This window comes from Thamnophis sirtalis, unplaced genomic scaffold (genome assembly GCF_051295495.1).
Source record: "Thamnophis sirtalis isolate CommonGarterSnake01/CBP01778 unplaced genomic scaffold, rThaSir2_p1.2 scaffold_9, whole genome shotgun sequence".
Taxonomy (NCBI): domain Eukaryota; kingdom Metazoa; phylum Chordata; class Lepidosauria; order Squamata; family Natricidae; genus Thamnophis; species Thamnophis sirtalis.
In genome coordinates, this window is record NW_028261389.1 from 82,683,918 (window position 1) to 82,810,254 (window position 126,337).

A 126,337-nucleotide genomic window follows, 5' to 3' on the forward strand; every position below is an offset into this window, starting at 1 on the left:
GTTGACTGTTAACTGCTGCGCCGACACTTCCTTCCACTTCGGCTCCCTGGCTTCAGTGGTCCCCTCCCTGATTTGCCCCGACCGGCCCCGACCTCCCTCTTTCTGGCCTTGGGATTCTCCTGCAAAGGTGCCTCCTGTTGCATTGCCTCCTCTGGAGAGGCTTTAGCTCTTCCGAAGCCCAGGAGGCCAGGCTTGGTCCTCTGCTTTCTGAAGCTGAAACTAAAATCGCAAAGACAGGCCCCGTGGCACCTGAGCTCGGAGGTCCAGATAGCCCCCCCCCACCCCCTGTAGAGAACAAGAGAACAATGCAGGGAAGACCCTCAGGGACTCTGCCTGCTCTGTGCCCCGTGGCCGCTTTGGGCTCACTTTGCTGCGTGCGGTGTGGAGTGCGAGGCGTTAGACTCTCTTCCACGGGAAGCGCCAGAGGCCGAGGTCTTGAATTGATTTCAAAGGAATAAATCCCCTTTCTGCTATAGTGATAAAAAGTGCTTCAGGGCTCAGAATTCCACTCTCAGCCATGCTGACACGGAGGGAGAAAGGATGCTACAGCCACCACGGGGTTAAACATCCCTGTTTTCCAATGGTAAAAGCAAGAAGAATGGGAGTCCACAAAATGGAAAGTACAGTAGCTTTTCTTTGCTTTTCTTCTTCCAAACAGCATTTTTTGGGAACTGAAAATGCTTCTAGGTCAGAAAGAGGTGCTAATTTATTTTAGGAGCATTGGCAGGAAGGAAACAGTTATTGCAATTAATTAATTATGGAAGAAAAAAGTCTCACAAAGGCAGCGTTTGTAGCTGACCTAAATATAGAACCTGGAAGGCTTCTTAGGCAAGGGAAGAGAGCTCCTTTGGTTTAAGCAACTGACACCCCCCAACCCCCCCAGCCAAACTGTTTTAGGAGGCCGCAGAGTCTGGGGATCACAAAACCCTTCCTTCGTCCTGCGAACCCCCAACTTCAAGACTTAGCCGCCATCCTGCGGTGCCTCTTTAGAGATGATACACAAAAAGGGGGCGATCCAATATTGGGCCCCCGGGAAGATTGGAAGCCATGGCACTAACTGCTGCACCTTTCCTCCTGTGGCTCCAGTCCCACCGTCTTCATGGAAGAGCTGAGCTACTTCGTGTCTGGATCCCCTTGGGAATCCGGCTTCCATTGGCAGGAGCTCCTGGGGCTCTAGTCGTCCCCCCCCCCACCCGGCCCCGGCCCCTCGGCTCCTCTTGCCTGCCGTAGTGGCTACATCACCGGCAGGCTAACTTCCCCTTTTGGCAGACTTTCTACCTGAGCCTAAGGCAACCATTGTATTTATTTTATTTATTTGCCTTTATTTATGGAGATGAATTTGGAAAACCTCAAGAAGATGGCAGCACCTGCGTGGTTTCTAATACGTGTGGCGTGTTCAACTGCACAGCCGCAGCTGCCCTCTTGTGAAGCCCCCTGCGGACCCTCCTCCCCCTCCCCCTCCTCCCCATCCCAAAACGTTTGTCAGAGCTTGAAGTGGGCCGTCTCTCTCCCGACGTCTTCAGTCGGTTCTTCCAGCCTCAACCTCTGAGAAAACCCCCTCCTCCCCTCTCTTGCCTCCAGAGAGAGTGCCAAAGGGCCTCCAACAAGCAAGCCTCTCTTTGATGGTCTCCTGCATTGTGGATCAACTGTTAAAATTCCCCAGGATAAGAAATGCTCTAATTTAAAAAATAAACCTAATTTTAGAAAACCCCCGTGCAGTTGTTCCTGCCTAAAACTAATGGTTTTACTCCTGGCCTCTCAGACGTTGCAAGAAGAGGGTGAGCACCTGACTTCTGCTTCCAAAGCTCACGTGGAGCAAGGATGGCAGCTTTCTCGGGGACCAAAATGTCCTAGGAACTCCTCTCCCCTTAATTAATGTCTGGATCTTTTCAGTCCGGTTAAACAGAGAGAATCCACTCATTCTTTCCGAATTGAAACCAAGACTGTAAATTTAAAATGTAATGTCTCCTTCAGGTTGAGCTCAATTCCTCTTCGTGTCTTTTCCCATGTAAGGTTGAGATTGTCTTGGCAAGATCCCACTCTGGCCATCCTCAGGCTGGTGTCTTCTTTTGTGTTGTAACGGCCTGGGTGGTGGGTGAGGCTCATTTCTTGACCAGGGCTGGTTTCCAGACGTCTGGTAGGCGGGAGGTATCGTCACGTTTATTCATGTTGTGGGGGTGTTCCTCTATTTCGATGGCTTCCATAATTATTCTGTTGTTGAAGTGTTCTGTTTTGGAGATTAATTTGGTTCCTTCAAAATCAATTTCATGTCCTGTTGCTTTGAGGTGCTGGAAAAGGGAGGATGTTTTTTTCTTTTTTTTCTGACTGTGTTCTTGTGTTCTGCCATGTGTGCATTTATTCTCCTGTTCGTTTGTCCTATGTATGCGGCAGGGCAGATTTTGCATGGTATTTCGTAGACTCCTTGGTTTTCTAGCTGGATCTTGTCTTTGGGGTTTCTTAAGATGTTGGCTGTTTTTTGGTCAGTGTTGGAGGCTGTCTTGATATTCTGCTTGTGGAGAATTTTGCTGATTTTATCTGTGGTGCCTTTGATGTAAAGGTGAAGGGCGATGCCGTTGTCCTGTTCTGTGTCTCGGTTCTTGGCGGGAGTCTCCCTTTGGATTAGCTTGGTAATTGTTTTTCTTTGGAATCCGTTGGAGATTAATACGTTTGTGAGAGTGTGTAATTCAGTGTTCAGGTGGTCTTTGTCGGCTAGGCGTTTGGTTCTGGAGATGGGGGTCTTGGCTACAGAGTTGATCTGTGCAGGGTGGGGATGGGATTGTGCGTTTAAGTAACGGTTGGTGTGTGTGTTTTTCTGGTAGATGGTGTGTCCTAGGGAGCCATTGGGGTTTTTTGTAGATTAGGATGTCCAGAAAGGGAAGTTGGTTGTTTGCTTCTATTTCCGTAGTGAATTGTATTTTGGGATGTAGGCTGTTGAGATGTGTGAGGAATATATGAAACAAACAAACAAACAAACACACACACACACACACACACACATCTATATAATTAACATTGCTGGAAAAGAAAAATGCGATCTTCTTTGCATATGATGGATTTTATTGAATTCTGAGTTTATGGCTGAACTCGGATTATTGCCACCGTTTCTGGGCGATGCGTTTTAGGAAGGGCCCTGGTGAAGAAGGCCATGTCCAGAGGAAAGGAAGGAAGCCAGGAAGGCAGACATACGTGAAAGAATTGGAAATATTGGATGGATTTAACTTAGGCAAGAGGAGACACACAGAGAAACGTGACTTAAGTATTCAAGTACCTGGATGTCTCTCTTGTAGAAAATGGAGTGGGGTTATTCCCAATCGTTCCTCAATACTCTGTATTCTTTTCCATTGATCAAACTCATTTCCTCTAAAGTTCTTCTGGGACACAGGACAAGGCGGAAGGGATTAGATTTTGGATGGACACTTTTTAAAAAAATGTCTTGCTTAGAGCCTGAATTTCCTCAGGAGGTCCCGAGCTCTGCTCCCTGGTGGGCTTCTGCCGGGATGCAGCTGTGGCGGGCAGAAGGGCAGACTAGATGGCCTCCAAAGTCCCTTTAGAGCTGGGAGAGGATTGTCGGCGTGCAAATAAAGAAGTGAAGCAGCAACGATGCCTGCTTCAGGTTCAGCTCTATTTCAAAACCAGAAATAAATTTGAAATCCTTTCTAATTGCTTGACTATGTTAGTTAGCATTTTGAAATGATTGCATTTCAGCATAATTGATCTAATGATTAAATTTTTATTATAGCTAATAAAAATTCCCTTCTCCTTCTTTCTCACCCCCCCCCCCCTCCTCGGTGGGGGTGGGGGTGGGGTTTCCTTTAATCCTGGAAGACTAGATTCCCTTTTAGGTAATAAATTCATTCCTCCTTTATTTTTACAGCCAGTAATGAAGGCAGAGATATTTCTGCCCCCGAGTCTCAAGGCTCATGAAGCCAGAGATGCTTTGGAAAGCTGCACTGTTCAGATAAGAGTTATCAAAAGGGAGGTTTTTTTTTTTTACAGTGGGCACCTGGAAGGCTCTTTGCAATTTCTATCAATCTTCTCAGTTTACTTTAGTGCAAACGGCTGTGTTATTTCAGGCTTCAAAAGTATTGCGGAATGGAATCCAGTGACAAATTATTGGTGACCATGAAAATGGGTTTCTTAGCTTTTAGCTGACTGGTTCATAACTATATAGACACCATATTTTTCAGAGTATAAGACGCACCGAAAAAAGTTTTTGCACTCTGAAAACATCCCCAAAACAGCCCGTTTTTCACAAAAACAGATCCATTTTTTTTTCCAAAAAAAGGGCATGAATAACCCTTAGGAGGCTTGTAGAGTGTTCATGGGGGGGAGGGGGGGCAAAGACGAGCAAAAAACATCCCATTTTTTGCAAAAACTGGTCCGTTTCTTGTAAAAAAAAGAGGACATTAGGAAGCTTATAGTGGCAAAATTGAGCAAAAAACGGCCCATTTTTCACTCATTTCTGCCCTCCCCAGCCCCCAGAAGCTCTCTAAAAACTTTCCTAGAGGCTATGCACGTCCATTTTGGTGAAGGGGCGGGGTTTCAGGAGGCAAAAAATGCTGCATTCAGTGTATAAGACGCACCCAGATTTTCAGCCTCTTTTTTGAGGGGAAAAAGATGCGTCTTATACTTCAGAAAATACAGTACTTGGTGTTTTCTCTCTCTCTCCCTCCCTCCCTCCCTCCCTCTTTCTCTCCCTCTCCCTCTCTGGGCAGGAGTGAGAATGTGGTTGGGATCATCCCTCTCCTTCCAGTTGCTTGGGAGCATCTGTTCGGCTTTGATGGAAAGTGATGCTGGGCTGCAAGGCACAATTTCCCCATTCGGATTTGTGGGGGTGTCCATTCAGGCGCGTGTTTCGTCACGTGCACTCGGTTCATTGCATTAGGGGCTCCTCTAGTGAAGGGGCTTTAGCTGTAACAGGGTGGAGGAACTGTTGTCTGAAGGAGGAGGTGAAATGGCTCATATCTAACTTCCTCCATGCGATGCTAACTGAATCATTCCTCCAGGTATCCCATGTAAGTATATACCAATTTGGCTTTTATCTAATGGGAAACACTCATGTGTGAACCGTTTCTTGATGAGGTGATATGGAAAACCTGTATTATTTTGTATTTTATTCAGCAGAAAGGACAGATATTGAAATCTAAATGTTGCTTAGCATCACCCGAGAACAGGCCCGTCTTCTTCCTCCTCTCCTGCTGCCCTACAGCTAAAGTCTCGGCATTCAGGGCTGGTCCCAGCCTGGAGCAAAATGGAGCAGTCAGTTGAGACCTGCATTTCAGGCTGTTTGTGGAGCTGTGCAAAACATTCAAAAGAGCCGGTTGGGTGAACTGTTGAGATTTTATAAGTAAGTCTCTGCAGGGTTGGGGGCTGGGCTCCTCCAGGTTCAGAGCCTGCAGGTGCACATGCAGCCCCTAGCAATCACAGCAAGATGGGGTGGGGGGGTGTCTCCCCCCCATCCAGCTCCAGAGACGGCCTGGGAGGAGCCCGCGCCCTGCTGGCAGAAAGGAGGTTTGGTCAGGCAAGGAGCACAATGAAAGACACCCAGTCTTGTCAACAACAGCCCTGCAAGCTGGACGAGTAGAAGCCAAACAGAGGAAAGCAGCCCATAATCTCATTGCATTGCACTTGAGTCAGAAGCCCCGAGGTTGGAAGGATTAGCCAGTGGCATTGCTGTTGCCCTGCGGACACCCAGTTAGGAGCAGCGTTCGTGTCCCTGAAGCTGAAGCAAAGGACGGGAGCTTACCCTACCCCACGGCAGCACTCAGGTCTCGAACGCGGGCTTGCTGCTGGTCAACCAAGTGCCCTAAACATGGAGCAGGCCAAGGTGCTCCTTGTGAGGTTATAATAGGCTCTTAGGTTCCCATGGAACCAGCACCCAATATTGGGTGGGCCTCTTCCTTATCTGTGTGTATTGCAACTAAATTATGTTACCTCACCCAATGAGTAGCCTTTTCCAAGAGATGGAGAGATGATGGGTCCAGCTGCACTTCAATAAATCTCAACCCAACCCAATGGATTTGTAATCCTCCGCTCTCTCGGATTCCAAAACATACACTACCTATGTTGATATTGATTTGACACTTGGTAGCCTGATTCTAATAAAAACTGATATTTCGAAATTTAGCTCTTCTTTTAATACTGAATGGAAATCAGTTTGACTGAAGAAGTATTTCCCTGTAGGTCTGGCTTTGCCTTTCAAGTAGAAAGTCGGTTTAGTTCAAAGAGAAAAATCTTTAAGTGAAGCTACACATACAGTGTCTTGTTCTTAATCCTTTGAATATAAATTGCAGACAAAGCATTGGATATTTACATCCATTAACATCTGTGACCTTAAAGTATTTTTCCCACAAAAATACACCAAGTTTAGATCTTACTGGAGGAGTAATGCAGAATTTTCTACTTTTCATAGCATATCCAAGGAAATGCATTCGTCTAACAGAATATTTGGCTTTCGGTTGTGCTTATGGGGTTAAGGAGACCCTCGTCACGGGTGCTGTGATTGTGCTCCCCCATGATTGTGTCCTAGAAGCATTTTGTCCTAACTGAGCAATGTAGAAACATTCCCGGTGTGGTACATGGGCACCAGGCCCTCCGCTCTGGATGGGTTCTGGATCATTTCCCTCTACAGGAAATGTAAAGCCATAAGAACATATGACTATCCTGGGTGCATTGCAAAATGCTCTGGGTGGAGATCACCGCCCTTAATGAGAATCCACCCACTAAAATAGCCAATATTTTTGTGACAATTGCCTTGGTCTAATTGATAGGCTCTTCGGACACAGCTTGCCGTCAAACAGAGAGCAAACAGGGGGAGGGTCCATGGGGGGGACTGGAAGGATCACCAGTCGAGATGAGCTTTGCTCTCTCTGATCCACTGATTCCACTGGTGATGATCTGACTTAAATAGCTCTTCACATGCTAGTTTAATATTCAAGTACTTTGGATTTACCTCCTGGTGACACATCCGTTTGCATAATGTTTTTAAAGCTAATTTCTTCTTTAAGCCAAAGGAAAAAGTGGAATTGTTGTAGAATGACTTGCTAACACTCTGCTATCATCTTCAGGGGTCTTTCGGCTGAGCTTTCTCGCTTACTCGTCCTCTTCTGGCAGTCAGCATGGATTTGTTGAAAGTAGGCTGTGCCAGACAAACCTTAACGCTTTGGGGGGTCAAAGGGATTAGGAATGCGATGGATGTGATGTACCTGCATTTAAATTGGGCTCTTGATAAAGTTGACAATGGAGGGGGGGGAAAAAAGAGGAAAACGTCCATTTAGCAAAGGGATCCCTAGTTGGTGAGTCCTCAGCCGCCCTTAATGGCCGGGCTGGGCAAGGATTGAGAAGGAGTCGCCAGGGTGCTGGAGCTCAAGACAGGGATAGCAGCCAGGTGGAGGTGAGAGGAAGCTCTGGGGCAGTTCTGGGCTACAGCAGCCAGCCAGCCAGCCCGCAGCTGGACTACCATGTCCGGTTTTAGTTACCACGTTACAAGGAGAGCTTCTGTTTGCCCCATGGAAAGAGCCTCGGTTTTTATGAACTGGTTGCTACTAATTTACTGTAATATTCATTGCAGATTATTGTGTGGTTGAGATGTATGTGGATATGAGTTAGTTCAAGTGAAGCAGATTATATTAATTAATTTAGCTGCTAGCAAAAAATATACATTCATTTTTAAAGTAGCATACTACGTCCACCTTGGTAAATGATGATGTGGGGGACACTTAAGTCATGTTTTGCTCTGTGGAACGGCGTCCGTTCCCAATTCAGCAGGTGGGGCTGTGCAAGGAGCTCCCCAGTGGGCCTCTGCACCGGGAGGGGAGGAGGCTCCCTGGAGGGCAGCCGGGAGCTGGCATTTAGCGGTCTCCCTTTGTGGCCCTTTGTAGCCCTGATGACACCACAGCCAAGGGCCCTTCGTCTTCCCACCTGGGTGGATCCTCTGGGCAACGCAGAGTCAAACTTGCATGTAAAAAAGGCCTCCCTGCATAATAAATAGGAATAGTTTCTTTATTTATATGTCATATTCCTTATCCTCTCCATCTCTCTCACATGGGCTCTGAGGGATACGCAATATAATCAATAAAAATAACATTAAAATCAGAAGTTACTAATTAAGTTATCATTAATTAATTATAATTAATAATGTAATTAATGATTACATCAAATTTCATAGGTGATGATAGATAGATAGATAGATAGATAGATAGATAGATAGATAGATAGATAGATAGATAGATAGATAGATAGATAGATGATAGCAATAGCAGACATGTGTACCGCTTCGTAGTGCTTTATAGCCCTTTCTAAGCACTTTTACAGAGCCACCATATTGCCTCCAACAATCTGGGTCCTCATTTTACCAACCTCAGAAGGATGGGAGGCTGAGTCAGTCTGGTGAGATTCAAACTGCTAAACTGCTGGCAGTCAGCAGAAGTACCATATTTTTCAGAGTATAAGACGCACCTTTTTCTCTCAAAAAAGAGACTGAAAATCTGGGTGTGTCTTATACATCGAATACAGCATTTTTTGCCTCCTGAAGCCCCGCCCCTTCACCAAAATGGCCGTGCATACCCTTATGGAGGCTTTCGGAGAGCTCCTGGGGGCTGGGAGGGCAGAAATGTGCAAAAAAATGGGCCGTTTCTTCCCCCCCCCCCAGCCCCCAGCAGCACTCTATAAGCCTCCATAAGGCTATGCATGTAAAAAACAGACCAGTTTTTGTGAAAAACGGGCTATATTTTGCTCGTTTTTGCCACACACCCCCCCCCCAGGAGCACTCTGCACACACACACACCCTCCAGGCTATTCATGCCTTTCATTTGAAAAAAAAACCGGGCCCATTTTCATGAAAAATGAGCCGTTTTGGGGAGGTTTGCAGAGGGCAAAAACTTTTTTCCCCCCTTTCGGAAAGCTCTTTAGTTAAAGTGATTGATGAGAATTAGATTGATCAACTGCTTTGCCAGCAGAAATAAGTCTTAGGTGCTGCAGATTGTCAGCCATTTCCTCCTCCAGCACATGGATAAATACACCTGGAAACATCTTCCTACCTACCTACCTACCTACCTACCTACCTACCTACCTACCTACCTACCTACCTACTATCTCCCTCTCCCTACCTACCTACTGTATTTCTCTCTCTCTCCCTCTCTCTCCCTCTATCTACCTACCTACTTTTTTTTTTAATTTGCCTCTTCAAAACCTTGGCGCGTCTTATACTCCGGTGCGTCTTATACTCCGAAAAATACGGTAGCTTGCAGTATGACATTCTAACCACTGCACCACCATAGATATAGATAGATAGATAGATGATAGATAGATAGATAGATAGATAGATAGATAGATAGATAGATAGATAGATAGATAGATAGATAGATCTATCTTAAATGTTGATCTAGAAAGAGGGTAATCTCTATTCAGCAGAAATAATAATTTTTAAATAAACATTATCATTTGGAGGATAAGCTTCCTCTTCTAGTCCAGGCTGTAACCGTTCTGCATGCTGAGCTCCCAAAATTACACGTAGAGACCTAGCATTCTATGGAAACCTGAACAGACGTGAGAAGGGATGGGAAAAGCCTAATGGTGCTTGTAACGTGTCCTCTGTCTTCCTCATGACGGGCAGCCATGAAACCATATTGGCTGGGACCCTTTACGCCTTCTGAAAGGGGTTGTGCTTTCTCAGCAGGTAAAAACAGCTCCTGCTTTTGGGAAAAGCCCAGGCACCGTCCATGTAATAATACATCTCCACTTTGACATCAGGAGACCCACAGGCAGGTTAGCAATCATGAAATACAGACAAAATACATCACCCCAATTCTCTAGAATGTAAAAGGATCATTGGGTGAGGTTAACTACAACAATGCTGAAATTATGGAAGTATGAAAGAGAAACTATAAAATTATATCCACCAAATCTTGAGAGAATATGAAAGTCTCCATCTGTTTTTCTTTCCAGCCAGCTGGATTGCTCCCTTCTGGACCGACTTCTAAAATGCTGCGCCCAGAACCGGGAGGAGTATTTTCCGATAGAGCATAAAATGCAAGTGGAGGCTGAGTGATTGAGGCCCCTGAAAGTATGTAAGGTTTCTCTTCCTTAATTGTTTCTTTGGGAGCATTTCGCGGCACAAAGACCGCAGGTGCCCACACGTGCAGTGCTACTAGGCCTTATTCCCTCCAGCTTTTCCTGTCACAAAACTATTTTTCTCTTCCCTGCCAGCCTTTAGTCTGCATCGGGCATTTTATTCAGGCATCCATCACTAGGCGAGCGGCAGATGGCTTCAGTCATAACTTTTTGTAAGTCACAAGTGTACAATGACAACGTCTTGCTATTATCTGAGATACGTCAAAGGAACGGAAGAAAACACATCGCCCCAAACATGTAGCAACTGAAATTGTTAAGGGACTGCAGGGAGCTTTGAGTACAAGATGCCTTCTAGTTTGTTGAGCTAAGGACCCTGGAGAGTAGGAAAGGAAGGACAAATTCTTCACTTTACGAAGTTCACTTTAATTGTAAGAAGAGCGTGACACCCCCCCACCCCCAGCCCCCCAACTGAATGAGTTCCTCCTGTCCCTTTCCCACCCCTCTGGCAGTTCCTCTGGAAAGGCATCAAAGGCTCCGGCCACTAGGCCCCTTGGCCCTCAAATAAGCGTTCACGGTCCCTCAGACCCAAGAGGAGGCTTTTATGTTCTGAAGTGCTGCGTGGGACGGAGAGAAGGGGGGAGGGAAAAGCCAGAGGGAGGAGGAGGAGGAGGAGGAGGAGGAGGAGGAGGAGGAGGCCATGGCAGAGGGGGGGGGGACACAGAACTAGATACCATAATGAGAGTAAAATCGCTCATGTGGTTGGGATAACGTCAGGTCCTCTTCCAGAAAAGCCGCGTGCACAGAGCGATGGGTTCTTGCCACGGGTGCTCAGCCGAAACATTGGGGTTGTTGGCAGGAGCAAAAAATGGGAAGAAGTAAGAAAATGGCAAAGGGAGAATTGTACAAGGCTCTCAGATGGGATATCGACATTCAGGCACCGAAGGCTCATGTATATGCTTTGATCAAATCCCTTGGTCAACTCTGATTCCACGTTGAATCTTCTAATGAATATCAACCTCCAGCCATGAAAAGTTTGCCCATAATTGCACACAAGCCACGTACGATATAATGCCATTATTCTTCTGCCGTTAAGTTCCCCTGATTCTTCTGCCATGTAAAGTTTCCTATCTTTTTTTATGTATTCGGTACATGCAACTAAATTATAGGCAACATTGGACTTTTCTTCAGCAACTGATGCCATTTGCCTAGTTCAGCCTTGAGACGGCTGTTCAGAGGCTTTTTCTGGAGTTCGGATGGCCACATAAACCAACGTCCTTGGGGTGATTGAACTGTCTTTCTTGAGGCTAAAGCTCCTTTTGCTCCGCAAGAGCCTGACAGCCTCCTGGGCAGAGAAAACCCTCCAAAGGGGCACAGAAGCCCTTCGTCACCAACAGGGGTTCAGGTGAGCTGGCCTCCTGTTGTGGCTTAGAAATGCTGTGCTTCGTATTGCCCAGTAGAAAGCGGTGGAAATGTTTCCAGTGGAAAAATGCCCTACAAGCAGCCACATTCAGCCTCCGAGCAGCCTTTTCATCATTTTAATTAATATATACCGGTATATGTAACAATTGAATTGTGTACACCTTGACATGAAGTGCATTTTTAATGTTGTGCGTGTCATAACCCACCAGTCAATCTGCCATTTATTATTGCTTATGAACAATTAGGGGGTAAACTTGTATGGAAACTTAAATCCTTCCTGATTCTTAAATATTAGACAGGGATCCTGCCTTCAGGAATTCCGGGTTCTGTTGGACACAAAACTCTTGAGGAACAGAGGGTAGAAAGAAGGCCTATTCTCTTATCCAAACCAAAAATACCATTTCGGATCAGGTGGGCCCAATCCTCCTCTTCCCTTTGCATATGGGGACGCCTTGCGTTTAACTTGTGGGGGTTTTCCCTCTGTGCCATCTGAGGGGGGGTCTCCTTTTTTTGCCAGTCTTCCAAAACGGCGCAAGGGACAAGCTCCGCTTTGAGCCTGGAGAGGCGCTTGCTGCTTGCACCCAACCCATCCTTCTCTTCGCTGGAGGATGAGACAAGATGTATCGATCTCCTGCTGAAAGTACTCAGGCACATGGATGTTTCTTGTGGCAGGCTGCCCACTTACGCTCTTCCTAAGCAAGTCTATTTATAAAACTGCATTTAATTGTGCATTAAAAAAGAAAAAAAACCCACTTCAGTCTTTAACTAAGTGACCTTCTGAGCTGTGGCACTGTGACGGAGGGCACTAGTGCAGAAAGCATCATCTTTCTCTTTTTTTCTTAGAATATCAGGTGGATTAAGGATTATTATTCAAAGATTAATAGCAAAGCCAGAGGCTAAACACAGATAAAAAATGGCATGCCAGCTAGTTTTGTTTTAAAAGATCTCAGCAGATCTACATGCCTGTAGATTTAGGGAAACACTTCATTTTTTGATGTTTTTCTGCTGCTACAGGCTGGAAAATTAATTCTTCAATGGAAAAGAAAGTGAGAAGAAGAAGGAAAAAAACCATTGGCCTTTCTCGAACAGAAATTCTGAGATTTCCCACTTTAGACTGAAGGATGGATAATTAGGAGGGAGGTTCCTGTAATACAAAAGAAGGCAAATAATTCCTGCATCAGAAAAGTAGCATATCAAAATAAAGATTTTCAAATATCTAGAATCTTAGGATCCAATCTACGCAATCTGCAAGTATAACCTTGGTTTTGTTTTTTAGGGAAGGAACCCATTATTACCCTTGGTGGGATTTAATACATGCCGTCAGCACCTGGCTGTCAGATGGTGCACTTCTCACATTTTTTCTACAAATTCCTGACACAAAATTTGTACACAAAATCTATGTATTAGGAAGATTTGTTTAAATAAGAATATTAGAATTGAAAGAAAACATATAATTACAAGTGTGTGAGCATTTTTAATGCATTCTGATGTGGAAAACCGATTGAAAATATGTCCAACAAGCTGTCAATATCCCCGTACATGGGTTTCTCCCCTTCACAAGCAAACTCAGGTATATGTATTTGTTCATAATCCCCTTGGGTGGCCTGCTGCCCTACCTACATGATTATTACATCACCTTTTTTTCTAATCGACAGTTACCATATTTAGTAACAAGGTACAAAGTTTACTTTATTATGGGGAAAAGAGCTAGTCGAATCTCCCATTTGTTCTTTAGGCAATCTTTTGTCTTTTGGAATATTGAATGTAGGAAAAATTCCCGTTTCTTTATTCCTGTCCGCCTGTCTGTCTATCGCGCGCGGATACACTATTCCCATAGACACTTGCAGTGCTGTGTCCTCCTGCCCAGGTCCATCACAACCTGATTATTCACAATGGGCTAAGAGTTCATGGTGGGCCAAGTCTGGAAATGATGGAGATCAGAGGAGTTCTTCTCTTCCTAGCAGCTTCAAAACTCACTTGGAGTCGTCAGCTTTTCCCTACTCTGATACAAAACTTCCTAAAGCTCTGGGGGGGAAATAGGTGTTCCAGGACGAACCCTTTACAAGGGTATCAAAGGCCCTCGGAAGAAGCACAGGAAGGGATCCAGAGAAACAAGGGCTTTTGATTCTGGCCAGGGTCTATTCCTGGATTCCAAATGCATCTTCGGGGTTGCATCCATGGACTTCTGAGCCAGAGCTCCACTCTGGAAAGTGGAAGAGGAGAGGAGCAGCTCCCTTCTGTTAGCATTAAAGCGGCTGCCAGAGCTGCAGGCGGGGGTGAAATCAGGTGAAATGTTTCCCGACTCGGACAAGGGGCTGCCCTAAAGTGGCTCAAGTGGTGATATGGGATTCAACAGCTGCGGATCTACTCAACTCAGGTTCTCTTTTCCAAAAATAAGAGAAGCGCCTTCTGAATTGGGTGAGGCATCTCATCATTTAGCACACAAACTCATTTAGTATCTTTTTAGCCGTGCTTAGTTTCCTTGGCAAAAAGGCAGGTGTGATTAGCTCCCGCTTCCTTCCAGCTTCTTCCGGGTTGGCTGGCTTCCCTGGTGCCTGCAAAGACCCGTCTCCCTTCGTTCTCCCCGAGAATAAAGCTGAACTTTATCCCACAGCAGTAAAACTGATTTTCTAAGATGAACTGGAGAAATGCAGAAGACTTGGAGCTGTTGCTCTTACAATGATAGTTGCCTCACTGAAACTCGGATCAGTTGATCCAAGTAGAAACGGTGGGGATATTGAGACAAATGGGGGGGGGGTGCAATCAGGTGCAGCTCTTGAAATAGCTCAGCGATGATGAATATTCTGCCTCCCTCCCTCCTTCTGTCTGAATCAAATGAAGTTCTGGAAGAGAACAGATGCTGCTCCAGCGACCGTCAGGGAAGGCTCGCTCTGGAAGGGATGCACAGTTATCTGCCTTAACACCACCCTTTGAAGTGCAGCCCCCACCCACCCCGGGGATCCTGGATGAAATTTGGATCATAAACATGCATAAAGTAATTCTGAACATCTGAAGTAAAATAGCATAATAAGGTTCTGCCCGCTTTGATCCGTCCAAGTTCTAATTCAGCATTCTGCATCTTAACCTGTAACAGGCGCTGAGTGTCTGTTGAAGACTGCTAAGATTCTTCCCTGCTGTTTACTGCTACCATCTTGTTCTCAGAAGCGTTTATACAATTAAATCTACTTATTCCATAAAGCTTGGTGTATAGTTTCCACCTATAAGCTCTACGACATAGATAGTGTCACCTACACCCAAGGGAAAATGAATGAAGAGGGAGCAAGCAGTTCCTGCTGAGTGGAATTATTACGTTGCCTTTATCAGGATTCAGGTTTTTTAGAATTAGCAATAGCAATAGCAATAGCAGTAGACTTATATACCGCTTCATAGGCCTTTCAGGCCTCTCTAAGCGGTTTACAGAGAGTCAGCATATTGCCCCCAACAATCTGGGTCCTCATTTTACCCACCTCGGAAGGATGGAAGGCTGAGTCAACCCTGAGCCGGTGAGATTTGAACCGCTGACCTGCTGATCTAGCAGTAGCCTGCAGTGCTGCATTTAACCACTGCGCCACCTTGGCTCTTCCCGATTAATCTTCCCGATGCCATCGCTGCCAGTGTACTTTGGCACCCATTTAAAATACCTGCCCTCTTTTTCTAAAAGTCCTTCGAATTAACTAGTTGTGATTATTTAAAGATGCTCCATTGTTCAAATTGTGCTTCCATTCTGGGTTATTGAAATAGCCAATATGGGTCTTCTGCCAGATCCTAAAAGGCAGTGGTTTAATGTTTCCAATTTGAAATTAGGCACCATATTAACTGCCATGGGTAAAAATTCAAAAGAATTTCATGGAATCCCCTTTCTTATGTAAAAAACAGCTCCTCCCCCCCCCAATGCTGACCCATTGCATTAAATCTCCTTCTGTATCAGCTATCCCAAGAGAGAGAACTAAAAATAGATCATAGCGTTTTAGAGCTCCATAACTTCTCAAAATCTGCTGCGATTGCAGGAGTGAAAGAAAGGAGCATTAGTCAAAATTGTTCCCCATACGGCATGCTTCAGATGAACTAGTAGTTGCGCTCTATGGCTAGAAAGGATTCTAATTCTAAGAGATCTGGAGGGAGGAGAGTAGCAATCACAACAGCCACAGGAGAATTTTTTCCCTTTGGTCAAAGGCCTGAAACTATCCTTAGTAGAGGGAATGCTGATGATTTAGTACCACTACATGTAAACCTTCGTTCTGACACTGTTTCAGATTATTTCCCCTTCTTGGCCATAAATTCTGTTGTGAGAAAGGATTAAAAATGATAGACTTTTCTGGCTCTCCTCTGCAAAAATCAAAACATTAACAAATAAATACCAGTGTAGTGAAATTAAATGGAAAATGCTATTTGTGTTTGCATATCTAAACTCAGCAGAAGAGACAAATGCGTTTACCCTCTTGCATACAAACACAGAGAAAGGAATTAAGAATAAAAGCAGTGTGGAGCTAATACACTTTAATATTTGAGAATGATCCTGACACTTTATCTGAGAAACTACAGTCCTTGCTAGCTTTTCAGCATCATAAATAATGCTTGTTCTTGTCTATTACTTAGATGAAACGAAAGGAGGTTCCGTAATTCAGGGCTTCCCACAAATACCAGATTCTTTAGAACAGGGGCGTCAAACTCAATTTCATTGAGGGCCGCATCAGGGTTGTGCTTGACCGTGGGGGACTCGAGTGGTGTGGCCAGGGTGGGCGTGGCCAGCCCGATGTCACTCGTGTTGGGTGGTCCGAGTGCTCCGCGAGAGAAAACTGGCTCCCAAGCTGCTTTCTCTGCTGCAATGGCCTCCTGCAACAGTGAGAATGGAGCTGGCAGGCGGCCCTCCTGAACTCTCTTCTGCTGGCAGAGGCACTGTGGGCCAGTGCTTCACTGTTTTCAGGGCAGTCCTGCGGGCCAGATCTAAGCACCCCACAAGCCAGATTTGGCCTGTGGGCCTTGAGTCTGACGCCCCTGCTTTAGACAATTTTAAGGGACAGTTGAATGGTGTTCGGGGGGACTCCTTGATGCCTTGAAGTCGTCTGACTGCTGATCTAAGCCAGGTGCAAGAGATCCATGTCAAGGAAAGCAGGATCAAGAATCTCCATTAAGCCTTATTTCTCCCAGATACCAAGAGCCCCAGCCCAGCCCAGCCCAGCCCAGAAGAATGCAGAGCACCAGCGGTGAGAAGCCAGAAGGGAGTCAGGGGGGCTGCAGGCCAGGAAAGGGTCCTAGGGAAAAGGGGCCAGTGAGCTTCTGCCCAAATCAGCAAGTAGAGGAATACTTGTGTGGCATCCTGAGATACGGCGCACGGACTGATACTGATACCAGCTGCTAGTAGTGACGACAGGCGCTCGGCTGCTTTGCTCTCGTCTTCCAAGGAGCAAGTTCCTCACTTGCGGCCTGGTGTTGATTCCGTGATATCTGGGCTGGATTCAGCCACGGCATCAGGTGGAGGTGAAAGGCTGCCACAGCCAGACTGATTTATGCCTTTTGGACCAAATAGGATCTTAAGTGGACTGATTTATGACGACTCTGTTTGCTCTCTGTTGCATTAGACAGTGAAATAATGGTTTAGACAGCTGGAATAAAACATGGTATCCTTTTACACTACATTTTTTTCTTCTTCAATATTGTCAAGCTTTTTATATAAAATCAAAATTCTGGTATGAATTTCTTGGCCCAGATAAAGGGCTGATTCTTTTGCGGTTTATCTGAAAGTGATCAAACTATTTGCTTCTCAGACACAATTCTTATGTGCTAATCTATAATCAGAGTTTATTACATAAAAATTGGCTGCATTCACATAGCATCCTAAGATGAAACCCAGATCGAAACCACAGAGATTTATGCAAAACACAAGCCGGGGCCAATCAGACTATCTACCTTAAGACTGTGAGTGAAAATAGAATACAATTTTCTAATAATACCTACATTGTGTAGAGTAAGAAGGCATCATGGTAGCACACGCTTTATAGGTGTGAAAAATGATTTAAGTGGAGAAGATCAAGTTATTGGCTCCTTAAGAGCCAAGGTGGCGCAGTGGTTAAATGCAGCACTGCAGGCTACTGCTAGATCAGCAGTTCAGCAGTTCAAATCTCACCGGCTCAGGGTTGACTCAGCCTTCCATCCTTCCGAGGTGGGTAAAATGAGGACCCAGATTGTTGGGGGCAATATGCTGACTCTGTAAACCGCTTAGAGAGGGCTGAAAGCCCTATGAAGCGGCATATAAGTCTACTGCTATTGCTATTGCTTTATAAGCATTTTTGCTTAATAAACAGAACCGAAGAAAGTGCATGGAAAGCTGCAATCTTGATAAAAGGGTCAGATAAGGAAAAGGCCCTAATTAAGCAGCCTTCTCACCCTCCTAATTGTCCTTAAATGTTACATTGCAATTCACAGCAACCTGAGAGTATATCGTAGCGAGAAAACATAAAATGCTTCACCACTGATTCCTTCAAAATGAAGAAACACAGACTGAATCTATGTCATTGTAAGTTCAATACACGTTTTGTCCAGCTAATAGTCTGAGCCAACAAACATCTTTGGGTTCAGATATCCTCCATATTACGTATTTATTCAATTTATATAGCCATCCTGCCCAATCGAGTGACCCTGCGTGGCAAACAATCATAAGGCAATGAAAAATAGAATATAGTACAAAATTAAATAGACACGCGGCAGCTGAGTCCAAAAAATCTCACCGGAAAGTGGACTCTTCAGAAGGGCAGAAGGCCGGCCTCCCAGGCCCTGCGGGGGGGGGGGGAGCAGAGTCAGGGCCACAGCCTGTCCTTTGAAGGGTCTCCCAAGCTGTGGCAGGGAAGAGCCGCCCCCTAGTCTCCGCCAGCCAGCCTTCCTTGACTCATGGCGCCCCCGGTAGGATGCTCAATTCGCTTGGCCAAAGCGGACAGGCAGAAACCCCTAGGGAAAGAGGGCCCCCCAATGACCCGGTCCTGAGTCACGGAGGGCTTTAAAAGTGGCAACTTTGAATTGCACACGCGCACGCACAACACACGCCATGTAGCTCCCAAAGCATAAAAAAATACCTTGTCCGGGATGGTCATAATTTTATGGAAGCCACCACAGTGAGAGCCTCCCAGAATGAAATTAAAACAGCGTTTTCTCAGAGGTTTTCCTCTGTTTATGATATTCATTTTATTTATACAGTTTTAAATTTTAATCGCTATTTAGAAATGTAAGAAAAATGGAAAGGAAGAAAAACTAAGAGACACACAAGCATCATAAGAAAAAAGTAAACATTTCAAAATAACATTAGGTATGTGCTGTATATTGTATCAATTTAGAACTTATGAACAATGTTAAATTCATTCAATATATAACGATTAATAACAATAAAAGTATAATATGAACAATAAATCAAACTGAGAATGTCTGCCTAATCTAAATCTAAGAATGCTACCCTTATTTAGCAAATGAAACAAAACCTTAGATAAGAAAGTCTTAGCTAAAAGAGCCCCAAATTTTTCTGTGTGCCTTTGACTCACGGAGAAAGAATTGAGCCTAAGAAAACTTTGGCTTTGTGCAAAAACATTAAATAAATACTCAGCCGGTCACTGCAGTGATGACATTCTACCTCTACGATGGCCAGTTCACAAACTGTCCTTTACAGATAAGTTAATATCTATTTCATGGTCATCTTAGCAGCTTTCTAATGTTAGGATAACTACGAGCTCAACCTCTGTTGTTGTTGTTGTTTCTTCTTCTCCTTCTCCTTCTCCCTCCCTCCCTCTCTTAGATATGCTTAGAACAAGCAAAGTGGAAAAAATCTTAGGGACAAAGGAGTTCTACATACCATGGAATTCTGATTTTCTCCCTACTTTGCTTTGAAGGATGCTGCAAAGATAGTTTAAAGGGATCAAAAGAGGACTTAAGCAGTTCGGCCTTCTCCCTGTTGTGAGTCAGGTATTGTGGTGTGTGTGTGTGTGTGTGTGTGTGTTAAGGTTTCCTGCTTCGGTTTTGGTTCTGGGTTTTGGTCTTTCTCCTTCCCCAAGTTATTTTAAGGCCCACCAGATGACCTGATCGAGATGGCATCCAGCCTTGGAAATATATTAAGATGGTATAAATGCATCTTCATGCCACTTTTAGCAAAATGTGAGGAGACATTATGTGAAGTAAGAAGACATTAAATTTTCATGTTAATGTATTATATTGCATAAATCAATGCAGAGGTCTCCATGGAGGGGGGGGGGTCAAGATGGCAGCCACAAATGCAAGATCAAACCCCAGAATAAAAAATTGGCCATGTTCTCATAGAACACACTTCACAAGATAAATTGTCACCTTATTTCCAAACTAGAGAAATCTGGGGCAGTTGAACCCAAACTGCACTGGAGCAATTGTCCTCTAACTAACTCTGAATTTGGCAAACTTTGGGAGAGCGATGGCACAAAGAGGGACCGTGGAGGAGCAGAAAAGGCAAAGTGCCCCCTATGGTTGAGCTACAAGGCAGCCACCACAGGTTACAACTCCAACCCCTTGGCTGGCTGCCCTTCGGAAAAGCTGCCGCCGCTGCTGCCGCCACAGAGCCCTCTGGTTGCACACGCAGGGCCCAGGCAGAGGAAGGGGAAAGGATTTCACCCTGCCCTGAATGGCAGCTCCTGACCGAGTTAGCCCGGCCACCTGCTCTCGATCACCGAGTAAGGAAACACACAACTGGGTTGAGCAGGCTGTGTAAATGGAGCCACCGACTGCCGGCCTTCCTTTGTGATGAAACGCCTGAGGTGCATGGAGCCCAAAGGAGAATAGCGCCATTCCTCCTCTTTCACACACACAGAAACACCTATGTTTAAATTCATTGTTTATTTATATTTATTACACATTTTTCATAGCATAAAAGAACAATCAAATGAAGGAACATCCGTGTAAATTCATGTACACATTCGATTGATCTCTAACCGAAAGTCAGTTCTAGGTTCCTTCCAGTGCTGAGCAAAATGCTGAGTGGGAAGTCAAAGGGCAGCATCGTTTTTAATCTTCATGTGACTTATTATTTAGATTTCTGATTTTCAAAATACACTCGTGAAGGCCCCATTAACGAGGGTGCAGCTATGCTGCGTCCTGTAACAAATGTAACAAGTCCAAAATGGTGACCGTTCAGAATTCCGGCCGCTGGGTTGGAAACTTTAGTTATGAAAGGTTCCATGCAGGTGAATCAGAATATTATTGTGTGGTTTTGCACCACGTGAGAATTCCTGCTCATCCCAAAGGAAACGTTTCCTCTAGGTTGTCTGCCACAGACAACACATGAAAAGAAATGCATTGGTTTATGTAAACTGGGTGCAGAATTTCCTTTTTGCTGGGTTTATTTTATTTCATCCAAAACAGTCAGGTGTGCAAAAGCAACACTCCTGAAATGCATTTAAAATGCAACGACTCACATTGAACCAAAGGGATTAAAAAGCAAGAATAGACAACTATGCAAATGGAGAGGAAGACTAAAGGTGCTGGGAGTTCCCCCCCCCCCAAGGAGAACTCTCTGTAATTGGGCTCCAACTTGGGCACTGGGGGGGTCTAAAGGTGGCCCAGCTGCCTGAACCCTGCACTTTAAAAGCACCTTCAAGTCACGAGGGATTCCAAAACCTCTCCTGGATACCAGGCTCCATGAAGCGTTTGTCTCAATGGGGGCTCCCAGTTGGAGGAATCTGACATTTTACTGAAAATGGTTCCTGTGCCCCCTTTTTCCCTGGATTGATGCTCCAGAACGTAACTCCTAGCTGCTTCTGGTATTACCTTCTGCTGTTGGTTTCGTTTGGTTTATTTGTTTATTTTTATTTATTTCATCAAGCATGTATTAGATAACATACATAAGTATAAACATGATTTTGGATACATGAAAAAAACAACACATTAGGACAGGGATTCATGCGCCATGCCGAGTTTTGCTGGCTGGATTTGGGAGATGACTCTGCTCCTGAATGGCATTTTCCACGATTCTAAATGGGGAGGGGAAAATGCAGGCTGCTGTCTGTTATAAAATACGGCTGCTCCTCCTCCGCTTTCAGCCAAACCGAGGGACAGTGAGTCAGTAGAACAGGCAGGTGGGGATGTTGGGGGGGGGGGCGTTTACTGTAAACTGCCGGCTGAATCAGCCTTGCAAAGGGGCTGCAAAAAAGGCCCACTTAATTTTAGACTATCTCAACACAATTCCCAAACCAGAGGAAGCAATCAATGTAATCACCACTGCGCATTAGTCACGCCTCAAATACTCTGCCCGGTTCAGGGTGCCACATTTTAAAGAAGGTCCAGAAAACCTGGACTTCCAGGAGCAGAAATCACTTCCTGCCGAGAGAGAGAGAAAAAGGAGACTGAAGAATTGAGGAGGCTTCAGAGAGAGGGAGGGGGGGGGAGAGAGAGGGAGGGGCTGATGTGCTCCCATTCTTCAATAACCTGAAAGGCAGCTACAATTATGACAACATGGTTGAGCACCACCACCCAAACATCACCACTAAGGTAGTTGAGTGCAATGCCACAACACAGATACCAAAGGTGGCAGTTCATCCCTTTACGCAGAGGCCAAGGGGGCCACGCACATCCGCACCATCCATGCCCACAGCAAGCGGTCAGCAGGTCATCTGGAGGGGGGGGGAAGCTGAGTGGTGGTGGTGGTGGTGGGGGGTAGTTCTCTGCCATACCCGACCGCCGGAGGCAGAAAAGGCAGCTCCCCACTGAGCGTCAGGGCGAAAGGACGCTTGAGGGGCAGCAGGGCAACCGAGGGCCCAGAGCGGTGGCGCCCTTCCCGGGGGGCTTTCGGCGCACAGAAAACCAGCCGCCACCAGCCGACGGTCCGGTGTCCGTTCCGGCACTGAGCGGGGGCTCCCCTTATGAGCCCCCTCCTGACACGCATTTCGTGGAGATTTTCCTTAGGTGGGTCTTCCGTGTAGCCTGAAACTCCGCTCTGGGCTTTTGCTCTCCTGCCGCCTTTCTTCCCTTTGGGTGGAAAAAAGCAGCGCTGGGCCAGCGGGAGCCCCGCCGCCTTCCCCATCCCGCCCCAAGGCCACGCGCGGAAGAAGCCAGCCCCGCCAGCGAAGCGGGCGGCCTCCCCGGAGACGCCCGAGGCCTCCGCGCCGGCAAGGGGGGGGGGCGCGCGGCTGGCTCCTCCCCGGCGGGCGCAGAAGCCCCCGCGCGGGCGAAGCTAAAAGCCACCCAGCGGACCCCCGCCCACCGTTGCCGGCGCATGCGCTGTGCGGCCGGAGCCGGGGAACTCTGGGATGTTTTCCCTGGGCTGCCTCTTTCTCCGCCAGCGCCGCAGCCGCAGCCACGGAAGGCGCCGGGCCGGCCGGCCATGGGGAGCCCCCTCGCGGAGGACTGAGCGCCCGGGCGGGAAGGGCCTCGGGGGCGCGCCCACCTGCCCCTCCGCTCTCCGGCCGCTGCCGCCCCTGCTCGCCCGCGACCGCTCTCGCCCACCATGGGCAACGAAGCCAGCCTGGAGGGCGGCGAAAGCCCGGTCGGGCTGCCCGAAGGCGTGGCCGGGGCCGCTGCCGGGGACCTGCCGGGAGACCTGAGCCGCTTGAGCCCGGAGGAGCGTCGGCAGATCGCCGCCGTCATGTCAAGGGCGCAGCAGGCGCTGCCCGCAGGAAAGACCGCCGGCCCGGAGCCGCCTCCCTCCACCAGGCACGCCCGGGGGGGGGGGGAAGGCAGGGAGGGGGAGGGAGGGCCGGGGTGGGAGTGCAGTAAGCGAGGGCGAGGGAGCAGAGGGTCGCCCCGGGACGGGCCTGCCGCACGGGCCGCCTTTCCTTGGGGAGGGAGGGGGGGTCCGTCCCCGGCGTCCTTCCTCCGTGGGAAAGCCTTGCAGGGCTCCTCCGGGGTGGATGGGCTGAGCGTCGGTCTTTCTCCCCCCCCCCCCGCGGTGTTTACCCCAGCCAAAATGGGAGCAGCTTCTGCTTCACGCGGGGGGGGGAGGGGGTCGATTCTGGACCCGAAGCTCTGCAGCCCCCCCCCCCCCCCAGTTTGGTAGTGGTCTCCGTTTTTCCTGCGTTTAAGCATCATCCCTCCCTCCCTCCCTCCCTCCGGCGCTGGATTGCAGCAGCAGTAGCCCTCGCCGGCCTTGGCTGTTTCTTGAGGCCGATGAGGAGGACGAAGAGAGGTTGGCGGGGCCACTGGGGTCGCTCTTACCGTGGCTTCTCTCCCCCGCCACCCTTCGCCCAGAGGCCGCCGGCATCTCCGGACGCGGCGAGGCGGCGGCGGCGGCGGCAGTTCTCGCGGCCGGCAGGGCCCAGGCAGCTGTCCATGGTGCTGAAAGGGCCGCTTCTTCCGGGCGCTTCTCCCGCCGCTGCCCGCGGAGGCTTCTGAGTAGCCACCGGAGGCGGCCATGCTGCAATATGCTGTGTGGTGCGGGTGTGTGTGTGTGTTTATGTGTAGAGTGTAAAACGTGTAAAACGTTTTTGCCAAACTCACATTCTGCAAGGCTGACAACGAAAGCCTTAAGTCACCATTAGATTTGTTGTAGGAATGGATATCGTTCTGTCTCAAAATCTCCTTATTAGAATACAACCAGAAAACACAGGAGATTTGTATGCTGTATTCAAAAACAGGAAAAGGCGGAAAAATGTAGGCTAAAGTGGCCAATGTTTGGTGTAAGAACAGCCTGCCACCCCTGGCTCCCCTCGGCCTGAATGGAAGGGAACCCTAAGTGCTTTCACTGCTGACACCTGTGTGGGTCCTGCTACGTCACACCAAAATGAAAGCCGTGAAAAAAATGTCTGTTACACCAGGTTTGTGCAAGACACGCTTGAGTGTTACATACGGTACAGACACATGTTGTATGAGCCTGTGTGTATGACTTAGATTTAGCACTTAGACTATATAAATAGTCTAAATCTATATAAGTAACATGATTTATACAAGAAAATGATGCAAGGATTGAAAAATGTTATCTGTTCAATTGATTTGCCATAACAGAGTTTGGATCTAAATTAATGGTTTTTTCCTACTGACACTGCACAGAATAATTTTAAGATTTTCCTGCATATGAAGATAAACATAATACATAAACAGATTGGTACATGTTCCCTGCAAACGTATAGCTCTTTAAATGAAATATTTTTATACTTAGCACTAATTATCTGCCCCACTTGTTCAGTGACATTTTCGCCCTATTTCAATCTTAATGGAATTAACTCAGTCTAAAATAATGAGTTTTATGGATTGCAAACAGTAGAGAGATATCCCACATAAATACAGCTTGGAGAATGTTTTACTTGATGTACTTAATGTTTTATATGCTCTCTAATGTCGCAGCAACTATATGCGTGGTACATCTATGGCCTACGATTTAGGCTGAATGAGATGGCTAAATCAACAGATGTTCTGCATCCTGTTAAATTAAAGCTTAGTATTCAATTTGTTCTACGTACTCCCTGCCACATGCCTTGTATGTCTTGTGTTCTTTTTATCTTGACTTAGTTGACTGGAGACTTTCCCATTTTTTGTTGCATCTCAAGTTTCGCCTTATTTACTACTTTGTCTTACTTACTGCTACCAAGAGCATAAACTAATTACGAAACCATTTTTCATTCTTGTACCTATTTTTATTGAGGTTAATGTATACCTTGGCCTATCTTTTGCAATAACTGATATCTATGCCTAAATACCGGTTGGCAGGTTGGCCTGTTTTTCTTCACTAAGAGGTATATGTTAATTAGATTTAAAAGTATGGTGACATTACTTACAATATTAATTTGTACCTAAAAACATTGTCAATTATCTCCATTTACAAAGTGGTTGAAATGCAAAATCTTTGTGCCCACCGACATTTATACAATATCAAAATGGTGCCTCATTTGGGGAAATTCATCCAGTGGGTTGAATGAGATACATTCAACTTTATCTGTTAATTCGCAGGATCTTGAGCAAATCTAAATCTTTACAGTAAAGAAGGAGGGATGTACCAACATACTCAACCTACCTGCACTCCCCTGTGCGGCTACTGTTGCTGCTTTTTTTGTTCAGATAGTTTTCCACAAAAATGGCTAACCAGATGCTTAAAGGAAGCTCACAAAGAGGCTCTGATTCTGTAGGCAGCATGTAGCTCTTGTGCTAGCTGGCCATATGTCTGTCTAACATGTAAAGATTTGATAGCCACCATCACATCATATGGAAGTAACTTCTGTATTTCACTGTGCTCTATATGAGGAAATATTTTGCTTTGCTTGGTCTGAATCAGCCTGCATAGTATGATCCCAGAGTTGTTTTGATTCGTATATGTAATTGTCCATTTTATGAGTTAGTTTAATCAAAATTCTGAAATTGAACTGGAATTATATAGGACAAAATAAGGGTAGGCCTAATAGATACAACAGATTTGCAATAAATGAGAGAAATCTCCCCCAAAACAGATTCAGTTCCTGATAACTCCACGAGCACGAACATAGATAGCTAGGAAACAGTATGAAAATTGTTTACCTGTGTAAAGGTTAAAATATTGTTTAATGTTGTAATAGCACAGCAAATCTCAGGCTTCATTTCTTCTAGTTCAGATTAATTAACATTTTGCATTAGGCCCAAATCCACAGTTTTAACTGTGGTTAGTTGAAACAAGCCAGCTTTGTAAATAAAGCCAGATCTGAAGGATACCTATTTCCATGAACTTAGTTGATCTGCCTAGTTCAAATGATGCTACAGCTCTGAAAAACATACCTTGGGTTTCTCCCTGTTGCAAGGAAAAGGGAAGAAGGAGAGAAATGCTCTTAGAGGAGTTCTGGGTGGCAAAGAGAAATAAAAAAATAAACCAGAACCATGACAAAATAGATCAAGGACCTTACGAATGTTATTACTAGCATTAGAAGTCAGGACCTCTGCCAAGCTGTTTATAATTTTGTATCCTCAGTAAATATGTATGTGGCCTTGTTGTTTTAATGTACTTTTTTAGTCTGTCCCTTAGTTTTTCTGAAGTCTGCTAGGGATGCAAGTGGTTGGTCTTGATAGCCCTAATAATCCCTTCCAATCTAAGATTCCTGATGGAAAGGTAAACTCATCTCTTTAGGATCCAATTCACAGATCATGCTAGGCCAAGACTTGCTTAATTATGGCTTACCAAATAAGCCACAATTAGCTGAATCCCCACAAATCCTCACCTGTGTTTAAATGACAGAGCCTTTTAGTCTGAAGAGAAGGTTGGCTGCTTTCTTTAAAATGCCAACCTTTTGACATGCAGAAGTGTTAAACAGGTGAAAAAATATTGATAGGCAGCAAATGCCCTGTAGAGAGGGACTCTGTGTCTCCTCAGACCTAAACCATTTGGGGTATGTACACAGTTATTTTTCAGAATTCAGAAAGCTTTTAAATTACAATTCAACAACACTGTTACGTATATTAGCCAGATTAAAATAGACACAGGTCAGTTGATGAAATGTTAAGAAATGCTGGTCTTTCTTGGGAGAAAAACAAAAGGAGGGTGAGTTGTTTTCAGGCATTTATTTTCATGTAAGCAGGTTTAGTATATGCATGTACATAAAGTAGATGTGTGTGTGTGTGTGTGTGTGTGTGTGTGTGTATGTTGTATTTGTGCTTTTTGTTGGTTTATTATTGGGTTTCTGCCTGGATGGTCTCTTGTGACGAGCCGAAGGACAGAGAATGGAAGTAGTGATCTTCCTCCCATATTTGGGCATACCAGGGGTTGTAAAAGAAATCTAATATACATACGTACGTACGTACGTACGTACGTACCTATCTATCTATCTATCTATCTATCTATCTATCTATCTATCTATCTATCTATCTATCTATCTATCTATAGGGACGCAGTGGCTAAGATGCTGAGCTTGTCGATCTCAAAGGTCGGCAGTTTGGCAGTTTGAATCCCTAGCGCCACGTATGGAGTGAGCTCCCATTACCTATCCCAGCTTCTGCCAACCTAGCAGTTCAAAAGCACATAAAAATGCAAGTAGAAGAATAGGGACCACCTTTGGTGGGAAGGTAACAGTGTTCCGTGTGCTTTCAGTGTGGAGTCATGCTGGTCACATGACCATGGAGACGCCTTCAGACAGCGCTGGCTCTTTGGCTTTGAAATGGAGATGAGCGCCACCCCCCCCTACTAGAGTCGAGAGCACACATGTGCAAGGGGAACCTTTACCTTATATAACTATGTACATGTATATATACATATACCTAAGATATGTCAGTCTTCCAGCTGTAGAAATTTCTAATGTTAGTGTATAAGGTTCATTGGCTCTATGCATTCTATGAAATCAAAGTGCAATTTCCTTATGGGGGAATAACCCCAACTCTCTGCACTTCAAGGTTTGGCATCATGGCCATTTTCACATGGTCCATTCTTCAGGCCTTGGGATGACTTCTAGTTGGGGAAATGGGGTGGCTTGTTTTTAGAGGCCTCCTGTTCTTTTTTCCAGCTTTAATATCTGTTCCCATCCGTTCACATGGCTTCTGGTGGTAAGGAAAGTTTGAAGCTGGTTTCCAAACCTTACCCCTTTCCACTTCTGGTCATAGTGGTTTAATCACATCTGAAGTACATCTGGTTCCTTTAGGTGAGCCCTTCCAGAGACTTATCTTCAATCAGTTGACATAAATTTTATTTTATCTATGTAGACACTTTTATGTGCTTTTCTGAAGTGTAACCTTTGGTTATATATATATATATTTTAGCAAGTGAGGGCTTGCGTGGACAAGATACGTTGTGAGGGATCAAAACTTTTCTGCTCCTTAACACATCTCTTTGTGACAGATCCAATTGCATCTATTAATTCAATTCAATTCAATTTGATTATTACAGCCGTAAGGCCACATCAGGGGTGGGTTCTGGCGCCACTATGGCCGGTTCGCTTGTGTGTGTGCCGTGCCCACATGAGCGCATGCACAGTACAATGAAAACAAGTACAACCCAAGAACAAGATGGTGACGCCGCCTGGGTCCCTGCCTTTTCCCGCCACCCAGGCCGCCAAACCACTAACAATATGGGTTAAAAAACCGCTATCAATAATCTAAAACGATGGCAGTTTTTTAACCCATATTCTTTTCTACGGTGTTTGTCATATTATTTTTTAGAAGGATTGTTTTTATGGTACATTGTTGTAAGTGATGATTTTGAAATAGTTATAGTGCACCTTTGTAGGATATTACTGGCTCATCCAAAGGTCTCTGGAGGAGAATGTGGCAGTCTTGCTTGTTCATTCTTCCTGCACTGGTTTTTCCTTCTTTAATCTGGTTTGGTTTACCTATGCAACAAGTAGCTTGTTTTTAATTGGTATGTGTCCTCTTCAGTTAGGACGTAGTAGACTGTGTTTCTCACCATTGATGGAGATTTTTTAAGCTAATAATTAAAATATTTTGTTATTTATAGTTTATTTGAAGAGGGGGGGGAATAGAGGGGGGGAGAGAGAAGAAGAAGGAAGAGGAGGGGGAGGGGGGAGGAGAAGCATTAGTTTCACACAGAGAATCCTGCCCCCCCCCCCCCAAATTGTTGGGAACTAATTTACGGGGAAGAAAACTGTGGATCCTACAAAATGACTTTATGGCTTTAATTTCAATTTATTGGCAAGTAAAGCGGAGAAAACCGGAAGTAACTGTGATAATTGTGATACTGACTGTCACTGTACCAGCATAAGTTTTCATAATTTTGCTTCCATGTCACCCTGTACAGGAATTTTATGATGTCTACCTCTATAAATTTGATATGCAAGATTCACTAAACATTATTTCTAAAAAGGGGGGGGGAAACACTTTACAGCAACAGTTAAAATGTAAAAATTTAAATCATGATTCATTTAAATGTTAAGACAGCTTGGGAATCAACACTAGGCTGCTCTTTGTACATCTTGCAATAAGATATATATTTTAAAATTTGTAAATATATGTGTTCGCTCTATATTTCAAAACTGTAGAAATGAGTTTCAAAGAAATGAAATTAATATCTTAAAAAGAAAGGCTGGTGGAACGGCAATATGCTTGTAACCTTCTTTTTATGGTTATTTTTACATGGTAGATTTCCTAAGAAGCTTAGGCAGGAAAGCTATTCTTTCCCTGTATAGGCATGATATTTTTACGTAATCATGGTGAGAGGGGATATGAGCCTCACTTTCCTGACTGGCATGAAGAAAGGCCTGGTCTACATTATGTAATGTCTTTTCTGCTCTGATCTCAAGTGTTGAAAGCAAAGTTACAATGGACGTAGTGGATTATCTGTCTCGTTCTAACAACCTGTTGACCTGGCATGCTAGTTTCTTCTTTGCAGATCATCCCTGAGATGTATCCGCTTTAACCGATCCAGCCAATAAGCTCTGCATTCAGCACTTCATAGTAGAGCCAGATATAGGGATCAAAGATCATAATTTAGAAAGAAAGGGAAATCTTTCCAAATTTGATATCCTCCCGGTGTGTTGATACTGCAGCTCTGTGAAATTTCAGCCATCGAGGGCAAAGGCTATTTCTTGCCAAGATGTTCCAGCATGAAGACATTTGCAGGGTAACCAATGTGGGAAAACTATCTTAGTTATAACTCGGTTCATATTTTTCCTGGCTATGACTGGCAGCAGTTATGTATGGAGAACATATTAACCAGTTAAAATAACTTATAAATAAACCCAATATAGTACTGTAGGTTCCTAATATTTACACAAAAAAGCAATTCGTTTCTGATGAAGCTCTTGATTAAACATTATTGCAAGGTCACTTCATTTTTATTATTCTCAGAGCAGAGAAATTTTAATGGGTTAAATGTCATGAGTAACGCATTTTAAAATTAATCTGCAGCAGGGAATAATGTCTGTAGACACCAGGACTTTTAATGGTTGGTTCTGAAGACTGAAACACGTAACTCAAAGCAGAGTAGAAGAGTTGGGGAACAAACTATTCTTCAGAGGGAGAGAGAGAGAGAAATGTATCTCAGCCGTTCACCAACACGCTGCTGAAGAGAGAGGAATTTCACTCTGACATTTTTCCAAAATAGTGGCAGCACAGAGATTAGGATTAAAAGTTGAGTCTTTTATTGATTTTTGCTTTATGCACGTTATTAGCATTTTACCTGACATATATTCAGGGATGAAAATCTTGGCTTTTGATGCGTTCCTTGCGCAATGTTGTTTCTGAAATATTACAGGCATGCACAAATTATGATCATTCATCAAGTCAGGTGGAGCCTGAAAAAAATGTGCCATCCTTCCTGGTCCTAAAACTAGGCAGCCACTTCAGTCCTTGGTTGTTGGGATTCATTTGACGTTTGAATTATATATTCATATCTCAACCACATGTGATGCCTGGTAAAAGGTTGGACCAAAATTGTCCCAAGTGAGTATTCAGTTTAGCCTTTTGCTGCTCCACTAGGTAACCTCTTCAAGGACTTTCAGAGAGTGGGAGAGTTCCTTGTCTGGTGAAGTCGTGGTTGTCTCATTCGCTGAGTGTTTTGAAGTGAAGGTTGGAAAGCTGTTGGCCTGAGGTCGTGTGAGGTTTTCCTGGTCTTGAAGACCTTCAAGATTCCTTCCAATCCTAGGATGAGAATTTTCCCAGGTTAAATAATATTCATCTCTTGCTGGTCCCACTAATAAACACACTCAACCCTGACAAGACCGAGTGGCTATGGATGCTGCCCCCCAAGGATAGTCCAGGTACTCCATCTTTAAGCCTGGGGGGGTGGTGAAATCTTACACCCCTCAGAGAGGGCCCGCAACTTGGGTGTCCTCCTGGACCCGCAGCTGACACTAGAACACTATTTGTCAGCTGTGACCAGGGGAGCTTTTGCCCAGGTTCGCCTGGTGCACCAGTTGCGACCCTACCTGGACCGGGAGGCACTTCAAATGGTCACTCACGCCCTTGTCACCTCAAGACTTGACTACTGTAACGTGCTCTACATGGGGCTGCCCCTGAAAAGTGTTCGGAGACTACAATTGGTCCAGAATGCAGCCATGCAAGCGATACTGGGTGTGCCGAGATGCACCCATGTTACACCCATCCTCCGCGAGCTGCACTGGCTCCCTATCGGTCTCCAAACGAGCTTCAAGGTGCTGGTTATCACCTTTAAAGCCCTACGTGGCTTAGGACCTGGATAGCTTCGAGACCGTCTTCTGCCACATACCTCCCAGCGTCCGATAAGATCACACAGGATGGGCCTTCTCCGGGTGCCGTCGACTAGACAGTGTCGTCTGGCGACTCCTCGGGGGGAGGGCCTTCTCTGTAGCTGCCCCAGCCCTATGGAACGATCCACCCCCAGAGATCTGGACCCTCCCCACTCTCTTGGCCTTCCAAAAGTCTACTAAGACCTGGCTATTCCGGCAGGCCTGGGACTGTTGACCTCTTGAATGAGGTCCAGCCCCACTAAGGTTGAGTGCATGTTGCGTCTTTTTAACTTGCCTTGTCTCTCTATTTTAAATTTTTTAGTATTCTTTTAAAATTGTTTTTATGTAAGCCGCCCGGAGTCCTTCGAGATTGGGTGGCATATAAATTCATTAAACTTTGAACTTTGAACTATAGTGAAAGTCAGAAATATAGACAATATAACAATATAACAACCACCGCTAATAAAATTCATCAGCCCCAGCGGGAAATGTCATATATAATTTTGCATCACCCACCTGTCACCTCTCACCTATACTCTGAATTTGGAAAATGGCCTCTGGGTGTGAAAGATAAGAAATGAGAAGGACATCTTTACTTAAATTAAAACATTGAATTCGTTTTCTTGTTTTGGTTTCTAATGTTCAGAGGTCATTGCATTGGGTTAACTTTGCTTATATCGTGATATCTTTACAGACCTGCTCCACCGGATGGCAGTGATCACCCAAAGCAACTGGGCAAGCCTCCAGATCTTCAGGGCAAGCCACCAGATCACGGGCTCCCTACGCTAAGTAAAAGCAAGACAGTCGATACCCTGAAAACAGAGCAACAGGTCCCCGGAAGAAGCCCATCGTCCATGAGTTTGAGAGAATCTAAATCGAAGGCTGATTTAAAAGATGACCAGAAGCCAACTATGATGCCCAGCTTTCTCTCGGATGCCAACCCATTTGGCGCAGTCACATCCGTTGTCAATAAATTCAGTCCTTTTGATTTGATATCTGACTCGGATACAAACCAGAACGAAGGCTCCAAGAAAGGGAAGCCCACCCAAAGGGACCAGGAGAGACCCGAGCAACAGGGGGGGCTCTCCAGGCAGCCTCCGCAGCATTCAGCTCCCAAGCCAAGCAGTCCACATCATGGGCCCGTCAAGCCGGCCCCCCAAAAGGCAGGACCTCCCACGCAGGCTCTGCAGCAGCAGCAGCAGCAGCAGCTGCAACCTGGGGTGCCTAAGCAAAGGCAGAGGCCGGGCTCTGGCCAAGCGACAGAAGGAGCAAAGCAGCCTCCAGAACCAGCCACCTCTCCCTCCTCCGTCCCAAAACAAGAACCTACGAGACCCGCAAAACCTTCCCCACAACAGTCGGGAGCTGAAAAGGCGGCTAGTGTGGGCCTTGCTAAAACGGCCCCCCAATCCCCCGCTCTCAAAAAGCCAGCACTGCAGCAGGGGGCGCCTCCTTCCAAGCAGAAGGCCCAGCAGCAGCCGGAGGGCCCTGCAAAGGCCGAGCCAGCAGCCTCCAGCCAGCAGCCGTTGCAACGTTCGGCTGGCCCCGCGAAAGCAGCCCTTCCCCCGCCTGGAGCCCCTGGAAAACAGCCCCCTCGGCAGCCCCCCGCAAAGCCTCCCGCCCAGCAGGCCACGAAGCCTGGCCCTCCCCTGCCTGGAGCTCCCCAACCTTCGCAGCCTGGGACTCCCTCACAACCTGGATTACAAGCCAGAAAGAAAACGTTCTGCCCGCTTTGCACAAACACTGAGCTCCTCCTGGACGTCCCCGAGGAGGCCAACTACAACACCTGCACCCAGTGTCAAACTCTAGTCTGCAGTTTATGCGGCTTTGATCCTAACCCCCACATAACAGGGGTAAGTACATTGAAGGTACAAATGTACGGGCCCCTTTTAAAAAAACAACAACACATTATTGAAAGGAAGCTAAATTTCTGACAAGTTGAGAATTTATCAGCATAGGATTAGTATTTGTCAGATGTCGGTTTGCTCCCCTGTGATCAGCAGGTTTCTGGAATGTCATGGAAGGTTTATTTATTCATTCATTCATTCATTCATTCATTCATTCATTCATTCATTCATTTATTAGACTTATATACCGCTTCATAGGGCTTTCAGCCCTCTCTAAGCGGTTTACAGAGTCAGCATATATCACCCCCACAGTCCGGGTCCTCATTTCACCCACCTCGGAAGGATGGGAGGCTGAGTCAACCTTGAGCCGGTGAGATTTGAACCGCCGAACTGCAGATAGCAGTCAGCTGAAGTGGCCTGCAGTGCTGCACCCTAACCACTGCGCCACCTCGCTTCTTGAGGGTTTCTCCATAACAAGACTGATTATGGCAAAATTGCTGCCCTCCTCTGACCGTTCAAAGGTCGGTCACCCTCCCCAGCGGCTTGGGATGAGTCAGCTGGGCATGCTGGCCGTGGTGTCCCATCTGACTTGGAAGGTGCTGTGGCTGCTGCATTTTTCCTTTGGCAGCTGCTTTCTTTATTCATACAACTTATAGATTCTAAATATTCCCAGTTTCCCCAATAATGATTAAAATGACATGTCTGCGTTTAATTTTACTTGCCAGAAGGGTAGAAAGACTTGAGAAGGTGCAATAAGCAGCCTTGGCCTAAGCTGGATTTGGTGAGAATTCCTTCTTCTTTGGGTGGCCTGGAGTTTGCCTCCCCCAAAGGGAACACAGATAAGCCAGATAAGTTATGCAGGTGTAAGTATCTCTACCAAAGCACATTCATTAAGCAAGGCAGCATGTTTACTTTCGTGTTTACATTACGCACCTTAGATTCCTTGTACAATAGTTCAGAATACAGAAGAAAAACTAGAATTAAAAACAGCAATTAAAAATGTAATACAAGCAGCAGCTGGTGATATCTCACACAAGCTGAAATATTTGAAATATATGACGTATTTGAATGGTCCAGGACGGGCCCAATCTGCAGATTACCTTCCCTTGTTTCTGCTGCCTCAAAGCCTCTGGGGTTAGATCTGATAAAAGGAAGTTGACATAAAATCTGTGGGTGGGAATTTCAGAGGGAGAGGCCCAAGCTCAGCAGGGCGGGAGCTCCTGAGCGATGGAAGAGTCTGCCTCCTAAGGCGGTGGGTGCTCCATCACTGGACAGGCTTCCCAGACTGGACAGGCCTTTATCCAGAATGGCCTGAGGATGCCTGCCCTGGACAAGAGCCAGCGGAAGGAGCCAGCCCTGGGAGTCCCTTCTGTCCGGTCCGTCTGTATCAACCAGCAAATGCCGGGAGCCCCTTGTAGAAAGCCCGGAAGGACCACCTGTGGGGCGCATTGAAATGAGCCAAAGCAAAGGCTTTGGGCCGCTCAGCCCAAGGGGTTGCCCTTGGGCAGTTCTCCCTAAGCACTGGGCCTTTAACTGAGGAGGCCCACCCTATGAAGGGAGTTGCGTGAGACTGGCAGCCATAGAAGCATGTGTGACTCTCTAGTCTGAATGGGTTTTTTATTTCTATTTCAGTTAGATCACAAAGCATCTGTTTTTTCCATTCGTCTTAGCTGCTCACTGTGGATTCTGTCTTCAAGTCTGCCTGTGCCCACGGAGTGCCCTAAGCCTCTAAGGAGGAACGGGCGGGGCTCCACAAGGTTGGCACAAGGCGCTTGATGGCCTGCCTATGCAGGGGGGCATTTGGAGTTTAAGGACGTGTGTATATATTTATTTAGAAAATTTATATTGCTGCCACACGGCGACTCAAGGTGGCTTACAAGGATATAAAACCCCACATAAAAGAAATAAAAAGAATTAAAAGAAATATAATAAAATAATAACCCCACCCACCCGGCCCAGCGACAACACACATTCACACTAGCCAATGAATGGGCTCCAACCCGTTCTGGGTTGCCCAGGCCCACTGGCAGAACCAGGTCTTCAGGGCCTCCCAAAAGAGCGTGAGAGGGAGGGGGGCACTCTAATCTCCGGGCGGGTGATGTTCCAGAGGGAGGGAGCCACCACACAGAAGGCCCTTCTTCTGGGTCCTGCCAGATGTATCTCCCTAGGGGTCGTGACCCGCAGCATTCCCTGCCTCCCCACTCTAGTGGGTCGGGTAGATGTGACCAGCAAGAGACGGTCCCTCAGACAACCTGGTGCCAAGCCATGAAGGGCTTTAAAGGTGACAACCAGCACATCGTTTTGCACCCGGAAGGAAATATATATATATATTTCATGCCCTTGTAAGGTACTTACAAAGTTCAAATACATTCTTATGGTGCTCCCTATTTTGCCGTGTTTGCTTAGAAATCATGACCGCCTGTCCTAAAATCAGCCCCTTGCAGCGCACGGTTTTTCCAGATTTAGTTAGGGGCAGCCAATCTCTTGCTAAGAGCCTCCCGTCTCAGAAACAGGCCCCATTATTTATTTTGTTTGTAATAATTTATTTTTTACAAATTTTAAATTTCTTCTACGAACAAAGTGTTGTCCGGGTTCCCCCCCCCCCCCGTTACATTCTCTCTTACACAAAATTTGTTTTGCATCACATTACCATTCTAATTTCAGCCCCGTTATTTTCTTCCCACATTTCCATCTTAATTTCAATTTTTTTTAACCTATAGACCATATCAATTTTTCACCCTTTCAGAAAAATATACCACATTTACCATTTCATTTTCCATCTGTTATTCTAATTTCTGTATGTAGCATATATCATCATATCAACTTTAATAGAACAAACATTTTACTTAATTGGTTAACCACAATTAACATTATTTTATTTAACTATATATCATTAGCAATATTAACGTATTTCATTTTCTACTAATACATCTTTCCCTTCCTCCTTTCCTAGCCATTTTCTCTTAACTCATCTCTTGCTCTCTTTGATGTTCCATTTTTCATCAGTTTTCTATTTGTACTTCTATCCGCTACTCTAGAGTTCCTTTCCCCCCCCCTCTTTTATATGTATTGTATCTTTTCTTTTGGATTTTTCCTATCATTCTCCTATGAGTTATTTCAGTAACCCTCCCTAGGATTTCTCTTTTTTGCTTCCCACAGAAAAAGGTCCCCTTATTAAAGAGTCTTCAAACCATTTTTTTTTTCTGGTTTATCAGTTCATTTATTTTGAACAAATCTCTTAAAGCATGTAATTGTATCATCACTATCAAAATTCACATCAGTTCTCTTCACCCAAGCAAATTGCACATCAAATCTGCATCCCTAAAGATAGCAAATTCAGATCCTCATCGGCACCAGTATCAATGTTGCCTGGCAACCACGACTTGCTGGTGAAACAGAGTCACATGATGTGAGATGTTTTCTAGGGAATAGACTGGCAGGAAGTGTGGCTGATTCCATTTTAGGTCAGACAGGCTAATCCTCTCTCAGAAGGCCATAATATTATACTCCATCTGACACAGCAGAAGATAAATGCCCTTTGGCACTGTAGTTGGTATATACGCTGATTAGGTTATTTTCTCTCTGATTTTCCACGTGCGAGAGCGTAACACACTTGGGTGACAAGAGGAGATGATGCGATGCTCTTTCGGTTAGAATTTGCACAGGGACTTTACCTGTTGGGGTAGCTGGCCTAATGGGAGTTCCGTGTATATGTGTACACACACATGCGTACCAGTAGTGGGTTCCGGATTCCGTTCCAACCGTACCGGTTGGAAAGGGCCTGGCAGCGTCCAAATGGACGCGTGCACACACGCACAGCGCATGCATGCAACTTACTGTCCAGCGATGCTTCCATGAGCCTCCGCGATGCTCCAGATGCTCAGCGGAGCATCGCACAGGCACTGCACGTACTGTGCGCGGAAGCGCCAAAGATTTTAAAGACAGGTAAGTAGCGCTGGCGGGCGGGTGGGTCCTCCGGAGCATCATACTGAAATGGTACCCGGTGCTCTGGGCAGGCTCCAGTACGCCCTACGTACCAGGGCGCACTTCCTGCAACCCACCCGCTGATGCATACATAAAATGTCTCAGCTGATGCCTGATATCTATAAGGGCCGTACAGGGTACTTCTTTGTCCATATAAACAATGTTAAGGTAATGCATTTTGCTTCAATAATCTTTAGAATTTGAACTCTTCAGTTCTCCCACAGAAGTATTTGAGAGAAATTATATGCCAAAAGTGAAGAGTTCACTGGGATATTTTTATGATGCTGATGTCCCAAATCTTGAATCAATATTGCTTTAATTACAAGTTTCTCATGCATATTAAACTACTAACTTTCTTATAAGTTCATTTAAAAACCAGAAACAGATGCTGCAAGCCTTCAAAAAATGAAGTATGCATGTAGCTTAAGTTTCAATGAGTTCCTGATTGTACCGTGTTTCCCTGAAAATAAGACAGGGTCTAATTTTCTTTTGACCCCTGAATTAAACACTTGGCCTTATTTTTGGGGGAGGTCTTATTATTTTTGAGGTGCAGAAGGCGGTGAGCGTAGTCATCTCATGACTGCTGCTGTGTTGCAATATTTTCGGGGAGGGCTTATTTTAGTCCACTTGCTAAACAGCCCGATTGGGCTTATTATCCAGGGAGGGCTTATTTTCGGGGAAACTGGGTGATACGTCAAAGCTACTTGATGTGTACATTTCTGCCCCCTTAGCCAGTAGAGCATGCTGCCGCATGAAATGTATAAATTAAGTAATGTTGCAAAAGGGTAACACTTTAAATAGTATAAGACAGGTCTCCCTGGCTAGGCTGAATTGCTGCAACCGACTGTGGTGTCACGGCCCAATTTCTTCCACTGGGGTTTCTCGCTGTGCCGTAACTACAAAGCTCTGCATAATGAACCGAAAACCTAGGGAGTCTCCAGTTGCAGGCAGATTCTTCGGAGTGGTGAGAATCTGACTGCCTAAGCAAACATTACAAGGTTCACAGGGCTACTGCTGATGTACTTATCTTCACCCTCACATCTGAAAAGCAAACGGGGTCGTGGCATTGGATTTCTCCCCCGTGCCCGTCCTTCTCCACCTCCCCTTTGAAGGGCTCTGGACATGCCGAACCAGATGAATACAATCTAGTTACATCGTTTGTCCTACATTAAGATGTTACTAGGAAACAGCCGGTCTGTGGGAGCCTCGGGATCTTGCGTACGCAGTGTATTAATTGTGAAGATAAAGAAAGAGATAACAGGGACGTTGAGTTGAGCCCTAAGAAACTGCTTTGAACGCCACCTTTCCGCTCTTTGTTTAATGATAAATATATTTATAAAATTTCTGTCATGCTTCTATCTAAAAGTAGAAGTTGTAAAGGAAATATTCACTGCCCGATAAGAGTGAAAGATTAATGGATGTCGGCATGTCTATGCGTGCATGAATACATAGGTATATTCTTAATGAGAAACAGAAAAATTATAAATAATCGTATTTGGTATTTTTGGTTTGAAATCTAATTAATAAAATATTGTTAATATATTACTATATTATTACAAAGTTTTGATATATTTATCTTTAAATATAGGGTTTTCTCCAAAGTTCTTTGCTAGTGATTCAATGAAGCTAGGGATCTAGTGAGAATCTACTGGGTACAGTTTTCCAGTGTTTTGTGAAAAACCTGGTACCTAACAATGGGACCTGAACCAGTTTCTCATTTGTTACGCACATTTCTGTACTCCAGTGGTCTTTACTAATGAAAATTAACATTGTCAGGTGGTCAGAAGCATTGATAAGAATGAAAGTAAAGCTTATCATATAGCTGGAAGTGACTTCCTGGGTCGTCCAGTCCAACCCACTGATCTGTGCTAAAGCATTTCAGACAAATTGCTATTCAGTCCTTCATGAGGCGACCTGGTTGACGGCACTTCCTGTCAGAGATTTCCCATGCACCGCTCCATAATCTCAACCATCACAATAAGCCTCTTCAATCGCAGGAAACCGACTCTTCCCTTTGCAGGGCAGATGCTTAAATATCCAAAGATTCTTGTCTTGTTTCCCTTCACCCGTTTCTTCCGCCTTTGCTTATCCCTTCCTCTGGTGGCCAGCCCTGTTCTCCCCTCGGGGACTTCTCTTAAATCTCATAACAACCTTAAAGGTCTTGGCTCAGACAACGGATGGTGCCTCAACAGCAGAATTGAAAGATTGAAAAATGTTTTCTGCAAACTGTTTTGACTTTAAAAAATAATTCCAAATGAATCTATTTCCACCACACAAAAATTAGCATGGACCATGTGTCTGCAACCCATCAGCACAAATATAACAGGGTAACAATTTAAATGTAGTCTTGATGCTTTTAAAGACATGATTTAGAAAACAGATCAGAAATGGTATCATAAAGCAGCTAATGGACACAGGACTGGTTGTGAGATAATTCTTTTATTGAAATGAATCTGGAAATTTAAGAAGGGAAAGCAAGAAAGTAATAAGAAAAGAAAAATCCAATCAGTTCCTTCAAATAATGTAAAGAGAATCTTTTGGTACCGAGGAAATAATTACCTCTTGATGTTTTGTTTTCTTTTTCCCTTATGCATACAGGTTAAAGAATGGCTGTGCTTAACCTGCCAGATGCAGAGAGCTTTAGGTGGGGACTTGGCTCCTGCTCAGGGCTCTGGACCTTCGGTACCCAAGCAAGAATCTCCGGCCAAAGCAGCTTCTCAACCGCAGCCAGCTACGAAGAAGAAAGAAGCGGCTCTAAAACCTGATGCGACCAAGGCCTTGGAGCAGAAAAGGCCCCCAGCGCAAACAAACCAGGCTGCTCTGCCCGGTTCCTCTCCTGCAAAAGCAGAGGCTCTTCCTGCTGAACCCAAGCAGGCAGAATCCACCCCGAGGTCCGGCCAGGCCAAGCCGTCGGGGAGCGAGGATAAACAAGAGCAATCTAGTCCTCGGAAGCTCACAAGCGACGACGCAACTAAACCGTCACCGTCGGATTCCAGACAAAACGGCTCCAAGCCTTTACTCACTCAACGTAAAGTCCTTCAGAGGTCAGAAGATGACAAGCTGTCACAGGACCAACGTGCACCTGGTGGCAAAATCGCTGCTCCAGATTGCAAAACTTTATCTCAAGTGTCTTCTCAAAAGTCTGCGACAAAACTCAGTTCTCCGCTTGGAAGTGATTTAAATGCTAAGGGCCAAAAGGAAACCGAAACGGCAGAAGCGAAAGAGCCTTCTGTGAAAACCCAGCCCCAGGGGAATCCCAAACCAGATGCCAAATCCACTCCAAAAGGCCAACAGGCCCCAGTGGGCGCCAAGCCCAGCCAAGCCCGGCCTCAGGTTCAGGCCCAACCGCCCCCAAAAGCCCCGGAACAAGCCAAGCGCTTCGGCCTTCATGCAGGAGGCGATGCTCCCAAGCCACTTCCAGCAGCCCCTCCAGAAACGGTGACCGGGAAGCTCTTTGGATTTGGGGCTTCCATTTTCAGCCAGGCTTCCAGTTTGATCACCACATCAGGCCAGCCAGGAGCTCCGGCACCGGGACCTGCCCCTTCAGCCCCCTCCAAGCAGCCCCTTCCCCCTGCCCTGCAAAAGGAGCCCCCTCCACCGTCTCCTAAGGGGGCGCCTGCGAAGAAGGAAGCGAAGCCTCTTCCTGGGGCAGAAAAAGCCTCCCAAAAGGAAGCCAGCCAGGCGGAGGCCGAGAAGAAGCCGCTGCCTCCCCAGGCCTCCCAGGCGCCTGGTGGGGCTGGGAGAGAAAAGAGGGCAGGGCCACCACCGGAAGCACCCCAAGGGCCCCCGCCGGCCTCCCTCTGTCCCCTCTGCAAAACTGGCCTCAATGTGGGGTCTACAGACCCTCCCAATTACAACAGGTGCACAGAGTGTAGGACCGTGGTATGCAGCCTCTGTGGATTTAATCCCACGCCCCACATCACAGAGGTAGGTAGGCACAGCTCTCCTCCCCTCCACCGTGGTTGTGATGCGTTGCTTCTCTCCACCCCCCTCCAATCCATCCATATCAATTATTTGACCCCCTTCCTAGTCTGAGGGAAATGACTCGGGTGCCTTGGTTAAAGGTTTATTATGTACCAGTGCTTTCCCCCCCTAGCATTCATCCCCTGTATTGCTTATATTTCAACAAGGGAGCAAGTTTTAAGTAATTTATTGCTGACGCTTTATGTAGTTTATAGTGTTGGAAAGGAAAGAGGAGCAAAGACCCCGCCCAGAGCCCCTAGGGAGTGGGCGGCATACAAATCCTATTAAAGTTTAAAGTTTAAATGAAAGCTACTTTTCCTCCGCGAAGAGAATTGCTAAGCCAAGACTGAGGTGAATTTAAGGTGCGGAGAGCCTAGCGCAACCTTCCCTCTGATTTTAGGTTTCCGCCAGTGATATTGGAAGAGGGGGCTCAAACACCTTAGAAAAGAAACTTCTTGGGTATTTAATATCAAAGGGATATTAAACGCAGCCGGGTCTGTTCTGGGTTTTTGTTAGTAATCTGCAGAACTGAAATGCTAAGAACCCACTTGCTATTTATAGAAACTCACAGATGCTGCTGAATCATGTGGCTGAGGGAAGATCAGGCGTTGGTAGTTCTTTTGCGCTTTTTCTTCTGCCTCTGTCGAAAGCTTGTGATGGACCTCTTGACAGATTTATTTCGTTATCGTAAAAGATAATTGGATGTGTAAGCTGTGATTTGACCTTATTCCCTCATAAAAATGGCCTTCCGGCTGGCGCTTAGTAAGGATGCGCATGAGATCTGGGGGGAAGCCTTCAAAGCTTTGAGCATTGGTGAGCCTTTGTGATGCTGGAACGAGCCGACTGCGGCCACCCATGTACTCTGGCTGGATTGGAGCTGGATTGGCCTCTCCGCCTCAGGCCCTTTTTTTCTCACAAAATTCTTCTGGGGAGATAAAAAGAGAGAGGGGGGGGGGAGATTCCCAAACGTTTAAGCTCCTGGAGGAAATAGCAATAGCAATAGCAGTAGACTTATATACCGCTTCATAGGCCTTTCAGCCCTCTCTAAGCGGTTTACAGAGAGTCAGCATATTGCCCCCAACAATCTGGGTCCTCATTTTACCCACCTCGGAAGGATGGAAGGCTGAGTCAACCCTGAGCTGGTGAGATTTGAACCGCTGAACTGCTGATCTGCAGTAGCCTGCAGTGCTGCATTTAACCACTGCGCCACCTTGGAAAGGTACACTAAGGAATGAAGGGGAAGGGGAACACAGGTGGATGCTCCTGGCCAGCCTTGGGTAGTTGACAGCAGTTGTGGCCGAACTCAAGTTGACAAACCTTTGATTCACCGAAGGGAAGTCCGCTCCTTTCTGCACTTAAAAGGAAAGGCCATCTCCCCGTACAGCTGTGCATGTGGTTACGAGACCCTCTGCTCGGCTTCCAGGCCTTCTGCGTGGAGGGAATATTTATCTCAGTAGTTCTTCTTGCCTCCAAGGTAATGGGTGTATTTGGGTCTTCACAGGAAAAAGCATAGCTCAGGAACTATTTATTCATCCATCGTATTTACACGGTTGCTCAACTCACAAAATGCAACTCTAGCCAGTGCACAGTAGGAAAAAAACAATAATATAAAAAACAAATCAGTTTAAAAATTAAATTATAATTTTAAAAAGGGGGTGAGAGAATGACAGATATTAATAACAGTGAAGCCACCTCAACAACTCACCATTCCCTTATGGCCCTCAAGCCTGATAGCAATAGCAATAGCAATAGCAGTGGACTTATATACCGCTTCATAGGCCTTTCAGGCCTCTCTAAGCGGTTTACAGAGAGTCAGCATATTGCCCCCAACAATCTGGGTCCTCATTTTACCCACCTCGGAAGGATGGAAGGCTGAGTCAACCCTGAGCCGGTGAGATTTGAACCGCTGACCTGCTGATCTAGCAGTAGCCTGCAGTGCTGCATCTAACCACTGCGCCACCTTGGCTCTGATGACATAGCCGTCTGCTCCAGTGGTGGGTTTCAAAGAAATTTGGAACCTCTTCTGTAGGTGTGGCCTACTTTCCGTGTCCACTGGTGGAATCTCTTCTAACCGGTTCGGTAGATTTGATGAACCGGTTCTACCGAACTGGTGCGAACTGGTAGGAACCCACCTCTGGTCTGCTCACTTCTGGTTTCAATTATACATTCACACACACATTTGCCATGGAAATTAACAATTTAGTCAAGATTGAGGAGATAGCAACAGATGAGGCATGAAAACCAAATCAGATTCTCTGAAAGAAGCATGCCTGAGTGGTTAGCTTTTAATAGGAGCCTGCCGAAGACTACTTAAAATCCAGTCCAGAGTTCCAAGATATAGGTCAGCGTGTCAGAGTATTTAAGTCTAGGTCAGAGGACAAAAATTCACAATTCACACCAACATTACACCAGAGTTAGATATTAGACAGTTGATTTCAACAAGAGATTGTTGAATGTCTTGCCAGAAGGCAGGACAAGAACCAATGGATGGAAACTAATCAAGGAGAGAAGCAGCCTAGAACTAAGGAGATATTTCCTAATGGTGCGAACAATCTGTCAGTGGTGCGCCTTGCCACCAGAGGTTGTGGGTTCCCCATCACTGGAGGTTTTCAAGAAGAGACTGGACAGCCACTTATCTGAAATGATATAGACTCTCCAGCTTGTGCAGGGAGTTGGATTAGAGGACCTCCGAGGTCCCTCCCAACTCTGTTAGTCGTATGTTCTACGTTTGTGTGTGTGTGTGTGTGTGTGTGTGTGTGTGTGTGTGAATTCATTCTGACGAGATCATGGGCCAAAGCTGTCTTTTAAATGAGGCTGTGGGCAGCTACTTTTAATCAAGGATTTTACTTCCTAACTTGGCAAAGAGCCTCGTAGAACCTCTTGGCTCTGCTCTTTGCCATAGTCCCTGGGTGCTGGGGCTGCAATAAGGGCAGAGAAGGATGGTTGGTTCTCCGTCCTTATTGCCACAAGGAAGGCTTTGACAGCGGCTTTAATGCATTCCCAGTCGAATCCCAAGCAACACTCTAGAGTCCGGACGTCTCCCATTCCGTTTTCCCCAACTCCTCCATAAACCTTGGGAAATGATGGCATCCACGAGAGGGTCACGTAGGCATGATCCAACCCAGAGCCTCAGCTGTCCTTCCAAGTGCCACCAGGACCTCTGGTGGACAGTGCAGCAGCAGGACCAACCCGCAGCTCCCTCTCTCTGGTTTACTCTGGCTCCATCCGTGGCTGAGCTCCGTAGCAAAGTGAGGGCCTCTCGGAATAGAGGAAGGGTGCAGTCTGCCAGGGTCAGGCCCAACGATGAGACAGAGAGATCCGGTTGAGTCCAATCCTTTATTTCTTTACTTTATTGGCCAACTGGAGCCAAACTTTCTAACCTACTAGACATATCCTGAGAGTTTCTAGGATGTGGCTATCCTAGGCCTCTTCCTCTGTCTCCCATGCAACTCAAGACTGTGGAAGCCCTTAACCCAGGGCTCTTTCTGGGAAACCTCTGCATTGCTAATACACACACACACACACACACACACACACACACACACACACACACACACACAGCTCCTGCAGGTGCAGATTCCATCACATAATTTAAACAAACATGCTTGAACGCCACCCATTCCTTTCAGATGAGTTTCTGCAGTTGTATATAGTCTGCTTTGCTGGTTTATCAAGTAGCAACTACAGCTTGCAAGGATGTACTTATTGCCAGTTACTTCATTTAATCTCTGTGTTCCCTGACCCCTGGAGCCAGTTTCTTCTTGGCAGAAATCCAGGGCCTTAATAACTACAAGAAAGGCTGAACTCGATGGCTAAACCCGGTTTCCTTTTTGTTCTACTGTTGCCTGGCTGTGCCAGGAAAATGGATGTGTGCTGAATTTTTGACTTGCAATAGTGTTGCAGCTGTTAAGGGAAGAGGTGTTCTGCGGTGCCAGAAATGGATGACAGTCAGGTATGTTGGCTGGGCATCTCCATAAAGGTGTCAGGCAGCCCAGTGGATTTTTCCGTCATTCTGGCCCTGGGAAAATGGATACGGCTGAGCTCCCTGGGCAATCGGAACCACCGCAGTTAAGCCAATGCTAACTCTGGCAGATACTGTAAAAACAGATCTGGCAAAGGTGGCAAGGAAACGCCCCTTCCAGGTTGGGCATGATCTCTTGGAAGTCCCATGGCAACAACCTGGAGGGACTCACCTGGCTGACGGCTGGAGACAAGCAAAGGCTTTGCAGTTGCATAAGGCAACTTTCACCACTACCTAAAAGTTGGTGTCCAAGACCTTTACGGTCCTGAGCAACTGAATTTCCAGAGAGTTCGGTTTCCGAATAGGCCCCCTCCGTGCCCGAATTTACTACTGCCGCTGCCGCCGCTGCCGCTGCCGCTGTGGGCACTAGGTGGACGTTTGAAGGATTTGTGAGCGTTCTGCAAGGTCTCCTGTCCCAGATTCTTTGGATCTTTTAAATGTCTAGAACCTCTGGCTGTTTTTTTTCATGCATGCTCTTACATAAGTTTGGAGTATTCTGTTTTGCTGAATTTTACATTACATTTTACACATAAATCCTTTTAGCTGTTATTACTTAGGTACATTAAATTGCAGTGCCAGAATTTTTTCTGCCCGAAGCTCGCAAAGCAAGTTTTCTCTTTCTTTTAATTCCCTCTCAGCGTTTTGGCTTTTACAGTGTCACATTCACTTGGTGTCTGCTGTGGGCCCTGCCTTCAAGAGGCCATTTCGAGCAGGAAAATAATAGGCAGGGCAACATTCTCAGTTTTTACCCTGCAGAAAGAAAACAACCATTTTCAAAGACTAAAAAATGTGAAGCATGAAAAGCATATGCTGGGAGTGCTTAGCATTATGAAACTCCAAAATCAAGAGTCACCCATTCTGGGCAGTGGCGAATTGAGTAGTGGAGCCAATTAGATTTCAATTTCTGCTGGAAACGTGAACTGATTTATTTCAATATTTTTGACCACTAATGAAATCAAAATCAAGTTTCCATTATCCTCACAAATGTCCATTTTGTCTTAAAAATGGTTTTATTGTACAGAACTGTTTTCTGTCTTTTTTAACCTTATCCATACATCTTTCATTAAATGTAGTGATGACTGATAACATATTTATCCGCAACCATTCTTTTCGGCTCATATTTATTTTAATTTTAAAAAGTATTTTTTTATTTTATATTTCTTAACATGAGTTAAATATTAAACAAAAACGATTTTGGCCTAACGTTTGAATATTTTACTTGTATTTTGCCCTAAGCTTTTTTTTTTAACCTCCTGCTATTATCATGTTTTATTTGGATTGGTCAATGTGCCTATGTGGCTTCAGAATTATTTAATGATCGTTGCTGTTTTAGGCTAATCCTGGTATTTGGTCATTTGTTTATTATTACGGTTGGTCTCACGGTCGGCCATACCTTTATAGGTGGGATTTTTGCCCAACTATCGATTGTTTCCCGAGGCTTCGGATAGGCAGATGTGGATGTCTGGTGTGAAAGGCCTTGATGCAGGCTCCGTGCCGCTCCGAGTGAAGCCTCCTTGGACGATTGACTGGCAGCGAGTTGGTCAGTGCTCCAACGGGGCTCCGGGTGTTTCAGGATGGCCCCCAAGGCGCCCGTGACTGACGGTGCTCCTGGGAGGCCAGGCCGAAGCCACCGCGCCTGGAGATGGCGAAGGCAGGTGAGCAGGGTGGAGGAAAGCCAGGAAAGGCTCCCTCAGGGAAAGGAGAGGAAGCCAGTCAGTCAAGGGAACGACCGGACAGACGTTGGGCCGGAGCACGTGGGAGACCCCTCCCCCTGGGTTATCCCCCTGGGGGCCCTGGAGGCCGCCCAGCCCCTGAGTGGATGCTGGGTGAGTGTGGATTAGTGTGTGTGTGAGAGAGAGACAGAGACAGAGACAGTATCAGTAAAAGTTTGCTGTGTTTTTAAACTCACTGATTTGATTTGGGGTTGAGTGTGACAGTTCTCCAGGCCTGTGAGTGAGTGACCATAAGCCGAACCTGAGAGCATACCTGTGTAACACTACCTCCCCCACCCCCCCCCCCGGCCTTTTCCCTCTCCTCTCCTGCCGCCCCCAGATGGCTGCAGCCCCCCCCCCCCCGTCCCCTGCTGTAGTTTCCAATAAGGCAGAAAAGGGAAGGAGGGTTTTTATTCCTCTCTTCCTGCCTGCCTGCCTGCCTGCCTGGGAAAGTATGAAACCGCCAGGGCTGATAAGTGGAGCCTCCACTGAGTCCTTGGAGAGTCAGTTTGAAGGGTGGGGTTGAAGGGATCGGCAGAGACCGGGGGGGGGGGACTGAGTTCTAGTCCAGCCTTGAGCACAAAGCCAGCTGGGTGACTTTGGGCCAGTCGTTTCCTCTCAGCCCTCGGAAGGAGGCAAAGCATGCTGGGGAAAACACCGTGCTAAGAAAAATGCAGGGACCTCTCCAGGCGATCTCTGAGAATCAGAAGGGAAGGGAAATCAGCGAGTAGTCCTGGATATTCCTCCCAAAGCCCTGATTTCCCCACCCTCCGTTTTATCCATCTGTCTGTCCGTAAGAAACAAAACGACATTTAAGCAGCCCAGATACTGTTTTGGCTCTTTTGCTTTGTAGGAATCTTGCTCACTCCTGGCTTTTCTGGCCAAGACATGAAAGCATATTAATGGTAGCCACGTCCAATGTCTGGAGAAATAGTGTCTGCTCTTTTTATTTTTCATAAGAGAGAGAAAACGTAAAGATGTATAACTCATCCTGGGTTAGAAATTACTTTGGCCTATAAACACACAGTCCAGACGTTCAGGATCTGAGCACTGGCACAAACAATAGAGTCACTTTTATAAACAAGGCGTTGCCATGGAAATGGGCGTTTCTCTACTTACTCATTGTGGAGTTAAAAGAGGAGATGACATTCTTATAATGAAATCCAGCATCATTGTGTGTTGTGTTGTGGAGAGCAGGGCAGGGTAATAGCACCACAGTGGGACTGAACATGATTGCAGCACCTGTGTGTCATTTACAAAAACTGGAGGGGCCTATTTTGCTATACTTTTATACAATTAGTGAGCTGCAGGTTTTGCCCTCAGACACACACCTCCGAGCACACACACCTCGGAGGCATAAAACCTCTGAGCATCAGAAATCAGCTTTTTCTCACATATCATGGTAATAATAAAGAACTCTGCAGGAAGCTAAGCTGAAATTGGCTGTGTCACTTCCAAGTTTCTAGACATTTTTCCCCTCTAATTTGCACTATTGTACACGGGACAATCTTGCACGGGAAAAGACCCGAATACAACAAGACCAGCATGTGTGTGTGTGTTTGTGTGTGTGTATATATATACACATACACAAACACATACACATACATAGTTTTAGGAAATCATGTGACTCGAGATGAATGACTCCCCTTCCTACTTTGTGTACCTCATTGCTGGCTTCCCACATCAGTTCCATAGGTAGATCTTGTCGTGACATTTTAAAATTGAGATTGATCTCTTCAGAAACCCTTTTTGAGAAGCAGTAAAGCCATTGTTTCTCGGTGCTGCTATTATCTGTTAACTCCTTCCAGATCTCAGACATAGAGAGGGAAGGTTGCATGGAAGGCTTTTGACTGCTGCTGATTATCCATTGTCCTTGGAGAACGTCTCTTGGGAGAACGGAAAGGCAGCCATTTAAATTAATCCATTTGGAGCATCAACAGCCAATGGATTTGATGCCAGTGGGGGAGTTTCGGACTCCACTTGGTCCATTTTGCCATCCAGTTGGCTGCACATTTTGACCCAAGCAAACTAAATGTAAAACCGTTGGAGCCATTTGGGGGAGGAAGAGCATTCAGCCCCCCCCCCCCGAGGGAATCTCTGCAAATGTTTACTGGCATATAAATAGTTGCTGGTGCTAGTAAGGCAACTGGATTCCTAAGTGATAATCCTCCAACCCTGGTGGATCTTAGACTGTTTAATCCAATGGCCCTTTTGGTCTCAAAGAAGGTAATTACCGCCCCCCACCCTCCACCACCCCCCAAAACACAGACTCAGTTTTTCACACAAGTTTTTTGTGCTACCACAGCAGTCCCAAAGTGGGACCCTCAGGTCACTAACCAGCAATCCCAAATTATCTCACGACCTCCTCCTCCTCCGGAACATGGCCCCCACCCCGTTTCAGAACCTCTGTCCCAGCCTCTTATGGTCTTTGTGGTCAACCCCTCCCCTACAAGTACACAAGCGGCAATGTTTGTAGTGCTCTCTGCAAGAGTATCTCTTGGCAGTTAAAACAGGATCTGAACTTTTGCAACTATTTCTAAAATGTCAAAGGTGCTTCTACTGCTGGAAGCTTTTGGAAAAAGAAAGAAGACGAAGTATCTTACAACCTGTTAGTTTGTGATTTACTGGCATGTGGCCAGTAGAGGAGGCTTTTGTCTTTTGCTTATATAATAAAGAAAGAAAGAAAGAAAGAAAGAAAGAAAGAAAGAAAGAAAGAAAGAAAGAAAGAAAGAAAGAAAGAAAGACAGGAGAGAGACAGACAGACAGACAGTTCTTTAATGGTAAAGCAATCAAATCATATAAAAAGACAAAAATTCATAAGAGTAATATCTTGGTACTCAGCTGCTTTGAAACTCATCAGATTTGGTATTCAGTGCATTTTGATGTAAACATTTGGTCCTGGTATTCATTTGTTTGGTACTTAATGCACAAGTTAGAACTTGTCACTGAAAGCTGCCTTGTGATTCACTGCATTATTCCTTATGGGAAAATTTTGTTTGTAACTCATCATTTTTGGTACTTGGCGTGTCTCCTGGAACCAATTAACAATGAGTACCATGGTGTCACTGTATAGCATATAACAGTCAAGAATGAAATGGTCAGGAATTTCCAGTTGAAAAGAAAAATCTTCACTAAAGGAGGGCTGAATAAGGATGCCAAATAGGACCAAACCTTTGTAATGAATGAAGAGTGAATTTGTGGCAGAGATTGAGACTTCACCTAAGATGAAGATTATCTTGGATAGTGTCATCTAAATTAGAATATCTTAGCCTAACTAGGGGTAAAACCCTCTGTTTTGTTCTAGATCTCAATGAAATTGTAGGCTATCTTGTAAAAGCATTATCACAGGGCAGCATTCTAGCAAATAAAAACAGAACCGCATGCTGAAACCAGATCCAGAATTTATTAGGCAAACGTAATAGGGAGCCTTCTAAAGTCTATTTAAAAAAAAAACAATATTCTACTTCCTCTGCATTGTACTGTGGAGTATTTTGCACCTGGCTGATATTGAAAAACCAAACCAGGATTGGACCTTCTTAGGATACGGATAGGTGACCACAAGGCACTGCCCAGACTTTAGATCAGACTAGGAAGCCCAAAACATCTGTTGATTTATCACAGATGGATGAAAAAGCACTTCTCGCAGGTGGTGCAGTTGGGACGAATTTGTCTAAAGTCAGATGTGAAACTGGTCAGAGCTGATTGTTAATGGGATGGGAAATCCGAGGATTGTAGGCTGAACTGAGAAGTCAAAAAATATTCTGGAAAAAACAACACCACCAAACCACTTTCTGTATTTTCCCTGAAGTGACCAGGATCTGACCTCTTATCACCATAGCATTATAGAAAGCATCTCCTAGATGCTGCTTGTGTGGATTGATGCACAGAGAGTGTGTTTTTGTGTGATTGGCTTGGGCCATTTCTCCTCCTGCCAGCCCGACTTCTGTGACTTTGAAATCATCCCAAACCGTCCTCATAACCTTTCAGTGGGATTCCTCGCACCTGGGAGTCCTAGCAATGTTCACAGTTATTGCCATACAATAGTAGTTAAGTGTTTTGTGGAGGAGTTAGCTATCAGGCCTGGGCTTGAGTAAACATCTGTGTGGGTGTCAGTTGTTTTGTTGTACCAAAATAAACAAATAAATAAATAAATGTTGATCTGAACTGAACTGAACTTGGATTTGTTGATTAACCAGAGTAATTTACTAGTTATTTGTGTCTTTTGGACTTTTCAGGCCTAGGTTTGCTAGACTAGACACAATTATCCGTTACTTGTGAGAAGTTAAATTAGGGTTTTGCCATTTGCAGCAGTGAGTGGATTTCAAAGCAAGTGACGATCAACTGATGTTGCTCATCAGTTGTGTGTTTTAAAAAAATCTTGTGTAAAAAAAGGTTATGAATATTTTGAGGCATTGAATTGATTTGTTTGAAAGTATGATAACTCCCCCCACCCCCCACCCCCCCGGGAAGAGAAAATTTCATGCCCAGCAAAGCAGGGAGCAACTTCCCCAATTTATGTTGTGATCATTGTGTGGACTATAACAAGCCCTTTCTAGCCTCCTGTGTCCCCCATAAGCCACAGCGTAGCCTCTTTATGCACATCGTTGTCATCGTTGCAGGGAAAAGGTTGATAAGATGGAAAAAGTGTAAGGTTATTTGGTAATTATTTTAAAAAAATAGTTCTGTATTTCTGCACTTTAGCCCCGCTTAGTATTCAAAGAGAATCGCTTCATTAAATCAGATCCATGGCATGAAACTTCACAGGTCTCTGGAGACATTCTATTTTTAGCGCTTTTGGTCTCTCTGTTGCATTTAAATATCTCACCTATATATTCAGCTGAAAATAATCTGGGTGTTTTTGTAGGTGATTATGCACTTAGGCTTCAATTCCACACCAATAGAAGAAGACAAAGACGAAGAAGAAGAAGAATTTAGAATTTAGAATTTAGAATTTATTAAAATTTATAGGCCGCCCTTTTCCCTGAGGGGACTCAGGGCGGCTCACAATCACAAGGGAGGGAAGTGCAACATCAAAAACAAAACAAAATGTGAACAAAGAAAAAATAGTAAAACACAACTTTCGTTCAACAATCAAACACTCGGGCGGGTGAATTAGGAACCTATCCCCAGGCCTGCTGGGAGAGCCAGATCTTGAGGGCTGCGCGGAAGGTCTGGACGGTGGTGAGGGTACGGATCTCAGCGGGGAGATCGTTCCACAGGGTCGGAGCTGCAACAGAAAAGGCTCTCCTCCGTGTGGTCGCCAGTCGGCATTGAAGAAGAAGAAGAAGAAGAAGAAGAAGAAGAAGAAGAAGAAGAAGAAGAGGAGGAGGAGGAGGAGGAGGAGGAGGAGGAGGAGGAGGAGGAGGAGGAAGAAGAAGAAGAAGAAGAAGAAGAAGAAGAAGAAGAAGAAGAAGAAGAAGAAGAAGAAGAAGAAGAAGAAGAAGAAGGAAGAAGAAGAAGAAGAAGAAGAAGAAGAAGAAAGAAGAAGAACCAGCCTTCCTTAAACGTTCAGATAGCCAGCATCTAATGCCCTAACAGGAGCTGTGAGGCATAATGTGCAGGCCACTGTACAGAGCAGAGCCAAATCACTGTCTGTTTGTGGCAGATTGCATGGGAAAGACAAAGACAAAGTAATGGCTAAACATACATTATTTTTATCCAAATATTAACCCTGGAGCTGGTAAAGAAGCCCCCTCCATGCACTTACCTGGGTCATTTGGAGTTTCCTTATGCAGGTTCCAAAAACGAAATGGTTGCCCCAGAAGGTTAAATGACCCTCCCGCACCCCAGCCCTGGTGGGGGAGACTTCTCTGAGAGTGGCTCTCCCTCCGGGCTGCTATGGGCAGCCTCCATGCCCAAATCCCTGCGATGCTCAGTTGGCCCTCAGACAACTAATCCGTGCCATGGAGATCCTCTCCCAGGGCCTGATCCCTCTGTGTGTGTGTGTGTGTGTGTGTGTGTCTCCCTGGATGAGGAAGGACAGGATTTGCCTCGACCCGAATGAGGCTGAGCAGCAGTGGGTTTTAGGCCTTCCCGGTCCCGATGCGTCCTCCTTAGGTCCTCAGTGCCCGAGCCTTGGACCCCAAGTGTGGAAGGAAGTCTGCTTGTTCACTTATGCCCAGGGCTTTTTATGAGTATTCTGCAGATACCGTGCATTTTGCTTCCTGTTCTATTTTTGTATCGTCCATATTTTTATCTGTTTGCCTATTTCATTCGTTCCGTTTACATATCCACCCACCTGGCATTCAGGATCCTGGGATGCTTACAGGCACTTTGTTCCTAAGGTGGTGAGCCCCGCCCAGCATCATTTTTTTCAGGGGGGGTGGGGACAACGACAGAAGGGCAGCTGTGTAAGTCAAATCAAATAAGCTATAATAGACTAACCAGAGTTAAAACACTGTAAGGCTGTTTATATATAATATAAACTGTAAAATTTTAACACTGTAGAGGTGACTGGTGTTTATAGTAGAAAAGCGGAAGGAAGGAACTTCCCTTCTGAAGGAGCCCTCATGCCTCTTCCCCATTCTTCCAGCCTTCCCAGGCTTAAAGATTATTCTGCCAATGCAGGCTGGCAAAGCCCATTGCTCTTACGTAGTAGCTGTTGCAAAAACACAGAGCAGTAAAACAAGGTTACGGTGCTATGTTGGGAATCCTTCATTGTTACCCACTCAGGGTAGAATACAGCAACCTACCACCCATTACAGAGAAATCTGGTATTGTTGTTATCCAATGTCCTAGTGGGTTGGGTTTCTTGCTTTAAAAGAAATGGGTAGGAGGATGGGCTAGGGAGAAATTAAAGACTAGACCTCCCCGCCCCTCTCTCTTTTGTGGGGGGGGGGTGTTACCTTTGAATCAGCTGGGGCTACGGGGCAACTTAAGATCTTTGCCTTTTTTGGGTGAGATTTTGGAACGGGTTCGCCCTTGCCTCGTTCCTAGGGCTGAGAGTGAGTGACTGGCCCAAAGTCACCCATCTGGCTTTGTCCCTGGGTGGAATGAGAATTCGGTCTCCTGGATTGTAGCCTGATGCCTTTACCACTAGACCAAAATCATTTATACGCCATCCAAATACCTCATGCAATTCACACAACAGTTTAACTGGGTTTGAAGTGGGGGGAAAAAAAACCTTCAGAAGAAAGCAATGGCCGATCACTTTCATAACAACATGTCCCAATTGCTTATGCGGTTCAACTGGATTCTCTTTTAATCCAACAACAATGGATTTCTTTTACCTTTTGTATGTTTTTCTCATATCTCAGGTTTGATATGCTTATAAAATGAAACAGTAGATCCTTATGGTTTTGAACTTGGTTATTTGGGAAAGAAATTCCAGGTTGTTTCCAATAGGTGATTCCCTCTAATTATCCATTTTGGGTTATTCTCTGAATTAATATAATTTTAGTAATTATATAGACATTACTCCTGTTTATGAAATGTAACTGATTATACATAATGCATATATATGTATAACCGAATTGCTAAAATTATATATCTATTAAGCAGCGTGTGCTTCTTACACGCTACTCAAAATAATAGCATGGTTAGGTTTACTAAAGTCCATCTTGAATTCACTCATGTTAATTTTCTGTAGTCCAATTGCAAAAACTTTCACATAGGCAAATTCATGAAACGGCGGAAGCTTTTTGTCTCTGTCCATCTTGGAGAAATTCTTTCTATCAAACCACTCTTTTCTGAATATGAATAAAAACCAGGAACCTAAGGGAAAGTCTTGAATCAGAAATATTATTCATGACAGGAAAACATGGAACGCATTAAAGCAACATGAGCTGCTCCTGAAGGCATAGAAACAGAACTAGGTGAATTTCCATAGTTTGTTGTAGGTTTTTGAAGGGAGGGGGGGGGGGGAAAGGGAGACATTTTGAGACATTTGAGCAAATGCCTCTTGATTTATTCTAAGGCAGCTTCTAGAAGAATGCACCGTCATTATCCTGGAAAGCTTCTGTATTGGAAAAGAAATCTTAATTGTGGTTCTCTCCTAAATGCAAAAAGGGACATGGTGGCTCAGTGGCTAAGATGCTGAGCGTGTCAATCAGAAAGGTCGGCAGTTCAGTGGTTCGAGTCCCTAGGTTCGAGTCCTTATGTCCCCCAGGGTGAGCTCCCGTTACTTGCCCCAGCTTCTGCCAACCGAAAGCAATTCGAAAGCACGTAAAAAATGCAAGTAGAAAAATAGGGACCACCTTTGGTGGGAAGGGAACAGTGTTCCATGCGCCTTCAGCATTGAATCATGCCGGCCACATGACCACGGAGATGTCTTCGGACAGTGCTGGCTCTTCGGCTTTATAACAGAGATGAGCACCGCCCCCTAGAGTCGGGAATGATTAGCACATATGTGCGAGGGGAAACCTTTACCTAAATGCAAAAGCTTTTTGCCAAGGGACTCTACCCTGGGTCCAATCCTTGTGCTGAATTCTATGCTGTGTTCTAACCTTAACTGTAGAATATGAAATACGCAAGGGCCACCGTCACCACTGCGTAAGCAATGGTACCATTCTAGCAGAAAGAAGCGAGGAATACGACAGTCCATCTTGCTAAGAGCCGGGCTCAAAGCAGTCGCTATTGAGGTAACATGCATTGTTGAAAAGAGTTTCAGTGTCAAGTAAGTTACCTTGTTTTTAAAGTCAGGATGCTGTTTAGAGTTGCAAGTATCAATGTTACTATTTTAGTGAGATACCTTTTTAGTAATGTAACGCCATTCATTAAATTCCAGGTCCAAGAATGGTTATGCCTAAACTGCCAAACTCAAAGGGCGCTTTCAGGACAACTTGGGGAAATGGAGAAAATCACACCTCCTGTGTTTCCAAAATCCCCTGTCAGACCATCAAATCCGGTCCTTCAGAGTCAGTCCAAATCTGCCGAGTTGCACCAACAGCAACAGATTTCAGCAAAACCTGCCCTGCGCTCTGAGAAACCAAAGGTTGGTTCAGAAACCCAGAAAGAGGATCCGAAGGTAAAGAAGGAGACACTTTCAGCAAAGACATTTACTGGTCGGATCCAAGAAGAAATCTTTAAAATTGATATTTCAAAGCTTTCACCAGGAAAATTAGCAAAAACAACATCTGTTGATAGAATCATTCAAGGAATTTCAAAAGAAGATTCAAAAGCAGAAAAGGAAAAATTGGGGAAATCATCATCTGCTGATCAAATTCTTAAAAATGAGTCAAAACTGGCTACAATTGACAAGCGTTCACATGATAAGATAAGCATGGAAGATGCAAAAATACCTCTGTCCGAAGACTCAGAATGTCAACCGGTGAAACTGGCCAGAGAGGAACCGCGGAAGGAAGAGCCAGCCGCTCAAGTCAAATCGCCACCTGCTGATCAGAGTCAGGTGGATCCGGGGACCTTGGAAAAAATACCATCAGCTGATAGAACCCCGCAAGACCTTCAAAAGCCGGATCCAAAGATTTACCGGGACAAAATGACAAAAGTAGCCTCAGATGGCGAAATTGTGAAAGTTGAACCAAAATTTCAGCAGGCAAAATTGGCCAAGATCCTATCCTCTGATCAAATTCAGAAAGAAGATTCAAAACGAATTCCGGCAAAAATAATGAAAACGGCATCCGCCGATCAGCTTTTAAAAGATTCTGTGAAATTTAAGGAACTAAAAGAAGTGAAATTGCCCAGGGTGGAGCCAAAGTCTTCCGAGACAAGTAGTGGCCAAAGGCCCCCGCCAGAAGCCTCAGACCACCTCCCCACAATCGGACACGTACCAGAAGGAGAGCAACTGTTCGAAGAAAGGCCAGAAGCTGGAATGCATGTAGAAACAAAGCAGAAGGAAGAACGTCCCACGATCCCATCAGAAGCCATTCCAGAAGCTGATAAACTGCCCAAAGATCTACCCATCTCCTTACCAAAGTCTTATCCTGTGGAGACGGTGAGAGACAAAACGGTAAGCGCTTGACATTCCTCTCCTGTTAAGGATTGACAAAATCTATTTCTATGTCAGGCCAGAAAAACCGATTTGGAGATGTTCGTAGGAGCCACGCTTGACTGAAGGAAGTAATTTACAGCGGGTGGCAGCACTTAGTGAACCTTGGCTGGTCTTGAAAAAGCCAAGTAGAGTTAGAGACGGTTAGTTCCTGTATGTAATCAGAGAGCAAGCTCTCCTCTCCTGCAGCACTGATGCCGTTACCTAACTGAGTAACAAAACGTCTGCAAGGAAACAGCCAAGCTCAGAGAGCACTAAGGACGCACAGTTCAACCCTAAATTATAAATATTCTCTTCTATTGGCAATTCAAAACAGCTGTGCACTCTTCTAGCAATTTCTCATGTATGTTGACCTCAATTTCAATTGCACCTTGCACAGTATAACTTCGGCCAAGTGGCACCATTTTTATTTTGTAAAAAAAACAACAGATGAAACATAATAATTAAATAGTTCTGCTTCTCCCTGTAATTTTTTTACCTATAGCCAATGTCTCCAACTCACAGACCAATTGCTTGCTGACCTTCCTCTTGTTCCACACAACCTTTTCTGTTGTTAATTTTGGTGTATATTGCAAGCCTCGGCCAATTCTGAGCCTTACCTACAGATTTGAACTATTCTCTAATATTATGCATACGTTATATGCTTTTCCTTCCCTTTGTAATATCTATCCTTTTTGTTTCACAGCTGATCAGAGAACTCTGTTCTGTGTTTCATCTCCTACTTTATTTTCTCCGTAGTGTCCCCTGTATTTGGCCTGTGATTGTCTTGTTTTTGAGGCCATATTTTTGTGGGAAGGATTTTCATTCATGGAATCCTTACTGCTCTCCCCCTTTTAAAGTCAGCTATTCTGAAATGTAGAATACTAACTTGTTATGAGTCAGAGGCTTGAAGGACCTGAGAACCATCAGCCTCAGGAACCAGCAGGCACCCTGGAATAAGTCAGTGACATATTAAGTGTCGAATTGGATTGTTACGTAGAACATATTTTATCTTCATAACAACTTTTTAGAAAATAACCAACTAAATTAAACTGAACCCATAGTAAATTTAAAGATTGAAATAGTTTTGACCTTGGCTCTTCTTCATGCAGTCTGTCTTCCCTGAAACGTGTTGTTTTTTATTAAAGATGTTTGTAGTGTTATGCAACTTAAAGTATTTTTATTAACTGAATGTGCACCAAAGTATTCTTATACTACCTGTTAAATCTAAATAAGATGCTGGTCCCGTTAAATATAGCGCCACACTTTAAAATATTCCTGAATGATATTGAGAACAAGTTATTTTCTATTTAATTGGGGAAAATATAAGTTAAGTGGTATTTTATATTGCTTAAATGCAAAATTAAAAGTTCTAGCTTAACCAAGTTTTGTCACTCACAATGCTTTCTCTGGGTTTTCAGAATCACAGTTATACTGGTTGGTGAATTTATTGTTTTGTTATCTTGAAAGCCTAAATCTTAATATGTCTCTGTATGTTTGTGTATGTTTTAGGAAAAAGAAGATGACAAATCAGACATATTAAGTTCTCAGCAGCCCAAAAGCCCTCAAGGCTTGAGTGATACAGGGTATTCCTCGGATGGCGTCTCGAGTTCCCTGGGTGAAATTCCAAGCCTGGTCCAGGCGGACGAGAAGGACGTGCTGAAGGAGTCTTTTGAGAAAGAGTCTCTGTCACAAGGGGGCAGCCCGGCTAGCCCTTCCGACCTGGCCAAGCTAGAAAGCACGGTCTTGTCCATTCTGGAAGCTCAGGTCACAAGCCTCCTCGTGGAGGAGAAGTCTGGGAGGAGCAAGGGCCTTTCCGCTGAGCAGGCAAAGGTCTCCCGTGAAACAGCCCTCTTGCCTGTCACCTCAGAGCCGTTCGGTTCTGAGGAAGGAGGTTTGAGAAAACTGAGCCTTCAAGATGAAGGAGACCCAGAGCAGGGCAGTAAGGAAACTTTGCCCCCTCAGAAAGGGCCCAGGCAGACGGCAGGGGTGGCAGAGAGCGCATCAACCAGGAGGCCGCGCTATGACTCTGTGGAGGACAGCAGCGAGAGTGAAAACTCCCCTGTGCCGCGAAGAAGAAGAAGGCAGACCAGCGCCGGCTCCTCAAGCAGCGATGACGAAGGCAAAGCAGAGGACAGTCCGGGTTCAGGCGATGACGAGGATTTCATTCGGAAGCAAATCATGGAAATGAGCGCGGATGAAGATGCTTCCGGTTCCGAAGATGAAGAATACATCAGAAAACAGTTAAAAGAAATCAGTGCAAATGAAACTCAGAAGAAGGAAGAAGTTAAGATCAAAAAAGGAACAGGTGGAAAACACAAGAGGCTGTCGCGTAAAAGTAGTGCAGGCTACGAAGAGGATCCTGGAAGGCGCCATTCTTGGCACGATGACGACGATGACGAGGCTTTTGATGAAAGTCCAGAACCAAAATATAGAGAGACGAAAAGTCAAGAGGGTGAAGAAATTAGTGCCACCGGAGGTGGGGGTCTCCGCCGCTTCAAAACGATAGAACTTAACAGTACAATTACAAATAAATTTTCTGAAGGATCAGAAACACCCAAGAGATGTCTATACTTTGATGAAGAGCCAGAATTAGAAATGGAGAGCCTTACGGATTCACCAGAGGACAGATCACGGGGAGAAGGATCTTCTAGTCTGCATGCCTCCAGCTTCACCCCCGGTACCTCCCCTACCTCTGTTTCTTCCTTCGATGAAGACAGCGACAGCAGTCCCAGTCACAAGAAGATGGGGGGAGAAAGCAAGCAGCAGCGTAAGGCCAGACACCGGACACACGGGCCTCTTCTCCCGACGATTGAGGACTCTTCCGAGGAAGAGGAGCTAAGGGAGGAGGAAGAGCTGCTGAAGGAGCAGGAGAAACAGCGGGAACTAGAACAGCAGCAAAGGAAGAGCTCTAGCAAGAAGTCTAAGAAAGACAAAGACGAGCTCAGAGCCCAGAGAAGGAGGGAGCGGCCAAAGACACCACCCAGCAACCTTTCTCCCATCGAGGACGCTTCCCCAACCGAAGAACTGCGCCAGGCGGCAGAAATGGAGGAACTGCACCGGTCTTCCTGCTCTGAGTATTCGCCGAGTATCGAATCTGACCCTGAAGCTTTTGAAATCAGCCCGGAAAAAATAATAGAAGTGCAGAAGGTTTATAAGCTGCCGACGGCTGTCTCGCTCTACTCTCCCACAGACGAGCAGCCCCTCGGAACGGCCAAGCCAGGGAACCACCAGAAGGCCCTGAGAAGCGCAGAGGAGGTGTACGAAGAAATGCTGCAGGCCTCTCAGGTGGCCAAGCCTGTTTCAGAGGACAGCGAAAGGGAAGAGGTCTTCGAGAAGGAGCCTCTCTATGGCGGCATGCTCATAGAGGACTATATCTATGAATCGTTAGTAGAGGGTGCGTACAGTGGGGAGCCCAACCTCATTTCAAAACAAGAAGAGTGTGAGGAATTTAGCCAAGAGGAAGAGCAAAGCCGCCCCCCAGAACACATCTATGAAGAATCTATGCACAAACCCATTGATAGGCAAGACACCTACTATAGGATAGAGGTTTTGCATTCAATTATGCCTCAAGAAGACATTGTCTCGAGTTCTTACATCATGCCAGAAAGTCATGAAATCGTTGTCCTGGACAGTGGGGCACCATCTTCGGCTGATGAAAAGCAGCTGCTAGATGCAGACGCGGTTTATGAAGAACTGATGAAGCGGCAGGGAATCCAGCTGACCCCGGGCTCCAGCCCTACTCAGCCGTCCCCTGAATCAATTTCCCTCACAAAGAGGAGCCTGTCTGGGGAAGCAGGAGATACTAACTCCTCCCTAGTTTCGAGCACTTCTTCAGCAGTTTCGGACACAACGTCAGTGAGCCCCGTGGTGCTGCCCATTCCAGATGTTAAAATTACCCAGCACTTTACAGTTGAAGAAACAGAGGATAACTATTTTACTGATTATGCCTGTGAGGTGGAAGAAATTATTTCCCAGGAAACGTCCATGTTGACGGACTCTGAGGCCTTAGAAAGTGCCACCCCTGTTTTCCCATCGGATACGTGTTCTCTCACCTCTTCTACGTCTTCTGTTTACACCACTGGCACCCCTTCGCCTGTAGCTGGATCGGACGGCCTTGCTACCATTTGTAGAGACTCAGTAGATGCTCTTAATGGACGATCAGATTCAGATGGGGTCGTTTCCATGGCACAGGCTATGGCAGTCTCCCAAATTGAGGACTACGAAGCCCTTGCATTATCCCCCAAGGAGGCACTCAAAGCCAAAGATCTGACTGATGCCAGTCAGGGGTCAGGCACCTTTCCTGAAACCGACTCCTTTGTATCAGCTTCTGTGGGAACAAAACCCACAAGTGTCGTCCCTGCTGCCTTGGCAGAAGATGGCAAAGCTGGAAGAGACGTGGCAAAGTTTCATGAACTAAAGAGACTTTCTGAAGATGAATATTCAAGGATTTCCATTAACGTGGCAGGAATAGATGCTGTGTCTGACCAAGAATTTATCTCCATAGTTCCATTATGCACTGTTTCTCCTGTCATCCCTGAAACCTCTCCAGCTTCCGTTGCTAGTTCCCAAACATGCTCTTTTTTGGAAAGGTCTCCTGTTCATCCCTCCCCACCGTATGGCCCTCCTCCACCCCCACCTCCCCCTCCACCCCCGCCCCCACCTCTCCCGCCCATTCTACCCAAACCAGCCATTTATCCTAAAAGGAAGCCGCTGGTTAAAACGGCAATGACCACAGTTCCCGCCATGATACCATCCATTAGTACTGTCAAGGTAGGGGAGGCCTCTGCTGTAAAAACTAGCGTGTCTCCTGTCACAAAAATATGCACACCAACCCCGCCCCCCGTCCCCCCTAAGCCAGCTTTAATTCCAGCAGGGCTTGTATTCGCGCACAGACCTTCGGAAGTAATAAAGCCTCCTATTGCTCCTAAACCAGCCGTTCCTCAGCTACCCGTGTCCGTTTATAAACCAACAGAAACACAGTCCAAGCCAGCAAGTCTGCCTTTTACCAGCCCCATGACTCTGAGCTTGGTTTCCCCTTCTGAGTGCAGATTGACCTCTCCTACCTCCCCGTCATTATCTAAATCCTCTCAGGAAACCTATGTTGTCATCACGTTGCCCTCTGAGCCTGGGACTCCAACTGAATCCATCACCAGCCAAGCCGTCAGCAGTTGGCCTGCGGCTTCCCCCTTTAAGGAACAGGCTCCAGAGGCTGTGCAGACCTCATTCATGCCGCCTGTAAGTTCGCTGCAAATGCAAAGTGCAACGGATCAAAGCAAGAGCATCCCGGATGCTTTGAATGCTGCTGCATCTATCCCTACCGGTACTACCGGACAGCCAATTTTTGGGATGATGCCTAAGTCCACCACAGAACTAATAACATCGGGGATTGCCAGGACTATGGCGTCTTTGGTAAAAAATGCCAGTTTAGATAGTGTTTCCATAACGATGCCCCCAGACATAGTTCCTGTGGTAGAGAGAACTAAATACAGAGAAAACGGAAGATCCCGTGTCTTTGGGGACATCATGGATCTCCGTACCTTGACTAAGGCTAGTATTGACAGAGCAGATAGCTGTATGGACCTGTCTGCCACTCCCACAGATGCGAGAAGACAGACGATGGCAGGTGACACTTCCGGGCAGTGGGTGAGCACAGTTCAGCCAGGGATCATAAATCTCAGCACTGTCTCCATGGTCAGCCTCTCTTTAGCTCCAGCGGCTGATGCCGTTCCAGCGGCGACCTGTGCCTCCGCTCTCAGTTACAGCGCAAGTATAGAAAGCCTCATAGACCTTGGCCACGGAATGGCAACTCCACTTCAGTTAACAACATCAAAGCCTTTTGAGCCCGGTCCTGGAATAATGGGGGGCCAGGCCCTCTTTTCAGGCAGAGAAGATGCTCCCATCAATCTCTCCCTGGGTACGCCAGCATCGGCACTCGCCTGGGCCGCCACAAAGGCTGCAACCGCACCTCCGCTTGCGGTAACTGACGGCATCACCGCTTCTCCTGCTATGGACAGCGGGGTAGTTGACCTGAGCACTACAAAACCCTACAGAACAATGGTGACCGTTGATGAGACGACTTCGGGATTTTTTACAACTGTAATAGAAGACGATGAAAAGCCTGTAGATTTGACTGCAGGGAAAAGGGCTGTTTGTTGCGATGTGATTTACAAATTGCCATTTGGGAGGAGCTGCACCGCTCAAGCCCCAGCAACCACCCTCCCGGAAGATCGATTCGGCTACAGGGATGACCACTACCAGTATGGCCGCTCTGGGCCCTACGCTTACAGGGGGGCTGGGGGCATGAAGCCCTCCATGTCAGACACCAATTTGTCTGAGGCCGGGCTCTATCCGTATAAAAGCAAGAACGCCTTTGAGTACCAGGTTGGGGCGGCTGATCTAGCGGTAGACTTGACTTCTGGGAGAGTTACTACAGGTCAGTATGACAAGACGCTGGACTTTTCTTGGAAACTTAGTAACAACATTGCTCACCTCATTTCAGGATGATTTTTGCCTCTCTTTTTTTTTGCCTTTCCCCTTTTGTTTATGTTCCACAGTGTGGCAAATTTTGTTGGAATTTACCCATGTGTTTTTTTTTTCCAATTTTCATCAGTTGTTTTTTGGAAAGAGCCGCATGTACCCGCATGCTCAGAAAATGTTCTTTTTTTCTTCCTCTCCTGCCCAATAAAATGTTGAAGATTTGCATGCAGCTCCTTCCCGCTTTATTGCTCATATTTATCACTCATCTCTGTAGGCTGCTTTTCAGAGTCCAAACCAAAATTAAAGATGGCAATTTGGGGGAATGGACTATAACTTTCCCCTATAATTTCAGGTGAAATTATGGATTATTCAAGCAAGATTTCTGATCCCTATCCAGAGAGCCGGCATGTGATTTCTGGCATTAGTGCACCTCAGTATTCCCAAGCAAGAATGGCCTCCTCCTTAGGAGCCCCCTATGGAAGTGTGTTGAGATCCTCCAACGGGGTGGTTTACTCCTCAGTGGCAGCTCCGATCCCATCGACATTCGCTATCACCACACAGCCTGGCTCTATTTTCAGCACTTCAGTCCAAGAACTGTCTTCTCTTCATGCCGTTGATTCAGTGCCTTCCTTGCCAAACCTGCCACAGAGCCAGGCACTCCCAAGATCACTGCAGTTTTTGACAACCGAAGCTTCTGAAAAAGACACCTCCATTGCTGACATTGACCCGGGAATACAACCTCTCCCTCTAGAGGCTATTGCCACTGAGCCAACGCTGCCCGTCTTCAGTACAGCTTCTGAAGCCTTCCTGGATGAAATTGAAGATGAAGGAATTGATCCCGAAGAAGACAAGCAGCAGCATATGGACATAGAACGTGAGCTTCTGGAGCTTGAGAAACTGAAGCAGCAGCGCTTTGCAGAAGAGCTAGAATGGGAACGTCAAGAAATACAGAGGTTTAGAGAACAAGAACAATTCATGGTTCAAAAGAAGCTCGAGGAACTGCATTCCATGAAGCACCACCTTCTCTATCAGCAGGAAGAAGAGAGGCAGGCTCAGTTCATGATGAGGCAAGAAACGTTGGCTCAGCAGCAGCTGCATATTGAACAAATCCAACAACTTCAACAGCAGCTTCACCAGCACTTAGAAGAGCAAAAAATCCACCAGATGTATCAATATAATTATGATCCTTCTGAAATGGTGTCCCCCAAAACGACCACCGATCAAGTCCTCCTCGATGGCCAATATGCTGCAAGCAGCCAGTTCTGGCCTGGGGAGGAGGTGATCACCACTTCCTCTGCCCTCCTGGGGATAGAAATTCCAGACAGCCAAGGCTGGTACGCTGTCCAGTCGGAGGGCATGACTCCGTACGTTCCCAAGCCAGGGACGTTCAGTTCCGTTTCTGAGCTATCTCTTAAGGATGTGGATGTGAGAGAGGAAAAGCAACTGAAAAAGAAGAGCTCCACCCCAAAGCTGCACGGCCTTTATGGGGAGCACGATGAAGGCACCGAAGGTGAACCCAGGGGCCTTAAAAAGATAGTGGAGAGCGGTGTCCAGACGGATGATGAGGATAGTGCAGACTTAGGCTATGCAGACAGGAGACGCAGAACCAAAAAGAGCGTTGACACAAGTGTCCAGACGGATGATGAAGACCAAGATGAATGGGATCCCACCAACAGATCAAGAAGAAAGGCCCGTGGAGGGAAATATGAAGGGAGCGCGGAAGTGGATAAGGCCAAACCCTTTTCCAAGGTCTCCAGTATTGCGGTACAGACCGTGGCAGAGATATCTGTGCAAACTGAACCTGTCGGAACCATAAGGACTCCATCGGTCAGGGCCCAGTTAGATGCAAAGATAGAAATAGTGAAGCACATTTCAGCTCCAGAAAAAACGTACAAAGGAGGAAGTTTGGGATGTCAGACAGAAACAGATTCAGACGCACAGAGCCCCCCGTATCATAAAGCCACTTCCCCTCAGAAAGATAAAAAGCGCCCAACGCCATTAGAAATAGGCTATTCATCCCACCTTCATCCTGAAAACGCCCTTCAGGTAGCTCCTTCAGCTCCTAAATCTCCCAAAGTCCTCTATTCTCCCATTTCACCTGTTTCTCCAGCTGCGGTCATGGAATCGGCCTTTGTGCCCTATGAGAAGCTGATGGCTGAAGAGACGAGTTCTCAGAATATGTTTCATGCCGATGTGCCCACCGGTGCTCAGCTGAGCCCAGAGTCGGCCAAGGGGATCCAGCGGTCTTTGTCGGACCCGAAGCCTCTGAGCCCCACGGCTGAAGATCTCCTCTCCAGAGCTCATTTCCAGTACGCGGATGGCTTCCTGGTAAGAAGGCTTCCTTCTCCTCTTTGCACTGAATCGTTGTGCTCTACATTGTAGTAATGAGCATTGCTTTGTTAACTGTCTGGAGTAGATGAAATGTTTATTCAACAGTTTTGTAAGCGAAGGCCTGTCATGTTAGAAACCAGGATAAGTTTACTTTAAAAATGGAATTAATACTGCAAGAAATATGCTATTGATATTTCACTGAAGAAAGAGATAGTCTTTCTAATAAGAGCATCTAATTGCAGTATCTACTTTATTTAAAGTTGAAAAGAGATATATAGTCCTTTTTTATTTACATAATTAACTTATCAACATTTTTCTTTGTACATTTGGTCTATTTTTAAAAACTTAAATGTATTCACATCACAAGGACACACTTGTATGTATACTAGCCTTTTTCTTTCCAAGTTTTTTTTCCTCCTCTGTGTTCAGTAAAGGGGTTGTAATTAAGTACAGTTCCTTAAACTCATGGAATATATGGAGCATGTCTACTTTTGCAGAAAGATGAGTTGCCAATGATTTGCTCAGTTCCAGTTTTGTTGGTTTTGTGTGTTCTACGTCTCCAAGAATGTTAAGTCGGGTCCAGCTGAGTTCATCTTATGAGCTAAAAATCACCATAATCAGCAGCGGAATATTTTGGAGGTCCTTGTGTGAAGAGTATCCTTGGTATCTGGCAGGCAATGCCACTCCGATCTGCTCTGTGGACAGTTCCAGTGGAGGTGCCTGGAGCATGGATTTCTGGAGGGAGCTTCCAGCCGTGCCTCCCATGGAAGGGGATACGGTGCTCCAGATTGTAAGATCAGCCATCCATGAGTTAGAGGCAGGTTGATCAATGCCACGTGGGAGGTGATCTGTCATAGGATCCATGCAGTGATTTCTGCTTCTTTGAGTGGGGTCTCAAATCCCCCTTGGTCTTGAAAGAGGAGAATCCACACCCACTCCTTAAGAGATCATCAATTTTTCCCCCCTGTCTCCAATCTTTCATATTCAGGGAAGTTGTAGAGTGGGTAGGTGCTAAAGCCAATACTCCTCTATTTTTTAAAATGTTTGTTTGTTTGGCTGTTTGTTTATTTATTTAAATATATATATATATATTGGGGCAGCATGTGCAACAAGCTAGGGCAAAAGCAATAAATATTGCTTGATTTTTTTTTGTCCGTTTAGAAATCCAGAGTGACTGGATGGTATTTTCTGGGAAATTATTGATTTATTTAGCTAATATGGGCCAAATTCATTCTGTATTTCAAACAAATCAATTTGATTCAGTTGTTCCAAACTAATATGTAGTTTTAAACATATTCATTCCCCCCCCTGTACTTCTCAGAATTTTGTAACGTAATCCTCAATCTACCTCCAAAAGGGGTTTTAATCCCAAATTTTTTGTGCATTTTTAAAAATCATAAATACTAAAAATAGAATACAATAGGGATAAAAATATACATATGAAGAACTATTAAAAGCCAAAAACAATCAAAGGTGTGAAGTCTGCTGAATGAAGACCATTAGAAGCCAACCTGATTTGCAGCAAGAAAGTGTAGTCTGGTCTTAGCGAATGGTATTGGGGTAAACTACTTATAGCTCGATTTTCATTTTCTTATGTCAGGCATTTAATTGTTTTAAACTATTATTTTGGCTTAGCGTTTTTCTCCTTTTTTGTGTGTTCTGTTTAACATTACTTGCCTTCCAAGGGAATTGCATGAAAGATGCAAGCCAGAATTAACGATTCCCATTAGGTATAGTTTCTAGAATGTATAAATTGAAGGTAGGTAAGGCATGTTCCTATCACTCATGGGAAATGTTTCTTCACAGATATTGCCTAATGCTAATCTTCTCTCTGTTCTTCCACTTCTAGTATATATGCTCAAACTTTTGTAGACATTGATGATGTTTTGGCAGTTGAATAAAGTAGGCAAAATCACACTTTTTTGTGCCACCCTAGTCTCTTCAATTTGCACAACAGTCTTACGTTCTAATAGAAGACAAGGATTTCTGCAGGCCTAAAATATTGTGGATGATCAGGTCATGAACTGATTCTGCTGTCCCACAGCAGCATCACATGTATCTTAATCCACGTTCTTGTTCCCAGCGGTGGCAAGGCAAATGGTTCAATAAATCCCCAAAGAGTCCTTCCATAGTGCTGGCTCTCCAGTTCCCCATAGAAAGACATTGCCTCTGGCATGGCAGGCCCATTCTGCTCAATGGGCAAAAGAAACTGATAGATCCCTTCTTTATGAATTTTATTGATTCACTTTTAAAACTGTCTAGAACAATGATAAACATTTTATTCTGTGAGCTCCATAAGAGCTCAGTAAATTGTATCACGTACGTTGAAATACTGATGGGTGACACGTTGTGCTATCCGTTTCCAAAACGATGTATCTTCTCTGTTTCTGTGTGTGCAGCAGGCCAAAGAGACTTCGGGGGCCGCAGCATCATCGGGACTGCAGAAGAAGGTCAAGAGAACGCTACCCAACCCACCTCCCGAGGACCTTTCGGTAGGGACACAACCGGCCTTCTCCACCGTGGGATCAGTTTCACGCCGGAGGATATGCAGAAGCAACACAATGGCCAGAGCTAAAATCCTCCAGGATATAGACAGAGAACTAGACTTGGTAGAACGAGAGTCTGCTAAGCTTCGCAAAAAACAAGCAGAGCTGGACGAGGAAGAAAAAGAAATAGACGCAAAACTCCGCTATCTGGAAATGGGCATAAACCGACGCAAGGAAGCCCTGCTGAAGGAAAGAGAGAAGAGGGAGAGAGCCTACTTGCAAGGGGTAGCAGAGGAACGCGATTATATGTCCGACAGTGAAGTCAGCAGCACCCGGCCGGCCAGGGCAGAATCCCAGCATGGCCTGGAAAGACCGAGGACTGCACCCCAAACAGAATTCGATCAGTTCATACCCCCCCAGACACAACCAGAAACTCAGTTTGCAACCCCTACGAGTCCTTACACGCAGTACCAATACTCTTCCCCTGCCCTTCCTACTCAGGCACCCACACCCTACACGCAGCAATCCCATTACCACCAGCAGCAGCCTTTATATCAACAGCAGGTTTCGCCCTACCAGACCCAAACCGTGGTGCCCGTGTCCTTCCCTCCCCAGGCTCAACCCCCACCAACATTACAACCTTCCTATCAGCTCTCCTCTCCGTTGATGATGATCCCACAAAAGGCAAGGCAAACTTCATTATACATGGAACCCAAGATAACAACAAACTATGATGTCATCCGTAACCCGTCTCTCATGATAGCGCCCGCGTCCTCTGATAGCGCCTACTCGGTGGCTCATCTGGGCAGCAAGTATAGCACTTTAGATCTGAGGCTGGGACTGGACGAGAGGAGCAGCCTGGCCAGCAGCCCCATCTCCAGCACCTCCGGCGACTCCTTCTATGCAGACCTTGAGCACCACAGCACACGCGGTTACGCGCTGCTGGATGATATGGGGGATCTCACCAAAGAAGGGCCAACCCTGAGTTCCGCCTATGGGCTGCACGAAAAGGATCTCAGCAAAGCCGATAGGCTCCTTCGGACCACTGAGGCCCGGAGAGTGCAAGAGGTCCCAGATTTCCTCTCGTCCCTGCAAACGTCTTCCAGGCTGCACAGCTACATGAAGACGGATGAAGACACAATGGAGGATCCCTATGAACTGAAACTTCTGAAGCATCAGATCAAGCAGGAGTTCCGAAGTGGCACAGAAAGTATGGATCACTTGGCTGGCCTTTCCCACTATTATCATGCAGATACGAGCTACAGGCATTTCCCCAAGTCCGAGAAATACAGCATCAGCAGGCTGACTCTGGAAAAGCAGGCGGCTAAGCAGCTCCCAGCAGCCCTTCTTTACCAGAAGCAATCCAAGCATAAAAAGGCTTTGATGGATCCCAAATTATCTAAATTCTCACCCATTCAGGAAAGCAGAGACCTCGAGCTTGATTATTCAACTTATTTGGCTTCCAGCACCTCTTCGGTTGGGAGCATCACCTCCAAAGCAAAACTCCTCCAAGATGACATAACATTTGGCCTCCGGAAAAACATTACAGACCAGCAGAAGTACATCGCTCCCACTCTGTCTCATTCCCTGGGAACGAGCCTTGGCGCAGCGCTGAGTGTCTCCATGAGGTCGGCTTTGCAGGATGAGGTGGACAAATCTTACACCGGCGCTACCAGATCTAGACCATCTTCCAGGCCGTCCTCTGTCTACGGGCTCGACCTGTCGCTCAAACGAGACTCTTCCAGCTCTTCTTTAAGGTTGAAAGCCCAGGAAGCCGAACCCCTCGATGTTTCCTTCAGCCACGCAGCTCCTTCTGGAAGAACTAAGCCTACCAGTCTACCCATAAGTCAAAGCCGAGGGCGGATTCCAATAGTCGCACAGAACTCAGAAGAAGAAAGTCCATTAAGTCCAGTGGGGCAGCCAATGGGGATGGCCAGAGCGGCCGCTGGGCCGCTGCCCCCCATATCTGCAGACACCAGGGATCAGTTTGGCTCAAGCCATTCCCTGCCCGAAGTCCAGCAGCACATGAGGGAGGAGTCACGCGCTCGGGGCTACGACCGAGATATCGCCTTCTTCATGGACGACTTCCAGCACGCCATGTCAGATAGCGAAGGTAAACCAGACTTCAGGCCGCCTTCCCCATTTCACAGCACAAACCCTAATTTTATGCATGTGTCTGATTTCAACATCTGTTGGGAAGTAGGGGGACTTTTTAAAAAAACACCTCTCTACATTTTTGTAGATGCAAATATGTCTGGAGTGTGCAGGCATGTTCTTCTCAGCTCGCTGTACATTGGCAGACTTGGATTTTGTCGCTTTTGTTTGCATGCACATTTTTCTTTGCTCTTTCCTGGTATGTTCAGAAAGTCGTCCCCCTCCCCCCCCACGGGACTGGTTTAATGGATGAGGTCTTTAGGGCACTATTGTTAAGGATGAGAAACCACATTATTGATTGTAAGAACTTAATCAACACAAGCTCTTGATTAAACACAATTTCACCATTGACTCCCTTACCTTATCTAACTGCTACCTCTGAGCTTCAAGCCTCCCTTGCTCCTGTGCCGCCTTGCCTGCCGTAATACGTTATCGCCACCTGTCCCTGGATTACTGAGGGCTGATGGGCAGCCAATGGTTGCAGGTAGAGCTGGATCCCAGGAGGAACAAAACACCCTCTAAGCAGTGGGCTCCCTCTTCCTCAGCAGGGGGTGGAGGATCAGCCCCCATCCCCCCTTGCTCTGCAGGCCCCCTTTGGAGGTCACCATGCTGGACCGGGAGCTGAGAGGGGTGGGGGACGTGGGCCCGACTGCTGTGAGAAAGCTGTTTAGCAAAGACGTGGAATGAGAAACTACAGCAGCGGTTTTAAGATGTGCAAAAGTGGAGTTCTCACTTAAGATGAAACAAATGGGTGTGAAATCCCCTCACTACGAATGAAGCTCACAAGTTGGTTGGGGTTTGTCAAACGTCAAGAACTGAAGATATCACTTACATACAGATATGTAACTTGTATCTGTAATTTCTTAGGCAGCAGGTAGATTGGTCGTTTTCAGTTTTTCTCTGTTGACCCAATAAAATCTTTTCCATTTTGGAAGACTAGACGTTTAAAATAATGAATACAAACAGCAAACTTTACCCATCTATCAATGCAGATTTTGGTTGCATGACTACATGCCATTTCACTTACTCTGTAGGAGCCAGATCAACTTGTTAAAAATTGGTTTTTTTTTAAATCTCTGTCTATAGACGCTAAATCTTAAAGGAACCATATAATATTTCACTGGCAACTGTGTGTTATGCATATATCCACTTTAACTGAATGCAGCTGCTCAGTGAAGATTGTTACAAGGCCCAAGACTTAGTTTACAATAAATATAACTACGGTAAACTAAAGAAGGATTACCAACGCCATAAAAAGGCCGAGCTTTTTACTGGGGGGGGGGGGAAATACATGGGGATCCTGTTTTATTGAAATATGTATGTATGTATGTATGTATGTATGTATGTATGTATGTATGTATGTATGTCATGTGGTAAAGGAGATATGAATTTTGATTTCATTGCTGCAACTTAGAAAAGCTCTTTTGCCCAATTCTGTAATCTCAGAACTCCTGGAAGCCAATGCTTGATGGTGGATGCTTTTATGTTAGCCTTATTATGAAAATTACTAAAAGGGATGGCAGGCTATTATCTCAGTCTATAAGAGCAGTAAGGAAGATAATCCTGGCAATTTGAGTCTGTTAGCTTGCTCTCAATAATCAGTAAATTATACCCTGTAAATTTGATCCATGTCTTCTTTTACTGTGGTTGTTATAGAGATGTGAATTACAGTTTTCTTATTTCTAAAAGAATTACTTGCCTACTTCACCAGAGCCAGGTAGGTGTCAGTACTGAGCCCCCTTTCAGAGGCAATTATGACAAATGCTTCTAGTTAAGAAGGCAGATCTCTTCATTTTCCAACTGAACGTGTGATTCTGTGAACACATGCGTACGTGTGTGTGTATGTGTGTGCGTGTGTATTATGAGTGTGTGTGTGTATGTATGAATGTATATACATCGATGTGTGTGTGTGGAGATGTGTATATAGAGAGATTGTGTGTGTGATACATACATACAAATAGGAGAACAAGAAAAAGCAGATTATTAAACAACATTAATGTGTGTGTGTGTGTGTACAACACCATGCAATGTTAATGTTGTGTTTAATAATCTGCTTTTTCCTGTTTATTTCTATATTGCTTATGTTTCTGAATATCTTAGTATTTGTTTGATTTTTAGCTTGAGCCATGATTACATGTCCTGTTACCACAATTTGTTTTGGTTTTGTTATTAATGTTTGTCTATAACTGCAGTAACATTTATAACATTAAAAGTAGATGAATTATCAAGAATATATTATATTTCTGTAAATTACACTTTTAAAATTTAGTCTTCAAATTGGTATTTTTTTTAAATTAAATCTATGTAAGCAGATAGAAAGATTGGTTATTTGTATAGTTTAATTTTTTTGAACTGTATGGCTCCCCCTCAGAATCTGTCCTCAAGAATTCCATATCAGCAATAAATATCTGTCTGGAAAGTTTTCAGAAATAAACAGTAGAACAATTTGAACACCTGAGAAATCATCTTGTTATTATATTCTTATCCTAACAGCTCGAATACTCCTGCATTCTCCTATTTTTCCCTCAACAACAACCCTTTGAGGTAGGTTCAGCTGTGAGAGGCTGGCCCAAACTCTGCCTAAAGTGGGTCTAGAACTCACAGCCTCCTGGTTTCTACTGCAGCCACGGCACCAAACTGGTTCTCATGTCGGTGACACCAAAAACATTTTATCTCCAAATTTGGTTGATGTGATCTCGGGGCCTGCATATAACTCAAGGACCGTGGCTCCCTTAACCAACTGCCGCACAACAGGACAGCACATTGTCCATCAGTGTTTTTCAGCCTTGGCAACTTTAAGATAGGTGGGTTTCAATTCCCAGAATCCACCAGCCGTCACTGGGATGGATAATGGTTTAGGCGTTGCATAGCATACAGTATTTCATTAAAGGTAGAGTTATTATTATAGGAAAAAGAGGAAAGTAGAAATGATTGGTTGAATCTGTTTGTATGTTGTCCTAGGATTTAAAATCAGTGGATCACCAATATTTATATAAATGTCGGCAATGTGCTAAAAGCAGGAAACACATATGTTAAAATATACTTCCAATCCCATTGTCGGCATAAATGCATCATTTCCATAAAATTAGCCCTGAAGGTAAACATTGCTTGAACTCTGAATCCAATTCTCAATCTACTTTCACAGCCACTAGCTACGTCGAATGCGACTGGGACATTCCACATTCTGATATTAGTGGCCATGATCGGAATGCAGGTAAAGGACAGTCTCCAAGCACTTATACACATGTTTATGAAGCCACCTGCCGACAGAAACCAATTCAGAAGTGTTTAAATATTTAAGTAACTAAAGGCCAAAGGGATTAAGCTACTCTCTAATATCTACACAGTCTTAATTGTTTGCACCTAATTTACATTTGTCTGCTTCATCTTTTGTGTGCTATTTTAGCCTTGCAATGCATGCCCAGGTGTGAGCTGCTCTGTGCATGTTGACTGCGCATCCAAGATTGTTAGTCTTCCCACGTCTCCCACTCAGAGTCTATGCTGTGTCCTTGGTTTTTAAAGCCTACCACCTGCGTCGGGAGGAAACAGATTGGTTCGACAAACCCCGGGAGCCCCGTCTGGAGAATGGGCCTGCTTTTGACAGAAGGCTGCCAGACAAGTTAGCCCACTCAAGACCACCGAGCCAGCATCAGGACCAAGTAAGAAGGCTATTTCTTTTCGGTCAAGAATATTGCTTAAGAAAGTCAGTTTCAAGAAAACTCCATTCTCCAGTCATTTCACAAAAAGTATGATAGGCCTTTGCAGCTCTTCTTAATGGTTCTCACACCTAAGAGCATTGACCTCAAGTTCTTTGACTAAGAAGACCAAAATGAAAGGGTTCTCACAAATAAATGCAAATCTACCTGTCCCAGGGTAATAATGTTGCTGGATCTGATCTGGCTCAGTCACTGGGACCAGGGGCATGGTCTTCTGAGCGTTCGGACTCATGCTGGAGCCCATCCTCAGGGAACCCCTCTCTCTTCCGTCACAGAAGTTCCCTGAGGTTGGGCTCCAGCACGAGTCTCAACGCTCAGAAGACCACGCCTCTGGTCCTGGTGAACAGCCCAGATTGGACCCTAAAATGCTTCTCCCCTACCGCTGGCAAAATAAATGGATAATAATGCCAGTAATTAGATTTATCTGCAACGCAGATCTGTCCCAAGCATTTTAATCAGAAGCAGGAATACATTAGGGTGTCTGGACTGGCATTGTTGGGGAAATACAGGAATAGTCCCAAAACAAGATCTGGGATTGAATCGGCCACATATCTAATTTTCTATTGCCCCTGAGGTCCTTCTTAGAGCTTGGAACCGAATGCTCCACTAATCATAAATCTCTTCAGTTGATCCCAAGAGGCAACTGAGCTGTTAAGATAAGGAGCTAAATTCTGTGCTACGGCAATTGAAGTTGTTATATATGAACACATTCACATTCTGCGTGGTTAGTTTCTGTTACAAACAAGGCTTATATACCACATATTTTTCTTTTAGCAAATGTTTTTGTGGGGGCTACAACAACCCATAAGTAAGATTAAAAAATAAAATCTGTCTTAAGATCTTTTTGAGGGCAGCATCAACAAATTACATAAAATATCTAAATATTGATTTGGAATTAGCATTTTATCAAGAGGACTTTCAATGCAGTGGTTTTAATTTTGGGCAGTTAAAAAAAAACCCTTGTCTTGTGCTCCATATCTTTCCTGGCTTTCTCCAATGTGTAGTTGTGACGAAAAGGGAAGACTTTCCTCTTGTTTAGATAAGTGAGGAATGAGGCCCTATTTCACAAAAAATGAAAACATTCATGAAAGCTCTCTACAACGGCACTGTTTTTGGCAGGCCAATGTACTCTAAGCCAAGAGTTAGGAAATTCCCATTTTTATAGGAATCACCCCAGGGTCGAATGGAGCATTTCTGGCTCGCGTGACCTAAGCAGTGAGTGGAAGGCAGCCCTTCTGCAGGTTTTGCCTTTGGAAGCTTGGCAAATTCTCTTCTCCCTCTGCTGCTTCGGCTGCCGTCTTGTATTAAGTGGAAGGGGAGACCTGTGCTATAAGGTTACTTATGTAAGCAGATAATAACAGGCGGATTACATAAGTGACATATTTGTGCATTAGATTTTTTACAACATTCACGAACTGGAAAACAAGTAATGTTTGGTTGGAGATCGTTGCTTTTACTCCCCTGTTTTTCTGCCTCAGCTGCAGCAGCAGAGCCAACGAGCAAAGCCAGTGTCTGCTACCAGACCCGCAAAACAAACAAGGATCCCAAATAAGCATAAATAAATACAAGCCAACATGAGCATCCAGGGACCTCTCTGCAAAGCGTACAGCCCAACTTTAAAAAACCAAAAAGCTTCGGAAGCATCACTGCAAATCACAGCAGTTCCTACATTAATAGCGTATTCCCCTCTTTCCGCCAGCATACGCACCTAATTCCCCTTCAATAATCCACATGTACAATAAGTAAAAAACAGCTCTAGAAAGATCACACAGTTAGGGTGTTGGAAATGTCATTTGGACATACAAAGGATGGGAGGAAAACACACTTTGGCTTGGTCTGAGGAGAAACCAAGGGGCCGAGGCTGGAGGGTAGGCAAATGGACCTGAACGTTTTCTTGAATGTGCTGTTTAGGACAGAAGGTTCAACAGATACACTTCGATCTCTCCCTCTGAACAATTGTTCCGGCTCAGATTGCAAAGAAATTTCTCAGTTGTCTCCTGAAAGGCCTTTTTGGGCCTTTCAGGAGACAATTGGATTGGATGAAATCAAACAAAGGTTTGATTTCATCCAATAAGCAATTTATCAGTAATTTATCCAAAGACCATAAAGAGATCAGAAAATTGGAAGTATTTTTTTTTCTCAAAGAGAACTCAGCCATTGGTTTCTTCAAGAGGACATCAACTGACCATCTGGGGTAGTGACTTGTTCATTGACACCTGCCGGAAAGTTTATTTTTTACTCTAAACTCTGTCCTTGGATTACATGGTGGTCTCCCATCCAGCTACTGCATCTCAGATCCACCCTACAAGTAAAAGGGGAACTGTAACAAACTTGATCAATATTATTCCCCACTCCAAACTTCTCCCACAGTTGGTCCCAATTAACATTCAGCTCAGTAGGCCCTTTTTTTACAAAAATACAACCTATTGATCCTTGAAACAGTAATTGTCAAGTACAAAGTATAAGGACCATACATCAAGTTGCAATCCGAAAAGAATTTATTGCTTATGTCTATACACAGGAATCCAATCAACTAAAGTTCACTACTAAATCTGCGCCAGATAAGGGTCAACAAAATTCAAGAGGGGTTGGACCGTTTGTGGCAATGTAACAACTCTAAACTGATGACATGTTGAACTCTGCCTGTCCCAGCTCTGCTGGCTCTTTCCCTACAGTAATAATAACAAAAATGCCAAATCCTCTCTAAACATCTGACTGACTTTGCAATCAACCATAATAAGTTATTACTTGTGTGCCATCCAACGCTCAAAAGATTCTGATCCAACATATGGCCATAATTTTAGTTTCCTTTGTATTTTTCAGAATTTAATACGCTCAATTTTTTTGAACAACTTGCAGCAGACTATAATGTTCATATGGAGTTAGCTTTTTACAGGAGTATTTTGATTTCATTGGAAGATGTATTGATGGCCAATGAAGCTTTCAAAACGATAGTATTATTACAAGACGATATTTAAACTGTCCATTTTGGCTGCTATATGTCATGCCAACTGAAATTCTTATGTGATCTTCAAGGGCACAAAAATATTTAATTTAATGTAAGTTAAATTAGAATAATCCAAAAAGGAGGCTGACAGGATATAAGTTACCAGAGTTAGCAGTGTGCCTAATTACAGAAAAGGCTGCTGTAGGCATTCCAGTGGCTCATGGCATTTTATTTTATATTGATTAATTTTTCTTTTGCATTGACTATGCAATTCATTCCATGTAACCCTGAGTGGCTCCTCCCTGAGTTCTGGCCCCTGACTTCCCAGCATGCTCTGGCTTATTCCCTGTTTCTCTGAAAGGCCAGCATGGAAGAGCCAAAGCCACCAGCTGGGCTCACTGGCTTCTGATGCTCAAACCATGAAACGGAGATCAACATTACTGTGCACAGTTGCAGAGGACTAGCTAGCTCCCGTGCTGGGTGCCATGGCAAAAGCAAATAGTTGTACTTGCGTGTGTTAAAGAGAGGCAGGGCGTCTTTCCAGACGCAGCGTTTGCAAGACTAAGGCTTTAATTCAAAGTAACTATTTAGCTAAGGGATAAATGCCTCATCCTTAATCCGCATTTTCATTTTGTATTCCCTAGATTGTTGGGAAGCCCATCCAGTACACCTTCCCTCACGCAAGGCTGAAACTCTTGAGCGACCCAAAGGATCATTCGGTTTCAGGTAAAGTCAGCCAGACTGCCGGGCTCCGTGGATTCCCTCAGAGCAGGACACGGAGTGTGGACCGGGTGGCAGAGTTGCCTACGGACGAGGAATTACTCGTTTCTGAGAAGGGTTGAAATTCTGCCATGCTTATTAAACGCTGCCTCCTGAAAAAGAAGACAAGTTCTGTCAAAGATATAATGCAGCTGGTTCTCATTTAGCAGCTACCACATTTGGTGTCCATTTGCAAATATGAAGATAATTTAAAAATAAACTATCAATGTGCACATTTCATATTTCATCAGCCTGACATCAAAACTTCTCAGTGGGAAACTGATTAATGCCTGGTCGGTTCCAGGCAGTGCCTGGGGTTCTAATCAGCTAATTATGGTCCCAGAACGGAGCCTGTTAGCTTGCAGTTAGCACTTGTTTAAGCAACAACAGAATAACAGTGTTTGGAAGGGACCATGGAGGTCTTCTCGTCCAACCCCCTGCTCAAGCAGGAGAACCTGCATTTGCATTTCAGGCAAATGGCTCTTCAGTCTCTCCTTAAAAGCCTCCCACAACCTCTGAAGGCCATTTCCATTCCACTGATTAATTGACCTCACTGTTAAGCAGTTTCTCCTTAGTTCTAGGTTGCTTCTCTCCTTGATTAGTTTTCATCCACTGCTTCTTGTCCTGCCTTCTGGTTCTTTGGAGAATTGGTTGACTCCCCCCTCTCTCTGATAGCCCCCAAACCTTACAAGACTGCTTCATGTCACCCCTTCTTAGATGAGAAGTGAAACATTTTCAAGGGAAAAACTTTGTTTTTACAGGATGTTGAAAGGAGTGTTTTTTATCTTTGACTTAAAAAAAAATATTTTAAACACATAGACACAATAACAAAGACACAGACTACATTTATACAGCACACTGGAACTCCATGTGCCTCCTTGTAGCAGTTTTGAATCAGTACATTTTTATATACAATATTTCCCCTCCTAATACACTTCCATTGGATTTCACCATTTTTAACCCTCTTGTTTCATTATCTTTTACTTATCTATCTGTATTTCGGCTATATACATCAAGCAAACTTTCAAGCCCTCATTGGCTTGTGTAACTTTTTTCCTTGGTTTGTAACTTTAATCTATCTTGGGTTCTTATCATTAATCTTTGTTTCTTTTCTCCAACCACCTGTACCATTTTCCCCATACTAGATAATATTCTGTCTCTTCCTTTCCTTGAATTTTTTTAGTTAACTTGTCCATCTCAGCACAGTCTAGAATCTTTCTTACTATTTCATCTTCATTTGGTATCGTCCTGTCCTTCCATCTCTGGGCAAATGCAATCCTAGCCGCTGTAATTATATGTAGGATTAGATATAGGGCCTCCTTTTTTATATTTAGTCATCGTTATGCCTAATAGGAATGTCTTTGGTTTCCTGAAATGGATTCCAGCCAATTTTTAACTTTTTTCCAATGTTTTTTGGCCGCTTTAGATGTCCACCACGTGTGATAGTATGTTCCATGTGCTTTTTCACACTTCCAGCATTTTGGGGATACTGTTGGTGGTATTTTTGCTAGCCTTGCAGGCAGCACATGCCATCTGTAAATATACTGGTTCTCTTTGTATGCCACAGACATAGTCGTTTTTAAGTTCATCCCCCAAAATGTTTCCCACTTTTCCAATTCAATATTATAGCCAAAGTTCTGTTTATCTTTGACTTTCGTTGCAAGCCCTCAGTCTGGCAAAAGGGGCAGAGGAATGGCAACAATAGATCAGGCACAGGACACTGTATGACAGAACAGCATTAGACAAAACGTCTAAGTAAGACAGCAGAACCAGAGATCTTCACAAAAGCTCCCTCCCTCTCTGCCTCTGTCTTTCTATCTCTCTCTGTCTTTCTCTCCAACTTCTGATTTAAGGCATAGATTGCTGTCACTAAATGAAGACAGGAGCTACTGAAAAAGCAGTCCATAAAAAGTTTCTGATTATAGTTCAGTTATGTCTAATGATTTCTATCCCACGCTTCTTATGAAGAACGTTTTGTGACATTCCGTATCTGTTTCCTTCTTTTTGATTGAAAGTTTATGCTCAGAAATGCTGGAGAAGAGAGCCAGTTTGATGTAGCGGTTAAAGACCCAGGATAGATGTACGACATGCACGTCAGAGTTTTGCCAGGTTTCCGTGTTTTGTTCTGGATTTGTTTTTTTTTTGTGTGTGTGTGTATGTGGTGTTTGTTTTTTTTGCTGTGCTGTGTTATTGTTTGTTCTGCTTCAAAGGGAAAAACTTTTCCCATAAATTACATTTTTAGAAAGCAGCAAAGCAGTAGTGTTTGAGGAATGAGGATTATGCCCATATTTTGGGTTGTGTGAATATAAAACAATATACAAAGTGTTTGCTGTAGTTTTATTCTGTTTTGATTTATGTTTTGGTAGCTTTGCTTTTTCTTGAATCTTTAAGCAGATTGTTTTCCTTGGATCTCTGGATGTAAGCAAGCTGAAGGGAAATTGAAACCCCTTCATATGATGTTTATTGATTGATTGATCATATTTGTATGGCCACCCATCTCACATGAAACCGACTCTGGATTTGGTTGGGTTCCACCTCCCAGAGGGCCCCCACACCACGTACGTACGTCCCCAGTTCTGCTCTGGCCAATGTAAATCTAAGGCAGGACAGACCTGGGATGGTTCAGAACGAGATTCCCATCGTAATTTAGAATATTATCATAATATCTATTCCACAGAAAAATGTGCTGAGTCATTTTATTAGTAGGATTTTATTTTATTTTCTCAAAAGAAAAGTCACACATTTCTTGACTCTAATCATTGATGTCAGGAATACTTTTCTCATTTCTTGAAACGTGTCTCTTAGCAAGACCCCAAGCAAGGTCACAACCATAATTCTTCTAGCATAGTCAAATTCCAGGTATTGGTAGCCTTTATGCTAAAGAACTTTCCCATAAATCTATCTCTGTACATGAACATATTATTCAGCCATTCGCCAGAACACTCAATGGCCTTGCTAGGGTGCCTCTCCCACACACAACACCTGTAGGAAGACAACAGTGGCAAATGGAAAATGTCCCCACCCCCAAAATGGAAACAGCAAACAGCCCCTTTGCTGGTTCTTACTAAAATTAGCCTCTTGTTCCCCAAGAATAGAACATCCACTCGGCCTGGATGTTTTCCGGAGTCCGAGGCGTTAAGGAACAGAATGTCCGAATTATTGTCTTTGGGGCTGGAGCTCCTTGTCCCGGCTGCCTCCACTGGCAGCCAGCGCTGGAGCAGGTGTGATCAGCCTGTGGTGTTCTGGAACATTTTCTTTCTTTCTTGTGAAAAGAGAGGCTGCGTTGATGCCCATTCGAGGTTTCCTGGCAGAACAATTATTGGACTGCCTTTTCATGTATTGCTTTAATCTCAGGCCACAAATATATCATGCTAAATTTGCATTCCTGTGAAGAAGTAATCATTCCGCTTGCCTATCACCACTGTGGCATCAGCATTAAATGGAAACTAACTTATTTCCCTAATTTGCTATATACATGTTTGCTTTTCTTAGATTTGCAGAGAGAAACGTTTTTCATTCTTCCTGTCTCACCAGTTATTCTAGCAGAGTTGCCTCTTCATTTCTTTTGCGTTTACAGGATATGCAAGCATCCATTCACAGAGTTTATTCCACTCTTCTCTTGTTCAGTTCCCTTTGTAAAATCAAGTCTTTTGATTGATTGATTTAATCACATGATAAAAACAAAATTGACATTTCTTTCCTATCCCTTTTGCTAGAACTCAAGTTATATTATCTGGCTGGGAACAAAAATAATATTTCCAAATGAAAAAAAATATAGAATTGAACAACTACAGCAACAAAACAAACAAACCTGAAGCTTTCTTATTAATTATATTACTGTTTTTATTCTTATATTTTAACAATTACCGTGTGCTTTCTCTTTTAAATGCAGGCAATGGACTTGGGATTCGAGTTGTAGGTGGAAAAGAAATTCCTGGAACCAATGGAGAAATTGGTGCTTACATTGCAAGGATCCTACCGGGTGGAAATGCTGAGCAAGCAGGGAAACTTATGGAAGGTACAGTGATCAGTTCTTTGCCTTCATTGTACTGATCCGTCTGCATGTGGAAAGAGGGATTATCCTCAACAGAAAGGAAGATCTGATGAGTAAGTGGAAAGAAATAGGTCAAGCAGCAAAAACAGAGTCTGCTGGGGAAGTTCCCCAAATAAAGATAAGAAAATCATGGCAAGTCATTTTTTTTTTCAAGGGAGCCAAGCTCTTTTAGAGACCTTTGGAGTCTCTGGGAAAATTAGCTATTATTGTTATATTATGGTTGGGTATACAATCATCCAGGTGTTCAGACTGGATTTGGCATTTTTGGCAAACTATCAAGACCTTTCCAAGGACCTGGAATGGACAGATGTGGATGTTTGATGTTGATGTTGTTGTTGTTATAATCCTGTCTTTTGAAATATACATTTGGTGAACTCAAGCCAGCAAGTACATATAATACTCCTGCCTTGTATTTCCCTACAACTTCCACCCTTTGAGGTGGGTTGGGCTGAGAGACAGAGAGTGGCTGGCCCAAAATCTCCCATCTGTTTTTTATGCCTAAGGAAGGACTGGAATTCAGCTCTCGTCATTTCTAGGCCAGCAATAACATTTTCTTGGGGTCTCAGATATCAGAATGCTTGTAGATATCTTTCCAGGCCAATGGCCTCTTCTGACATCTAACGTTTTATATATATTTAATCCATAATTTTCTTAAATAATTAAAAATGGTAAACTGAAATAAATTCTTAATAAGTAGATGTGTCCACCATGACATTCATTTTGGTATGCCTATCAGAGACATCCTGCACCACTGTTACTAAACCCTCGTGTTTCCTAGGCCACCGCTGGGAACGTTGGATCTAAAAGAAACAAATCCATGACAGCCAGATCTGTCTTTATTGAGCCATGAACCGTTTAGAATGTGAAGTATCTCTCCGAGAAATCCTACTTACTTCACGTAAAACATTAAAACATTCTCTCAGGTGTGGTGGGATGGGAACCCTTTCCTGGATCCCCGCACTAAGCCGCCACTCCTGCTCTGGTCATCTTATATTTGGGCTCCTGTAGTCTGCTCCGAAATGCTGAACCATCATTAGCCTTCTTCTCTAAGCAATATCTGCCACTCGCTATTATGAATGTTTCACAGTGTTTTATTTATTCACTAACCAGGTTTTCAAAAGAAATATATGACCGGTTAAACAGTATATTGTTTGTGTAAGTGAAAGCAGCTCAAGAATTCTGTCTTTTTCATGAAGATTTAAACAGCTGCTAGTTAAGACACATTTCAGCCATGTCTCCACCAGGGTAAAGTGATCTTAAGGTTAGGTCAGCTATAGTTCCTGACTTAAGTTATTTTTAAGTTCCCAACCTTGTCTTCCATTGGACCTCGGGATTTCTATGACGTCTCACCAAGTACATCTCTAAAGTTATTGAAATCAGCTCTCCTTGTGTGTGTGTCTGTGTGTGTCTGTGTGTCTATGCTTCAGTTTCTTATTCTGTAACCTCTGGAACCCTAAGAGGACGTGGCCAATTGTTCTCCATGCTTTTATTTCTTCAGTCAGTTTTTCTTCTTGGTTAGGATCAACTCTAGGAGGGCTCGTTTCCTTGTCCTTTGTTCAATTTTGAGGAAAATTAAGAAACAGCGAGACCTTGGAGAAACTGTAGACATCTTGCAATCTTCACCAGTATTATTTTCCAGGCTGGACACAAAACCAGGCCTCCAAGGTCTTACGAAGGGCTAACAGGTTTGGGCTCATCATTTTGCATATTTGACTGATTAGTGAGGCCAGTTTAGGGCGTCACATTAAATACATATTATGGAATCCGTATTATAGCACGGTAGGTTTTTTCAGTCCAATTACTTCCTCAGTATACAAACTCCTTTACCTTACTAGAACATCCTTTTCCATCTCATATACTTCCAATTCCTGTACTAAGGTATAGTAATATCTTTTATTCTACTACCTGTACTACCTGTATAAAAACTAGAGTCAGTCTTACCGCAAGGCATGGTATGCTTCTGGTTTTGGGTGATAACATTGGGAAGAATTTAGGTTGGAAGAGGCAGGCACGTGTGATGTGGCTTCCCTTCATCTCCTCACATTCGGCCAGAACAGGAATTTTAGTCCTGACAGAATTCAAGAAACGTTTGGTTTACTCCCTGTGGAATAGAAGTCTACCCTGTTTAGACAGCTGGTCCTGATGAAAAGAGATCAGTGTAGGTACGGAATAATGGCAAGAAAGAAAAATTATGTGGGAAATATTCATTTGGCTGTACTGACTTTTAATATCATGAAACTTGCACCCACATTCCAGTATGAGCCTCTGCCTCCATTTAGCGTTTTCCTGCCACAGAAAAGTCCATGTTGGTCCCCATGACTCCTGGATGCCACATTCCTCCCTCAATTTCCTTTTCCCCTTTCCCTCTTCATTCAGTTTATTTGTGAGACAGAAATTTTCCATGAAGTTTGGAAACAAGGTAACAAGGTAAGCAGAATTTAAAATTAGCATGACTCATGTGCAGTGAAAAGATTTTGATCCTATCACATCAGACGCCAGTTGCATTTATGCTTCACATCATAGCTGAGGGACTTTGCTTCGGGTAGCTTTCCAGAGTCCGTGGTGCTGATCCCAGAACTTGCCTCGTGCCCACTTTCCTAGGCATGCAGGTGCTGGAGTGGAACGGATTTCCTCTGACGGGCAAGAGCTACGAAGAGGTCCAGAGCATCATCGGCCTGCAGAGTGGGGAAGCTGAAATATGTGTAAGACTGTGAGTTTTTCTTCAGCTGTTTCCATTATTTTTTGGCTTCTCCTGGTTTCTTGATTCACAGTTGTTAAGTTGCAAACTGCACTTTGTAATATTTGATATGAAAAGAAAATGAATGTAATTTTAAGTATTAAAGGAATCGTTCCTTGTTCCTTATAGCAAACTGATATAAAAAGGAATGGAATTAATGAACCTGGGCTAGAAACTTTGCATCCTACTTGAGGCAGAAGTGTCAAAACAATATTAATATCAGAGAACGCATTGACTCATTTTGAATTACATAATAATCAACCACCATTTCGGGGGGGAGGGGAATTCTTTGGCAACATTGAAACTAAATGGGTTCACAGCATATTCTTTATTGCAAAAATGTTCTTATCTTGCATTACACTTAGATAAAAGGAGTTCTGGATTCAGTGAATTCATAAATTCTTCAACAAACTTGTGAAAATCTACTAGATCTACAAGTACAAGAATATGGTTCAAAGATAGGTGATTGTAAAGCACTCTGATTCAGACTCCTGGGGTGGAGGAGTTTAACACATACGCACAGGTGTATGTATGTCGGGTAAACTACATTTCTTCCATTCATAAATCTACCCTCAGGGTCATCCTTCTCAGACCATGAAGTATCCCAGAGCTACTTAAGGTAGCTCGTTCTGCAGCTGCTTCATCTCATTTATCTATCCGATGATGATCATTGGGGGTCCGGAGAGGGTTCTTTTTGTCTTAGGTTTCTTGTTCCTCCTTTCAGGAATGTCAGCATGCTGCCAGGTGGTGAGAATTCCCAACCTATGGAATTGCTTGAGCCGGGAAAGACGGGTAAATGACAGCATCTAACATGGGTGGCAAACTGAGGTGGGAAGGATCCTTTGGCTGCCCTTACACAACCTGTAGCTTTTGGGTTTGTAGCAAGTGCAGAGGAAAGGGCCGGAGAGCCCGAGATGCGCCATTTTTCCTTTTCTTAAAGAAGTACAAAAGGTTTCAAGTGGAAGTAATTTGGTGCAGGAAAGTTCCATCTTTTCTCCCCAGATGGGTTGATCCAGGCGTCCCAGCTTGGTTCCTATCTTCCCAGAGACAGTTTATCTGGAACCCAAAGCGTGAAATTCCAATATTTATTTGATTTAATATTCTGGATTTTTTTTCTGGAAATTTTCCAGTTTGTTTCCTCCTATTGTAAAAACTGAGCAAACTGTAGGTAGATAGGATCGTGTTGTTGTATGCAGAGCTGACTGTGAATTCTGGTGCTTGCAGTGGATAAAACGAAATCTCCAGGAGTCGATCCCAAGCAACTGGCTGCAGAGCTGCAAAAGGTTTCTCTGCAGCAGGCTCCTCTGATGGCCTCTTCAGCCGTGGAGAAGGGGTCCCACGGGCACTCGGGGACAGCGTCGGCCACCTCCAGCTCCGTGCCCAGCCCTGGGCAGCCTGGCTCCCCTTCGGTGAGCAAGAAACGGCACAGCGGCAAGGTAGGGAGGCACTTCGCCCTGGGGAGGAATGGAGGGTGGGGTGAGAGGCTCTTTCGCCTTCTGCATGGTCAGCCAGGTGGGGAGGAAGAAGCATTAGGAGGACTCATTCCTCTAAGTGATGGCTTTGGAGACCTCCTCTTACTGTGGTCACAGGCCTTCTCCACACACAAACACACAACAGTTGACCCTGGGTGGGGGTGGTGGGGGTAAGATAAAGGGGGAGTCCCATGTGAACCGCTTTGAACTCTGGGAAAACAAGATAGCATATATACACTGAATAAATAAGTAAAGTGTAAGTCACTCTGTTTACCCAGGCCCAAGCCTTGGGTGTATTTGTGTAGGGAGAAACACTAATTTAATATTGTACTCTGATCACAGAGATTCTGAAGTTTATAGGTTCTTTTTATAAAATAAATTACGGCATATATCAATCTGGAATTCTTAATAAATAAGTCACCTTTGAGACAAGTTATTAAAATCAGAATTACTGCAGGAGATATCACCTTTTTACAAAGTTTCATTTCAGCTCTGAATTTTTCAGCCACCAAATGAATGACTCATTAACCTTAACTGTATAAATTTAAGAATGCTGTGATAATTCTAATCCAGTTGTAAAGAGAGACAAATAACAACCGGTGCTGGTTTATTTGTTTTTAAATGACAGCCTGCTGAAGTCTCAAAGGGGAGTCCCCATCCCATAACTGGAGAAATCCAGGTAATGGCTGCACATTAAGTTATTTACCATTTACCTTTGTTGTCAAAAAGGATGAAGTTAATGTTTGTGGTTTGTACTTTGGGATAAGGTAACAATGCAGTGATAGAACAGTTTGGATGTTTGATACATTAATTGGGTTATTCAGTAAAAGATGCTTTTTGTTGCACCTTTGTTTGGGTGTGTGTGTGTGTCCCGAACCAGGGAAATAGGATGTGTTTAGACGGAAGAGGAGGAAGAGGAAGAGGAGGATATTGCAGAAGGCTGCTTCACTGTTGACCAGATTCTATTCCTGTGCCTGTAATAGGTATTCTGGTATTTTTCATGCCTGGGATCAAAAGAAATACCTACTTAATTCTGTCTCATTCCTTCCCAGGGGACTGTTGTTCCTGCCCCAACTCAGCTCCATAAGGGTATAATAAAGCTCAGCACGTATTCATACAGTTTATAAATGAATATCAATTAATACTGCATGTGATGAAGGGCAAAGTCTTAAAAAATCCTCACTGGATGCCACCCAGCCTTTAGGGCCTTTATCGTCCTAGTGACTAGGGAGCAGGTTTCTGGATTCAAACTCTTAGAACGGAGCCAGGATGGAAGAAGGGGCTCTTTGCACCACAGGAGCTGGCTCCGTTTTCTCAGTAGACTCAGGCCGAACGGCCCTCTGGAATAGCAAGGACAGTGGACAGCAAACAGGAACATTCTTATTAGGGCTGACTTTTTAATTATGCAAAGCATTTCGTGATCCACTGTCTATAATTGCTGTTGCCACCTCTCTGTATTGGTAAAGCTGGTTAATATTCAGATGGACAGCCAGGCTGGGAACTAAAAATAAGTCTTGGGAATCACTTCTGTTGGCACCGCCATCTTCTGGAGTTGAGCCCGACTTGAGAGAGACTTCACCCTTTGTGCCCAGCAGGTGGCAGCACTCAGTCAACCTCCCCCCATCCCCAGAATTAACTCAAATACCGTATGCCAGCCCCCCCCCCAACTTTTCTGACTCCACCGACAGGCAGCGGCTGCAGGGGGAGGAGGGGACGGTTTTGTGCACACCAACGGAGCTTTGCACACTCGCTCTCCGCTTGCACAGCCCAGTTCCCAACAGGCCGCGGACTGGGACTGATTGATGGATGGGAGGGTTGGGGACCCCTTGCACTCCAGTACTTGGCTTATATACGTGTTTCCATTTTTCTTTCTTTTTAGAGCTCACTTGGTTGAAGTGAGTTTCCTCTGAGACACTTTAAAGGAAGCTCAGAATTTTCATCAGTTATGCCAGCTATCAGGGCATAGTGGGGCAGAAAGTTGTAAGCACATGATTTTAAAATGACTTTATGTTCAGAAGTAGTTCAGAAACAACTAACATGAATTAATATTCTCTTTAGCTTCAAATCAACTATGACAAACAACTTGGCAATTTGATTATTCATGTCCTTCAAGCAAGAAATCTTGCTCCCCGGGACAACAATGGTTATTCTGACCCTTTTGTCAAAGTTTACCTTCTACCGGGAAGAGGGTGAGTGGAAGGAAATTTTCACCAATGCAACAATTCTCAGTTTTTCTATTTTTAGAGACTCCTTTCCTGACCACGAAATCAGCTTTTCCAGCTTCAAGGGAGGCCTACTGAATGATTTTCCCAGGGAGTTTGGTTGTCAGATTGTTTCCTAAGTAGCCCCTCTTTTCCTCCACCCCCAAGGTCAGCCACAGGTTGCATTACAATTAATGAAGAGAATTAACGTAAGGAATTCTCTCCTCTGTACATTTTCTGCCAGATGACACAATATATTCGACCTGATGAGGTGGGCTGTTACGAGACCCTGAGACCTCATAAGGATGCTTCAAGCTAGGTTCTTTCCTGTCCTTCCTGTAGGAGAGAAAAGTTCAAATCAAATCTGTTCCCAGTGTGGAAAAAACTGCAAGTTTCTCTCTGACAATGGGACATTGGAATTTGTTTTAGCCATAGATGAGTTAAACCAGGATCAAGCTACAATTCAGCATTCTGATCAGCTATCAGTTTCTCATTCTCAGATATGATAGTTTGTTCCAAACCAGAAATAAAATCTTCAAAGAAAAGATGAATTCGTGAATCATAATTTTGCACTTTGATATTATAGTATTTATCTATGATTGAGATCTTATAGACCTAAACTGCTAATGCTGTTATGGGTGAGTGGGGGGCTTTCAGTGTGTGTGTGTGTGTGGGGGATTCTATTATGATGTGCCCAGTCTGTGTAACATTTCTTCTTTCCTCAATTTTGAGCCTCTTTTGATACATGGCTGGCATCATGTTTTATCTCTTTGTATTCCTAAACTTTTGCTTCCTGTATCCCTTTCTATTGCTCTTCGATGCCTTGTTTCTTCACCGGGTTTGCAGCCAAGTCATGGTTGTCCAGAATGCAAGGTAGAGACCGTTATTCTTTAACTGATGCTCTGTGCGTGAAAACATCCATATTGTGTATACTCACTCACCTGCCCAGAATTCCAGTGATTTATAAAGCAGGAAAGAAAACTGCATTTGCCCCCAAGAATGGCTGATCTCGTTACTGATGGCCAGAGGTGAAAAATTTATAATAGGCAACAAATTGACGCAGCAGCATCTTACGCTACCATTTCAGGATTATCAGCAGAAATGATAATGCACTGTCAATTGATAATTATTCTGAGAGGCTGTGTCCGGTAAGGCACCAGACTAGGAACTAGGAGATGGTGAGTTCTAGTCCCACCTAAAGCCTGAAAAGAGGCTGGATGACGCTGGGTAACTCATACTTTCTCTCAGCCTACAAAGTCAGGCTTGGGCGAAAAGACACAACCGAAGGATCAACACAATCTACCTGGCAAAAGCAGGCCCTGAACTTGTGAGAAAACATCAGGAAGAAGAAAAAAAATTGTTCTGCTTCTCTAACATGAATTGCTTGCTAGCAAATGCAAATACTGTACTGAAAAATCATTTTTATGCATAAATTGTAGTTTTCCATTTTATATCAGTTTCTTTGGGGTTTATGGGATTCTTGTTAGATGAGTTAGTATCCAAATAGAGCTCAATTTTAATTGCCCCCTTTTTTATGTATTTAGATAGATCTTAGTAAATCACTTGATAAATAAAGTGTCCTTGATCCATCAACCTCAGAAACTAAGACAGCTGTTTTGGGATCCTGCGAAAATGCTCCAAGTGCATTAAAAATGTCTTTATACTGCATGCTTTCAAAGGTCCCTCACATAACATATACACTATATTGAAGTGACACTACTTACGGAGCACATTCAGATTTAGCTCTTTGCTCACCTGCTGTATCTCATTGATCACTTCTGTATTTCTCTGCAAAAATTAATCTGCCTAAAGAAACCAATGTTTTTTATAACCGAGCTGACTTATTAGAAATTACTGTATTATTTTCCGTATGAGAAGGATGACTTAGCTTTAAAATGAGTTCAGAGGGGATATTCATGAAAGCAATAATGATCTGCAAAATGTGCATAATCCTAAAATGTAATTAAAACAAATGCTCAATAGAAGATTATCATTTATGCTGAAATAGCTCTAGTTGTAGTTGTAGTTGACTTTATTTTCATTGCACCTCGTACAATGAAATTAAATGCCATCTGAGGTCATTTGACTATAGGAGCCTGAAAGTTTAATCATCAGATGTGTTAAAACTGTTTATAAATTGGAACAATAGGAGACCCATGAAAGTAATATTACACTCTGTTCCTTTGTTTCACTTCAGCGTTGAGAACAAGAGAAAGACAAAATACGTACAGAAAAGCTTGAATCCTGAGTGGAACCAGACGGTTATTTATAAGAGCATCTTCATGGAGCAGGTCTATGGCTAAAGGAGTTTTTTCTTTCTTTCTGAGACAAGAGCATGTAAAGAGGGAAACTGTTTTCATAATAACATCCCCTACATCCTAACCGCATGCTGTTTGTCCATTCCACTGTGACCAGACAGACAGCCTGGAGGGGATAATATCCCCCCCCTCCTTTTTTTTACTCTGAAAGAAGATGATCTTGAACCAGAGACAGCTGCTTTCCCCAAAGGAAGTGTTGATTAAGATAAATGATAGGCAGAGATTTAAATGTGAATGCAATGCCCAGCTTGACTATCTTGTCTGCCAAAAATTGCTAATTCTGTGTAAAACTAGTTTTGGAGATTTTCCAGTTTGCCACATTTCAAACTGGGAATTGCTCAGACCAAAAGAGGTGGAACTAATTGAATTAATAATTACTGATTATAATTATCTATCAAATAAAGGACCCTATTTATGAAAAATAATCCATCAGTTTCATATACTTCCTATAAAACCCGTTTGTACCCAAAAATCCTTTTCATACACAGAAATATACTGCACAAATTCTCCTTTTAACAGAAATGCCAAAAAGGGGTCAAATTGACACAGGTGGCACAAAGAGCCAAGGTGGCGCAGTGGTTAAATGCAGCACTGCAGGCTACTGCTAGATCAGCAGGTCAGCGGTTCAAATCTCACCGGCTCAGGGTTGACTCAGCCTTCCATCCTTCCGAGGTGGGTAAAATGAGGATCCGGATTGCTGTTGGGGGCAATATGCTGACTCTCTGTAAGCCGCTTAGAGAGGCCTGAAAGGCCTATGAAGCGGTATATAAGTCTACTGCTATTGCTATTGCTATAAATGGGGTGGGTAGCAGACTTGGGAGGGGAGGAAAAAGAAAGAGGGGAAAAAAGGCTGTGTGGGAAAGTTGTTATTTCTCTTTTCTTGGCCTTGACCAGACAATGTGTTGAGTTAAAAGATATTGGCAAACCAGAGTAATTTCAGAGATGAGCAGCCAAAAACGGCACATGCCTTTTGTAGCAAGAGTGTATCTGGATGTGTCAGGTATATTTATCTACAGGGACACTTAATAACCACCTTAAATTGTTCAGAAACCTGTCAGGTATTACAGAATAGGGGACAGAAGAGGGTTCAAGAGGACGGGATAAAAAGCAAATGATAAGAAAGCCATTTTCAGTTGTTCATCAGGAAAAATTCTTAAGAAAAAGTTCTTCAGCAGCAGAGCTAAATTCCTCAGGGCTCGCCCCAATTTTAATAGTGGCCAGATGGGCCTGATGGAAGGAATATTATTGGGGTGAATCTCTGCGTTGAGCTGAGGGTCAGAGCGGAAGGTTTCCAACATCTCTCCCCACTCACCTGTTCTTTGCAAGGCAGACTGTGGAAGAAGAAAACGGTGTGCCACGGCAGGCTTGCCTGATCTCTTCTTCCTTTGCATCCGAAGGTCATGTTTCTTCTGGTTGCTCCGCTTACCCCTTGGTAGAATCTGGCTGGCTTTTCTAGATGAGGAAGAGCAGGAAATAAATAGATACATGGAAAACCAAGTTAAAGGAGAAGCAGCTGCTTTAACTCCCTGTGCTGTGCTGTGCTGTGATGTAGAGAATTGTTCTGGCTCACTGTAGTATATATTAGTGGGACGGTATTATCAGTTGTGCACATGCCAATCATTCAAGATCCAAACTGACTCGTCAGTTCAAATCAAATTATACAGTATATCAATTCGATCTAAAGAAATTGTCAACTTCAATGAAGTTGATTCTAACTGTCAATTTGACTGGATAAAAAATGGGTAACACATGTATAGAAATCTAATAAACCTCCAGATTGATTTAAAAGTGTCCAATTTAAATTGAATATTCAATTTCATGGATTCATTGGATCCCAACACCTTTCAATCAGGTCTTTAATTTAAAAGGTCAGTTATGCCATGATACCCTTATGAACTACATTTGCTTTCACGTTCAAAAATAAATAAATTAAGACGTTAAGAAAGAGGTGACGGAGCCATCTGCCCAAGGTGCTTAGACAATTACGCTCAGAGCAGGAGTTGGACTTCTTCTTACACCAGATAGCCACTCACACGGTCTACTGTGCAATGCCCCTGGTTAAAGCTTGACCAAATAACTCCTCCACTCAGAATTCGTTCCAAAGATCTCCCTCCCACCCCCAGGTCAATGTGAAGAGAATGATTGCCGAGTGGCCACCTTGCCAATGCATAGAGGGTACAAGAAGGTATTATTCAGTGGAGCATGTTTTGTGGGCTGGGTGTGAATTGCACAATGGGAGCTAAAATTTATTATCTTTTGCAGCTGAAGAAGAAAACTCTAGAAGTCAGTGTCTGGGATTATGATAGATTCTCCTCTAATGACTTCTTGGGTGAAGTAAGTTTGCTGTTTTCCTTAATTTTCCCTTTCCCCACATGACAGTAGAGTCACATGATACAGTTTTTAAATCCCAAGAAATGTTCGTCTAGATAGAGGCCCTATGACAGAGACAGATGCACACTAATGTCTTGCGACATTCATCCATTTAAGAAATTATGGATTTCATTGTTTTTGGCTTAAACCCACCTAGTAGGGTTCAACTATACATTAACAAAGCCATCATATCAATTAACCCTTGTTTCTTTTAAAAAACCAAGTTAGTATAGGCTGCAAAGTTATAAGCAAAATATGAGTCATCTCTCAGGTATCATAACAACTTTTTCCACTCATACATCTTGGGTAACCTTCTCCTAGGCCAGGTTGTCGGCAACCTTAAACACTCAAAGAGCCACAAAGGTCCTAACCAGAAGCCCCCTGTTCAATTCTGGAGCAGATTGGAAGTCTGGTTCCCCCACCATAGAGTCTGCTCCTAATGTGGCATCCTTTTTCCTCTACCTGTCCTAACAGAAAGCCCTATCAATTGTGGATCCGACCAGCAACAAGGAGCCGCAACAGAGGGATGAAAGAACCACATGCTGCCCCAGAGCTGCGGGTTGCTGACCCCTGTCCTAGCCCCTAGGATCTGTCATAGATTTAAAACATAAACATTCATGTTTTCCCCCAAATTTAAACGAAATATACTGTACTTTTCGGAGTATAAGATGCACCTTTTTCCCTCAAAAAAGAGGCTGAAAATCTGGGTACGTCTTACACACTGAATACAGGATTTTTGCCTCCCAAAACCCAGCGCCTTCACCAAAATGGCCAGGCATAGCATTTAGGAGGCTTTCAGAGAGCTCCTGGGGGCTGGGGAGGGCAGAAATGAGCATAAAGTGGGCCTTTTTTGCTCATTTTTGGCGCCCCCATCCCCCGAGGGGCACTCTACAAGCCTCCTAAGGGCTAGTTATGCCCTTTTTTGGGGGGAAAAACGGGCCTGTTTTCATGAAAAATGGGCCATTGTTGGGCGGTTTGCAGAGTACAAAAACTTTTTTAAAAAATTTGCCTCTTCAAAACCTCGGCGCGTCTTATACTCTAAAAATACGATAATATATAAAAATACAAGTACAAGATTGTCTAATAATAACGCAATATGGTAAAGGCTGAAATCATTAATGTGTTGCTCCTTTATTTTATACAACTCGGGAGGAAGGGGGTTACGTTTGCTGCCCCTATTTTCCTGACACCACCAATAACTCTGTGAGATGAGTTATGCTGAGAGAGAGAGGATGACTGACTCAAAACCACCCAGCCACGTTTCATGCTTAAGGCAAGAGGTTGTATTCTCCCGGTTTCTATTTCAGCACCATTAACCACTGTAGAATGTTTGATCATTGCTACAAATTATGAGCTATTTATATTTTACTTACTTTTTAAAAACATATAAATTGCCACTCCTTATGTTAGAAATGTTGTTTGAATAACATTGACCTGAAAAAAAATCTGAAATGTAAAAAATTGCAGACATGATTGGTTTTATCCTGAGATAAAAAGCAAACTGACATGAAAGTTGTTTTACAAAGTACTTTTTTTATTTACAAAATCTCATTTTTAAAGAAGGTGAAATTCTGGAGAAAATACTCAGAAACTTTAAATACTTAAATATCTCTATTGTCTTCTGCTCTGGCTGAAACCAACATCCACTGCCCATACCTGCAATCCTTAAAACAATCACTCTGAGAGGGGGGGGGGGGAAACCTTGTTCTTTCTTGGGGTACTTTTCTCTCATCAGCAGTTTCCTCAAAACTGTCAATCATCACTCCAGGGCACAAACCTGAAGAGACTCAGGCTCTCCAAGACCTCCCGTCCAGGCTCATGAAGAAGGATTTCCCCATTTCATATTCTTTTAAATGCTCACCTGGTCCCATATGTAAACCTCTCCGTCTCCATTTGTGTTACCCTTTCCTTCCTCTCTTTCTTTCTTTCTTTCTTTCTTTCTTTCTTTCTTTCTTTCTTTCTTTCTTTCTTTCCTTCCTTCCTTCCTTCCTTCCTTCCTTCCTTCCTTCCTTTTCTCTCTCTTCTCTCTTTCCTTCTTTTCCTCCCCATAATGCCTTCCCTTCTAATCCAATTTCTAATCTCCTGAAATAAGGACCTTGCACACAAATACTGAACAATCTTCCGAAGGGGAATGTTGTATCAAATGAGCTTGGAGCGAGTGTTGAGATTCAGCGCACCTAGAATAGTTTTGCTTTTTCTGTCACTCCTTAGGTCTTAATTGAACTCTCCAGTGGCTCTCCCCTGGATAACACTCCCCACTGGTACCCTCTGAAGGAGCAGAGTGAAAGCATTGACCACGGCAGATCCCACTCGGGGCAGAGTAGCCAACCATCTCCGAAACCGTCAGTCATCAAGAGCAGAAGTCATGGTATTTTTCCTGATCCATCGAAAGGTAAGACTTCCACCAACTGCCCCTCTTTGTGGGCAGCAGGGTAGGTTCTCCTGGTAACCTCTGGCTTCATGGAGCATTTGAGGTACAGGGGATCCCCTGCTCTACCCAGGAAGTTATTCCACCTCTTAAGACTGATGGAGAAATAGCCTTCAAGTTTTGAGCCCATTGCTCCTTCGGAGGGTGGAACCCATTGGAGACCCCCACCAGCAACTTGGTCCTTCCTTTGCCCAGCAGCCAATGGGTGGCTGAGCTGCCTTGCAGCCCACTGAAGTGGGCTTGCCCAAAGAGAGAGAGAGGCCCTGGGGGCTGTAGGAGGGGTGGAAGGAGACTTTTAAAAGGAAGCAAAGGAACGCATCCCACGTTCCCTTTGGGAGTGATGGGGAATTAACAGGAGGCCACTTTCTCCGTTTCTGCCGATAAAGTTTCCAGCCTGTTCTGGCTATGAGGTATTCAGGGAGTAAAGCTAAGCCCCAGAAGAGTTACGTTTGGTTTCCAGAAGGTCTCCTTTCTAATCCCTGGCAGGGACTCATGGATTGCTTTGCATCAGCCATTCTCAGCTTCAGAATAGCAATAGTAGCAGTGTCTTTTTTTATAGGTGTAGAATTGCCACAGGACAAAGCGATTAAAGTGGCTGAATCAGTTGAAAACAGGTTAAAAATTATCAGGAAGGTTTTGCACTGGAGTTTAAAATTATGCGACCCCATAAGAGTGACTGTTAGAGAACTGAGCCAGGGGCAAAGTAGAGGAAACTACAGTAGTAGTTCATACCTTTGAGGGAAAAGGGTTGCTTTGTAGCTTCGAATCTCCTCCTCTGAGGAACCCCCGGGGTGTTTGCATCCCACCAAGCAAAGGCCCAGAATGTGCAGGTAGCAGGTGGACATTGGGGAGGGGGGAGTTTGTTTCTTCGGGGGCCTGTGGAAGATGAGGGCTGGGCGTTATTCCCTGCTTCTTATTCTCAGCAGCACAGCAAGATAAAGTGAGGAGACCTCACCTGCGATGGAGTGGAAGACCTTCTATGGCATACATGACCACTCTAGGGCTCTGAGGTGGATGAAGGTTAATATACTGTATTCCTGGTATTTTTTTTCTCCCAGATATGCAGATGCCCACCATTGAGAAGTCCCACAGCAGCCCGGGGAGTTCCAAATCTTCCTCCGAGGGACACCTGCGCTCTCACGGACCCTCTCGCAGCCAAAGCAAAACCAGTGTCACTCAAACTCACCTTGAAGATGCTGGGGCAGCCATCGCTGCTGCCGAAGCCGCTGTCCAACAGCTCCGCCTCCAACCAAGTAAAAGACACAAATAAAATTCCTCAGCATGGCAGCTTAATTCTCATCTGTGGCCTCCTCCTCCCGCCCTTCTCCTCCTCCCATCTTCCTGCTTGCCCATCTTCCCTGCTGCTGGCCTTTCCTTTCCTCCGCTCTGGCTCCTGTTCAGTGTTCTGTCGGTTTGTCTGTAAATACATAGAAATACACACAATGCCCCTAAACTGGTTGTTTTCCCAGCATGTTTCCCATTTGCTCAGAATGCTACGATCCTGCACTTCTCATGGGAAAGGTTTGTCTGTTGTGTTTTGTTCCTTTGGTGTCACTAAATGCCTCAACTAATTTAAATATTATAGACTTCGTTTCCAGCTCTGCCCCTACCTGAGAATTGTGGAAAATTTATTTTAAAAAACTCGGGATGCTAAATTTGAAAAGCAAATGGGGTAGACCTATTGTAGAATATCAGAATTTGAAAACCAAAATGAAAGACCGTATTTGGTTCAGTTTCATACTGGTAAATGTCCTTTGCTTTGTACAAAATTATTTTTTTAGAAACAACATCCTTGAAATGTTTTCTTCATCCAATGATAATATTGTACAACCTCACAGACAGAAATTCATTGGCTGTGATTAAAATTAGATACCGGCTTTATTAATGATTTAATCATTAGCCCTATATTATATGGGGGTATAAAAAATGTTAGTTAGCAATGAGGCTTAACAATTACAGCTGTACTTCTGTATTTCACCACGTGTAAATCATTCTTTCATGGAATTACAGGTTGAGGATTTAGTGTGTGGCAAATTAGTATAATCCAACTGTGGCAAGAGTTTGCTGTCTCCATGATAATTGGTGCCCAGCGACTGTTGCGTAATGCAAAAGGCAGGAAATAAAATCCTTTATCCTTTTATTTTAATTAAAAAGAAACAGCCAGTTTAATTACCATTTACTGCTCTTCATGTGATGTCTCTTTGGAATTCAAAGAAACTTGCCTATTTAAATGCAGAAAAGAGAATCTCCCTATTTCTGTTTGCATGACTAACATTTAAGCTGGTTCCATCTGAGGTACATATTGTGGGTTTCCATTTCACCCATAACTGCCACAGCGGCCCATAAAAGCGGTCAGTCTAATCATGCCAGGAAGCTGCACAGACACAGCATAGCGGGCGTCCTCCCAATTCAAAGAACTCAGTCTGACAATCTGCCTCCACCAGCCAGTGACAACAAAGAGCAAAGCCAACTAGCCCTCAGGAAAGTGATGTCCGATGGACCCTTCAACCCTGAAGGAGGTGAGCAGAAAAACACCCGGCTGAGGGATGCCTGGCCTGAACCGAAGGCCCTTCTGGCCGGGCCTGCTAATTTGCTGCACGGTGAAATTATTCCCCCGCTCGTAGCCGTAATGTTCCACTGGGTTTAAAGAGATTAAGATTTCTTAATTGCTGAAAGGGCTAGTCTCATAAAGGGTTGAGTCTGCTCTTCCTCCTCCAAAACTCAAATGCCTCGTGCTGATATTGCCAACTTAATGGCATGCATTTAATTTGAACTCCTTAAGCGTGATTAAACCAATCTTTTTGTATAATTAAAGACTATTGTGGTACACAGGAATTACGACATGGACACCTTGTTGTTGTTTTGTTGAGTTGGTGCTATCACTTTGACGTGTACTGTGTATTCTGCTGTGAAGAATCTACCTTTCAAAACAAAATTCTTCCCCGGAAGTTGAGTAGAAAGACTCGGTGAAGGCAGCTGCTGAATTTCACCTGGGGTCTCTTCATTTGTTCATGGCTTGGTAGACAGGAGGAGCTGGGAATTAGCTCGCTCCCGCCTCTTTTGTATCCTGTTTGAAAAGGATAGGGTGGGCCTTCTTCCATTCCAGGAACCCAGAAGACCAGAATGAACAGGAGGTGCACCTTTTCCTCCCCTGGGCTTTGGGTCCTCCTCTTCCCTGCCTTTATTTAACCAGCCGCCGAGTGTCCACTGAGAAGGCCAATGTCATTCTAACTCAATAAGACGTTGGCTGTGAACGGCTAGATAGGCTTCCTGCTGGCTGCTCTGCCCTGCAAACGCATATACGGCGGAGTCTCTGAGGACAATAAACCGTTCAGACGTGCAAAGGCAAACATGGAAATCTAATAGTCAGCATTTTCAAACATTACTTGAGATCAAATAAAAAAGAAACAGTATTTTCTGTTGAGTTAGTTTCATTCTTAAGCATATTTTACGTTTATTAAAATTTGGAGTCATTAATTTTCTAAGGCTGTATATTTCTGGAATGTAATTATGTTAATATTCATCCAATTTTTCAATTTTATGTAAAATTTAATTGTTGGATTCAAGAATTTCTTAAGCATACTAGCATTCCAGCTACTGAGGTACCTGGACTGTGCAATTTTGGCACGTTTCAACTGACTATAATACCAAGCAAAAACTCTAGGTAAGTCCTAGTCAGAATGTACCATAGCAAAATCATTAAAACAACCATTATAAATAAACCAGTTTTATTCCTTTTTAGCCAATGCTTTCTAATAAAGCATCTTCCCTATTATCTTCAAACCATGGATTACTCCATGGTGTCAATTTCTCATGTGATTCTACTTCAAGCTTTAATCCCTTTAATCCCTAGTGAATATACTTAAAGCCTAATCTTTGCCAAGATTTCAATAGGATCACACATAACTCTAATTTGTCCCAAAAAGAGCAATATTCTCTCTCTCTCTCTCTCACACACACACAAACCTCATTTCACAGGAATACAGAAATGAACAAGAAAGCACAGTACTGAAGTTGAATGTCTGCTAAATCAGTGCCACCATCTTCATACCACAACCTCACTTTGGTTAAAGATTTTTAAGGGCTTTGAGCCTGGCATAAACATTTTCTCAATGCTTATTTATTTATCTACCAATCTCTCCCCCGCCTTCTCCCATTGTGGCATCTCCCGAAGGGCCCCTTCAGTCGCAGGCACCCCCATTGCTCCTTCTCTCCCCACCCTGCCCCTATTAAGAGATTTTGGAGGTCAGCCTTGGTTCCAAAGCAGCCACAGCCATCCATATTTCATTCTGCAATCCGGCTACTCAGATCTTGCTCTGGTGGGGGCTATCTTATGGTAGAGAGAAACCCAAAGTCAGGTATTTTTCCTGATTGAAATAATTTTATTCTTGGGAAGCCAGTTCAACACCTGAGGTTTGCAAGCTAGATCTTGAGGGGCTTCCAGAAAATAAAAGGAGATGGAGCTGAAGAAGCCTCAGGAGGAGATGACGCCTTTTAGATCCTCCTTGTCCTCCCATTGCTGTATGGCTTGACGTTTCTAGAGTGTCTTCATTAGGCTGCAGGTAATATTGGTGGCTTCCATCCATGCCTCTCTTCCCCAGCTGAATGACCCCACGCCTCTCAGCCCTCTCTGCAGGGTTGCTCAGCTCTCCCTGGCCATGCGGTGGCCAGGTCCTCCCCTCGCTTTTCTTCTTCCCAGGAAGATTTTCTCTACTCTTCCTATACGTTGAAGCCTCTGACAGGACAGCATCAGTCTGTCCCATTGGAAAAAGAAGTGGGAGGATAAATGTAAAATACAATGCACTGATACTGAAAACAAATGATTAAGAAAATGGATGATAAAAAAAGTGAACTTTTAGGAGGGTTCTTTATAGGTGTTGCTCCCTTGTCTCTGTAACTCTTTCTACTCCATATACAGCGAGGTCTACCAACCACCGGCCAGGAGAAAGCTCAGTCTCTTCCACCGGCTCATCAACCAGCACCTTTGGCAGCGGCTACAGTGTGGACAGTGAAGGAAGCAACGGCGGCAGCAGCGGCACCACCACCACCACCACCACCACCATCAACGGGGACAGCAACCTTTTCCCAATTCCAAGAATGTATGGGCTTTTTTCCTCACCATTTACTGTGTTTTCCCTAATCGCTGAGAAAAGGTAGCCGGGTAGCTCTCGAGACCTCGGGAAGCAGCTGCCTTCCCTTCTGCCAAATCGTCCCTTGCTGCCCTCCCGTCCCTCCTCCAGCCACCGAGTCCCCTCAAGGACGGCAGGGACACTCTTGAGAGTTCACTGAAGCACCTGTGGGGCCTGCGAGTGGTTTCTTCCATTGGCAGCAGCATTCGGCCCAACTGGGTTAATCTAGTAAATTAAGCGGCCTCATAGCGCCACTGGCTTTGACTGGTGTTCGGATGAGGTTAACAGCGTGCAGCGTCAAAACTTTAAAGCTGTGCAGTAGTTATGCATCAGGCCAGATCTGGTGGCTCTTAGTGTTACCTTCTGTGGAAACTGGCGGCCTTTTCCAAGTGGGAATCAAGAGGCTTGCATATTTTTAGGATCCTACTTGCTTCTCTGTGATCAACTGATTTTTTTTTTTTGTATTCTGTATATTTATATATTTATACTGTACATTTACAGAATCACCTTTATTAACAGCAGACCCACCTATGTTTTTCAACAGAGGAAAGATGAGCCAGAATGGGCAAGAAGCCGTGAAGCAATCAGGGGTAGGATTAGCAGAGATTGAAGGTAAAGTGTCTTATCTCAAATCAAAATGAATTATCTAGAAGTCTGTAGAAAATATTTATTGCTATTCTATTAATCTAAATGCTATTTTTATAAGAAACTCTCTGCTTTATTGTAACCGAAAATGCTATGATGGTAGCAACGATAGGCCTTTCAGTGTAAACAACCTACTGTCAGTAAGAAAACATTATTCAACGCCAAATACTAAACTGCATGCATCTCCAATTAGATTGTGAGGAAGGGGACAGGGATGTGCAAGGATAATTAAAACTAGTGTAGGAAACTAGTTATACTGATATAGGAATCATTATGAAAAATACTTCCTGTTGGGCTGAGCCCCCACTGACCCGTCTGTGAAGCTTTGGCCCTCAGAATAAGGACAGGGCAGGAGATTGGCCACTTGTGCCCCAGGTGGCTGCTCCTCACAAGGAGACTCCAGGGGAAGGGTCTCCCACAGGTGTAAGTGCTGGGAGATGACAAGAATTGCCATCTTGCTTGCAACTGTAGTTGACATCTTTAAAAAGGCACTGAGTTCATTAAACTCATTATCTAATCACTTCTGGAAATTCTTATTATTAACTTCTTGCAAGCTATTAGAGAGATTCAGAATGACAACATTGAAAATGAATGCCTGGTGAGTTTGCCTTCAATCCTGAATGAAATGAAATTTTAATCATAAATTTAAAGATTGAAAGACTTTAAAACAAATGGCAAAAAGCTAAATAAGATTTTGATCTCAGGAAGTTATAAACAGACTAAGGATGCAGATAAAATTAGAATATAGAAATTATTACAATAAGATTTTAGAACTGATAAAGACGAAACAGCTTCTCATGGGAAATAAATAAATTTTGTTTTTACAAGCCATAACAAAAATAAATAAATTAATAGTTTCAGAAAAATAGACACTGGGGGGATTAAAAATTCTAAAAGGCAGGGGGAAACACAAGCCTACTTTGTGTTAATTAACTGGGATCTAAATATGATGCAAAACATTATAACATTGAAAATATTAAAGGAAAGTTTTGAAGAACAGAGCTTGAAATTAATAGCCACAATATCAATAGTGTCAATCATGTTGTCTGCCTCTATGGATAGATTTTGTCCAAAAGATGACATCAAGTATGGGATAAACTTTATTTGACTAGATAGTGATTGTCCCAAAAGTGGACTTTAAAAGGAAGTTCAAGAATGACTTGGAAAAGAAGTCTCACTGGATATACAAAAGAAATGGGAAATCAAGGAAAGTACAAATGATAAACCAAAAAGTGACCTGGATAATTTGTTTTATTTACAAAACAGGCTTGCTAAAATATCACTTAGGTGAAATAGGCAGGGTGGAAATGTGGTGAATACATAAATAAATACCTTAAGAAATCAAATCCTGCAGCAACATTTAAATGAGCTAAAGATTAACCTCTTGACCTCTCAGTGGCCTTTGATACCATCGACCATGGTATCCTTCTGCGGCGGCTGGAAGAGGTGGGAGTGGGAGGCACCGTCTTACGGTGGTTCTCCTCTTACCTCTGGCAGGTCGCAGTCTGTGTTGGTCGGAGGACAGAGGTCGACCCCTAGGCCCCTGGAATACGGGGTGCCGCAGGCTTGGTCCTGTCCCCCCTCCTATTTAACATCTACATGAAGCTGGGTGAGATCATTCGGCGGTACGGGATTAAATACCATTAGTATGCGGACGATACCCAGCTGTATCTGTCCGCCCCGTGCCAGCTCAGTGAAGCGGTAGAAGTAATGTGCCAGTGCCTGGAAGCTGTCAGGGTCTGGATGGGAATGAACAAGTTTGCGCTCAACCCTGACAAGACTGAGTGGCTTTGGATGCTGCCTCCCCAAAACAGTCCAGACATTCCACCTTTAAACCTGGGGGGTGAAATCCTACACCCCTCAGAGAGGGCTTGCAACTTGGGTGTTCTCCTGGACCCGCAGCTGACACGAGAACATCATTTGTCAGCTGTGACCAGGAGAGCTTTTGCCCAGGTTCGCCTGGTGCACCAGTTGCGACCCTACCTGGACTGGGAGGCACTCCAAATGATCACTCATGCCCTCGTCATCTCAAGGCTCGACTACTGTAACGCACTCTACATGGGGCTGCCCCTGAAGAGTGTTCGGAGACTACAATTGGTCCAGAATGCAGCCACGCGAGCGATATTGGGTGTACCTAGGTACACCCACGTTACACCTATCCTCCGCGAGCTGCACTGGCTCCCCATTGGTCTCCGAACACGCTTCAAGGTTCTGTTTATTACCTTTAAAGCCCTACATGGCCTAGGACCTGGATATCTCCGTGACTGCCTCCCGCAACATACCTCCCAGCGCCCAATAAGATCGCACAGGGCAGACCTCCTCCGAGTACCATCAACTGCGCAGGGCCGTCTGGCGGCTCCTCGGGGGAGAGCCTTCTCTGTAGCTGCCCCGGCCCTTTGGAATGATCTACCCCCTGAGATCCGGACTCTCCCCACTCTCTTGGCCTTCCATAAGTCTGTTAAGACCTGGCTGTTCCGGCAGGCCTGGGGCTGTTGATCTAGATTGATCTTCAGCCCCATTAAGATCGAGTGTATGTTGTGTCCTCCTTTAACTCATCTTTGTTCTGTATTTTAAACTCTTTTTAAAATGCTTTTAAACTGTTTTTATGTAAGCCGTCCGGAGTCCTTCGGGATTGGGCGGCATACAAATCTATTAAAATTGGAAATTGGAATTAAGATAAAGAAGGATTGTAAAGTTGGTTTATTTGATCAAGATTAAAACAAGTCATATTGTTACTTCTGGCAGCCTTTTGTGAACTTTCTGCTGACCTGGGGATAGAAAAGGTGATGTTTTATGGATTTGCTCATAGATAAGAGATGGGATATGGTATAAAGAGATAATTGTCTGTAATGGGGAGATGTGAAATTTGTTTATACTTGTGATGAAGGTTGGAAGTCACTTCTCTACAATTGATTTTTTATTTATTATATTTTTGATTTTCTCATTCTTTTCTCTTTCTTTTTTTCCTTTGCCTTTTTTACTTTTTCTGTGTCAAATTCTGGGATGTCAGGGATAATCCAGCAGGATAGTAGCATTTCCTTTCAATATAACTAAATTAATTTTGCTTTCTTGTTTGTATTATTACAGGTAAAACTCAGGTGATGGGTGAAATAAAAATTGCTTTAAAAAAGGAAATGAAGACCGATGGAGAACAGTTAATAGTGGAAATCCTGCAATGCAGGAATATAACTTACAAGTTTAAATCTCCAGATCATTTACCAGGTATCCTTTGTTCATGAATCGGAATATTAATATATATATATTTAAATAATCAGGCCCCAACTACATGCTGTATTAATTAAGTATAGCAATAACATGGTGGGAAAAGATTATTTTCATAAATTGAATGCCCCTTTGGTGAACCTGTTTTCCATGTGCAAAAGTTAAGTTCAGCTGCTGATCCACCCATAGGCATATCCAGGGAATATCTTGGTAGAGCTATTGAAGTGGTTCTCCATTATATTTTCCTGTGAGGGTTTTTTTTTTATTATTCTTCATAAAAATCATAGAGCTGGAAAGAACCTTGGAGATTATGTAATCCAACCAGTATTTAGTGCAGGACCCACTAACTTTTTCCTATCCTGACACATTTATCTCTGTAAAATGTCAATTATTCAAGAGTATCTCTAGAACTTTTTGAAGGACCAGTCACCCCTCTCAGCTTTGTGTCACCTGTAAATGTCATCTCAGCACCAACCTAGGACAGAACATGGTGGCCCTCCATGAATGCTTCCTTTCAAGCTAACGTTGGGCCCATTAATCAGCAGATGTGGGGATCATTGAAACAACTGTGGACCTTGCCCTATGATCAGAAGATCTGATGAGGAAAAAAACCTATTTGTGGTCCCAATTCTAATAATTACTGTTTCAGCTTTTGTGGTCTAGTCCAGAGCCTTTTCTGTCCTTGGCCATTTGCCCCAAGATTCTTCATAGTCTTAGCAATGTCCCATTACATCCTAGCTAGAGATACCAGGAAAATAACAGACTTCCTGAATCATCCTATTGTGGGTCCATACGCCGACAGCTCACTATCTTTCAAAAGAAGGAGAGGATCATTCTCACACAATTTTACGTCTCTACTTTCTCAAGGTTGCTCATAGATTTCCCCAATCCATAGAGAGGTTGGGTGTGTCCAAGTATCTTTCACATTCTTCCATAAAAAGGTTTGCTGAGATTACAGTGCAATGTCATCCCAGGGAGGAGTCTGATACTGGTATTGGAGTTCTTGCTTCTCTTGAGTTATTTAGTTCCACTTACTTATTACTGACTCATTGATTCATACCAAATCAATCTGATTCATATGATTCACATTAAAACCAATTCACACAGTAAACTGAATGATCCAATAAACCTAGTTGGCTTGACCGTTTTAATTAGGTGAAGGCCACTTGGTGTAATAGAATAATATCTAAGTGCAGAATTTTATTCAGTAAATTCCATAAGGTTTAAGGTTTATTAAACTTTGTATGCCGCCCACTCCCATCGGGACTGTGGGACAGCTTTGGAATCGTAGGGGGTGTTGTGAAGCTCAAAATACAGCCAGGGGTTAAGATACTGAGCAGAGGAATAGCCAAGAGAAGCCTCTTTCAAATCTTCATGACGTATGAATGTTTGCCATCCTGAATCAATGACTAATCTATGAGTGTTCTATAAAATAGGCCAAACTATCTGTTTCCACAGATTTGTATGTAAAGCTCTACGTTGTCAACCTTGGGACTCAAAAGAGGGTGGTGAAGAAGAAGACGAGAGTGTGCAGGCACGACCGAGAGCCTTCGTTCAACGAGACCTTCCGATTCAGCCTGAGTCCCTCCGGCCACTCTCTCCAGGTACTTTGCTCGCTTCCTTCCTTGACGCAGTGCATGCAACCCCCTCATACTCCGTGGACCTTCTATGTTTGCATTTGAAATTCATCTTTTATTCACTCACCCGCCTCTAATATTTATAACATTTCTAGGAACATTCTCCCAATTTTGTTAGCTATTTTTGCCTATTTCGGTAAGGCACTTGACCAATTTTGTCCACAGAAAGCCATGTTCCAATCATTTCCATGCTCTTCTCCTTGAGCATAAGTGATTTTTTCAAGTGATGTTTTGAGTAGAAAAATGAGAGGATGATTTTTAGAACGTTCTCATTTGAGGTTATTGTAATCCCATCTTATTTCAGTTTTTTAAAAATAGAACAAAAGATTTGGAAGATATTTCAGTTATCCTGTAGATCAACACTAGCAACAACATTGACAAGTTATCAAAGCAGTTGTTGTTGTTGTTGTTGTTGGTAGTCGTGTTTTCTCTTTTTGTTTTGGTGGTTTTGTAACTCTTTGGGGGTTTAGGGAAAGATGTGACAATATTTTCCAGTCCTGAGCACCATCGTATGATTACCCATGACCTTGGCACCTCCCATCTTGACTTTGGTGCACTTTAAGGGAGAATGGTCTTGTAGAAGAAAATATTGCTCAGTTTAATATCCTCCAAATGTGACATAACTAGAAGGTACCTGGTTGAGAAAAATCAACCTAAAGTAATTGATTTAAGCTCCTTTCTCTCCTCAGATCTATAGCTTAGCTGAATGGTTTGGCTCTCAGCATACATAAAAAAATAAGTTGTCCCTTTGGGATTTTCCACAGCTGAGATGACAGTATATCTAAAATGAATTACTAAAGCCTATGTCGATAGCATGACGACGTGGGTCTCTTGCGTGAACTAACAGGCTGGCATTCTATAGCCAGACCACAGCGTGGTCTATCAGGGGAGCCTTGTTTATGCCACTAGGTGCTTGATTCCAGAAGTCTGAGTCCGAGCCAGACTTTACCTAGCATGTCCATCATCCTCATCAAAGTGATAAGTAAAGATAAAGGATTTTTCAATGAAGATTTATTTCTTTGTGACCCTCCTTTATCACACAATGTTTCCCTTTCACAGAGATTTCATGATCTGTACAAACTAAAAAAATAAACAATATTGTACGAGAGTAGATATATTATGGATTATTTAATTTATCTGATGCATTTTGATGATTTATATTAATTTAATGCTATTTCTTAGAGTTGGATTTTGTTTGTTCTTTGTTTTATTTTTGGCAATCAAAATTAATTATTTGATATCCAATTGGATGGCTACAGATTACGTTTCTTATTCATGATTCTCAATTGTTGTTTTATTATTATGAGTTTTTTTCTATCTTTTCTTTAAAATTCCCAGTCTTAAACAGTTGACAAAGAGTCACCAGATTGCAGACTGGAGCTTGAAAGCACTGTGGAGGGAGGATGTTGCATGTGGATGTGCGTGTATTATAGTCCTTAGCGCCAATTTCTTTCTTTGTGATATAATAACTTTCATTGGATGAAGGAAGTTTCCTATTAACTGCCTCTGGGGGGTGGGGGGGGGAAATGGGCCATTGCTCAAATAAATGACAGATATGATGAATATATTCCATGGCAGTATTCAGCTACCAGGTTGGACAGATGAGCCCATGTCAAATGGTTGTGCAACAGCATTTTTTTCTTCAAAGAGTTAACATGACAGGAGCATTTATTTTTATTTTTAAGGGTTTTTTAGGTGCTTGTATATTTTTAATCTTGCATGAAACCTATCAATTGTATGAAACCTAACCAATTTCATTGTATTTAAGTACAATGGCAATAAAGATTATTCTTATCACTTTCTGCATTTTTCCCTAGATTCTTCTTGTTTCCAATGGAGGAAAGTTTATGAAGAAAACCTTGATTGGTGAAGCGTATATTTGGCTTGATAAAGTGGACCTTAGGAAAAGAATTGTAAACTGGCACAAACTTTTAGTTAGTTCCACACAGGCCCATTGAGCTAAGGGGTCCTTGTTTGAAGTCCGACCGATCAAGCTGGAAAAGTCTATTTGTGTGATTCCGGGACTCCACTTTGACGTTAGGCTTAGGTAGATTTTGCCAAATATGAAACAAGTAACACATGTTCCGGGCTACTTAGCATATTTTCATGAGGGCTAGTCCACTGGTTTTACTGTGTAAACAGCAAGAACAAGTCAGCCAAAGAAAAACATCACGCTTGGCTCAGATGATAAAATGAATCCACTCGAATAATGACAGTGAACTGAGGGTTCAGTGGTGTTAAAACCTTTGCAGCCGTTCAGCCAAGGAACAGCACTCCTGCGCTCCAAGGCAAGGGGAATGCGGGAGTTCTGGCTGTGTTTGGAGGCAGGCTGACTCCCAGAGAGCCTGGGTGTTTCTTCTGCCATTTTATGCAAAAGCTCCCGGGGACTGCCTTCCTTCCTAGCCTCACTGATCAGAAGATTATTCTCCTCCGTTCTTCTGTACTTTTGGAGCATTCAGAGTAAGACGGTGTGCCTCAGGGGCGAGTGGCAGTATCTTTTATTTTTACTTTGAATAGTAGCAATGTTTATATTTCTTTTCTTGGAGTACCAGTTGTTCAGAGTAACAATTTCAGTGTTCCTCCATGAAGAATGCAAAATCATGATCTTGGGATACGAAGTCCAAAGGGAGAGAGAGAAACGAGGGGAGAGGGGAGGGAGGTGGAATCAGGATTTGTTGTACAGTTGCCACCATAGCATGAAATAAAACGTAGCCCTGAGTGTGTGTGGAAGAAGCCACTGTCCTCCCTGCCTTTCTCAGTCTCTTGTTTACAAATAATGGAGTCAATGATTCAAAGGGCTTCTAAACAAATATGGCTGTTGTTGTGTGTCACTGTCTGCCGGTCTTGCTGTTGTCGACTACAAGGAGCCTGGGTGTTTCTTGTGCCATCAAAAGGTCGGTAGTTGGAAGTGATCCAAGGTTTAGATTCACTCACGGTGCCAGTGGCTCTTGGCTCATTCTGGAGTTTTGGATCTTCTTTTTTTCATGACTTCTCGAATGTGGTGCCATCGTCCTTGGTTGGCGTAGTGGCATATTACAGACTTCATCCCAAGGGCAGCCCTCCATTCCTAAGGGCCGTTCTGCTGAATAAAAGCAAAGGGCATGGAGGAGGTGTTGTAGGTCTCTGAGAGGCAAGCCCACGTCTTAGTTCCAAAACAACGGAGGTGTTTGTAGAGAGAATCATAGATTCACAGGGTTGGAAGGGATCTTAGAGGTCATTTAGTCCAACACCCTGCTTAAGGAAGAGTCTCTTACAGAATCCTAGAAGGACAGAGTTGGAAGATCTAAACCTGCAGCATTCATTACCACCCACTGGGCATTTTGCAGAAGGAATACAAATGGATCAACATATGGCTTCTGTGGACAAAACAGAATGATGGCCTAGCCTGTAATGATGCTGATTGGCTTTCTCTTCTTAGGTAGAATCTGTGCAGTAGCAAAAGCTGATAGGCCCAGCAAAGTAGCAGTGGCAGTGATTAATTTACTACCTTTAAAGTTAACATATCTAAAAATTATAAATTGAACAATTGTTGTTCAATTCAATAAATAAATTAAAATAATTATCAATATATATAATTATAAATAAAAACACATTACTCTAAATATCTAAATATTCTAAATTAATTAATTTAATTTAATCAGTGAACATTTTTCAGGAGTTCCAGAGGCTAGAAAATAAATGCAGGAAAGAGAATATTGAAATTATATTTTATGTTTTAATAAAGAAACATTTCATGACCCAATAAAAAGCCAAAAAAAATAGTTCACAGTCCCAATTTTGTTTTTAGCCATTACTTCTATCTAATGCTGTGTCCGTAATTAATGGGGAGCAATAGGGTTTATGAACGTATGTGACCAGCCAATGTTCTGACTTAACTTTGAATCGTCTCCTGATAATTATGCCTATTTTGATTCGACCCTTGAGGATAGGTGGCCATTCCCCCAAATCATGCAGAAATGATTTAGTACTGCAGCCTATGGGTACCACAAAAGGAAGAGAGCAAATGTCTTACATGGACTGAAACTATATCTCTGAAACAGTTTTTGAAGCAGCCGTTCCTGCATTCGGTGTCAAGTGTCTAGGGGTGTGTGTGAGTCTTAAATTATGAGATGCGCAATTCGTGCAATTGAATAACAATTTTGTTCTTCTCAATGTTTATAACAAAGACAATGACTCTTGTCATTGTCATGGAGATTTCAAGAACTAGGAAGCAACAATTTGAAGGCTTATAAATAAGCCTTTAATTATCACTCTTAATTGAGAAGGTTAGGCTGCTGTTACAGGTTGAGGAAGTCAAGAGTAAGAGACTATTTAGATCAATATTCGTCTATTTGTTCTTTTAAAAAAATCTTAATTCTGCTACCCTGGGTTAAATGTCGTTTGGCCTCCAGGTTTCTCAGCCACTGGCCTGCATGGGGCTGACCGAGGCTGCTTGGGCCTGTCATCATTGTGCATGCAGCAACAGCCCTGCTTTGAGGAATGCGCCTGATTTATGACAATTTGGAGGGTTGTTAGGAAAAATGGTTTCTGTTAAGGCTAGAATTTCTTTTCACGTTCTTCAAATATAATTGAGCGTTACCGGAGATGTTGTCTATCAGCTGATCCCTCTTTTACTGTTGCTGGGACTAGCAATTGCCTCCCCAGTGTTTCTTGGGATCAGGTATCTGGATTGTATTAGAATCATTCTATGCAACGGAGAAACCCATTTAATGCAGTTTCCTTTTTATTAATGAAGATAAAAAATAGCATTATGGCAGTTATTTTTTTATCAGAGCAAAATCACAGAACCTTATTATTTAAGAAGATGTGTAGATATTTCAGTCATTTTCCTACTGATAGGGTGGGGAGAAATTGTGTTATATTTATTTCTTACATCAGGCAAAAGCAAGATTTCTTATCTGAGAGTGAAGCTTCTTCTAATATGGATTTCTTGGAAAATATGTCTTTTGGTGGCACAATGAACTTTATTGTACATCTCGTGACTCTGCTGAGCTGAAGGTAAAAATAGTGTTGTGCAATTAGCCTTGTTCAGGAGGGGGGGGGAAACTTGAAGTATGAGTTAAAGCACAGAACGTGTACGTGTATTGACAAATGAGGGATCATTTCTATGAAAGAATCACATAAACAGACACACACACACATACACACCCCTTCATCTGCTTGAGTTTATGACTCAAAGTGTTTGAGTTCCTGTGATGAATGCTAAAATATTTTTTGTTATCCTAGTTCTTTAAACTAAGAATGGTATCCAGGAGCAACACAAATGCTATTTGTTTTGTTTCACGTTCTGCTCTGCCTCCTCCCCTCTGAAGGAGCATCTGTCACAATTCTTCAATGCCTACCACCACAAATAGGAGTACCACATAGTGGATGCACTGGAGACACCAGTAAGATGAAAATCCAGCTCCTTATGGTGACTTGAATTGTGTTTTCCTAAATGCCTATATCGTTCGTTTCGGGCGCAACTGCGGAGTGTGAATCTGTAGCTGGTAACCAGCTGATATGGCTTCTTTTTCTGAGGATGAAAAAGTCAACAGTAAACATCTCTTATATTGTATGTAAGCTAGTGTGCTTGATATAGAACTATTCAGAATTTCCATTTCTAAATATTTCATATAGATTTTAATGATATATTTTTAACTTTTTATTTAAATCATACCTGATAATTAAATATTCAAATTATAGGCCATTCTACATATGAAAGTATGCCTCTATCAGTGAGGGGGGGGGGGAGTAAACAAAATAGTAGCCTCTTGTATGATGAAGAAATTGAAGGAAAATTGAGTGTGTAAATCTGGGCAAGATCCTGAATTAGAAATTGCTGCTAAACTAAACTAATATCTGGATACTCTCTCTTCAAATTGTAACTTGTTTACTGGTGGTTCCTTTTATTTATTTGCTTACTTATTTCTGCAACATCACAAGTACCCTAATGGTTTTTTAAAAACATATACTTGTATATTTATATATCATGAACTTGAACAATTCTGAAGAAAGCCGATTCCTTAATATGGTATCATCTTGTAAATATACATTTTTGTATTGAAACACGGCTCAGTTTAGATTCCAGGCCTCACCTGTTATTTTAGCATGTCAATACAGGTTGGATGCATTTTGTAAAAAGGTGAGCGGTCAGCAGTGACAACTGGCCTCAATGCCACCCTTCTGTTAGGCAAAATTCATAACTTATACTTGGAGTAGTAATGAAAAGAGTAACGATAACAGGAGCACCAACGGCACACCCATCTTATAAGTTTTTGAAGAGATGTAATATTTCCACAATGAACGTTGCATGCTTCTGAGGTGTTTTGTTAAATTTTGTTTCTTGCTTTTGCCTTCCAATCCTGCAAGAAAATGAAACCTTTCAAATTATTTCATCAACATCTGCAAGAATGTCCAAAAGAAGAAAGAAAGGCTCTTAAATCAGTGCTCAGTCTAAAATCCATGTCATGGTTTAGTGATTGTGTACAGGGTGTATCTTGAAAACTCATGTAAAAATGTGTTGTACAAAGGCTATTAATTCCAGCCTGGCGAATAAATATTTCAAAATATACACATACACATACCCCTTCCCACCGCCCTTTTCATGGCCTTCTCTTCTTGCACTGAATAAGCAACAAAAAATAATTAATGGAACAAAAAAGAAAAGGACATTGAAAGTAGAATGTCAGTTTTGGCTCGGTTGAAATAAGAGCACTCCAGGGGGACCTTGGGGCCGCTGCAGGTGTCTTCAGTCAGGATTGGTTCCTTCGTGCACCTGCTGGAAAGGCCCACGTAGGAAACAATAACACTAAACAATAAAAGTTTATTGACTAGTCAGGAATTTTAAAGGGTTATTTCTGAGCTTTTTTTTAATTGTGCACTGAAATAGGAGTAATATTTTATTGCAATGATAGTAAAGTGCTGCAAACGTGGATATCAACTGCCTGATGCCCAACTGATATCACTCTAAAGGGGTAATTGGGGAGGGAGGGAGGGAGAGAGAGAGATCCTCAACCCATGAAAGGATTTGTAGCTTTATCAAGATAAAAGTAGAATTCCTTTAAACTGATGCAACCGTGTACTTCCATAAGCAGACATCATGGTCCCTAAAGTTATTTTTGCTTTGAGAAAACACAAATGTTTCTTTCTTGGGCAAGCTGATAGCGATGCTGGTGGCTGTCCCAAAAGCCTGCTTAGGTTAAAGTCCTTATGATGCCCCATTTTACTTTGGCTTCTTGATTAGCACTGAATTACCTTTAGAGGCTCCTCAAATTGATCTGAAATATTGGTTTTTGAGCCTGAATTCATGGAGCCCTAACCATGTTTGACTTCTCCATTTCCAGTGGGGTTTTCCTATGCAACGTGCCTAGGGTTTCTTGGGAGACTTAAGAGTGGAAAGCTGTCCACTAGGCATAAAGAGGCTCTCCAAACTAAATTGTGATGCTGGATTTTGGGCCAAACCCTAGATGACTTTTCCAATGGGGTTTTCTCATGCAATTTGTCTAAGATTTCTAGGGAGGCCTAGAAAGGGATCAAACAGGTCCACTAGGCATAAACTGAACTGTCCCCTGGGGGAGAGGGAGGGAGGGTAAGGTGAGACTGACTGTGGAGGTGTGAGGATGTGAGAGAGGGTGAGAGAGTGATGGATCAAATTCTTCTCCCTCTGCAGTCAGTATCTCAAAGCTGATGTGAGTTTTGGGGACGGAGACTGTTCAGAATCAAACAAAAGTAGAAGGCCACTTCCGAACACAAATGGCAAAACAGACAGAAGGATGGTTGACGTCTGTTCCTTGCGGATTTTGCTGTCAGCTCCTAGAGTTCCTTACTTCCCCTCCCTTCCTCCCTCTCTGTGGCTGACAATTCTGGGGGACTCTTACAGACACTTTTGGTGTAGCTGAAGCTGATGGGTCAATCCTTTGATGCCCTATTACTGGTTCCTTTGTGTCTTCTATCAACAATCGGGGGCTTTCAAACCAGCTGGTAAAAAAGTTGTTATAAATACGCAAAACAATAACAAAGAAACTGAACTGAAGGATGGGTACCCTTAGCTCTGCGATTTCTCCGTGGGTGGTTCATGAAGCCAATGAGGAAAGAAGACTCGGACACGAATTTCCTTCGGGACGAAACCGACCCAGAACGAAGTCTGGGGGCTTCTTTTATTGATCATACACAAGGGAGGGGTGGATTCACATAGCCAATGCGGACCAATCATGATTGTGCAAGCTTACAGTATATGGTAACTCATTTACTCTCATGTAGACTTGAAGAACACTCATAGTCAATAAACCTTTTATCATCATGCAAACATCCAATGCTTAATTAATGTTTGAGAGTTAAACAGTTGTAACCCCTGATTTAATCAGCGCTTAGTTACAAGTCTGTGGTTGCTGATCTGCTTAGTGTTAAGGGTACTGATTTAATCAACGCTTGGAGTTGGACAGTTTGCCTTACTGATCTAATCATATGGCCAATTATTGCTTTTAGTTTACTGATTTAATCATATGGTTAATTATTGCTTCTGTTCTATACGTGTTACAGTATGGCAGATGCATACCTGCACGTATATCGCAACATCTCCTCCTTTTGTTTTAAATTTTGAGGAGTCAGAAGGGAGTATCGTTTTTCTCTGGGTCTTCATCAGAGAATGCTGTTAGCAGGGCTTTGTGTTGTGAATCAAAGATTGCTGTGTTAATGTTTTTGTCCTGTGTCATACTTTCTACTGTGGACTGAATGATGATTCGGAGCACTGGGATTAAACAGGGTAAAAGGAGAAACCCTAGGAGCGCCATGCCTGCCATGAAGGCGGCTTGTTTCCAATTGCGAAAAATTCCTCCCAGGAAGCCTGCATCATCCATTAATCCTGTCCACTTTTGCACGGGTACGTGAACCAATTTCTGCAACTGAGATTGGCCACAACCTTGCCAGTTGAATCAATTTGAAGACAGCAATTTGTAAGATTAAATTTCCTACATACTCCCCTTTCTTTTGTTTTCTCTTCAAAACATGTGAGTGGAATGCACATGTGTTTAGCTTTCAACCATGAAGGTCTAGCAACGAGGGTACAAATTTCTGGAAAGAAATTTACAGTATCCAATTTTCCATGCCAATTAGTTTCAGATATCACTTTATATGAGCTTCCAGACAGGTTTTAAACAAGCAGAAATTCACAGCCTTGCTTTCCCTTTAAGGTATAGGCTGCCCATTTTAAAAGGGATGGTTCTTCAACCTGCCCTGGCTCTTATTTTAATGAGGCCAAATTGAGTTTAGCTAATGTGCAAAAACTGTGTGTGGAGGAGATAGTTTCAATCTAATTCTGAATAGGCTCTTCTCTCTCTCTCTCTCTTTTTCCTTTTCTCTCTCTCTCTCTCTCTCTCTCTCTGTGTAGCTGCTTCTACAATACAGAAAATACATGAATACATTTTGGACAAACTTTCCCTCCCACCAGACATAAATCCAAGGTGTTCAGAATTGCTGTGCTATCATTCTCAAAATACAATTCTTACATGAATACATTAAACTGATTACAATATAAATGAGACAAAAAAGAAACCTTACAATGAATTTCTGTGAAGAAAGCAAAGAAAGAAAACTTTAGGATCAATTTTCACCCTCCCCTATAGTCTTCTGGGGATAAAAGAAAGTCTTTTGGTCTTTACTTCTCCATCTCAGAGTCCATTCTTTCATATCTGCTGGATGGCATTAAGCTTAGCTTGCTGATAAGAGTGGTCAGTCAGGTAGAGTCTGTCCCAGGCTTGGGTAAGTTTTTTCTCCTCATGTCAGGTTTTATCAGAATGCAATCACCAGCAGCCAATTCAAGAGTTAGCAGTCCTTTGTGTCTTAGGTGAAGAAAAAGAGAGGCCAAATATACAGTTCTATACAGACACAGTCCCATGTTGTGGAATCTCACCCATTCTGTCCAAATGTGGAAATCCAAACATTATTCCAGAAGGCAGACAATGTAAATGATGTAAATTTCATGGAACAGGACATTCCCACTGCTTCTATGATTGAAACACTTTTGCAGTAAGATGAGTAAATTTTCAAAAGAGACAACAACTTGTGTTGCAAACAAACAAACAAAATATCATAAGGTAGAGTACCTTGACTCACAAGCTTTTAAAATTGCACTCAGGTGTAAAAGAGAAAGGGAAGAAAAATAGCTTTAAAAAAAAAAATGCAATTAAAAAAGAGGTACTTTGAGTCAACGCTCCAAAATATTAGATTTCATTCAGATGGAAGCAAATTCTCAACAAGTATGTTAGAACATTTACAAATGTAAGCAAAATATCTCAAAATCATTTCTGTTTATAGGTTTAATTAAGCATTTTAAACCTCAAAAAGTTCCAGAAGGAAAAGAGAAAAAATCAAAATTGTATTCAGAGCAGAAAAGGAAATGCAATTGCATAACTTTTATAGATGAAAAGATAACAGTAAAAGGTAAAGGTGAAGGAGCAAGTCACCCATTTACTCCAAATTTCTCAGAAGAGAGAGGAAAAAAAATAGTTAAAATGAGCAGAAAACTTCAGCCCCCCTTCAATGACTCAAAAAGGAATGAGGGAAAGAAGGGGGGGGGATGCAGAGGCATTCACAGGTATCTACACACGCTCACTGAAAAAATGAGCAGACACACACTCTCCCCATTTCTCCTGCTTCCCTCCAAAGAATGACCCAGAGGGGAAAAGGGGGGGGGCACGCAGGCAATCACAGGTCTTTGGATCTCTTCAGTTATCACTTTCGGGGACATATACATTCATACTGCAATCATGCTTGCTCATGCCAACCAATCATAACACACAAGCATACACACACATACCATTAAACAACCTTGCAACTTACTGTTTCTTTATATGAAAGGAATTAAAGTACATTCATACCAACTTTTACCATTGACATACATTTGCACTGCAATCAGACTGCTTGTGTAAATTAACTTCACACACAAAAATCCCATTTCATTCTTCTTTCATACAAAGCAATCATTACAATTATTTCAGGGAGCTGTACATAAGCCAATGAGCTCCATTTTCTATTATTAAGAGATCTCAACTTCCCTCCAGGTCTGAAAATGATTACAAACACACATGCACACATACCATGAAACAACACTTTTCAGGCCTGGGGGAGGTCCTGTCACTTTAAATCTTCAAATTTCTTTCCTTGGAGAACTTATGGCTCATTCTCCAAGCAGTGGGGAAACTCAAGAGAGCAGCTTAAATCCTAACTACTCTTCCCTCCCCCACAGCTTCAAGCCCAAGCTTATTTATTTATTTAGCTAGCTGATCAAACATATCACCATCAATTCAATTCAATTCTACATGTTATTAGATGCACACCTAAGAATTTTTTTAACAGACATTACATCAAAGTAATCAAGTCCAATTACCTAGGTCTTCCCATTCAGTCAGGCTTTACCTCGTTACCTGCTAAATTTAAAAGACAACTATTACAGCTGCAACAATTTTCTAACATATCCCTGTGGACTCCTTAGTCACTTCGGGGAAGAAACTCAGGTGGAATTTCTCTTCAGTTCATCTGATGGTGGCCAGAAAATCAGCAAACTTGTTACAAAATCTAAATGAAAACTGTCTTCTAGGGGCCAGGTTTCGAGTAGGTTGGCCAGATAAATGTGCAGAGGGTTTTTACTCAGGGTGAAGGCAAACCTTTAGTAGGAATTTCCTTCATCTTTTACACGCACACACAAGGCAACACTCTCCTCCTTCCCCCAAAAGGAAAAAACTTTACTCACCTGAAGAGTAAATCTTCCAGGCCTGAAAAACATGAAAACAAGGTTCCCTCCCCCACAGAAAAGGCATTGTTGGGGGATTAAGGGTAAGGGAGGGGCTTGGGGCTGGGTGGGTAGAAAGCTTGCAGGCAGAGTAAAAAAAAAGGTAAAATCATCAGTTACTAAACAGATAAACTGGTAACATTATGGGGATATCACAGATGCAAAGTGGGGTTTGGATTCACATGCTTCAGGAAGGAAATAAACAGGTAAAATCATTTAAACACACGATAGAAGCAAGGATGAAACTTTTCCTGTAAATGAACTTAAAACATTTCCTGGGTTGTTACTTTAAGGCAAAGGGATGGAAGGAAGGAAAAAAAAACCTTATCTGTACTTTTTTTGGGGGGGGCAACAAACTGAGCGAAGGCAATTTCTGCCAGTTTACTCTTTTCTTTCTTTGAACACTTTAAAATCCTTGTCTTTTGGATTGAAGACAATTACTTAGTTACAATTACCTTGAGGGTGCACAAAGACTTAGGCACACATTTACATAAGAACAAGGAGAAAATAAGAAGGGAAAAAACAGAACTCTCAGGTTTTCACATCCTACATTCCCAGCACAAATCTGTTAAATTAGGGAAGGCACAAATCTTAACAAACAAACATTGTTACATAGAAGACAAAGAGACAAAGAGACAGGAGAAAAAAAGAAACCTCAACATTTTCCCCTTTTCTTTTAAGTACCTTTATGTAGCCAAATTAGTTTTCCTGTATTATCACAGAGCAACAGAAACAACAACAAAAATTTAAACTTTAGAGAATTAAAATTTTAAGGTACTCACCTTCTTTCCAGGCAGCCTTTGAGCTCAAACTCAAAACCCCTTTAAAACCTAGATCCAATGGTTAAGGCCAAGATAAAGTCCACCCACAGACTCAATGGGGTCTTTGCCGGCATGGGAGGCTTACCTGGGCCATATCCATTTGTTAGGCTAGCTTGGAGTCCCATCTGTGGGTCGCCAATTGTTGAGAGAAATGTCCTTCTGGGTTCAGCTCCAAGTGGGGAAGAAGACACTGGAGACATGGAGGCTGCTTGGAAAGATGGTTTACTGTTGGACAGGGCCACATGGCTTGAGCCCTGACCAGAAAAGGTGATCACATGTTTCAATGTTGATGGAGAAGAAGAGAGAAGGGAAGAGGAAGGGGCTTGCTAGGCTTTTTTGATAAGTAAACGCCATGTTGTTAAAACGCCCGGAGGGGCTCGGGGTTCCTCATGGAAGTAGGTGCCCAATTTTATCCATAAGGAGAGCTTTAAAGACCCCTTTTTCCGGGTAGATTGGACAATGATTTTAGACATCAGTCAATAAGTCAATTAAATGCTTTTGAGGGGAAAACGGGAAGCGACTTGCCCATCGCTTGAATAATTACACTAGAAAATTTAGATATCCCGAAGCTCATGAAGGTGCACTTCCTGTTCTTTCGAGAAGCCCGACCCCATACTCACGAATTGAGAGGGTGCTCCGTTCGCAGACGGCCGGCCCTGGGTGCGAGGCTTTTCCCGGCCGGGGGTGAGATGAGATGGGCAGCACAGATCATCACGTCGGGGTCACCAGATGCGATTTCTCCGCGGGTGGTTCATGAAGCCAATGAGGAAAGAAGACTCGGACACGAATTTCCTTCGGGACGAAACCGACCCAGAACGAAGTCTGGGGGCTTCTTTTATTGATCATACACAAGGGAGGGGTGGATTCACATAGCCAATGCGGACCAATCATGATTGTGCAAGCTTACAGTATATGGTAACTCATTTACTCTCATGTAGACTTGAAGAACACTCATAGTCAATAAACCTTTTATCATCATGCAAACATCCAATGCTTAATTAATGTTTGAGAGTTAAACAGTTGTAACCCCTGATTTAATCAGCGCTTAGTTACAAGTCTGTGGTTGCTGATCTGCTTAGTGTTAAGGGTACTGATTTAATCAACGCTTGGAGTTGGACAGTTTGCCTTACTGATCTAATCATATGGCCAATTATTGCTTTTAGTTTACTGATTTAATCATATGGTTAATTATTGCTTCTGTTCTATACGTGTTACAGTATGGCAGATGCATACCTGCACGTATATCGCAACAAGCTCTCCGTGAATTTGCAGAGCAAAACAGACATCGCCACTGGATTCGGACCCTGTCAGTATGGTTAGGAGGGGGCACGCATTTTGAGCCAGCCTTATATAAGTTTCCTGGCAAAATACATGGAAAAATCCCAGTGGGGAAAATTCCATTTAGGATTAGGGTTAGCTCTCCATGAATTTGCAGAGCAGAACAGACATCGCCATTGGATTCAGAGCCCGTTGGTATGGTTAGGAGGGGGCACATCTTTCAAGCTGGCCTAATTTATGTTTCCTGGCAAAATACATGGGAAAATTCCACTTAGGGTTAGGGTCTGGAGTCAGGAGTTTTCCTCCACTGGGTGCAAAAAGCTTGATTTTAAAAAACAGCAAGAAATACCATTTTTAAGCATGAAATTCCACCCCGAATCGAGTCCCCTCATCAATGTTCCTTCTAAGCTGCACGTCCGCGCACGTGGCCAGAAAACGCCACGCAGCAGTTTCCAACTGCCATGCAGTGGTTTTTGTGAGACACACCTTCCACGATAATAGGAGAGAAGAGCCAGCCTGGAGACAGCAGCGAGAGAAGGGATGTTAGTTTTCTTAATGTTGAATTTCAAGCCAATGTTTGCACTCTCTTCCTTCACCCGCGTCAAGAGGCTCTTTAGTTCCTCTTCGCTTTCTGCCATTAGAGTGGTTTCATCTGCATATCTGAGGTGGTGGTTGATATTTTTCCCTGGAATCTCTCCCTACTCATCCCTACAAGATTCAAACATTTGCTGTCCTTTGGTTTGATCTTGGGGTGGAATGTCCTTGACTTACAACAGTTATGAGACTGGGAAAAGGGACTTCATGACCGTTTTTCACAGTTACGACCAAAACGCCTGAATGCTGGAGTTTTGGGTTTATCTGGAAGGCCTTTTTTCACCACTTGGAAAGAGCCAAAAGCAGGTGATATGACCAACATCTCTCTGGAAACCTGAACAGTTAGGTAGGGAATTATTTGCCATCTTGGCTCCAAAAAAATCGGGCCTCCAAAGCACCCCTTTTTGTGACCACGGGGTAAGGAATTTTCCTCTTGTGGGTGATGAAAGCTTGATTAAAAAAAAAAAACCAGCAAGAAATGTAATGTTTAAGCATGAAATCTCTCCCCTCCCAATGAAGTCCCCCAATGGGTTTTTTCAATTTGGCCTCCAAAAAACTTTGGCCTCCAAAGTCCCCCAAAGCTTGATTTTTAAAAAGAGCAAGAAATACAGTACGCAACATATCTGCATGATTTCTGCTAATAGAACAATAAATTTCAAAAGCCACAATGCAACGGAAGAGCTTTATCGGTTTGGAGAATTTCAGAGCAGTTTGCCTATCGCAGGTGAGTTTACAGACAACATCGCCGTCTCGTGGCAAAAGAAGGAACAGCAGCCCTTAAATTGAAATCTTTTTAACGGTACGTTTTTGGAAACACACCTTTGGCACTCTCTTTCTGGCTCATATTTTTTATTACCGCACGGGGATTCATTTACATAAATTAGCATCGTAGGATTCCATTTGTTGCTTTAAGGTGCCTTCATCGCTAACATTTCCTAAGTAACAGCAGGGCAGTCTAGTGGGGAAAACACTCACTTTTTATTTGGAAGGTTGAGGGTTCCATGCTACATAGGTAAAAAAGTTGAAAAAAGTGACTGATGACCATTTTTCACACTTAGCGACCATTGCAGCATCCTCATGGTCACGTGATCAAAATTTTGATGTTTGGCAACAGTTACAATTTATATTTGTAAATTGTAGTTATGTTGAAATAAAAAAAAATTACAATACTATTTTTGCGTTGTATGAAAATTTTTGTTGCTCTGTATAAAATTTTTAATCAAGCTCCCCCTCCCCCCCCCCGGTCAAAGGTGTCCCTCTTTACCAATCTGAAAATCTGGTCACCTTATACATAGGCAATCATTTTGGGGGCTCCAAAAATGTTTTGGCTCCAAAACACCCATGTTTCTGACCGCAGGGTCAGTACTTTTACTCCTCTCCTCTGAGTGCAAAAAGCTTGATTTTTAAGAACAGCATGGCGTCCCCTCATGGGTTTTTCAATTTGGCCTAAAAAAAATCGGGCCTCCAAAGCAGCCCTTTTTGTGACCATGGGGTGAGGAGTTTTCCTCCTCTGGGTACAAAATGCTTGATTTTAAAAAAGAGCAAGAAATACAATGTGCAACACATCCACAGGATTTCTGCTAGTACAGGTGAAGCTCGAAAAATTAGAATATCGTGCCAAAGTTCATTTATTTCAGTAATGCAACTTAAAAGGTGAAACTAATATATGAGATAGATTCATTACACACAAAGCAACACAGTTCAAGCCATGATGTGTCATAATTGTGATGATTATGGCTTACAGCTCCTGAAACTTTTTGGAGTTTCACAGGTAGAACCAAAAAATGCAAAAGGCACAATGCAAAGGAAGATTTCGGTTTGGAGAATTCCAGAGCAGTTTGCCTATTCCAAGTGAGTTTACAGACAACAGTGTAAAAAAACAGTAAGAAACATGATTTTTAAGCATGAAATTTCCACCCTGAATCGAGTCCCCTCATGGGTTTTTCAATTTGGGGTCCAAAAGTATTTGGCTTCCAAAGCACCCATTTTTCTGAGCGTGGGGTCAGGAGTTTTCCTCCTGTAGGAAGTTATCACCCAACCCAGAAAAATGAAATATGCTAAAAAATATTGAAAAGGCAGAATATTTCTCTGGATGTGAAAATAAAGACACACGTTTTAAGAGACAGAATAGCTGCCTGTAGCTTCCTGCCCATCCCCACTTTGTCAATGGGCCATTAAGAAGGCCAAGCTAGTCCCTTTACATAATAAAGAGTTCTCCCCTTCAGCTCCAGGGGGAATGGGATTAAAGCACGATAATATTGGCCCTTTACTCAACTGACCACATGGTATCTGAGAACTCAACCAAACCTGGATTCAAAACGCAGCCTAGAGAGTTGTCCCTGCATGGCCCCATGGGAGTCTGACAATCAGTCAGAATACAAGATCAAGATCAAAGGCCAGAGAGGGGATAAAATCAGGGACTCGGCTTCTCTTCCTCCCTTCCCTTCCCTTCTTCTCCACCAACATTGAAGCATGTGATCCCCTTTTCTGTTCAGGACTCAAGCCACGTGGTCCTGTCCATCAATAAAACATCTTTCCAAGCAGCCCCCATGTCTCCAGTGTCTTTTTCCCCACTTGGAGCCGAACCCAGAAGGACATTTATTTCAACAAACTAAAGGCAAAAGTTAACTAAAATTGCTTCAGGTCCAGGAACTGACCTAAGTTTCTTGCTGGAAGATAAACTCCCAGGGTAAACTCCTAGGGTTATTTCAGTAATGCAACTTAAAAGGTGAAACTAATATACGACATAGACTCATTACACGCAAAGCAAGATAGTTCAAGCCGTGATGTGTCATAATTGTGATGATTACAGCGTACAGCTCATGAAACTTCGATTTTCACACGTAGAACAAGAAAATGCAAAAGGCACAAAGCAACAGAAGAAGCTCTATGGATTTGGAGAATTCCAGAGCAGTTTGCCTATCGCAGGTGAGTTTACAAACAACAGCGCCACCTCGTGGCGAAAGAAGGAGCAACAGCCCTTAAAAATTTTATCTTTCAAGAAGAGCAGGGAAGCGTTTCGTACGGCGAAAGTCGATATCGCAGGTGCTATTGCATTGAAATCTTTTTAATGGTACGTTGCCCTTTGGAAATTCCCCTTCGGCACTCTCTTTCGCGCTCATATTTTTTAACCACATTCATTTACATCGATTGGCTGCTTCGGAAATCCCTCCCTCGGATTGGCTGATTGACTTCTACCCCCCCCACCTCCGAGGGGGAGGGGGACATTTTGAGCACGCTGCAGAAGCAGGAGCAGTCGACGCCGCCACGTGTCTCCGGCCTCTTGCGTCCTGAGGTAATTCTAGCGGAGGCATAGCACCTGTGGTAATTTTAGTTCTTAAAAGTTAGTTTTTAGGAGTAAAAATACTCTTAGGAGTAAACTACGCTTAGGAGCAAAACGCCAGAAATGGCTGAGGCAATATCTCTGCATCTTATTTAAAGGACTCCAAATTACCCCAGCTCACCTATGGCGAGTTACCTCACTCAGTCCCAGGAAAAGTGTTTTTCCCTCAGGGAAAGGAGGCAAACTTCTGGGTGCTGAATTGTTTTTTAGCCAAGTATTTAGGGAGTAAAATAAAATATTGGCGGAGCCTGAGGTTATTAACTAAAATTGCTTCAGGTCCAGGAACTGACCTAAGTTTCTTGCTGGAAGGTAAACTCTCAGGGCCTGAGGCAACCTTAAGGATGTCTTCCTGTTCTTGGAGAGTAAGAGAAACTCCAGGGGCTGGAGGCCACGTCTTTGGGAACAGTAGAAAAATGTGGTCTGAGGTATTCTCAAGGGCACAACGTTCCAATTCATTGTATCTTGCCTTTTGCACTGATAGGATAAAGCACATAAAAGCTCCTTTGTCAAATTGTCCAATTAGTTTTCTAGTCTTTGAGCACCAGGTGGACATTTGGTGATGTTGATTTTTTATTTATTTCAGAGGCACTCACTGAGTAAAATCAGTCAAAACTGAAGACATCAAAGGTAAATCATTGGTTTTATTAATTATGCAGAGCTACATTTAGCCAAGAAGCCTGATAGATACTATTGGCAACATGAGGTTTATTATGGCAAAGACCATATATGTATAAAAACAGGCACGAACTGGATAAATGTATCTAAAACATACATTCCTTTTTTTGGCAATCTGTTTTTTTATTTTTAAACAAAAAACAATATAAAAAGGATGATCTCATCCATTACATACAGCATGTCGTTTGGTTACAAGTGTTTTTGCATCCATATTCTCAATTACATTTACAATCACAGATTTTTCATCTAACTAAATGCCTCACTTTCATTGTACAATATATATTCAATTACAATTAATATTTTTTTTAAAAAAATAGGTTTCAATAAACCTAATTCCCTTACATTCTTGATTGTCTGTTTAATAATAATATACCTTTATATAATCACAGATCCCGATATGAAAGAGATTTACCAACCCTTTATATTTGTATATCACTCTTTTCAATTACGTATAATCCCACCAATCAACTATCGAGTATGTTTATGTTCATTATCGTCCTTGTACATCAAACCTTCAAACAAAGATGTAATTCCTTACATCTAAGTAGTCACTGCATATTTTTAATTACTTCCTTATTAAAATTATTCATCAACATATCTTTATAATATATTCTTAGGGTTATACATTATATCACCAATCCTCTATCAAGTATACATAAATTCATTGTTATCCTTATCCATTTTAAAACAAAAACAAAAAGTTCTAAAGTATTCAATTCATATGTGTATCATTGTTAATTATTTCACAGCATAATTTTATTATCACTTAGCTCCTTCAATTAAAACATAAGTAAAACATTTTTCATTTCCAGGTTTTTTCCCCCGAGCCACTGATAAAACAAATCCCATATCTTATAAAATGGCTCGTCTTCTTGATCTCCAATTTCAAATGTCAATTTACTCATTTCAGCACACTCCATTATTTTTTGAATAACTTCTTATTTTGGTATTGTTTCATTTTTCTAGTTTTTTGCAAATACAATTCTAGCTGCTGGTAGAACCTTTACAATAAAATATTTTAAGTCTTTGTTATAGATTTCTGGTATAATTCCCAATAAAAAGACCTCTGGTTTAAAATCTATGTGTTTGTGTATCATTTCCTCAAACCACAGGGTTTAGGGTCTAGGGGGTTTAGGGTTTAGGGGGTTTAGGGTTTAGGGGGTGTAGGGGGCGTAGGGTGTAGGGGTGTAGGGTGTAGGGGGCGTAGGGTGTAGGGGGCGTAGGGTGTAGGGTGCGTGTTAGGGTGCGTGTTAGGGTTAGGGTGCGTGTTAGGGTTTGGATGCGTGTTAGGGTTAGGGTGCGTGTTAGGGTGCGTGTTAGGGTTAGGGTGCGTGTTAGGGTGCGTGTTAGGGTGCGTGTTAGGGTGCGTGTTAGGGTTAGGGTTAGGGTTAGGGTGCGTGTTAGGGTGCGTGTTAGGGTGCGTGTTAGGGTGCGTGTTAGGGTGCGTGTTAGGGTGCGTGTTAGGGTGCGTGTTAGGGTGCGTGTTAGGGTTAGGGTTAGGGTTAGGGTGCGTGTTAGGGTTAGGGTTAGGGTTAGGGTTAGGGTGCGTGTTAGGGTTAGGGTGCGTGTTAGGGTTAGGGTGCGTGTTAGGGTGCGTGTTAGGGTTAGGGTTAGGGTTAGGGTGCGTGTTAGGGTTAGGGTTAGGGTTAGGGTTAGGGTGCGTGTTAGGGTTAGGGTGCGTGTTAGGGTTAGGGTGCGTGTTAGGGTTAGGGTGCGTGTTAGGGTTAGGGTGCGTGTTAGGGTTAGGGTGCGTGTTAGGGTTAGGGTTAGGGTTAGGGTTAGGGTTAGGGTT

The 126,337-nt window shown here is 43.7% G+C and overlaps 1 protein-coding gene across 5 annotated transcripts; it reads left to right on the forward strand.

Moving 5' to 3' along the window:
• Positions 1–22,782: 22,782 nt before the first annotated feature.
• Positions 22,783–111,107, forward strand: PCLO (piccolo presynaptic cytomatrix protein). 5 transcript variants are annotated; one of them, XM_087722430.1, is made up of 27 exons: positions 22,793–23,142; positions 32,227–33,382; positions 39,959–41,287; positions 55,782–56,963; positions 58,494–63,417; positions 63,814–65,789; positions 68,192–70,391; positions 73,578–73,646; positions 73,955–74,091; positions 77,740–77,821; positions 81,747–81,872; positions 84,510–84,618; positions 85,370–85,437; positions 85,870–86,081; positions 86,746–86,796; positions 88,176–88,306; positions 89,165–89,191; positions 90,516–90,609; positions 92,899–92,970; positions 95,218–95,398; positions 96,493–96,687; positions 97,771–97,953; positions 100,353–100,533; positions 101,108–101,175; positions 104,296–104,430; positions 105,889–106,034; positions 107,885–111,107. In XM_087722430.1, the coding sequence occupies exons 1-27, from the start codon at positions 22,937–22,939 to the stop codon at positions 108,023–108,025; spliced, it is 15,381 nt and encodes a 5,126-aa protein (XP_087578556.1). In that variant the 5' UTR covers positions 22,793–22,936; the 3' UTR covers positions 108,026–111,107. The 5 variants fall into 5 exon arrangements, with proteins under 5 accessions (XP_087578561.1, XP_087578560.1, XP_087578556.1 ...); XM_087722432.1 differs by having other exon boundaries at positions 97,879–97,953; XM_087722431.1 differs by lacking the exon at positions 73,578–73,646.
• Positions 111,108–126,337: the final 15,230 nt, after the last annotated feature.

Bases quoted from the DNA above. Each gene is read 5' to 3' on its own strand.
- PCLO (XM_087722430.1), top strand. From the start codon at position 22,937: ATGGGCAACGAAGCCAGCCTGGAGGGCGGCGAAAGCCCGGTCGGGCTG. The intron at 81,873-84,509 runs GTACAGTGATCA...CCACTTTCCTAG, and splicing joins AGCAGGGAAACTTATGGAAG to GCATGCAGGTGCTGGAGTGG. The intron at 95,399-96,492 runs GTAAGACTTCCA...TTTTTCTCCCAG, and splicing joins TTTTCCTGATCCATCGAAAG to ATATGCAGATGCCCACCATT.